Genomic DNA, 121,896 nt, shown 5'->3' on the forward strand with positions numbered 1-121,896 from the left:
GAGGGAGCCAGCTTCTCCCTCTCCCTCTGTGCCGCTCTCCCCCACCATGTGTGAGGTCTCTCTCAAATAAATATGTTAAAGGCTGTCTTCTCATTTTTAGAATGTCTAGCAGTTCAACTCCGTCATCAGACACAAATGAAGTGGTACATACAAAATAACTGACGAGGTCCCACTGGGACAGGAGTTGGTGGCACAAACGTGACCCCCGCCATTGTCCCCGCTCACAGTATACTGCCAGCGTCACTGGTTTCTCTTTGTGTCTGTGAAAGCATGAGGAACCGGGCAGATGCGTGACTGAGCAAGGACAGAGCTGGCAACCTGGTACCCACAGTATGATAACAGCCCATGCAAGACAAATCCACAGAGAAGAGCCTAAATGGCAATGCACGGAAAAGCCCCAGTCAGGAAAGCACTTATGTAGGAAAGAACTCTCATAATCCATTGGTTTCTCTTTTTTAAAAAATTATTACTATATACTTGTGTGGCACCTTTTTACAGTAGCATTTCCTATCCCCCCCCTCCCCCAATCACTCCATGCAAAGAGCTGCTATGGGGTGCGGGGGCAACGAGAACAAATCTGTCAGGTTGGGGAGGGGGCAGTTTGTAAACTTGCAGGTCATTTTATAGCTGGGAGGGTGTCTGCTCTGGGATCACGTTAGCGTGTTAAGGACAGCGTGGCTGAGTAATAATGCCATTCCTGGAGGCAGCACTGGGCTGGGAGACCTGTGAGGAAGTAGCAGGTCCCTGGGGAGTCCAGGGTAATTGAATCAGCAGCACTCTAGTGCAGCTGAAAGCAAGGGCAGGGAAATAATAAAGTCAGCTCACAGCTCCTGGTAGCTCCTCTGTTCAACCTAAGGGGGAAATGTGACCGGAGGCTAGGGTCTCCACTTAGGCCCTGCTGACATCTGGAGCCAGGTAATCCTGTCGTGAGGGCTGCCCTGTGGACAGCGGTATGTTTAGCAGTATCCCTGGCCTCAGCCCACTTGAGGGACCATCCTTCCCCAGTTGCAACAGAAATGTTTCCAGATAGTGCCAAAGATCCCTTTGAGACAAAACTGCCCCCTTCTGCTGCCCTAGGTCAACTGGAAAAGTTAGTTTGTTCACATATAAGCTACTTACTTTGGAGTCACACAGGGCTTCCTTCATTTAAAAATGCTAAGAAAAAGAGAAAAGTTGGCCAAGGTCAGGGTCAAATAGTTCAGCATATTTGAACGATAAATGGCCAATCAGAACATGGAAGAGTTCACCTCAGCAGCAATTAAATAAATACAGATTAAAACACTGAGACCGGGCAGCCCCGGTGGCGCAGCAATTTAGCGCCACCTGCAGCCCGGGGTGTGATCCTGGGGGCTGGGGATCAAGTCCCACGTCGGGCTCCCTGCATGGAGTCTGCTTCTCCCTCTTCTTGTGTCTCTGTCTCTCTCTCTCTCTGTCTCTATGAATAAATAAATAAGTTATTTTAAAATTAAAAACAAAACAAAACAAAACACTGGGACCCATGAGAATTAACAAATGATAATGCATGAGTTGTCAGGGGCATGGCAAAAAAAGACACTCCCCAATTCTTCAGGTGAGAGCAAAAATTGGTGAAAATAGTTATCAAATAAATATACAAACATGCACGTAAAAGCGTTCATCAATGCACTGTTTGTAGTAGCAAAAAAAAAAAAAAAAAAAAAAGGTAATAAGCAAAGAGTCCTCAGCAGGGGATTAATAACATTATTGTAATCCATAAAATTGACATCATGTGGTCATTAAAATTATTATAGGCCTACATGTAACATAAGAGGATGTCCATTACAGGATTGTTTTCAAGAGGAAAAAGTGCTCTCATTTCTGCCTGGAAAGCATGAGGAAGAGAAAAAATATGAGGGCTGATCTCTGGGTTGTAGGATGTTAATTATTATTATTATTACTTTCATCTTTACATATTCCTGAATTTGAAATATTTCATTTTTAGCCTGAATTCTTTAAAACACAGTAATAAAAATTATACTGAGAGTTCTATAATTGCCACCCTTCCACCTGAGGGGCTCACTGACCCTCATGTGGTCTCTGCTTACGCTGTACCCCCACTGGGCTGCAGATGTTGGACTGTGCACTGAACACCAGGCTTCACTCCCGCTGATGCCTCAGAACCCACATGACCCCACTTTCCAGATGAAGGGCTTGGGACTCTGAAGAGATGACTACCCAAAGCCATGCTGTTCACAAGTAGTTCTTCGCTGCGACGCAGAATTCTCTGCTGTCCTTGAGGGAATGAGCAAGACCAAATAAGCAACATCTCTGCATGTTTACAATTTATCTGTTAATCTCAATGATGGGAAAAGGCTTTGCTTATAGATTGTGCCACCTGTCCCCATAGCTCCTTTGCAGCCACACCAACTGACACACTTCCCAGAGGCCCCAAGTCGGCTTTCAGGAACATGCTGACCCTTGAAAACTCTGCTCTAAAGTCCTATCCCCCACTTCCATGCCAGCCCCACATCACTAGGCCTAGGGCCACCTCTCCTGTGTACCTGCCCGTCTCAGTACTTCCTGTATACTCTGCTGTTTCCTTCCCTGTTATGACAGGTATTTGTCACTCCAGCAATGAGCAAGGCAATAAAGATGCAGAATTGGGGGGAAATGCTTTGAGTTACCTTTAGCCCCAACACTCAATATTTGGTGACTTTTTTGCCCCTTCTTCGATCCTTCCCTAAAATCTCAGCATGTAACACATACTTTGCTAAACTCTGGACAAGAAAAACTAAGATGAGGTCCCTAATTCTAGAAACCCTCAGTCGAGGAAACCAGAAACCACCCAGAGAGTGCAGAGCAGGGAAGGGTTCTGGGTTGGAAGGCTGGGGAAGCTGAGTGATGGTCCAGGTCCTTCAATGGCTTTATTTATGTAGTTGGTAGCATTTTGAGTTTCCAAAACAGTGAACACGCCTCTAAATTGACCTAAGTAAAACAAAAAAACAAAAATAAAAACAAACCCCACAAATAAAAACATATTCCAGGGCCAAATGAATTATCGACCCAATTTGGCTATTGATATTACCTCTCCTTTCTATTGGCCTGGATAACTGAAATCTATGAGCTCTTGGTCGGTGGGGGGGGGGGGGGGGGGGGGGGGATGATTATGGATGAGTCAGCAGTACGGTTGGCGAGAGAGAGGCAGTGGGAAGGACAGAGGATCTGAAGCCGGAGATGAAGTTCTTGTTCTGGTTCTGTTGTTAAATCTCAGTGAGGATTCTGGAAGTCACTTTACTTCTCACAACTTCCTCCTGTACGAGGTGGGAACACAAGTAAGCTTAACTCTATGACATGGTTGTAGATACTGTTTGTAAAAGCACTGAAAATGCAGAATGTACTCATCAATAATTCAAGTAGGAAGTAAAGAGGCAGGGGTTCGTCTTTGATATAAAGTCATTTTCACATTAAATCTCTGTTACATTGCTCAAAAGTTCAAATAAGCTCCAAGGAGAGGCTGATACCAGTGACAACTCACATGAGACAAACACATACCAGACTCGAATTACCAAAAAAGAATGAGATGGTAAAACATCCAGACACGCACATTTCTTTCACATACAAAGTTTGATTTAGCACCATGAATGCACATAGAATCCAAAAAGTCCAATGCAAACTAAATAGATTTTTTGGGGAAAAAAATAGTAAAAAAACAACTGCCACAAAGCCCTCGGAGATGGCTTATTTAAGGAGGACAAACCCCTTTGGGAAGAAAGGTTTAACAAGTAATAGGAGAAAATCATGAGGAATTACTGCTACATACTGCAGAAACATACTGGAAGGCAAACATGGTCCAAAGAAAAACCCTACTGAAAAAAAATGTCAAACGTGGATTGTAAAACTAGTACCTGGCTCCAAGGTCAACAGCTTGAACAATCAAAAAATGAAAAAGACCTGGCCTGATCCCAGGATTAGTAAGGGGCTTGCTCCAGAAAAGAGCTGTGTGTCCATGTCTCCTGAGAGCAAAGAGCCTTAGTACTTGAGGGGCAGAATGTCTTGATCAGAGGACCAAATACTCTTGACCTTGAGCCTGAGAGATTCGATGTTGAGCACGTGGACCCACAACTGACATGCCCAGTGTTCATGGGCTTGCCCCACTGAGGGTAGGAGTGACTCACTTATAGCAGCACCTTGACAGAAACTTGGGCCTTCTTCTTCAAAGGTCATAAGGAAACTGAAGGTCTGAACCTGTTATATGTCCCAATGCTGAAAGCAATGAAGGATGACTGCCTACAGCCAGTTATTAGGTGTCTCTTCACCTAGGAATTGCCATAACAGCAGGTTTCCATGACAGGAGAAGGGAGAAGGCTCCCAGGGTACCATGGCTGAGCAGATCACAATCATTTCAACAGTGGCATTGGAAATGAGAAAATCCTCCGGAACAGGGAGTTGGAATTTCTGGTTCAGAGGATGCGCACATGCAGGTAATGCAAACACATTCAAAACCATGATGAGAAAACCTGTGGGCAGCTGGTGCCACCTGCAAGGGGGCTGGTAGAGGGCCGGAACGGAATAGTATCTTTGAGTTGTTGACAATTTTAGATGTCAGAATATAGTGTCCAGGGCCCACTCCTGAAGGAGCTTTTAAAACAAAACCCAAACAACTACCTTGGGAGAACATGCATATTCAATTTTATCAGGGTAAAGGGATGACTTCACTCAGGAAACCCAGGGACACAAGAAAACAACAACAATTTCCTTGAATATATTTGACTATTAAGGCAAGATATCTTCCTATATAAACCATTATCATGTTCCCACTACTCCAAAGAAGTCCAATAAATAAATTTACAGTGAAGGGCTCGAGGAGTCTGCAACAGTAGAAGTGCCCCAGAGCACCAGCACCTCCACAGGCTCGCCTGTAGTTTGTTCTTGAATGTGATGCACTGGTGTTTTCAAGCTGCTTCACAGAATAGTTCCACAGGGTAGAGCCCAGTGGTGACTGAGGCCAAAGAGTATAGCACAAGAGGCGGTCAAAGCCAAGGCTTCCATGCGATGCCTCTCTTCTTCTACGCGGACTAGAGAACGCTGGAGGGTAGCTTCAGGCCACAAGTTCTCCTGTGGCACCTGGTCGCCCGTGTGTTGTCTGCTGTGCCTGTCACGCGGGGAAGAGCTCAGGAGGGCTCTCTCCATAGCAGTACTTGGCTATGGGGTCCCTATAGGTGTTCTCATGCTGCACGCTCTGTTGGCAAAAGGGAAGATAAGAGCGCCATGAGAGAGAGCAGAGGCTCACATACCTCCCTTGTGGGATGGTAGAGGTCAAACCCAGGACTGTGGGCCAGCACACCCTGCAGGAGCCTGGCACAGCTATCTCCAAATGCCACCAAGAGACACCAGGCACTTGTTTGAAACAAAGGTGGATGCTCAACACCAAATGCCAACAACAAGCATGCAAATGGACAGAACATCACTGCATGACAATGGTTTCTTTTAATGTCAAAAGTGAGTTTTGTTCGTTTTTTAAAACAACCTAGCTACAACTTGGGCAACTCAAGACAACTATTTTCTCAGATGATGTTAAATTAGATTAAAATCCAGAGACTGTTTTGCTCCCAACTTCTGTGCTCCAAAGAAATTCAGTTCCTGGTACTGAACCCTGCAGAGATGAAGGAGACGCCACGTCAAGGCGTTCTCATGAAGTTTTATGTACCTTGAGGTCTGGCACACAAGCCAAATCCCACAATACCACACAAGCCTCATTTGGTTAAGTAAATGGAACGTGGGATTTAACAAAGACAACCATCCCTGACGGCTAATTTTTCAGCCATTTGTTTTCATAACAAGCAACTTGAGTTTTTGGCTAGTCTGGAGTTCACTAATTAGCCCAAGACCAATGCTTAACATCTAAATTGTTAAGTATTAATCCAATTTATGGACATGCAGCAAATCTTTTTTGGGATACCACAATCAAAACAAACTAGGAACTGGGAACTCTTGCTTTACAATAAAAAGATAAAGTCAGAAAGGTTAACATCTTCCCTCAAGATTGGAAATGGTGTCTGGGTTTTATCAGTTGAGGAAAGACAATACTCCGCCTTTTCTAGCATTTCTCAGAATGAGAGACTCTGAATCAAAATGAGTCATGTGTTCGGCCTTCTTCCCCATCTCCTTTAAAGCCCATTCAAGTGGAAAGCTCTTCCAGCAACACAAGACCATCAGGAATTTCTTCATGTTTTCAAATGTTCATTATAATCCCTGAAGTATTTACCCCGTGATTCTGAATGCTCTGAGAGCAGACCAGAGGTGCACAAAGCAGCATAAAATCAAAAAATGGGCTAACAGGTATCTGGCAAAAAGTGCAAGAGGCACAGAGAATGACAAACGAGTCTGCTATCTCAGATGAAGCCAGTACAGTCTTGGGAGACACCATGAACAGAAGGCAGAAGAAGCACACTTGTACACTACACACAGCTGGCGGTCTTAAAACTGAGAGCCCCGACGACCACCGGACCGCAGAAGTGGAGAGCTGAGGGAGCAGAGTGATGCAAAGGCCCAGACATGCAGACACTTGCAGGGCTAGGGGCAGCGCTGAGTGCCCGAAGAGCAAAGCATTTACTGACAATATGCTTATGAGTACTGAGAGCTTGACCACCCACAGATTTATTCGCCTATTTTTAAATGCCCACCTGCCCCCATCCTCTTGAATCCTAAAATAAACCACAACTCTGTTCCACAACAAATGACTACTTCCTTTAAACAAGTGGTTGCTGGAAAGCCTTAGTCATGTTTCAGAGATGTGGAGGAGAGAACTGCTCTCAGGAACTGGACTGTTAGGACTCCCCCAGACTTAGAAATAATTGTACGCTTCCACTTGAAGTGTGGATATGCCACTCAGATAGGGGAGATGCAAGCTGATTAGACCCTGATTTAATATAAAGATTTTACTTTCCCAGCATGTACAAATCTCATAGTGACATTCTAAATACCATCACTCTACCAAACAAAAAAAATTTTTTTAACCAAACAAAATTTGACACAGCTTTGCTTAAATCTCTTCTCTGTTATTATCCCACTAAGTGGCCCCCACTGCATATTTCCGAGTTTTCTTCTCCACCCTGACTCCTACCCGCCCATCCCCCAGCCAGCGGCATCACAGCTTATTTATTTATTTATTATTTTTTATTTATTTATTTTTGCATCACAGCTTCTGACCTGGGATGAGGTCCTGCATTTGGCCAGACACAATTCAAAGTGATCTTCGACGGCCATGAAGAGGTTCTGGAATGCCACGGCTGCGCGGTTGAGGAAGCGCTCCAGGAGAAGTTGCTATGGAAACAAAAGTTAGCACCTGTAATAAATTCCAGACTCAGCAGCACAGGGTAACCTTGGATATTTCTCCTAAATTAAGACCCTGCTGATATGGAAGAGGGGGGCAGAGAGAAGGAGAGAGCAAGCTCAAATGAGCACAAGCCTGATACCCTATCCATCAGAGAGCTGATGAGCAACACAATGGCCCCTCCCGCAAATGAGCCACCCATGTCAGCAGGAAGCACTCCCTTCCTTGTTGACGCTGCCTCACAGCAGCAATCTCTGCCATCTACACAGTTCCCTTCTCAGCCCTACCTTCCAGAGACTCTTGTGTGGAGACTTCGATGCTCACCATCCAATAAAGGCATAGAGAAAGGACATGGAGGTGGCGGCAACCGCCCATACCTTGCTGGGCTGCAGGCAGCAGGACACACAGTACTCATAGGCACCACAGCAGCCATGGGGCAAGCAGCCATCACAGCGGTACTGCTTCGTGCCGGGGACGTTGACATTACAGCAGCCGTTCACCAGCAAATCCTTTCTTTCACAAATGTATCCTGGAAGTCAGAGACTCACCTGAGTAACAAGCCAGCAGTCCTCCCACCTCTCTACCGGGTGATCACACACGAAGCAGCAATACAAATGCTGCACACAAAGAACAGAGAGAAAGAACGTGGAGTGTGGAACATGCCAAGCACCAGAGGGCCAGGAGTCAGACACGTGACCAGGACTTGCTTTCTGCATGCCGTAGTGTACAGGCAACATGGGCTCCCATGTGATGGGTAGGCTACATGTTCTCATCTACCTAAAATGACCTTCTGCTCTGTTGGCATGTGTTTGATTTAATCACCATATCAAGTCATGCTTAACCAACACACTGAAGAAAAATGGTATTGTTTTCAAAAAAAAAAGGAAAAGGAAAATAGAAAAAACCAAAGGTTTCATTCCTGAAAGTGATATCCATCTAGATTTAAAAGCCAACCAACCAACCCTCCAATCTTTACAAATATCTTTGAAATGCTTGGCATTTATTTGGAAGATTTCTGAAAAAGAAATAGTCACGCTGAACCTTCATAAGTTGATTTAGGCTGTAAGTATATAGGCCAGGAATTCTCAGAATCTGGGAATGCAAGTTCTCTAATACCCAAGGGAGAAAAATCCTAATTCCCTCCACTCCTTATAAATCCCTCTGTAAACACATTGCCTCCAACCTAGTCAAACCGAAACCCAACTCAAGTAAAGACTCTCCTCATAAAAACTACTTTATTGTTCAGAGCTGCTAAACAGACATTTTTCTACAACCTTCTGGGAGTGGGACAGAAAAATGTAAGAAGTGCATGAGGGACACCACACAGCTCTTGGGAAACTCCCAGGTGCATGCATGGGCCCACAGGTGCAGAGCAGCTGTTGCCAGCATCATTCCATTCCAAATACCCCAGCTTCTTAATCCTCAAAGGATGAGACTTGGTGAAGTATAAAGTTGTTTTCAGAAATTACTCTGGAAAACAAAGTCTGTGCAAAAGCAGGTGGCACCAGTAAAATAACAATGGAAGAGATGCAGAGGGCCCTCAGTTAACACCTGGAAAACCAGGGCCTGGAAAGAACCAGACCCCAGTTACCTAAGAACAGATGATGTTAAAGTTAGATTAAGCTCCAGAGCATGTACTTAAAACTAAGAGAGGACTACTCAAATGCCATAATATATGCTTCTGGGATTCTTTTTTAACTACTTTGACTCATTTTCTTCACAGGGATTATATAAACCAATACAAATCCAAAGAAGCCGGCACTGTTTCTCAAAATTCAGCCCCAAATGATACACTGCAATCTTATCACCTGTCAGGAGATGGAAAATATAACATGACCTAAACTTCACTTGTTGAAATTATCTTTCAGTCTCTTTTTCTTTTCTCTATCCTATCCCATCATCTACCTTTGTGCCCCTCCTTTGGTGCCCTGGTTCTCACTATTTAGCCTTGAAACCACAGGGCTTTCTGATTTCTGGTAAGAGAGTGCATTAGGATTTCTCCTCTTGCATCGTAAATTCTACTCATGCCAATGTTGTTTCCAACAACGAGTTCAGTAAGATGACAACCTCAGAGTGTGTCTCGACTGACTAGGAAATTAACTTCTAACCTTGGAAAAGTTTGTCATTCTAATTGGTTGTCTTATTTAATAACTGTTACCCTGGCAACATTCGTGGTGGGGTAGCATCTGCTTATGCAAAGGCATCAATTACTGCAAGTTTTCTTTATGAAATTGTTTATTTCCTCTCATGGTCATGGAGGTACAATACAACCTATGGCCCTAGGATTTTTTATTAATGGATTCTTGGAACTTTCTACTTAAGAAGTCTGAGAGGCTTTGTCTCACTTGAATTAATCAGAGGAAAATTATTCTTGTGTTAGCTAAAACAAAAGAAAATGAAGGTCACTTGTAACCTAGTATTAACTATTAAAGTCAAAGCATATGATTTCATGTTTTCTCACTGGGTGTCATGGAAACAAAACAGTTTCTAAGAAAAAAAGGACTGAACTCCCAAGTTCTGTCTCAGCCCTAGATCTCCCCACTGACCAGCTGTATCATCTTATGGAAGTAAATTTCCTTTGTCAAACTTTGTTTAAAAAACAAGAGGCTATTTGCAATACTATTTGCTTTTCTAACATGATCTTCAAGACAGAATCTGGCACTGGCATCACTGCTGGCTTGTCACTCCATCTTTGTGTAAAATTTTCCAGTTCCTCTACCTTAGGTGGGTATATTTCCTCTGATCCCTTCCCTTAATTCTAAGTAATCTCATCTGGTCTGATGCCTTTGAAGTCTCTTTGGGAAAGTTGGGGGTTTTTTTGTGTGGTTTCTGTTCGTTTGTGTTTTGCTGGGAATGCAACTTTTCTTGAAAAGAACAGTAAATGAACTCTTGTTTCATTTTACAGATAGCATGCCTGCATTTTGTTCAGTCATCATGTATGGCTGAATATTCTAATTCAAGGTTGACCTGTGTTGATTCCAGTACTGCCACATTCACAATCCGTTTGTGCTGAGACTCTGAAATGAGCAAAATTTACTCCTACAAACAAACCAATCAGATTATTTGCAAACCACCAGTTGAAAAAAGAAAAAAGAGTCTGCAAAAACTATCAGGGAACTCTGAAGACTGTTTAGACAGTTGACATTAAGGGATAGTGCTACCCTATTGGTGTGATAATGCTGCCCTGATCATGGTTTATGAGTCCTTGTCATTGTAGGTGAGTTCCTGAGCCTCTTGGTGCCTGTGTCTTCACCTATAAAGTGCCAAGAGCAATGCCTATGTTGTAGGACTATTGTAAAAATCAGAGATATTCCAGGAGAGGTTTTAGCCTAGTGCCCAGCACGCAGATAAGAGCTCAATTGTGCATTCATGGAAGTTCCTCTTCAGGAAGACTGGGCCAGCCTTCAAATGGTGAGATCTCAACCAGCTAATCCAACCACCTCAACAGCACAGGAATCGCCTTTCTTCCAGACTAAAAGGAGGCAAGAAAACTCTGGGAGAAAAGGATACAGACAGACAGGCTGCCGTTTTCACTGTAAGAGTAACACATGTTGAGTGTGTTTATCATTTGGGCACCTAGGTATCTCAAGTCAGTTAAGCGTCCAACTTGATTTTGGCACAAGTCAGGATCTCAGAGTTGTGGAATCAAGCCCTGTGTTGGGCTCCACACTCAGTGGGGAGTCTGATTCTCTCTCTCTCTTCCTCTGCCCCTCCCCCTGCTCATGTACATATGTGCACAAGCACTCTTTCTCTTTCTCTCTCTAAAATAAGTAAATAGGGCACTGGGTGGCTCAGTTGGTTAAACATCTGTCTTTGGCTCAGGTCATGATCCCAGAGTCCTGGGATCGAGTTCCACATTGGGCTCCCTCCTCAGTAGGGAGTCTGCTTCTCACTCTCCCCTTCTCCCCGCTTGTGAGCTCTCTGTCTCTCTCTGTCTCTCAAATAAAATCTTTTAAAAAATAAGTAAATTATCAATAATAAAAATGAATGTGTTTATTATTCATTCATCACCTAGTCAGTCAGTTAACAAGCACATTTCCTAAGCGCCAGAACCGTGTGGCTATTATGCAGGCCACCAAGGAGGAACACTAGCTACCCTATAGAATTCACCACTAAAATAAGACAACACTGGCAAGGTCTGAACATCCTGCGGCCAGGAAGAGATGGGTAGGAACTAGCTAGCACAGGGGCTGGCTCATGACCAACTGCTGAAACCATGAGCACAAGGAGCTTCAAAGACAGAATCATCACACTAAACTTCTCTGACAGTGAAGGGAGCCTTGAATGACAAGTAAGGTATGAAAGACAGAGATGTGAGAAATGCTGGGAAATGCACTGTATAAAACCACAGCAATGGACTCCCACTATAGCCCTTCACTGGCTGCAGAGAAGAGGGGAGCCAGCCCTACCTAGCTCATCCGTGATGAGGTGCTTCCCTTGAATGGAGTTCCGGCACTGGTTGCCAGGCCGACTGCTGTTCCCCAGGTGAAATTGCACCTTCCACGGAATGGGCTGGTCGTGGTCTTGAACCTGGAGGAGATTCCGATCTCTCACTGCTCTTTCCTCCTACAAAGAGACCACAAATGGGAAGGTTAAAGTATCCTTTCTTGCATTCCCAGCCAAAGCTGTAATTTAAAATGCAACATAGGGCAGCCCGGGTGGCTCAGAGGTTTAGCGCTGTCTTCAGCCCCTGGCCTGATCCTGGAGACCCGGGACTGAGTCCCACATCAGGCTCCCTGCATGGAGCCTGCTTCTCCCTCCGCCTGTGTCTCTGCCTCTCTCTCTCTGTGTGTCTCTCGTGAATAAATAAATAAAATCTTAAAAAAGATGCAAAATAAACCTGTAGGAAAAATAACAAATTAAAGCTATGCTTCAAAAGTGGCTTACTTTTACATCAATGGCCTTTGGATTCGATGCATTTTGTAAATGTGTATGAAAACATTAATTTCACACAAAACTTAGGAGAGAAAAAGTTCTAAACTTTTTCTTTCTGATGGTTAATCATTTAAAATACTTTCTTATAATAAAACAAATACATTACTGAATAGAATATAACATTTGAAAACACCTTTAAAATAGAAGAAGAAACTTCAAAGGAATTTTGCAACTGTCATTTCAGACAATATCTGGACTCATCTGAAGCACAAGTGAGAGTGATCTCATTTGCTGTTATGAGTACTTCAGGGATAAGTAAGCTTAGGGGAATAATGAATTGAGAGGTTAGTTTTAGGAGCATGAAGAAGCATGTTAACTTGCAAATTTCTCCTTTTTTTCTTAAGATAGACTTCCAGCCAGCCCTTAACCTACACATGCAAAGGGCCATGCTGCTCCAGAGGCAAGCACTTATGCTTTTCTCCTAGCCTCCAAACTGCAGCCAAGCTTTCAAAACTGCTTTTCCTATATTATTGCAGAAACTAAGGGGGAAGGTGCCTAACTACCAGAAAACAAGCCAAGCATGAGACAGCCATCTTCTGAATCCTTCAAGCTGCTGTTGGAAAACACCACAATCATCAAGACTCTCTCCCAAAGACTTTTTATATGTTTTAAACATCCTACCTTTTCAATAGAATTCTTGGCTTTTACCATTAAGAATGACCTGTGATGTGTCACCAGCAAAAGGGATTAGCCTTGAAAGTTTGATGGCAAAGGATATATACTTTAAAACAATGAAACAGAGCTTCACGGTTACTAATATTTCCTTAGGTAAGCAACCTAGGAAGAGCTATTAATATTTAAGATATACATATCCACATATACTTTGGGCACAGCAAACATATTTTTTAGCTTTTTTTTATAGAAAGTACTAATGTGTAAGGATGAACCAGGATGTTTACTATAGCACTGCTAATATGGTAGGAAAAACCTGGAAACCCAACAGAGAAATGACTGAACAACACTGGTATAGCTATGGCTATTATAAAAATCCCAGATGAGAGTGATATGTATTTATCTAGCATGGCTCTTAAACCCTGCCTTGGACATTATGTACGACTTTTTTTATTTATGTATTTATTTTTAAGATTTTATTTATTCATGAGAGACAGAGAGAGAGAGAGAGAGAGAGAGAGAAGCAGAGACACAGGCAGAGGGAGAAGCAGGCTCCACGCAGGGAGCCTGATGTGGGACTCAATCCCAGGTCTCCAGGATCACACCCTGGGCTGAAGGCGGTGCTAAACCTCTGAGCCACCCGGGCTCATGTACACTCATGTACAACTTTAAAACCAACTCTTGATTTCTGAGTCCAACTTCAGACTTAGTAAAAATCTCTCTGGATGAGACCTGGGAATTACTATTGTTAAAGTACCTGAATGATTTTAATACACAGAGCACTGTGTGTAGACTACTGGATGGATGTCCACAATACATTAAGTGAAAAAAAAAAAAAAAAAGCACTGTGTGTAGACCACTGGATGGATGTCCATAATACATTAAGTGAAAAAAAAAAAGTTACAAAATGATGTGCATATTATCACACAGTATGATAACAATTATAATAACATACACATACACGTTTGTAAGAACTGAAATAAAAGTATGGAAAGATATTCTACAGACTATTAACGTAGAAGGGATAAGGTCTTCTGCCATCTTTGGCAAATTAATATTTTTATTAATATTTTTAAATTAAAATAAAAACATGAGTGTTATTAACAAGACACTGAGGAGGTATCTATGTGAACTCTGTACTAGCCTTGAAACTTTTAAATCTGTAATTGTTCTAAAATAAAAATGTTACTTAAAAAAAGCATGATTAACAACATTAAAGATAAAAAATTGCTCACAATCCCATTGCTTAAATAAAACTATCAATTTTTATTTATTAACTTCTAACCTTTGACCCCAGCATTTAGAATACAAATTCCCTGCATTCAGCTCTTGACACTAATTGGATGGTAAACCATTCAAGTACCTACCTTATCTTGATAATAACATTTTCAAGGCTATCTAATCATCTATCATGCTGATGTGCTATAATTCATTAAACACTCTACAGAACGTTGACCCATACCAAGTTTTTGTTATCATAGATAGCAATTACAATAAAAACAGAGGTTTTGGGGGCGCCTGAGTGGCTCAGTTGGTGGAGTGTCGGCCCTCGGCCCAGATCATGATCTCAGGGTCCTAGGACTGAGTCCCACATTGGGCTCCCTGCTCAGCAGGGAGTCTGCTTTTCCCTCTCTCTCTGCCTCTCCTCAGCACTCAGGTTTTCTCTGTTAAATGAATAAATAAAATCTTTTAAAAAATAAAAACAGAAGTTTTGTTTATTCCCTTGAATGACTTGTAATAATAATTATTAGAAACAGTCATTGCTGTATAGTGCCAAATAATTTCCTTGGAGTTCTACGTGCCATTCAGGGTATTACCAGCATTTACGTAACAGTGTTTACAATTTCAACACCACTGCACCAGTACTGGAGTTTGTTTTTTAATTTACCAAGTGTGAAGTAGTCACATTTAGTGGCTTTAATTTTTATTCTGTCCTTCCTTTGGTTTCATTTACAGGGAGGAACTGGCACTGGCAGAAACCGGGTAGGTCATACAAAAACAGCATCTGTGTTCCTTGGTTGGCGCAAGAAGAGGGGCTAAGTGCAGAAGCCTTGGGAATATGGGACGAATCACTTTGGTGGACGCAGCTTGACTACCTGTAAATTTATACTCCTCTGCTCTGCTGGGACCCTATCAGTTAACTGCAGAATCAAGCGATGTGCAAATGAAATTGAGCTTCAAATGCTGCCCTAGATAAATTCATAGCCATAAAGATCAGTAAGAGCTGGTCAAAGTACCCTGGATCTCACAATGAGGCTAAAAGTACTCCTACCACTACTCTCAAACTGTCCTGTTATCTCTTCCCAAAAGAAAACAGAAGTTCACAGATAAGTGCATCCCAGAAGGGCTTCTTCCACATAACTCTGCTCCTGGTAAACAGGGAGGCTAGTCTTCCAGCACTTAAACTTGTTTTCAAATATGAATATTCAAGACCTTGCCAAGAGGATTTGGTAAGACTTGTACAATCAAAAAAGACTGTACAAGAGATAGAGTGAGACAAGTAGCAAATGTCACGAATTAGCATACGTTTGCTTTTCTGAGGGTCCAGTCTCACCAACAGTGTAGTGAAGGGGCGCTGAGGGGATTCCTTCCATGGTTTTAAACCCTTTCCAAACTGACCTACCCTATTAGGTTGTCTTCATTCTAGGCTTTTGTACATATACACGTGCATGCACATGTGTGTGAGTGCCTGCATGTATGTTTCCCCCCACAAAGGTATCAAGTCCTCACAATGCATTAAAGATATATAGACAAGGGGAGCCAGTACTCTATTCTCAGAATCCCCAGAGTAATCGATAAAGAAGTGTGTACAAAAATCAGTGCAATCAACCACAACAGACATCCACACAGGGTGCACGGGGGTACAAAAAGTGGAAACAAAAAGGAGCAAAACAAGCAGAAAAACATGAGACCTTTCTTCATCAATTATAAAGCACTATAGTAATGTTTTCATTCCTAGTATATGGTACTTAACCTTATTCTAAAAGGAGTATTTCAATAGCTGCCCCATCTGTTTTCCAGGGGCTACGACAAGGGTCAAATGAGATAAATGTCCCATGGCTGGTGAATTACGGGTCATGTTCTGTACCCTGGGCCGTACTTGACAAACTTTCTGAAAAATACACATACCTTGGTGATCCAAACAAAGCAAAACAAAAACATATTAGCAATTCTCTTATGATTTGTTAACACTTCAGAAATATCTAACTCACACATTTAATCCACTGCAATTTACATAGTTATTTTAAAAGCTAAAGATGTTAATATATTTTCAGTGAGTTATGCCAAGAGTCCTGAGACTTTCAAGGACTGCTCCACCTGAACGTGAGAACATTTATTTACACGAGAGGACTCTAAGGACCCTCTGACTCCAAGACTGGGATTTCTTCCGTCTCAGCTTAGATGCCCCACAGGGGTAGGCCCACCCTGCTGCTCTGTCACAACACCTTGCTGTTTCCTTCCTTTGGTACATAAATTGTCATCTGAAATCATTCTGGCCACTCTCCATTTCTGCCCCCTTATTCTCTGGCAGATTATAGGCTCTTGGAGAGTGAGACCTCATCTGCTTTGCCCCCCACTGTGTCTCCACCACCTAGCAGACAGGACCTAGCCCATGGCGGAGGTTCACTAAACATTTGTTAAGTAAAAGTGCTCAAGACAGTTGGCACCCGTTCCTCTCCCCCAACGGCATCCCCACCACTGTCATTAATTTCTCCTGCGCTCCCATCTCTACAATTTCAACTATCCCCCAAAGCATTAATTAACATGAAAACCAAAGAAAAGAGGAATTCAAAGCAACAGAGGATAATCAGCTAGTCTCCAGGCACAGCAGCTGCATCTGCTCCAAGTTCAGAGTTTCTCCAAAGCAAAGCATGGGACCCTACCTAGCCTTACAACTTTTCACGGCCTCTTCTCAATTCAATCCCAACACACACACACACACCAGGGCCCCGAACACTCCATACAATATCTCCGTCTCACAGAAAGAGAAATTGAGGCTAGGCAAAATAGGTCAAACTCACCTCTAGTCGAACAGCTCAGGGGTGATGGATAACCAGAATTGCAGCAGGGAGCAGAGCAAAAGGAGCAAACTCAAATGTATATGAACAGCATCAGCCAGAATGGGCTCTGAGTTGTGGGTCCCAAGGACCTTTCTTATTCTTTATATTGAGAATCTTGATATGTGGGTTTATAAGGATCACGGCTATTGATATTTATCACATTGGAAATTAAAAAAATAAATTCTTAAAATACTTAAATTATCTATTCAACTAAAAATAATAGACCTATTATATGTTAACAGGGTTTTTTTGTCTGTGAAAAAAATGTTCTTCAAAAAACAAATTTGGTGAGAAAATACTTCTACTTTTCTGCAAATCTTAAAATCTAATCAAATAAAATCAAATATTAAAATCTGGCTGAAGGGAAGACAGCTGGATTCTATCTCCCTCTGCAGTTCACCTGTTGCTATAGGTTGTTTGGGCTGACGCATATGAGGAAAATCTACCTCACACAGATGTGTAGTTGAAATGGAAGGGATATTCTTTTTTTTTTTTTTTTTTAAGATTATTTATTTATTCATGAGAGACAGAGAGAGAGAAAGAGAGAGAGAGAGAAGCAGAGACACAGGCAGAGGGAGAAGCAGGCTCCATGCAGGGAGCCCGATGTGGGACTCGATCCCAGGACTCCAGGATCACACCCCAGGCTGAAGGCAGGTGCTCAACTGCTGAGCCACCCAGGGATCCCTGGAAGGGATATTCTAATGGCTTTTTCTTTTCTTTTCTTTTTTAAGACTTATTTATTTATTCATCAGAGACATAGAAAGAAGTAAAGACACAGGCAGAGAGAGAAGCAGGCTCCACACCTGATGTGGGATGTGATCCCAGGATCCCGGGATCACGCCCTGAGCCAAAGGCAGATGCTCAACTGCTGAGCCACCCAGGCGTCCCCTAATGGCTTTTTCAAATAATTACAGATAATGTTCTTTGGTACTACATCAAAACTTGACAAGTGTAGTTTCTTAAAAGTTCATTGTCAATGGTGTAGCCACTTTGGAAGACAGTCTGGCAGTTCCTCAAAAAGTTAAACATGGGTTACCACATGACCCATCAATTCTACTCCTAGGACTATACCCCAAGAGAACTAAAAACATATTTCCATATAAAACCTGGTACACCAACGTTCATAGCAGCATTTATTAATAACCAAAAGGTAAAAACAAGCCAAATGTCCACCAACTGATGAACAAAAAACCAAAATGCAGTAGATGGATACAAGAGAATATTATCCACATATAAAATGAAGTACTAATCAATGCTACAACATGGATAAACCTTGAAAACACTGGCTTCAAACTGAAAGAAGAGTACATACTATATGATTCCTTAATATGAAATGTCCAAAACAGCAAATCCACAGAGACAGAGAGTTGACTAGGGGCTGCCAAGAGCTGATGGGCAGGGCTAGAGACGTTACAGCTAAAGCGTTTCTTAATGTTTATTAGGCTGCTGGAGGGATCAAACCCAGAGAAATCTGCCAACAGTTTTAGGAGAATCACAATCACCCCTCCCCAATCAATCATGGCCATTGATCACAGGTTTTTAAAAAAGACAACACTAATTTTAAAATAAATACACAAGATGCATGAGAGTACTTAAAAGATGGTTGTAGGGAAGGTCACAGAGTAGACAGCATCTGAGTCAAGACATAAAAAATTAGTTGGAGAAGAAAGGAGAAGTCATCCCAATTCAAAAGACTCAGGGCTCACTTGTTCAAACCATACTTAAGCATCCATTAAATACCTGGCAGTATTCTAGGGGTGAGATTCCATGAACAACACAGACAAGGTCCCTGTTCTTAAAAACATTACTGCCTAGAAGGGAGAGGGAAGGAAGACAGATAAACGAGTTTATGAACAAGAAATGTTCAGTTAGTGATTCCTAGTACAAAGAAAATAAGACAGGTCCACAGGCAAGGAATCTTAATTTAGACTGTGTCACCCACTGTGGCCTGAGGCAGTAACAGTTCACCTGGCCTGAAAGGATAAAAAAGACTCAACTCACCATGCAGTGAACCTGGAATAGAGTCTGAAGTTTTATCGGAGTGCAACAGACACCCAAAGAAGAATTATACCTAGGGGAGAACTGTGACATTTTTTTCTTCCAGATTATCACCCCTATTAACACTGGGTAGAGAAGAGACTGTTGGACAAGAAAGGAAGCAGAGACCTGGGGCACCTGGGTGGCTCAGTCGGTTGAGCATCGGACTCTTGGTATCGACTCAGGTCATGATCTCAGGGCCATGGGATTGAACCCCACATCGGGCTCCACACTGAGCACAGAGTCAGCTTCAGATTCTCTCCCCGCCTCTCCCTCTGTTCCTACCTCTGCTTGTGTGCTAGCTCTTGTGAGCTCTCTCTCTTTAAAAAAAAGAAAGAAAAGAAAAAGAAGCAGAGACCTGCTGGTGGGCTACTGTAGTAGTCCAGACAATGTAGCCTGACCTCGGGAAGCACCAGGAACCCAGTGACAATGAGGACAAAATAACAGAATAAGGATACACTGTGGAGGCAGAGGCAATGTTTTGGATGTGGGGAGTGAGAAAAAGAAGGAAGTTATTTGTGGCTCCTCTACCTGGTGAACAGCAATGCCACTGAGTGAGCCTGGGAAGACTAAAGAGGAACTGTTGGTGATGGAAAATCAGGAGTCCTGTTTTTTGTTTTTAAAGATTTTATTTATTCATGAAAGACACAGAGAGAGAGAGAGAGAGAGAGAGGCAGAGACAAAGGCAGAGGGAGAAGCAGGCTCCATGCAGGGAGCCCGATGTGGGACTCCATCCCAGGACTCCAGAATCACGCCCTGGGCCAAAGGCAGGCACTTAACCACTGAGCCACTCAGGCGTCCCAAGAGTCCTGTTTTGGCCAAGAATGAGAAACCTATGACACATTCAAAAAGACGTCAAGCAGGCAACTAAATAGAAGAATTGGGGGTTTTCTGGATAGATCTAGGCTAAAATTACAAATCTGGGTATCAAGAGCACACAGCTAGAATTTAAACAATGGCCCAAAAATCGCCTGGGTCAGGTAGGGAGGAATACAGATATCTGAGTCCTGGCTCACTAGAATACTCAGAGGTCTGCCAGACTGAGAAGGAAAAACACGTGACAACAAGCAGGTATCTGTGAGGTTGCAGAAAACACCAGTCCCAGAAGCACTTAGTTCTTGAATGTCATGGACACATCCTAAGGTAAGCGGTGGGGTACAGCTCCGCATCTTCCCCTTCTGCAGCTCCTCCACTGATCCTATTAAACTAAGGTGACCACGTAGTTTATGTTCATTAATATATTTTACTTATGATCGTGATCCTTGAGACCATCAGAGCAACAGCATAAACCGGTATTGCACCCACACACTTTGGGTATGTTCACCCTAAAAACTCAAAAGGCGGGATCCCTGGGTGGCGCAGCGGTTTAGCGCCTGCCTTTGGCCCAGGGCGCGATCCTGGAGACCCCGGATTGAATCCCACGTCAGGCTCCCGGTGCATGGAGCCTGCTTCTCCCTCTGCCTGTGTCTCTGCCCCTCTCTCTCTCTCTCTCTCTCTATGTGACTATCATACATAAATAAATAAAATTTAAAAAAAAAAACTCAAAAGGCTCAAACCCGACTCCTAAACAAACTTCCAACGCTTTGGTCACATTTCCCACATTGCCTTTTCTTCCAGAAATTCTCACATGGGAGAAAAACTAAGTGGATGGGGAGGTGACCAGAGATTTCCATGCGGGACGCCGGGGTGGCTCCGTGGTTGCGCAGCTAGCTGCCTTGGGCTCGGATCAGGGTCGTGATCCGGGGTCCCGGGATGGAGTCCCGCATCCGGCTCCCTGCAGGGAGCTTGCATCTCTCTCTGCCCGTCTCTGCCTCTATGTCTCCCATGAATAAATAAATAAAAATCTTAAAAAAAAAAAAAAAAGAGGAAAAGAGAAAAGAAAATTTCATGCAACCAAGTTATGCACAGAAAGGGTACCTCACGGGCCCTGCTGGGTCTCCCAGCTGGGTCACCGAGCCCCCAAAGTAAACGCAGGCCAGGCACGCCAGCGCCGGCCTGGCAGCTTGGCCACCCACACCTCCGACCCGCCGAGCCTCAGTTTCCCCCGCTGCCATCTGGGGACGCCCGCTCCCCAAGACTGCCCGCAGGGCGACGCAAGAAACGCACGCGCCCTCTACGCTCAGGGGCCGGCAGGTAGAAGGCACACGGAGGCAGTAAGGTCGGCAGCCCCGGCCAGGGGCCCGGAGACCTGGGTTCGAGTCCCCCCGGGGCCCCCGGCCGGGCAGCGCCTTCTAGCTCCGGCACCAACGGAACGGGCAGGTCTGGGTTCCGGCGCACCGGCCCCTCGGACACACCCGCAGCGCGGCCGCAGAGGCGGCTCCCCCCACCCCGGAGGAGAGCCGGGCGGCGGCGGGCGGGCGGCGGGCGGCGGGCGGGCGGCCACTCACCTGCTTGAAGGTGCTGCTGAGGAAGTAGACGAGCGACAGCCCGAAGACCAGGGCGAGCACCCACCTCTTCCGGAGGAGCCGGCGCCACACCATGGCCGCCAGGTTCACCATGCCGGCGCGGACGCGGGGCGCGGCGGCCGGGGCGCGGAGCGGGGCAGGCCCGGAGCCCGGGCGGCATGGCCCCTAGGCGGCCCGCAGCCCCATCCCCCGCGGCGGGCGCCGGCCCCCCGGCCTCCAGCCCAGCCAGCTCCCGGCAGCCTCCCCGCGCCGCCCCACGTGACCCCGCGCTCCACGCCCCGCCTCCGCTCGGCTCGCGTCGCCCACCTGCCTCGCTCGGCCCCTCCCCATTGGTCCCTGAGAAGCGGCCGCCTCCTATTGGCTGAGCCCCGGAAAGGGGGCGGGCGATCGCGCGCGCACCGCGGGAGGAGCCGCGCCGCGGTCTTAGCGCCGGGCCGCGGCCACCTGCGAGAAAACCCGACCGGAGGCCGGAAGCACTCGGAAGTCACGTGCTCCCCGGGCCGCGCGAGTGATTGGCTTGGGAGGACGCGAATGATGCCGCCGTGATTGCTGAACTGTCCGGGCAGGTAAAAAAGAGAAGGCGCTTTTTCCCTCCAGAACGGTCCGTGTCGTCGCCTGCCCTTGCGGCCCTAGGGCGTTTTGTGCTGAGCGTTGGTTGCGGGGATGAGAGATGCTCGCGGCTTTGTTCCGCACGCGCACCTGCCGGCTGCGCCCCCGCCGGGCGAGGAACGCGGGAGATGCTCTTGCGTGCATTTCGGTGCAGTCGGGTTACGGCCTGGGGGCGCAACTTAAAACAAAGCGTGCATTGAAAAGTCTCAGGGTAATTCTTCACGGGGATGTGGTACGATGAGTGGAGCAGAGGCTTAAGGGGCGTTTCATTCAGTCATTCGGAGGCATTTTACGTGCAAAATTTTATTCCTGAATTCAGTAATGGAATAATTGTGTATCGCCTGCTCCCAACAGTGAACCTGAAGCCCCTCGAAAGCGAGCATCTGAAAGTAGAATCTTGGGCATGTGGTCTAGGAAGCTGTGTCAGATTTGAGATTTGTATTTTGGGGAGGCTGTATTTTATTTTCCCCAAGGATCTGCAAGTGATGGGGAGTCCTTGGGAGGGGGCGTTAAGGTGACCTTGCATGTTCCTGAAAAATATTTACATAATGAGCTTTCCTTCATGATGTGAAAATGGTGCTCCTGACCCGTTTCTTAACAGATTTTCCCAAAGAGAAGAGAGGTTTAGCCAGTGAATTATCTCTAATCAGTGGTCCTAGTAATGCCAGTGCTGTCCCTAGAAGAAGGTGGTCAGGATTAGGAAATCATTCAACAACCAATTATGATGTCCTTAACTAAAAGATACCATCTTTGGTCCTGTTACCAAAAAAAAAAAAAAAAAAAAAAAAAAATTCAAGTCTCAATCTATTCATGGAAAGTTTACAGCTTTTATTTTCTAGGGTGAAAGTTTAGGGAAGGAGGAAGGGATATACAAAAGGCAACTGAGACCCACAGATAGGTATTGAATAAATTGTTGAATATTTATTTGTTGAATGCAACTCTGTGCGGGGCAGTGTTCTGGATGCTGATGTACAAGAGTGAGCCAGACATAGGATCCCTGCTTCTGTGGCATTTACATTCTAAAGGATCATAAATAAGCAAACATGTAAGTAAATAAGTAATATAAATAAAACAGGGCAACATATGGTGAGTCAGGAGGATGTGAGGAGAAGGCTTCTGGGAGGAGGTGACATTTGACCTGAGGGAGCTACACAGAAGGAACAGCATTCAAGGAACAGAGAACAGCAAGTACAAAGGCCCTGAGGCAGAGACAAGCCCACATGTTTGAAAATCAAAAAGACCAGTGAGGCCGGTGGGGAGGAGTTAAAGGAAGAGTAGAGAGAAATGAGATTGGACACAGGTGAAGCTGCTTTGGGCAGAACCTGTAAGCAATGAACAGAGTTTGGATTTTATTCTGGTTATAATCAAGCCATTAGAGGGCCTAATACATATTTTCTGTGTTCCCCAATCAGGACTCATAGTTTGACAATAGGACAAAATATGTTAATACAGTATCCTCAGGAGTCCTAAAGAGGGATCATTGAGAGGCTAGCCAGATGTAAGGAGCAGATAGGACCATGTGCTTAGAGCTACCCACAATGCCCTAAGACATTCTCAGGTTCAAGCTATCCCACAGATTGTTCCCTGAAGTGTTCTGTTCCCTCCAGGGTTTGGAGGCTGATAAGCTCTGGTGACCTGTGCACCTTCTGGAGGAAGAGGAGGGAGAGGCCTACTTTCTCTAGACTCTCGTGGTCACAACCCCATCCGAGCCCTGAAGGCCCACCTCAGGCATCATCAACATGGAGTTCTGAAGTCCATGTGGCTCCTCACAGTGAACCAGGTGACATGTCTCCATGAGAATTCACATCCTTATTACCCACTTTATTAAACCTGAGGGCTCTTAGGTAGCTTTGGGTTTCAGTCGCTCTATACCCCCAGCCTCCCAGTTTATAGATGGAGAATCTGAAGCCACAGAGAAGTAACTGATTGGTCCAAGGTCACATGGAAGGTTAGGAGTAGCATCAATGCCAAAACCACGCCTTGTACTCTCATCCTCCAGCACCAGCACCTCTTTACCGCACATTTCACTGCTGCCTGTCACACGAGGACTTCCTCCACTTCTTGGCCTCAACATCCTCATCCACCAAATGGGGTAATAACACTTTCCTCACTGGGACTGAATGTTGAATTAAGGGTTGGATGACCTAACAGTTGCAAGCAGGGTTTGCAGAATGTCAGAGAGCTCTGGGGATGCGAGGTAGGAGTAATAATACTTGTTTACAGTTGCCTTGGCAGTCCAGCCAGCAATGGGAATGTTGAGAGACTCTGGCTCATGCCCTCTGTTGACTTTCAGGTCTTAAGGAAAATGCAGAGGCGCCACAGCAGTAACACGGATAACGGTCCACCTGAAAGGTAGGTAGGACCTCTCCTGGTTTCATTCCATCTGGAGGCTCTGGGCTTCAGATGGTCTGCAGCAATCCAAATCTCGATCCAATGAGACCTGCCTCTCAGAGTTACTTGTGAGATGAGCAAAGGAGATCTGGTTGGAAACAGCTTTGCCCAGTGATGGCATATAGTCCTCAATGCACAGCAGCTTGCTATTGCATTTAGGGTAATTCCTAAAGCCTGTGAGACAGGCAATCCACCTGACTCATTGCATCAATAATCGTTCCCACAGATTTTACCTTACAGAGGTGAGTGAGGACATAGAGAAGCTAATGGCACTGAAAGATTTTTGTTACTTACACTTCCCAAGAGAGTGGGGCACACCTTACTAGACAGGGCCTCACGGGGAAGCAGGAGGCAGTCTAGTCAGGAGGCAGAAAGAAACAGGGAGAAAGCAGAGGCCACAGCTTTTATTGTGTGGCAGGGGAAAACACTCAGGATTGGTTTGTGTGAAAAATGTCAGTGGGCTCAGGCTATAGGGGTGTTCTCGAGTTTTCTGGTACCTGGCCCTGGGGGGCTTAGGGCAGGGGCAACTTTTGCTGGGTGTGTCAGAGTCAGATAAGGAAGTGGTTGGGGATATAAACAACTTTGACTGTTAATTTGGTCCTCTCATTAGCAGATGCCTAAGAGACAAATAGAAAAATCTGCGAAAACACTCATGTGCTAGAATTACTGTCTAGTGAAGGCCAGGAGAGTACACACCATGGAGGTCTGTTCCCAGACTGTGACGCTGCCTGTGCTGGCACATACCTCCGAGAAGTAGGCAGCTGAACTTCTCCACCTTCACATCCCATTCCGGGTCCCCTGCAGGCCCAAGGTTGACAATGAAGTCACAGACTGTCTACCAGTCACCTGAAGACTGAGTTTTACATCAACACTGCCCATTCTACAAGGAGGAACACTGGCCAAAATCCCAGCTTAGCCATTCCCACCCGTGGTGCGTTTGGCAAGCGACTCCATCCCCAGATCTCAGTTTCTCCATCCATAAAATGCATATGAGAAAACAGGGTTGTTTGTAAATGAGCAAGTGAGTATGGAAATGCACAAACAGGGCATCTGGCACATAATCGCGCCTCTTGAGCTTTTCTCTAGCCTCTGAAACACAGACTCGTTGTCTGCTCCTAAAGACGACAGCAGAAAAATAATGGCCATTGTATATTGCGTGCTTACCATGTGCCACCCTCACATTAGCCTCTTCAGGTCAGGACTACTTTTACCATTATTTTTACAATTGAGGAAACTGAGGCTTAAAGAGGGTAAGTAAGTTACTTGAAGTCACATAGCCAGGAAGCAGCAGGCTGAGTGAGATTCAGGCCCCAGGCCATTGCCCATACTTTGAGTCACCACATTATGACTGCATCCTATCTGGATGGATCCACTTCTCCTCCTGGGCTGCCTCACATTCTGGCCCTGAAATAGTTAAGGTGGAAGCACAGCCTCTGTCCTCCGAGGAATATTCTTTCCCATTTAGGCTGAAATCTCAGCTGGATACTGAGGAGAGGCCCAGGGAAGGGAGGCCAGCTATAAAAAGCTCCTTGGTGGGTTGAGTCTTCTCTGGTTGTACCACAGGCCCCCTGAGCCCAGTAAACTCGGTACTGGTGAGCTCAAGGGGGCCAGGAAGGCTTTCTAGGGCCCAATGGCAGAGAGAGGCTGGCCCCTCTGTGGGTCAGCGTGGGCACCTGCCAGGACTCCTGCTTTCTGAGCTCAGTTTCTTGATGTGCAGAAAAAGCTCATGGCCCCTTGAGGGTCATAGCCATGGTGTCTGTTGTTGTTGTTATTAATATTGTTTTTATTGTTATGCCATGCCCAAGGGAGTAGGACATACATCTGCTGGGTTTTTAGCAGGCATGGGCTATGGGGTGGGAGAGTGGGTAGCCATCTCCAATCCCTCCCTTGCACCAGGTTTATGATAATTTCCTCAAATTTATGGAGCTAGAGAAACCAACCCCAAGATTTCTCCAGGCCACCATTTCCCCTGCTGGGTTTCACCAGTGTCCTGTAAGATGGTAATAGGTTTCCCACAGAATAAAAGAATCTCATTGTCAAATAAGGTTGGGTAACGCCAAGTTTCAACAGAATTGATTTTTTTCTTCAGTTGCAGGCCTTCTCAGAGCTTTGAGTATGCCCATTCATTCATTCTTTGAAACAGTATTTATTGACCATGCTGTGTGCCCAGTGCATTGTGCTGAGCAGGAGTGACACAGTTAAGAACAATCATGATCTTCAACCTCTTGGAGCAGGGCCCAGTCTAAAGCGCTGTTCTTGGTGCTGACTGAATGTTAGAATCACCTACAGGGCTCTCACGGACTGGAGATGTCAAGGCTCACCCAGAAATTTTGATTCAGTTGGTTAACACTAGATCTTGGGCCCCTGTATCTTTCAGAAGCTTCCCTGAGTAGTTACAGTGGGCATCCAGGGTTGAGAGCCAGAGGTAAGCAGTGAAATGACACTTGGGATCAATCCTATGCAGTGAGTTAGGGTACAGTGAAAACAAGAAACAAGGACACTGTCATTGTCTGGGAGGTAGGGAGGGCTCCACCCAGCAAGAGAGATTTTAGCTGAAATCTGATGAATAGGCAGGCATAGGTTACCCAGGTGGGATGGGCTGGGGTTGGGAAGACATCCTGGTGTCTACGCAAAGACCCTGTAGTAAGAAGCCCTTGGGTAATGAGAACAAGGCACATGATGACATTGAGTTTGAGGCCAGAGAGTCCATGACATCTGACAATTTTGCCCCTCTGAGCCTCAGTTTCCTTATCCATAAAATGGGAATGATACTAGTCCCTATGTATAATGTTTATCTGAGCCTGCAAGAAGAAATTTAGAATGCGAAGTCCTTTTAGTGGGATAGCAAACTAATCAAATATGCATTTTTTGACAATACATCTGGGTCTCTGAGTGGACAGTAGATTATAGTGAGTCTAGTGTGATGTGCTTGGATGAAAGCTAGCGCATATTTAACTGAATACCTACTGTGTGCCCTTGGTTGTGGGGTCCAGAGGATAAGTGGATCTCAGCTCACACATTCAGTAAGGTCATGATATATTTTAAGTACCATAGGGGTCTGGGAGGCACCTTGGCGGGAAGAGAAAGGGGAGGGAGGCTCTTTGCCCCTCTCCCTGACACATACACACCCAGCAAATCAGCTCCACTTGCATCTGTTGTATACCCTGAGTTTCCACATCATGCTCCCATTTGAAAAGAAGGCAAACCCAAGAGAGATGACCTCTGGAACTCCAGGGCGTGGTGCTCATGGGAAAATGTACCCAGTTCAGGGCTCTCCATTCTGCTAGGGGGTAACTCTGGGCTCTCTGCTCCTCCAGCAATGGCTCTGAAAGAGCCACAGAATCCTTTGCTGAATTCTAGTATGGGAGGCTGCGCTTAGGACTACAGAAGGCAGTTGGCCCTGGAGGTTTTTCCCTAGGGATTAGAGAACATCATTCCCATGTATTGAGCACCTACTATGTGCTGAGTAGGTTGAAAAGGCTGTTCTGAGGGTGCCTGGGTGGCTCAGGTCATGATCTCAGGGTCCTAGGATCAATCCCTGCATCGCAGCAGGGAGCCTGCTTCTCTCTCGCCCTCTGCCCCTCCCCCTGCTTGTGCTCTTTGTCCCTGTTAAATAAATAAATAAAATCTTAAAAAAAGAAAAGGCTGTTCTAAATTTGATCCCATAGGAATTCTATCTATGAATTTTTTTCTTTTTTATCATCTTCAGATGAGAACAGTGAGTGCAGGGTTGCTAAGGCCCCTAGAAAGGGTGGGCTTTTCTGTTGAGTCTTCTTGAAATTATTGTCTGCTGCCCTCCAAATACCAGCTATGACCAAGGCTGGGACCTCTTGGAAACTGGGAGTCATTGAAGATTACAGGACCAGGGGTTCCTGAGGTTATTCTAGAATCATAGAATCTGTGCAGCCTTTTGGGTAGAGTGGTGAAGAAAGCAGGCTCTGGAGGTAATTGAATCTCTCTTGCTCTGTCCCTTCCCAGCTATGTGACTCAGGATGTGTTACTTTCTCCGTGCCTCAGTTCCTTGATCTGTAAGATGGGGTGATATTAGTACCTAATTCACAGGGTTGATAGGAGGGTTTCATGATTTCATCAACGAGAAGCCGTTAGAAAAGTACGTGTCACACTGTAAGTTTTCAGTGAAGATTATGACCCTATCGCTAGTATTATTTGTCTCAGTTTGCCAGGGCTTCTGTGATAAGGTACCGCACTGTGGGTGGCTTAAACGTTGCGATTTATTGTGTGACAGTTCTGGAGGCTAGAAGTCTGAGATCAAGGTGTGGGCAGGGTCTATTTCTTCTGAAACCTTTCTCCTTGGCTTGTGGATGGCCTCCTTTTATCCCCCAGATCCTCACATGGTCTTCCCTCTGTGTGTGTCTGTGTCCTGATCTCCTCTTATAAAGACACTAGTCATATTGAATGAGGACCCACCCTAATGACCTCATTTTAACTTAATCACCCCTACAAAGACCCTATCTTTAAATACAGTCACTATTCTGATGTCTGAGAGTTAGAGCCTCAACATAGAAATAGGGAGCAGGGTCACAATTCAACCTGCTACAATATTGATACCTTTATTTGTGCCCCCCATTCTCCACTGGGGTGCTGTCTTTCCCTCCACCTGACTTGGTGGGGCTCTCTTTTCCCTCCTGGCCCAGAAATCGCAGCCAAGCACTCAGCTCCGAGGCGAGCGTGGATGAAGGCGGTGTCTTTGAGAGTCTGAAGGCAGAGTCGGCCTCCCCACCTGCGCTCTTCTCCGGCCTCCCTGGCCTCCCAGCAGGCAGCCTGCCTGCCACCCCATTCCCGTCCAGCCTGGTGCTGGGGGCGTCGGCTGGAGGCGGGGACGTGTTCATCCAGATGCCTGCATCCAGGGAGGAGGGCGGGGGCCGGGGTGAGGGGGGCACCTATCACCACCGCCAGCCCCACCACCACTTCCACCACAGCGGCCACCGCGGGAGCTCGCTGTTGCAGCATGTGGGCGGGGACCATCGTGCCCACTCGGATGAGGGGGGTGACGAGCAGCCGGGGACGCCCGCCCCTGCCCTGTCCGAGCTGAAGGCCGTGGTCTGCTGGCTCCAGAAAGGCCTGCCCTTCATCCTGATTCTCCTGGCCAAAGTGTGCTTCCAGCACAAGCTCGGTGAGTCCAAGGGGGTCACAGGTGTGGCAGCCGGCGGGGGGCTTCACCTGCCAGGTCAGGGGCCCTCTATCCCAAGCACCAGGCAAGGTTGTAGAGGCCTTCATGGTGCACGGTGCTCAAGAATATGCAATTTTGAGTCGCAACGTGGTCAACCAGCTGTGTGACCTGGGGCGAGTCACTCGCCTTCTCTGAGCCTATTTTGTCCTCTGTCCAGTGGGGGTTGTCGTTTGTCCTGCAGAAATTTCTGCTGCTGCATGGCTGGCATGAAAGAATAGAGGGTAGTGACTTTTTAATCCCTGGTAATCCCTGCTCCCTGGTAAGCCGGGGCCAGGCCTGATGAATCTGAGCGGGCAGCCAGGACCTCTTCTGTCCTGCAGGCATTGCCGTGTGCATCGGGATGGCCAGCACCTTTGCCTATGCCAACTCCACGCTGCGAGAACAGGTCTCTCTGAAGGTGAGTCACCTGGCCAACTGGGTTCCTAGGCTGCTGTAACGTGACTCCAAGCTCAGTGGCTTAAAGCAACACAGACTTACTCCCTTATAGTTCTGTGGATCAGAAGTCTGAAGGGAGTCTCTCCAGGTGATGATCAGGTGTCAACACGACTGTTCTTTCTGTAGGGTTCAGAGGAGATGCCCTTGCCTTGCCTTTCCCAGGGTCTAGAAGTCACCCACATTCTGTAGCTCATGGCCCTGTTCCTTCTCCTTTGTGCCCACAGTTTTGCACCTCTGTGCCCACCTGTCCCTGGGCCTCTCCCCTCTGTCTCCAGTTCCACTTTTAGGGACTCTTGTGACTACATCAGGCCCAGCTAGAAAATCCAGGCATCTCCTCATCTTAAGGTTAGCTGATCAGCAATCGAACTTCCCCTAACATATCTGGAGGTTATGGGGGAGTAGGATGGGGACATCTCTGGGAGGCCACTTTTCTGCCTGCCACCTCCGGGCAGATCCCCACATCCTTACCCCACACCCTCCGAACAGCAGTGTCTCCCTGACATGCCCATAGCACCCTTATCAGTCTGGCTGTTCTCGCAGTTGAGTCCATCCCACTGGCGCTGCTGGTTCACTAGCTTCACCATCCAGCCTCACCACCATCATCCTGAATTCCCATCTAATCCCCACTCAGCACTAACCATGCCACACACAAAAGCTGGGCAGGCAGCAGCATAGTTCATCTTGCAGATTTATCCCAGCATCCCAGGAGGGAGGCAGAGTCATTCTTACCTCATTTTCCCAATGAGGAGATAGTGGCTCAGAGACACCAAGTGTCTTGTGTATGAGATCACATAGTCTGTGAAAGTGGCAGTGTCCGGCTGTGAACTCAGGCCTTGGGCCTATGGGCTGTGCTCCCCCCAGATTGAAATCCCATCTCCTCCAGCCACCTGCATGCAGTCCCTAGGATAGGTTACCTTGGGGATCTCAGTCTCTGGTGCCACCCTGGAAAATGAACCATTCACACCAATCTTATACATGCATAAAGGGGGCCAAATGATGTAGTGCTTAGGAGATGTTTAGCATAGGACCTGGCATATAGGAGACATTTAATTGAGCTACTTTTAACAAGCTTATGCCTTCTACCGTGCATGTGATCCCCTAATAGCCACCATCCTCTCTGACCCATCTTCTCTCTGTCATTCTCTGGTGCTTTTTTAAAAGCATCTGGGCCTCTATAAGGCACAGAGGGCAGCTCAGTCTCCATTTGACATATGAGCACATTGAGGTCCAGAGGTAGGCATGGAGCCAGAGGTTCTTCTTGACCCTTGGTCTTATCTTCTAAATGCAAACTCCCTTCTGCTGCTATTAGAACAGCAGGTTGATCAACACCAGAGTCGGACACTTTTGGGGCTGGCTCTCATATGCAGTAACATTCCAAATGGTGCCTTGGCTTAAATTTTAGTGGTCAGAGGATTCCAATATCCATGAATAGACGTTCTAGGTAGGCATCCTTGAACCCTCTGAAGACACAGCTGGTGTTGCCTATTTTCTGTGAAATATCAGCTTATTGCTGGAGAACTCTCCCCTTTGTCCTTCAGAGTTTGGCTTTTCAGGGCATTGCTAATTCTCTCTTTGTATTCCACCTTTGATTTGGATTTACAGGGGGATTAAACTGGAATCCATTATTTATTGGCGTAATAAGGGCTGCCTTGCAGATTATTCACATTGATAAGAGCAGTTGGTTGGAAGGAGGTGGTTTCTAGGGTCATTAACCTTGACCACTCCTGGAATAATGGGTGGATGGAGATGCATTTATTTTGTCTCCTCTATGGAAATGTGCTCTATAACCATGCATGGGGCACTGAGCTGTGTCTGGAGACAGTGGAGCATTTACCAAACCACAGAGAAGGTTCCACTGAGAAAGTTATGACCTCATCTTATTCCAGCAATGCAGCTGCCATGATCCAGGAAAAGATGAGCTTTGGGGAATCAGCAGCCAGGGGTCTGTGTGTATCTCCCAGAGCACATGGGCAGGAGCATACCCTGCCCCGTGCCTCCTCTAGAAATTCCCTGGGATGGCTCTCAGGCTGATAAGCTGCTGGGAAACAGGAAACCAAGAAGGTTTTCCAGCTTGTCTTCCTGGGGTCTAATCAGAAATGGGACTGGAGAAAGAATAGGGACAGTTTGGGGAAAGACTTTGTTGGCCATGTGTGTAAGCTTGAATTTTAACCCTATAACTGTGGCCCTGTGTTAAATGGTCAGGCCGGGATAGTAGTCCTGCTGTCCAGGCTGGAAAAAGCAAGAGCAGAATTCACCAGCCTATAGATCTGAATCTAGTGTTGGGTTGTAAAGTCTGAATCATAGATCCTGCCACTTAGTGAGCTCAAAACATGAGCCCATACCAGACTGGAAGTTCACATTTATAAATTTTACTTAATCTTTAAAAAACTCCCATCTTCACATCTGAGGCTCAAAATACGTCCCCTTGAGCAAGAGCTGCTTGCCTGCTGTGTGTGTCAGGTCCTTACAATGAATGTGAACTAACATTCACTACATGCATGTACTGTTCTAAGCGTTTAGTGGATATCAATTCTTATAACTCTATAACGGAGTCTCATATGTATCCATTTTACAGATGAGGAGAAGGAAACGCAGAGAGTTTCAGTAACTTGCCCAGTCCTGTGATTACAGATCAAGGATCTGAACCCAGGTCATCTGGTTCCAGAATCTGTGCTGCTAACCACAGAGCCTTCTTGCTTTTTTCACATAGCAGGCTCTACATTTCTGTCACCTTCTCTGGGACCACCCCTTGGGTTCTAGCAGGGTGGGAAGATGTCAGTGCCCTTCCCTTCACCATCAGCCCTGCTTCTTCCAAACCTTTGAGAAAGGGAAAAGTTTCCACTTGTCAGAGAACCTTCTGGAATGTTTTGTTGTGTGCATCTTTGGTATTGCAGCATCCCTACAAATCTCTTGCTTTGTCTCCAGGAGAAGAGGTCGGTGCTGGTCATCTTATGGATCTTGGCCTTTCTGGCAGGAAACACCCTATATGTGCTCTATACATTCAGTTCTCAACAGCTGTACAACAGGTGAGCAGAGGGGTCTGGCCCCTAGTGGAAAAGTGCGTGTGGGGATGCTTTGTGGGGCTTAGGACACACAACCCCTTCACTTGAGAATAATGCAATGGCTCTGTGTCATGTAAATTTTAAATTCCACCCTCTTGTATACATGCATGCTAAAGCAGAGCTCTCTAGTAGAAATATACCGTAAGCCACATGTGTGATTTTACACTTTCTAGTAACTACATGGTGGGTAGGTGGGAGAGGATTGGCCAGTGAGGGCCTGTAGGCTGAAACTCCAGCCAAGCTTTCAAATCATGTATGTCCCTTTTAAAAATAGACTTTGAGGAATGGGCAGTTTCTCCACTTTCTGGGACCACCCCATAAAAGCAATTTGAGGACTTAGTTCTAAGGCATCAACACACATCCCACACTGCATTACTGTCTGGCCCAGAATATCAAGGTCCTGGTGGGTGGAGGGTGGAGGAGGTAGAGTTTCCCAGAAACTTGGATGAATTTCCAGCTCATGCCAATCTCTGGGCATGATTACATTCGCAGGCTTAGACCTCTGTGCCCCCATCGAACCAGGGCTGAGTCAAATTGGCAGCACAGAGAGAGAAACAGAGAGAGAGCAAGAGAGAGAGAGAGAGAGAGAGAAAGAGAAGCTTAGGAGAAAAGTAACCATTCCATAATAATGTCAGTGGTCTAGAGTGTGTTCGTAAGTAATATCCATAGCCATTACCTTATTTTACCTCCCAGTGACCCAGCGGAGTATTACTGGCCCCATTTTGCAAGTGGGGAAACTGAGGCTTAAAGAAGCTTTTCCTAATGAGTCTTCGTCCTGGTAGGCAGTCCTTGACAGGAGATTAAATCTTCTTCCTAGGAGATTAAATCTTCCTAGCATTTGAAATCTGATGATCAGCATCCTTCCACTTAGCAGCTTTGTGCCATTCAGCAAATAATGGAAACCCTTGTGCCAGTTTCCTCACTTGTGAAACCAGGACCAGGTTATTCTTGCTTTATCCACCTGACAGACTAATTATTCGGAAGACCAGATGTTAGAATACATGAAAAGTACTGGGTAAACTGAAACATTGATATATCATAATCGTATCATGATTGATATTATTTCATGGTGCATTACTGTCCTTGTTGGCAGTGATGCCTAACAAAGGGTGAAACTTACAATAAAATATATCAGTCCATTAAAGTTCATAGCAAACATTAGAAATAAGTGGACTTAGAGACACCTAGATGGTGCAGTTCGTTAAGCATCTGACTCTTGGTTTCTGCTCAGGTCGTGATCTCAGTCAGGGTCCTGGGATCAAGCCCCACATTAGGCTCTGCACTGGGTGTGGACTCCGCTTAAGATTCTCTTTTCCCTCTGCCCTTCCCCTGCCCCCACATCCACATGTGCTTGAGCTCTCTCTTTCAAATAAATAAAATATATATATATTAAAAAAAAAGTGGGCTTAGTGATCAATCTGCAAAAATACTGACCCTGCCTCTCCTCCCAAAGCAAAAACATGAAAAAGCCCTTAAGACGGTGGACTACAACCCAGACAGGTGAATCTAATACCAGCTCATGATAAAAGTGGACGGCAGATCTCATTGTATTGCCGTCACAGAAGTGTAATAGAGAAGCAGAGCATGGAAGTCAGCCGACCATCCCGAGGTCCCAGGGTAGGACAGGAGCAGAGGTAGAGAGTGCCCAGGGCTGCCAGCCTGTCCCTGGGCTATAACGTGGATGGCCGTTCAAACCCGGAGGTGAGGTGTCCACCCGAGACAAGACTAGAACATGAAAAGGACACAGAAGGAATCAGGAGTGGTTGCCAAAATAGATTGGTTTTTATTGATTTTGCTCCACTCTTCCTCTTTGAGGATCTTTATTATAAATAGAAATACATTTTTAAAAATAAAAGAAATAGACCGGTTCATTGCTAGGATGCTATAATAAGAGAGCCCAGTTTGTGCTAATTCCTGCCAGCCCAGCAGAATATAGCAGAATCATTCAGAAAACATCCACGCTGGGCTGTGTGCACTGTTCCTTGCTTTATGGGGGCACAGAGAGGACTTGATGTGGCCTTCACTCAGAGCCTCGAATCAAGCAGGAGGAAAAATGAGTGGACCAGCACAGTTGGGTGCTGGTTCCTATCCTGGCTCCCATTCTTATCAAGAGCCATGGGCAGGTGACTGTATCTCTTAGGACTCCAATTTTTCCAGCTCAGATTGGAATAATCACAGAACCTGCTTCATAGAGTCTTTGGGAAAATGAAATGAGTTAAGACATGATAGTGTATAGAATAGACCGGCATGATGTGAACACCCAAGATAACTTAGCTATTATATTATTATTATGAACAACATCATTCTCAGGTGCTAGAGAGCAGTGCTACTCAAAGCATGGTCCATGGACCCATGTCAGGTGCAGAATGGCTTGTCGTCTGTGTTTAACAGGGCAAATACAAAAACTGAGCGTGAAGTTAACTTACCTGGTCACAGATCAGTAAAATAGGTTTACATACTCCAAGTATAGAGTATAGAGTATGGCTGCTATAGAAAAAGATCCAAAGCATTAACCACAGCCAGGATACCTGGGTCTGAATTCACCTTTATCTTTTAGTATTTGTAGGACCTTGTGCATGTTACTTTAACTTTCTGTGCCTCTGTTTCCTCATCTGCAAAATGGGTTTGTAACAGTGCCTACCTCGTAGAGTTGCTTTTACTGTCACTGCTGCACAGCGGGGTCCATAGGTGTCTATTATCCTATTGATTTCCACCAATAACACTATGAAGGAGGGAATGAGTCCCATTTTGCAGATGAAGACACTGAGACTTACAGAGATAACATTATTTGCCCAAGGTTCAATAAATGGAGAAAACTGGATTCAAATTCTGGGTCTCTCTGATACTAATGCCCAAACACTTATGTCGTGTGACCTTAGGCAACTTATTCCACCTCTCCAAGCTTCAGTTCTTCATTTATAAAGTGGGAATAAGCGGTGTTCACTGTGCAGGGCAAGGAGATACAATAGATAGAGGGCTTAGCACAGTGCCTACACATCAATTCCCCTCCTCCGAACATAGTGTTGGCTAGCCTGCCTGACTACCTTCCTTTTGCTTCCTCTTTTGAAGCCTGTTGTGGATTCTAAAATTGAAGGACACCTTAATTAATGATGTTCCTGGCCAATCTTGTTGCATAGCCCTCAGGGGAACAGAGGCTCAGAGGCTAAATACCCACCTGAGATCACACAGCAAGTTAGTAGCAGATTCAAAAACAGGACAAGGATGTCCGATTCCCAGTTCAGTACTCTTTCTACAGGTAATACAAGCCTCCCAGAGTGAATAGGAGGAACTGCCAATGGCCAGGGATCCTCATTGAGCATCCTGACTCTCTGAACCATCTTCCCCTTTACTCCCCTCCTCCCCCGACCAGCCTCATATTCCTGAAGCCCAACCTGGAGACACTGGACTTCTTCGACCTGCTGTGGATTGTGGGCATTGCTGACTTTGTGCTCAAGTATGTCACCATCGCCCTCAAGTGCCTCATAGTGGCCCTGCCCAAGATCATCCTGGCTGTCAAGTCCAAGGTAGGCACTGGCTGTGGCCACCCAGTAGCCCAGTCCCACTGACCATGCAGGGGATTTGGGGCACTCTCTGGAGGTGGGAAGAATAAATGTAGGCAGAGCTGATGCCAGCATATCAAATAAACAGGGCCTGTCACCCACCTCTTATAGTTCCCTGAGCCTGAGCATGTTCTGTATTGTCCCCTTTCTCTCTTCTGCAAGGGTGCTTCTAAGTTTCATTGTTCAAAATGGCCCTTGTTGCAATTTTCCTATAAATTTCATCTGTGCCAGGAAAAAAGCATGTTGCCATGCCCTAGGTCCTGCTTCTCCCAGGGAAGGATGGCTATCATAGGTTTCAATTCTGTGTGACTTTAGAAGCATTGTTTTTTTTTTTTAAGGGAAGGGTCCTGGGACACCTGAGTGGCTTAGCGGTTGAGCGTCTGCCTTTGGCTCAGGGAGTGATCCCAGGGCCCTAGGATTGGGTTCTGCATCAGGTTCCCCACAGGGAGCCTGCTTCTCCCTCTGCCTATGTCTCTGGTTCTTTCTCTGTGTCTCTCATGAATAAATAAATAAAATCTTTAAAAAAAAAAAAATAGAGGGAAAGTCCCTGAGGCTCAGAAGAAACAAATTCCATGATTGATGAGGGATGTCTGCTGTGGACATAAGATGGGGTGTAGAGGTGATGGTGCTTTGCCCACTGGAAAGGCCTACAGGCAGATGTTGGCCCAGAGAGGTCTTGGGAGGTAACTACTGTAATTCAGAGGACTGAGCAGACTTGGGAAAAGACAGCATCTTTAGGGGTTAGTTAATGCCATTGCCTCTGCAAGGAGACTTGAAGCAGGGAATCTAGACAGAGGGAGATGCACTAAGGAATTTTTGAAGCATCCTGCTTTCCATTCTGTAAAGGCAGCCATCTTTTCATCTTCAGAACACTCAGAATTCATACCAGGCATTGGCGGGAAGGACAACAGGTTGGAAATGGCCTGTCCATCTTCAGTGCCCAAAGCCATTGGTCAAGTGAATAGGAAAAACACTACTGTGTCCCTCCTTTACTCACACATTCAGCACTCTGACCACACGTGTGGTTTTCCCACACATTAGGCAATGCTCTGGCACCAGCTGGGTGTCCTACAATTCCACTCAATTCCACCATTATCTACCTAGAGGCAACATCCCATCCCACAACGTGAAGGGCTCAGTCCCACAAAAATGTACCCACTCCACTTCAGGTACCAGTTGCCAGTCTGAGATTGTCACCTGTGCTTCCCCAACTCCTTGGGTTCAGTCATTTGCTAGAATAGCGCAAGGAAACACTTTTATTTACCTACTTGTTGTGTAATAAAGCATGATAAAGTATACTGATAAATAGCTAGATGAAGAGGCACATAAGGTGAGGTCTGGAAGGGTCCTGGGCACAGGAGCTCCTGTCCCCATGGAGTTGGGTTACATCACCCTCCTGGTATGTGGATGTGTTCCTCAACCCCACACTATTGGGATTTTTGTGGAAGCCATATCACAGAGGCACGATCAATCACTAACTGCATTTCCAGCCCATCCCCCCCTCTCTGCAGTAAGGGAGGTAGGGCTGAAAGTCCTAAGCTTCTAATCATGGCTTGGTTTTTCTGGTGAGCAACCCCCATCCCGGAGCCCACCAGGAATCTCATTAGAACCAAGGATACTCCAGGAAATTCCAAGGGATTTAGGAGCTCATTGTCAGCAACTGTGGGCAGAGACCAATAGAGAGATCTGAGTTCGATTTTCTGCCCCCGCCCAATCTCACCTTTACTCTCCCACCATGTAGTTTATCCAGTTGAACCACAATCCTAGGCTATTGCGGTTTCCTTAGACAAAGCCACAGCTTTGCTGTTCAGAGGCAGCTTCAGGGAGTCTAAAATGGCATAGACAGAAAGACAACAAGGAAACAGACCTCAGGAAGTCCTGAGATGCCTCCCCACCTGCCCCTCCAAGACCATCATCAACATTACCCTTCACCCCCTGAGCTCAGACCACGTACCAGGGAGGCAGCAGGGACTTGACAGTGGGGAGCAGTGTGGCCTGATGGCCAGGCACGCAGACTTTAGCATTAGGCATATCTACATTCAGGTCACAGCTATACCCCCTCTTGGCTGTGTGACTTTGGGCAGATGACAAAATGTCTCTGAGTCTTAGTTTCCTTATCTGTCAGATGATAATAAGAATGGCAGCTTCCTCCTGAGTGCTAACCTCATAAGAAATTTTGTTGGTAGGAAACTGGAACTGCTCTGCCCCATGCTCAGCACATAATAAATGCTCAGTGAATGATTCACAATGCTTCTTTTTTTTAAGATTTTATTTATTTATTTATCTATTTATTTATTTATTTATGTGCTTTATACACATAAGCTCATTGAATCTGCACAGCCCCATGGATGTACTATTTTGACTACCATCCCCTTTCACAGACATAGGAAACCGCTCTGAACACACAGGTCCCATCCTGGGCAGCCCCTCACAGACAGCTTCCTGTCAAGAACTAGTAATTATGCCCTTCTCACTCTTTCCATTTCTTCTTCAAACAGTAAATGAATCTCTAGGGAGATAACAGCTCCCTTCCTGTGGAAGCTTCTTCACTCCTGGTTGCCTTCCCTCTATCCTGCCCACACCTTCGTCAAGAACAGATGTGTTAAACTCTTTTTCAATTAATAAGCAAGCAAAATATTTAAATACCCTTTACCAAAGAAGATCTGGTAGCAAATACGTACCTGAAAAAATGTTCAGCATCATTAGTTTTTAGGAATGAAAACCACAATGAGATGACACACACGTGAATGATGGTGGCCAACGTGAAAAGGTCCGAGCACACCACATACCACAGGTGGCAGAGCTGTGGGAGAACTGGAACTCAGACGCTTCCAGTGGGAATGGAAGTGATATAGCCTCTTTGGAAGCCAATTTGGCGGGGTTTTGTGTGTGTGTGTGTGTTTTTGTTTGTTTGTTTTGTTTTGTTTTTAGATTTTATTTATTCATGAGAGACAAAGAGAGAGAGGCAGAGACATAGGCAGAGGGAGAAGCAGGCTCCCTGTGGGGAGCCTGATGCGGGACTTGATCCCAGGACCCCAGGATCATGACCTGGGCTCAACCCCTAAGCCATCCCAGTGCCCCAGTTTGGCAGTTTTTTAAAAGATGAGGGAAACACCTGCCGTACAGTCCAGCCCTCCCACCCATAGGCATGCACCCAAGAGGAGTGATAGCTTGTGTGTATGTAAAGATTTTTGTGTGAATGTTCATACAGCTTTATTTATAATAGCCACAAATCGGAAAGCACCCACATTTCCATTAATAGGTGAGGAGAGAAACAGATTTTGGTATCTCCATGCAACAAAATACAGCTCAGCGATGTAAAGGGATGAACTACAGCTGACCCTTGAACAACATGGATTTGAACCACACAGGTCCACTTGTACAAGAATTTTTTCTGATAAACACAGCACAGGACTGTCCGTGTATTTTCTCTTCCTTGCGATTTCCTTAACATTTTCTTTTCTCTAGCTTACTTTATTGTTAAGAGTGCAGTATATAATACATATAACATCTAAGATATGTATTTATCAATTTCTGTTACTAGTAAGCCTTCTGGTCAACAGTGGGCTGTTAGTCAAGTTTTCAGATAGTCAAAATCATCTGAAGATTTTTGCGCGAAGGTCAGTGCCCCTGATGGTGTACTGTTTAAGGGTCAGCTCTGTTGTTACAAGCAATAAATGAATCTTAAAATAGTTAACAATGGTGCTAAGTACAAGAAACTGTAACCAAGAAGAGTATACCTTATAATCCTATTTATATAAACTTCAGAAAATGTAACTGAGTTTAGGGTGTTGCCCGAAGGGATCAGAGGGAGGGATTACCAAGGGGTAATAGATATAGTCACTGTCTTGACTGCGGTGATGGTTTCACAGGTGTGTGCATGTAATGAGCTTATCAAATTATACACTTTTTAAAAATTATACACTTTTTAAAAAATATTTTATTTATTTATTCATGAGCGACAGAGAGAGAGAGAGAGAGAGAGAGGCAGAGACATAGGCCGAGGGAGAAGCACGCAGGGAGCCCGATGTGGGACTCAATCCTGGGTCTCCAGGATCACTCACTGGGCTGAAGGCAGCGCTAAACCACTGAGCCACCTGGGCTGCCCAAATATACACTTTTAAGAGTAGGGGCCACTGTTGCATCTACACTGGCTTAGTCCCTCCCCAGTCTGGGCTGCTGTTGTCAGGGGGTGGCCCCAGATGCTCATCTCTGGGGCCTCCACTCAGATCCCCCAAACCTTCTCCTTCTTAGCACTGTGACACTTTGGGATTACCTGTTCATGGGATTATTAGGCCCATGTCCTCCTTCCCATAAACTGAAAGTCTGTTTTGTCTGCAAGACTGAGTGCGGCATCAGGCAGGGTAGGTCTCAGGTGGGTGAGCGACATGGTGAAGAAAGTGGAGTTTACTCAGTCCTTACCCTGTGCCTTCCGGTGGACTATCTCCAGATAGAAATAAGATGGGAAATCTTTTCAGTGTCTACTGAGGGCAAGAGACAAACCTAGCCACGTGATGATGCTCACTGAGCTTCAACTGTCTGGAATAATAATAGCTTGGAATTATTGAGCACCAACTGTGTACCTCAAACTTTGCTAAGAGTATTTCTTGTGTGATTCCTTATGTGGCCCCTTCCTTTTAGGTGGGTACCATCACTCTCATGGATGGGTAGGAGATGGGCGGTGAGGGGGTAGGTGGCTTCTCAGAGTCACAGAGCTGTTACCGCTTCATGCTATTGCTGGGCTACCCAGAGCTTCACAGCTTCACAGCCCAAGCTCTACTTCAAAGTGGATGTGGGAGAAGGATAAGGAAAGCAGGCAGGTATGGTTACTAAACACCTAATACAGTCTGATTCTTGCTAGATTCTTTCCCATATCTTTACTTCAGGCTCTCATCAGCCCTGTAAGAGAGAATTTATTATCACCTCTTTCTAGATGAAAAACTCATGATCCTGAGACAAATCACCCTGTGTCTGGTTCGTTAAAACAACAGAAATTTGTTTTCTCATAGTTCCAGAGGCTAGAAGTCCAAAGTCCATATCACTAGGCCAAAATCAAGGTGTTGGAGGGCAGCACTCCCTCTAGATGTTATGGGAGGATCCATTCCTTGCCTCTTCCAGCTTCTGGTGGCTGCTGGTGTCGCTTGTGGCTTCCATTCCAGTCTCTGCCTCTTTGGCCTTGTGGCTTTCTCTGTGCATGAAGTGTCCCTGTCTCTTTTAAGGATATAAGTGAAAAAAAAAAAAGTGAAAAAAAGTGAAAAAAAAAAAAAAAGGATATAAGTGATTGCATTTAGGGTTCTGGGTAATCCAAGATATTCTTCTCATGCCAAGAGTTTTGTTTGTTTGTTTGTTTTTAAGATTTTTACTTATTTATTTGAGAGACAGAGTAAGAATGAGAGAGAGCGCGAGAGAGCACATGGGCAGGGGGAGAGGCAGAGGGAGAAGCAGACTCGACCCACCCCCCCCACCCCCCGCTTTGCAGGGAGCCTGACATAGAGCCTGGGCTCTATCCCAGGACCTAGGATCATGACCTAAGCCAAAGGCAGACACTCAACCAACCGAGCCACCCAGGCGCCCTCATGCCAAGAGTCTTAATGAAGACCCCTTTTCCAGATAAGGTCACATTTGCAGGTTCTAGGTAGCAGGTGTCCTTGGCCATTTCTTCACTGACTATCCTGAGGCTGAACGAGGTACAAGACACCTAGCCACTCAGTGATAGAATCAGAGTAAGAACCCACATCTTCCAACTCCCAAGGCTGGCCACTGCAGGAGGGTCCCTGCCAGGCCCTGAACCAGCCACATGCCAGAGCTCCTGGCCCCTCCTAACCCTGCCACATTCTAGCCATGAGGCCTCTGGTGAGTCACTTCATGCCCCTGAACACGTTTTATCCTGTGAAGAATTGAGATATTAACAAAACCCTGCCTGAGATGCTGCAAAGATAAAAAGACTTTCTGGATATGGGATGGAGGGAGGGGTGGGTTAATCATTGCTGGACAGGAGGCAGGCAAGGCTTTGCAGCCCTCTGCCACTGTTCCCACCTACCTGTCCACCTGCATTCTCCCTACACTTGCCTTTTCCCTCCCCCAGCCTCTCACCCTGTTCTCTGTGCTTCAGCCCAATTCTACTTCTCTCGTGTCTCTACACACACCGACTAGTACCAACACGTGATAAATGTTCTCCTTATCCAGTTTTCTGGATGAGAAGCCCAAGGCACCGAGACACTGCATAACTAGCTTGTACAGTTTCCAGAGTGGGTTGTGTGGCATCCAGTCTCCTACCCACTGCACCTGCTGATCCTTCTGCCTCAAAGACCCTTCCCCTGCTTTGTGTCATAATTAACTCCCACTCCTTGGATCACAGCCTCATAGAAACCTTCCCTGCCCCTTTAGGCTAGGGATGGTGCCCCTGACGAGGACTCCCAGAGCACCCTATACTCCTGTTCTAGCACTCCCTGCCCTGACTATAATTGCTTGCTTAGTTGTCTGCCTTCTCTGCTTGTCACCTCTGTGACAGCAGAAATGAATGCATCTAGCTTGTTTGTCAATGGGTTGCTGGCATCTCATATGCACTCAGAAGCATTTATTATATGTATATAGAGGTACATGTATGCATTAGATATATAGGTAGATGGATGAATTTGATGACTGGAGAGGAAGGTTGGTGGGTGGGTGGATGAATGGATAGATGTATGGATGGATGGCTGGACGTATGGACAGACAGATGGACAGGTGGGTAGATGGATAGGTGAGTGAATGAGTCATAGCCTAGCCAACTACACTAAATCTCACCACCTCCTCTTATACCAGCAGCAAGAGTTAAATTCCTTTCCCAGCTCAGCTTAAACCTCTTGTATTTGGTAGCTGTCCAAACAACTCTGTCATGAAGACGCAGGAATCCACAAAGCAAAGCAGTTACTCCTCTGTGCTAGGAAGGACCATAGAGGGAGCCTCAAAGAAACCTAGAAGTCAAGCTAATAATGATAAATACAGCCAAGCATTACTGAGCAGTTCCTAGGAGCTAGGCAGCGTGTTAAGCCATGATATTCATTCAAGAAATATTGCCTAAGTGCCAACTGTGTGTCAGGCACTGTTCTAGGCACTGAGGATATATCAGTGAACAAAGTAGACAAAAATCTCCATACTCGTGGACTTTATAGTCTACAGAAGACATTGTCTCATTCAGCCTTAATCCTGGGATGGTAGATGTTGGTTTCTCTTGTCACGGAGCAGAAACTGGGTTAAATCACATGCCAAAGGTTGCAAACCCCATAGTTACCACCTAGCAGGAGGAGCAGCTCATGTGGAGTAGGCGCTCGCTCTGAACGGGCCAGACATTCATTTCCTTCTGACATTTTACAAGGCAAGGGCTGTTGTTTTTTGTGTTTTTTCTAATCCAAGTCCTATTCACGTACTATGAAATTAACCAGTAATCAGTGTAAAGTCTGCAATTCAGTGGCATTTGGTATATTCACAGTTATATGTAACTGTCCCCTCTGTCTAGTTCTAAGACATTTTCATCACCCCAAATGGAGCCTTCCCCACTTCGCTCACAGTCACTCCCCCTCATGCACCCCTAGCCTCTGGCAACTACTACTAATCTGCTGGATTTTGTGGACATTTCAAATAAGTGGAACCATCCATTATGTGACCCTGTGCCTGGCTTCTTCCCCTATACATAATGCTTTCAGGGTTCATCTGCATTGTAGCTGGTGTCAGGACCTCTTTCCTGCTTATGACTGAATCACATTCTATTGCGTGGGTACACCACCATTTATTTACCCATTCACCCATTTATGTATATTTGGGTTTCATGGACACTGTTCAGCTATTGTGAAAGTGCTATTCCAACCATTTGTGTACAAGTATCTGTTTTTTTGTTATGTTTTGTTAACAAGCATCTGTTTGAACACGTTTTTTCTGGGTACATACCTAGGAGTGGAATTGCTGGGTCATGGGATAATTCTTTGACTTTTTGAAGAACCGCCCTATTGTTTTCCACAGTGGCTATACCGTTTTACATTCCAACAGGTACTGCCTTTATCCATGCTCTCCAGAGGAGAAAACAATCAAAGTGAGAGATTCAGGAGATAGCCCAAGACCACACAGCTTGTAAGTGGCCGAGCAGGGATTTGAATTCAGGGAGTCTGACACCAGAATCCTTAGTCTGAGTTACTAGGGCCAGATTCCCTCCTATGTCCATTCCCTGGTTTGGTTTGTGAAATTGCTCAGTGTTGATTAAGGAGAGGGGTCCCCACCATGTATACAAAATCCCCCCAAGTTCAGACTATGGCTTCTTCACTCCCTTCCCCCTCTTGCAGGCACTTCTGGGGGCAAAGGGGTGGGGATGGGACCTGACACCCTTTCCCTGCGCTGCCAAGGTATGGGTGACAATTATTAATGCCTCCCTGGCAACTGTCCAGCTCCCTTTTTCTGATTATTATTATTTTATTCGGCGAGATTAATGTGCCAGGTCAGAGCATAATCCAGCCTGTAAAAAGTGATGTGAATAGTCTCTTCAAGATAAATTGCAGGCTTGGAAAAGGTTCACAGCCTTTCCTTGCCTGTCTGAGTGCTCTTCCGAATCCTCATCAATCCTTGTCTGGGCAGAAGAAAAGGACGGGTCTTCATTTGCAGCTGGGGAGGTGGGAGGGAGGGGGAAGAGCACATCTGTCAGGGACCCCTAATGGCACACAGCACAGATGCTCTGTCCTGTGCCTCCATGCCATCCACTGAGAGGGTGGGTTGGTTTTTAATATGATAATCGTTATACTGGAAGGGCTTTTGGCATTTGGATTTGCTTGATGGCTCTGTGGTCCCTGACGTGTGAGGCTGGGTGAGCCACCAATTCCCAGGTGCCTCCAGACACTGGAATGCCTGTCAGGAATCTTCTCACACCTGGGCCTCCCAGGAGAGCTTTGCTCATTGGCCAGCCAAAATAGGGATGGGGTTAAGGTTGGCAACCACTGGTTGGCAACCTTAACCCTAAACCATCACACTGGCTGCATGTCTAGACACCCACTTATCATTATAAATCCAGATAACTTATATGACCCATATGTCTTAGCTTTGCTTGATCTGGCTCCTACCCAACTATCTGACCTTATCACTAGTGACTGTCTCCCTTGCTCACTCTGGATCCACCACCAGTGGCCTCAGGGTCTCCCCGATGCACCCAACACCTTCCCTCTCAGGCTCTTTGCATTTACTGTTTCCTCCCTCTGGGACAGTTTTCTTCCCTCTGTCCCCATGGCTATCTCCTTTCCATCATTCAAGTCTTGCTCCATTGCTCCAGGGTCACTTATTCTGAGACCGTGTCATATCCCTGGCCACCCTGCTGAAAATGGTTGTCCTCAACCTGTATTACCACACCCCTATTTTATTTCCTTCCTTGGGAACATAGGATTCTTGGCCACATTCTTCCCTCCCCAGCCCACCCCACAACATTATTTAGGACCTGTGGACTGACATGGGTGATCTTATACCCTGAGAATATAAAAATAAGTATGAAACCAGTTTTTTTTTTTTTTTTAATTTTTATTTATTTATGATAGTCACAGAGAGAGAGAGAGAGGCAGAGACACAGGCAGAGGGAGAAGCAGGCTCCATGCACCAGGAGCCCGACGTGGGATTCGATCCCGGGTCTCCAGGATCGCGCCCTGGGCCAAAGGCAGGCGCCAAACCGCTGCGCCACCCAGGGATCCCGAAACCAGTTTTTATATTAACCTAATCCAGACCTAGTTAAAAGAGCAAAAATCTTGTTCTTGAAACATGCATCTCTAACTCCTATTAAGTAGAAAGAACAAAAAATCTGGCTTGTACGCATTGCTCCTTCTTTTTATTAAAATGAAATACTCTTCATCCAGAATTCTAGAGCTGCATTGGCCAGTATGGCAGCCACATGCAACATGTGACTATTTGTTTTATTTTATTTTTTTAAATAGAGATTTTATTTTTAAGTAATCTCCAAACCCAATGTTGGGTTCAGACTTTAAACCCCAAGATCAAGAGCTGCATGCCCCACAAACTGAGCCAGCCAGGTTCCACCACATGTAACTATTTACATTTAAATCAGTTAAACTTAAAATCCCATTCCCTAGTTGCCCTGGCCATGTTTTCAGCACTCGGTAGCCAGCCATGGCTGGAGGCTACCATTTTGGACAGCACAGATATAGAACATTTCCGTCATCCCAGAACATTCATTGGACATCACTGTTCTGGAACATTCTGAGGACAGGGTTTATTCAACCTTCCAATGGTATAGGTAGCAGGCAGCTGTCATTCTGCCCATTTCTCAGATAGAGGGAAACATAAAAGCTGGTATTTGTCTAAGAGCCCTCCAGCTCTAGTAAGTGGAGGTGGCTCCACAGAACAGAAGACCCTGGCCTTGAGCAAAACCTCATTCAAACTCTGGCACCTTGATGTATTCCTCACATGACCTTGAGCAAGTGACCTCACTCTTTGGACATCTCAGGTTCCTCATCCCTAAAGTGGTCATCTTGAGGTTCTCAGCCTCTTAGGTTCTCAGAAGGTAGAAGGCCATGTACCTAGCTTGCTGGGTAGTTACTAGCATCAACCACAACTGAAAACAAGGAAAGGCTTCGCTCAAGTGTTTTCTCCAAAGAACCCAGCATTTGATTAACTTTCTGTCTTTGCTGTAAGATAGGAAAGAGGCTGCACCTGGGGTCCTGGGATCGAGTCCCAATCAGACTCCCCACAGGGAACCTGCCTCTCTTTCTGTGTGTCTCTCCTGAATAAATAAATAAAATCTTAAAAAAAAAAAAAAAAAAAAGAATAGGAAAGAGGAAGCCCTTCCTAAGTCCAAAATCATCTTAACCCGATCTTCCTGTTGAGTGAGACTCCACGAGATGCCAGTCTCACCAGCTCGCCTCCAAGTATAGGGCAGGAGAGGGAGAGCAGACAAAAGTTAGGAAAGGTAGTTTTCTCTGATGAGAGCAGAGAGGATTCATGAGGCTTTTCAGACTGTGAAAATCCCTCTATTTTCTGGGTCCTGAACCCAGCACTTTTACTTTCAGAGTGATTTCCTGTTGAGTGTGTCTCCCTCCCCTTCTGGAGGTCAGGCATTCACCTCTCTGCCCTGCCCTCCTGAGCAGATATCTGTCTACCCTAGGGCAGGTCTGGATGGCCTAGGCCTATGCTCCAGTCCTTATGGCACATCATTTTGTGTATAAAAGTGCAGAACTTCTCCCAGGGCCAGATGCATCTGCCCCAGAGTCCTGTACTGGGGGTGCTAGAAGGGGTTAAACTAGTGGTTCCCAACTAGTGGGGTGAGGGGTGACCTTTGGCAATTTCTGGAGACATAATTGGTTGCCACATTGGGGTTGGGAGGGATTGCTATTGGTTTTTAGTGGATAGAGGCCAAGGATGCTGCTAAACATCCTACGTGCACAGGCCAGTGCCCCACCACTGAGAATGATCCAAAGTGTCAGCAGTCCCAAGGTCAAGAAACCCTAGGTTAAATGTGTTTTATGATCCTGAGTCAACTCCCCTACTGTTACAGGCTGAATTGTGTCCCCCTGCCCCAAATTCATATGTTGAAGTTCTAACCCCTGGTATCTCAGAACACAACTGTTTGGAGAACTATCCTTTAAACAGGCAGTTAATTTGAAATGAAGTCTTTAGTGAGCCCTAATCCTACTGGTGTCCTTATAAAAGGGGAAATTTATACACACACACACACACACACACACAGGGAAGACTACGTAATGACACAGGGAGGAGGCAGGCATCTGCAAGCCAAGGAGAGAGGCCTCAGAAGAAACCAACCTTGCTGACACCTCAATCTCAGACTTCCGGCCTCCAGAACTGAGAAAATAAATGTCTGTTGTTCAAGCCACCCAGTCTGGGCACTTTGTGATGGCAGCCCTGGAAAACTAATACATCCACACACCGGTTTCCCCACTTATGTCCTCTCAGGAGAGTGCTTTTGCATTCATTCTGTGTGTCCCAACTTTCTGCCATCCCCCTAGTTATTGAGGATACATTATTATTATTAAAGATTTTATTTATTTATAGAGACACAAACAGAGGCAGAGCCATAGGCAGAGGGAGAATTAGGATCCCTATGGGGAACGCAATGCAGGACTCGATCCGAGAACCCTGGGATCACTCTGAGCTGAAGGCAGATGCTCAACCACTGAGCCACCCAGGCATCCCTATTTTTTTTTTTTTAAATAGGTTATAGAGTCACAGGATTCAGAAGTTAAAACACCAAAAACAGCATATGTTTTTTTGGAAAAGAAAAATCCTCTTCCCTCACCTGCCCCCAGGCACCTGTTTTGCCCCCCCAAAGAGGTTATAGTTATCCCTGGATCTTTTTTTTTTTTTAAGATTTTATTTATTTATTCATGAGAGAGACAGAGAGAGAGAGAGAGGCAGAGACACAAGCAGAGGGAGAAGCAGGCTTCATGCAGGGAGCCCGATGTGGGTCTCGATCCCGGGACTCCAGAATCAAACCCCGGGCCAAAGGCAGGTGCTAAACTGCTGAGCCACCCAGGGATCCCCTCCCTGGATCTTTTATAGCTGTTGTATACATATTCAAGCAAAACGCACGTGTACCCTTATCCCACTCAGCTTTATATTTGATTTTATTTTTGTTTAATCAAACAATAATGTTCTACATGCAGCTTCCACCTCACTTGTTTGAGATCATTTCACACAGATACACAGCCTAATGGTTAAAAACCAGACCGCTTGCATTCAAATTCTGTTTGGGAAATCCACTGTCACTTAGTAGTTGTGGGACCCTGCAACTTCACCTCTGCTTGTTCACCTTTCCTCATCTATAAAATAAGATAATAATAGGGCCTACCACTATTATTCAATTAGTGCCTAGCAAATTACCACCAACTTAGCAGCTTAAAACAACACCCATTTATTAGTTCACAGTTTTGTAGGTCAGAAGCCAGGCTTGGACTTGACCATGTTCTCTGCATAGGGTCTCGCAAGGTCAAAATCAAAGTGTTGGTCAGGCTGGGCTCCTCTCTGGACATGCTGGAGGGGAACCTACTTCCAGACTTATTCAGGTTGTTGGGGAGTTTATATCTGTGTGTTTGTAGGACTAAAGACCCCATTTTCCTGGGTGTCAACCAGGGGTCACTCTGAGCACCCAGAGACCACTCTCTGTCCTTTCCTGGGGCTTCTCCACTTCAAGCTAGAAATGGGCTGTGGATTCCTCCTCCTGCTTCATATTTTCCTGACTTCTTCCCTTCTGCATTTAAAGGGCTTGAGTGATTGGATTAGATAGTCTCCCTTTTGATGGACTCAGAGTCAACTGATCTGTAACCTTCATTACATCTGTAAAATCTGTAATATAACAGACTCCAGTTGAGATAGCTCATTCTAGTAGAGTCCTGAGGGTCAAGGTGGGACATTTAGGGGGGATGCACAATATACTACCTCAAAGGGTGTTGTGAGCATTCTGTTGCATATCTTACGGCACGCAATATATAAAAGTTAGCTTTTGGGGAGATGGGGATCAGCTGGATTTTTGTAATGTGGAAACAGTTTAAATTTTCTTTTTAAGATTTTATTTATTCATGAGAGACACAGAGAGACAGAGACATAGGCAGAGGGGGATGTAGGTTTCCTGCAGGGAGCCTGATGAGGGACTTGATCCCAGGATCCCAGGATCATGACCTGAGCCAAAGGCAGATGCTCAGCTGCTGAGCCACCCAGGCGTCCCCAGTTTAGATTTATTAAGGATTTTCATAGAGATTCCTCTAAGGATACCTTAGGTAGTTGTGAATTGCTTAGTACTCTTTGACACATTGATTCTGTGATTCTCCAGGACTCAACTTAAATGTCACTCCACCCCCCTCCCCTTAAGGCAATGCTCATTTCTTTCTTTCATTTTCCCACAGCCCCTCCTCCCAGCACAGAGGCACTGCTTGGTAATTATCTAGACCATTGTCTCCTCCTCCAAACCAAATCCCACCCCCTGCCCTGCTTGCACATTAACATAGTGGAGGCTCTGAGAAGTCCTGCAGTCAAGAAATTCATTTCACTTAGTTTGACATTTCCCCAACTTTTAACCATGGAATCCTTTTATTGAGGAGCATAATATGCTGCAAAATCTAGTTCAGGAGTTGGCAGATCCCAACCTGTAGACCTAGTGCTTATTTGATAAAGTTTTACTAGAACATAGCCATGTTCGTGCGTTTAAGCATTGTCTGTGGCTTCTTTCATGCTGTAAAGACAGAGTTGAGTAGTGGAAATAGAGTCTGTATGGCCCACAAAATCTAAGATTTAATGTCTGGCCCTTTAAGAAAAAGTTAGCTAACCCTGATCAAGAGTTTGAAACTATTAACATTCCTAATTCCTCATAGTTTGGCCTTTGTAAGAAAGCTGTGTCTAAGGGGGAACTCAGTATCTACAGCAGACAGCCACTTCAGGAAATAGAAGACCCCAAGGCGTGAAATATGGCCAGAGGCTCTGCTAGAAACCAACAGAAGTGAGTTTGGTTAAATGTCATTATTAAGGACTTGACTATTTGAAATTGCCAGGCTAATTTTTAATTTTACTCTAAAGCAACAAGTGGCTTACAAGGCTTCTTAGCACCACAGTCACCCCTAGGATTTGTTCTTTCTTTGCTCTGCCTAAAGGTTGTAGCTTAGGTGCCTACTCCTCCCTGAAGTATTGAAGCCTGAGATAGCAAACAGTCTGAAAGCACCCACTTACCAGCCTGTGTCAGGCATCACTAATTTATCACGGCCCTGCTTCACCCAGGATCATCTCAATGCAGCAACCCAGACAGCTCCAACCAATCACTGTTGGAACAGGAGATGAAGCCTAGGCTTTAACTTTAGTTCCTCCATGTAAAGAAAATGGAAATTTCTGGCATTTGCAGAGTTCTGTGGCCTTTCAGGTGATTGGATGAGGTCCACCCAGGTTATCAAGGCGTTATCTCATTTACTTAAAGTTGACTGATTGTAGATGCTGATCACATTTACACAATACCTCTGGTAGCAAGCCCTAAATTAGTCTGGTTGCATAACTGGGTGCTAGATCCTAAGTCAAAGCTTGAAACGAACTATTGCTGTTCCTTATTTAACGAGATGCTGATTTAGGGGCTGAGGCCAATGTTTTATCACATCAAGGAAATATCTACCTAGGCCAGTTTATTGAAATTTTTAAGATAAAAACTGGTCATTGAACTTGAACAATGATTTTCCTCCTTAGATCTATTACAGTGAAAAACCTGCATCATCAGGTTTCCTCTTAAGCCTCGCATTGCTGGAATGAACCCACTTGCGCCTGATGTAGTATCCTCTGATATGCTTCTGGATCGTGCATGCCACTATGTTACTTAGGATTTTTGCATCAACAGTCATTAGTATCCCTGTCGCTTTGTGGGTGACTTCCCAGAAATAATTCCCATCACTTTCACTGACATCTCAGTGGCTACCAGTCATAGTCACTGCCTGGGAAGCTGGGAGCATCTTCTTAGCTGGGTGCCAAGGGACCAAAACAAAAAATCAGGCTTCTGATTTTATTTTTTAAAAAGATTCTATTTATTTGAGTGAGAGTGAGCACGAGTGGGGTGTAGTAGGGGCAGAGGAGAGGGAGAAGCATGCTTTTTGCTGAGCAGGGAGCCCAACATGGGGCTCCATCCCAGGACCCTGGGATCATGACCTGAGCTGAAGGCACTTAACCCACTAAGCCATGCAGGTGCCCCCAGGCTTCTGATTTTAAAGGAAGAAGAGGAGAATGGACGTGGGGATGCACTAGCAGTCTGTCCCAGCATGAGAATCCCTGGTTTGCAGATGAGGCTCAGCAAGTTTGTGTTCACTTACCCAGGGTCACACAGTAAGCCTGTGGCAGAGCTATGACTTACGGCGAGGTCTTCCAGGTGCCAAAGGAAATGCCCCAAGGGCCAACCATCAGAATATTATTAAATATAATAATACATAATAGTAATTTGCCCAATACTGTTTTAAGAGCTTCGTAAACATGAACTGATCCCCACAACAACCTGCTGAGGTTGATACTCCTCTAGCCTCCATTTGCAGATGAGGTGCCTGAGGTACAGAGAGCGTAAGTGACTTGCTAAGGGTCACACAGCTGGTAAGTGGCTGGGGGGGGGGGGGGGCAGATTTGAACTTGGCTGTCTCATTCCAGAACCCGCAGTCTTAAGCATCACACAGCCCTCTCTGCCCATCATTCCCTGTGCCTCACCTTCCTAACTCCGTTCCCCCCAACACAAATGGTACAGCGAGGTGGCTGACTGGTGGAAATTACTGGTGACATCCCCAGTAATCCAGGGATCACACCCCCTACCTCCAGCCGCCTCTGGTCCATGATCTCCCCCCTCTGCCACCCCAACCGCCCAGCTCAGTCTCAGGGGCCTACACCTCGTTTTCTGTTGTTCTTGTTGTGCTTTGTTTTTTTTCCCTCACTCTGTTCCCTGGGAGACTCTCAAAGGCTACATTCTGCTGCCAGGGGACACAGGAGGGACAGGGCAGCCACCTGAGATTTCCCAAACCCCTCATGCCGGAAGGCAGTGGGGTGGGGGTGGGGGGGTAGTATTTATTTATGTATCTAGTCCTGCTTTGCTCCACACCCCCCAAGCTGTTGTTCCTCACTGGGGAAGATGAAAAACGGCTTCAGACAATGGAGGACAAGGCTTGCCACATGGCCCCCGCAGTTTAATTTCCCTTAATTCATTTTATATTGAACCAAATGATACTGTTTGTTTTTAATGGCAAACACTCAGCACGGAGGAGGGGCGGCCAGGCCTCCTCCTGGGGAAATTAGGAACACAGCTGCTATTTAAACTCTCCTGCCACTTGGCTCCCCCCACCCCCACCCCGGCCCCCTGCACCGGGGCCTCTGGAAATCACTTTCCAGGTTGAAAGATGATACATTTCACCAGTTCAGACGGTCACTGTGTAGGGAGCTGGCCCGGCTCTGCCCCAGCTGCAGTCAATACCCCCCACCACCACCACCCGCCCCAGTGTGGCCGCCCCAGCCCAGGGCCCGCCTGGGGAAAAAGTGGATACACAGGAATGGGGACCAGGGCTGTGGCTGTTCCTGGTGTCCCTCTATTCCCCACCCACCCACCCACCTGTCCATTGCTGAAAATCCTGCACAGACACCTGGCCCAAGTAGGGTCCATCTGGAGCCCTACCCCAGGAACTGAGTTACCTGGGAGCTGAGTGCATTCATTCAACACCTGGGGCAGTCTGCATCCTAACCAGATCCCCAGGTGATCCATTCGTTTGTGCAAGTTGGCAGTCAAGGGGAGGGTCCTTCTGCTTGGACTGTGAGGTGCTCCAGTGCTCCTCTGAAGCCCGAGGTAAGCCACAATCCCTCCAAAGTCCCTGTTGGCTTTGGCCCAAAGCAGCTTTGGCTCCTTGCAGGTACAGAGAACCGGGATGGATACACCAACCATTTTGGCTGATGCAGGAGGGACGCATGAGGCTTTGGCCTGCTTATGACTTTAGTAGGGATCAATTGTGATGAGTAATGCCCGTTTGGACATCCCAGAGGCCCCTCCAGTCTCTTGGAGGTTGTTCACAGACATTAGACCCAGAAGGACACTCTTGTTGTACAGGTGGGGGAACCACAGGTTACCGGGTCACATGATTGACCATCTCATATATTCATTCTACAGATTGACCAAGTGCTGGGCGTGGGAGCCATGGTGACCCAGGACTTTCGAGCTCAAACCTCATGGTCTGATGGGTCGGTAGGCAGGGAAGCAGTGACCACAGAGCCCTCTTGGGAAACAGAAGGAGCACTCAGACCAGTGCCTAGCAAAGTCCTCCTACATAGGAGGACCTCAGAATTGAGTTTTTAAGATGTGTGGGAGTTAACCAGGCCAGGCCAAGCCAACAGAACATGCCAGGGAGAGGGGCCGGACAGAGCCATGGCAGGGAAGTAGGAACCAGTTTGGCGTTTGCATTTTTCCTGGTAACTATAGAACATCTTCCCCACTGGGCTTTAAGTTCCAGGAGGGCAGAGAGGAAATCTGCCGTTCTCGTGCTTAGACCCAGTGACACATGGCAGGTGTGCAGTGACTCTCAGACAAATAGCTGGGAGCGTGCAAATGGTTGGTGTGAGTACACAGGGCCAGGCAGGGAGGCCCACGTCCCTACTCTGCCTTTCCCGGCAACATTACAGCTATGTGGTGGCCACCCCTACTGACTCTGGGGTGCTGCAAGGATTAATTAGCCATCTAAGTGGTGATTATTTTGCGCTCTTCTCCAGCTAAATGATCAGGGAGGCAGCCAGCTCCCTGTTGTGGCCTCGGAGGCGTCCACTTCACGTCCGCCCTCCAGGTGGAGGACTGCAGAAGTGCGGTGGGCTACAGGTTTCCCACTGTCGGGCTTCCAGTGCTGTGGCTGGGGCTGTCCTGCCCTCACTTTGCACCCAGATGCTCCTCCTTCCCTGGGGAGAAAGAAGGGGCTTGGAACAGATTTAGCCCAAGGGAGCCCACAGCTTGCTTACATTTCTCAACCCTCGGCTTGTCCAAAAAGATCCTAGAGTGAGCTCTGGAGGCAGGCCGATCCAAATTTGAACCCTGGTTCTGCCATTACTGTGGGTAGCGCCTTCTGGCCAGTCACCTGCCCACTCTGTGCCTCAGTTTCCTCATCTGTGAGAAAGGAGATCATTCTGTTTACCTTGAAGGGCTTTAGGGAAGATATGAGGTGAGCTAGAAAGTAAATTTTAAATAAAACAGGTGAAATTTGCCTTCGGCAATTTTTGATAGGTAGTAGATGCTCAATGTGTGTATATGCTTTTCTTTTTGCATGTCTTCCCTCATGACCCTCACAGGTCAGGACTCAGCAGGAGGTTGGAGATTGGAGGTTGATCAGAGGCTCAGAACCCACTAAAACTTGGCTGACCTCTGACTCTTCTCCTCAGGGCTTAGAAATGCCAAGGTCAGAATGGCCCAAAGAAGGAAGGAGGGAGGGAGGGAGGGAAGGAAAGAAAGAAGGAAGGGTTACACTTCCTAGTTACCTATTTGTGCCCAGCCCTGGACAGGATCTTGGGGCAGCCTGGGTTTGAATTTGGCTTTGCCACTAGGTGAGCAGGCTCACAGCTTCAGGCTTCCACCGAGCCACATCTGTATAGAGGACTAGTAGATAATATCACCTGCCTCGAGGAGGAGCCTGGTGAGGAGCACATAAAATCATGAATTAGGGAGGCTTAGCAGAGAGTTTGCAGCCCCTGCTAAATCTTTGCTGTGAGGATAAGATCATTCTTGCCTTCAGGAGGCTGACAAAGGTAGGGGAGAGACACGCACCAAAGAACAAGGACAGGACAGAAAGAGTGGACCCCTGGAATGCAGAGACGTATTCCCTTACTGTGTGCATATTCAGGGTCCCTGGCTCATCACAGCCCTCTATAGATATGTGCTGAGCGACAGCAACAGAGGTGTGCAGGGGCAGCAAGATGGTGGCAGAGAGGAGGGGCGTGCTCTCTGGTTCCTGGTCGGCTTGGCCTTGATTGGCTTGCTGCAGGCCCCTGAGGCTTGGCATTACTGAAAACACACGTGTCCCTGCACTAGGTGAGGCAGGGATTTTCTGCAGCCAGGCTTCCAGGTCTAGGGCTGTTCCTGTTTTAAGAGCAGGAGACCATCATCCCCAGGATTTCAGCACTTTATTCATAATCTTGCAGCCTCTCAGAGGCAAGGGAGTCTTTGTGTATGTGTGTTTGTTTTTTTATTTAAATTCAGTTTGCCAACATATAGTGCAACACCCAGTGCTCATCTCATCATGACCCTCCTTAAAGCCTGTTACCCAGTTACCCCATCCTCCCACCCCCCTCCCCTTCTGCAATCCTATGTTTGTTTCCCAGAATAAGGAGTCTCTCATGGTTTGTCTTCCTCTCTAATTTTTACCCACTCAATTATCCTCCTTTAGGAACGTCTTTTTGACTGCGTGCCTGGCCTTTGTCTCTTTCTGGCCTAGCATCCCACCCATCACTTGCCGGCTTTGAAGTTGTCTTGGTCCCTCCCCCCTTATGTCACTTCCAGACCTTTGCATTTCCTGTTCCCTGTGCTGAGAACACTGTCCTCTTGACCTCAACTCCATCTGGCTGACCTCTAACTGCTCACAGGTCTGTGTTAACATCTCACTTCCCCCAGGAGGCCTGGGCCTAAGCTGGCCCCAGGTGGGCTTGGTGACTCACCCATGTGCCCCCACAGTCCCTGGGTTACTTCTGTGTGCATCATATGATGCTCTGATTGCTGGCTTGTCTCCCCCAACCCCAACCCACCCCGGAAAAAACCCTCCAAGCCTGGTAAGAGCAGAAGCTAGGTCTCATATGTTTCATTTTTCTCCCTGGCCTGGTGCATGGTGCCGTAGGCACTCAAAACACAGAGGATAAACTGTGTAATTAATTGTGATTGTGGCAAAGGCACATTTGCTCTGAAGCAGGCTGTGTGCAGTCAGTGGAGAGTGTCTACTGGGAGTCAGACAAGCAGGTTCCATCTCAGTCGCTCCATTTATTAGCCATGGGACCTTCGGTGAGGCTCTAAGCCTCAGCTTTGTCATCTGTAAAGTGGGGATAATAATCATACTGATACGAAGATTAAACAAGATCATGCCTGTGAGTGAAGCTTTCTAATCATTGCAGCTCAGTAAGTGGTAGTCACAGTTTATTATTTAGTGAAGAAACAGAGTAGCAGAGGAGAGGGGGCCCTGGGAGGCATGACTTCCCCCCATCCCACATTCCCTAGTAGGAAATGATGATAGTGTTGCCACTGCAACAGCGCAGAAACCAGTCACAGTGTACTTACTCCATGCCAAGTGTGATCCTACTCTTTCTCTTTCTCTCTAAGATTTTATTTATTGATTTGAGAGAGAGAGACAGAGATAGTAACAGAGAGCACAAGTAGGGAGGAGAGGAAGAAGTAGGCTCCCGGCTGAGCAGAGAGTCCGATGCAGGGCTCAATCCCAGGACCCTGGTATCATGACCTGAGCCTAAGGCAGACACTTAACTGACTGAGCCACCTAGGCTCTACTCTCTTTACATCCAACCATTCATTCATTCAAAAAGTATTTTTGTGCTAGGTTCTAGAGACTCAGCAATGAACGAGACACAGTATCTGCTTTCAAGGTACTGATGTGAATGAGATGCTGAGATAAATAAGCGGTATGTGAGGTAGAGAAAAATAAAATGGAATGCAGTGGCAGGCGCCGCTGTTTTAAATAGGATGGTCTGGGAAGGCCTCACTAAGAAGTGGACATTCATGCAAAGATTTGAAAGAAGCAAGGGAGTGTACATGCATACATCTGGAGAAGAGTGTTCCAGGCAAGGGAAATAGCATGTGCAAAGGCTCCGGGGTTGAAGCATGCTTGGTAAGTTCAAGGAGTAACAGGTCAGTGTGGCCGGAGCAGTGGTGGGTGGGGACAGGGCCCACTTCGTGGACATGCAGCCTGTGCAAAAGGGCCCATGCCTGGTTTATTTTTTTATTTTTATTTATTTTTATTTATTTTTTTTTTTATGATAGTTACAGAGAGAGAGAGAGAGAGAGGCAGAGACACAGGCAGAGGGAGAAGCAGGCTCCATGCACCGGGAGCCCGACATGGGATTCGATCCCAGGTCTCCAGGATCGCGCCCTGGGCCAAAGACAGGCGCCAAACCGCTGCGCCACCCAGGGATCCCCCATGCCTGGTTTAATGATCAGCTGCCGCTGTCTTGAAATTCTAAATGATTTTTTAAGAGGCTCCACATTTTCAGTTTCCACTGGACATTACAAGTTATGTAACTGGTCCTGGTGGTAGATACAGTCACAGAGGCGACAGGGGACTACAACACCAGAGGCCTCTTCCCTGTCCCAGCCCTGGCCTGCATCCTGGCTTCCTCCCATCCTGCCATAGAGCCAGCCCTTCAGGGAGAGACCTTAAAATAAGACGATCTGCACATCCCACCCTGACACTGTCCTTGTGATGGTGGGGACAATTTCTTCCCTGTATTAGTTTCCTATTGCTACTGTAACAATTTTAAGTCAATTTAGTGGCTTAAAACAAATTTATTATCTTACAGTTCTGGAGGTTACAAATCCAAAAGCAGTCTTAAAGTCAAGTGTTGGCAGAGCGGTTCCTTGTGGAGGTTCTAGGGGAGAATCGGTTTCCTTGCCTTGTCCACTTGGAGAGGCTGCCTGCATTCCTTGGCTTTGACCCCCTTCCTCTGCCTTCGGAGCACATCTATCCAACCTCTGCTCCCTTCACTCTGACCCTCCTGCCTCCCTCTGACAGGGATCTTTGTGATGACATTGTCTCTCCCCCCACCCCAATAATCCTGAGTGATCTCTCCTTCTCAAAATCCTTAACTGAATCACATCTGCACAGACACAAAATTCCTTTTGCCTTGCAAGATACCATCACAGGTTCCAAGGTATAGAATGTGGACATCTCTGGGGGCCCACTATTAAACCTATCACCCTACCACCACCCTCCCCATACCCTTTGAAGATATAAGGAAACTGAGGTCCAGAGAGGTGATGTCACCTTTGGGCAAAGTCACCTCCCAGCTAAAGGACAGACTTGCAACTGGGGCTCATGTCCATCTAGTTCCAAGTCATGGGCTCTAGACACAGGAAGGAGGCATCTTCTGCCCACCTCTGCTGTCTCTCTTCCTTCCACCTGACGCCCAGTGCTTTAGGAGGCAGGCAGGCTCAGGCAGTTGTGGCCAGAGCATTTGTGCCTAAGACTGTAGCTGACATGGGGACAGATAAGCACATCCATCCACCTGGGACTGAGAGGGAAGAGACCGCCTTTCTGCAGCTAACAGGATCCCAGGCCACTTCAGGCTTAATCATCAACACCTTATAATTGGGCCTCTCTTGGGTCCCAGGGAGCAAGGCCCTGTTTGTAAGGAGGCTCCTGATGTGCATGTTGCTGGGACACGTGGCCTAAGCCTTTCCTGTTCATGGGTCCAAAGCTCTTAAATCAAGGGAACCGCAACCAATGAAATTGGGTGCATGCCTGCTACAGTTGAGGGGCAGAGCTCTCCTCCCAGTCTAGTGACTCCTGTGGGGCCAGCAGCAGGCCCCAAGGACTCTTGTCATCCGGCCCCTGGGGCCACAGCACCAGAGACCTAGCCTAGCCTTTGGCATGCTTTCTGGCCTCCACCTCATCCTGGGCATAGAAGCCAGAAGAGTAGAGAGAGGACATTTTTTTTAGGAAATTGGGGATGTGAGGGAGAAAGTGACAACAGACATTTTGACTAGCTCTGGTCTTTTAATATCGAGTGTCCAAGATGTGATGGTGGGTAAGTGTCCATGCTGACATCAGACAGATTTGGATTCCAATCCTGTCTGCCCCTTACTAGCTCCGGGATCTTAGGCAAAATGATGAACTTCTCTGTAACAGAGCTGAGTATCCCCATCTGTAGATAAGGGTACTGACTTGTCCCCTGGCTCATGAAATTGTTACAGTTGGTTTAAAGAGTGGGCAAATTTTCTGCTTGTGTGGTTTTTTTTTTTTTTTAAGATTTTATTTATTTATTCATGAGAGACACACAGAGAGAGGCAGATATCGGCAGAGGGAGAAGCAGACTCCCTGTGGGGAGCCCGTTGCAGGACTCAATCCCAGGACCCCAGGATCACGACCTGAGCCAAAGGCAGACACTCAACCACTGAGCCCAGCCCAGGTGCCCTCTGCTTGTGGCTTTTTTAAAAAATAACACATATAAGGTACAAAAAATAATAACAAATAATTGTGTTTAAAAAGTAGAAAATTAATAGCACCTTAGAAACTCCCTGTGTGTGCATCCTGGGTTCCATCCATCTCCCTCCCTTCCTTTGCTTGTAAGAAACCACTGAGTTTTGCAATGACCCTTCCCTCGTTGCCTTTATGTGTGGTTTTTTGTGTCCTCTCTTGCTGAGCTATTATGTATAACCCTACTGTCTTTCATACTTCCTACGAATTTCTCCTCTATTCTCTCCTGTTACCAAGCAAGGATGCTGCTGGTCGGAAGACCCGAACATTAAGTTTGTTGATCCTGTAATAAACTTAGAATTAATAGGCTCTGAGTGAGCACCTGAGGAACTTTACAGTGAATAAAGTCCTTGTGCCAAGAACCTTGGACTTCCTAGAGAGAACACAACAAGCCCAGGCTTTATACTCAAACCAACCTGGATCTGAAAATCAGCACTGCCTACCAGCTTGAGCCACGAATTCTTTGAGTTCACACCAAGAATATTAAGTATGTACTGTATGACAGGCACTGTGTAGGTATAGGAATGCCGTGAATGAAACAGACCGGGTCCCTGCTTTTGTTTGGTTGGGGAGCTCATCATTAAATAAACATGCAGACATGCAAAACTTCAAATTGTGATAAGCACTAGGCAGAAAATAATTCATGGGAGACTCATTTAGGGAAACGAGAAGGGCTTCCTCTGCACAAATGGCATTGAAAGTGAGACTTGTACTTCTTTGGCATCCGAGTTTGGTTCAAGTAAATTCAGTTTTCTCATCTGCAAAATGGAGCTGGAAAGTACCCTCCCAACAGCTCTGCCCTTGGTAATAAGCTCCGACTCCGCGTCTGGCTCGGCACAGGGGCACAGTGTCTTTCGCCCTCCTCCCTGTCAGCCATGGCAATGCAGGTTGCTGAGATCTGCTGAGCAGCTGTTGGTGAGCAGTGCCTGATGTTGAACCTGCTGCTGGCCAGTGAGTTGTGAAGGTTTCGGAGAGTCTCTCTCATTGGCCCCTCTGCCACTGCTGGCTGACCCTGTGGGTGGGAGAGAGGAGAGAAGGTATGTAGCGCTGACCACAGGAAGTCCTCCTCCTCTTCTGGAGGTGACGAAGAGTAAAACAAAGGCTGTGCTCCGGGACCCATCCCAGCTCTGCGGCCGGTCATCTCACCTTGCAGAGATGCACAGCGGCCCTTACGGTACTGCGCCGTGGGTTGGTTTGTCACGTGGAACAGGGACCTGTAATATAAGCTGTCCCCCAGGCCGTGGGCAGCCAGCAAGCGAGGCCATCACCGCCGGGCCCAGTGGAGCGGGAACTGGGACAGGTGCAGGGGAAGGGAGCGGCCGGGGCCAACCCGCCCCATCCGCGTTCGAGGCCCTGCTCGGTGCGTTCCCAGCCGGGACCTCGCGGCAGGTCCCTGAGCGCGCTGAGCCCCGGAGGCCGCGCCGGGCAGCTCCCGCCTCCCGCCTCCCGGCGCGGCTGCCACGTGCCCGCGGCGGGGGGGCTGCAAGAACGGAGAAGGCGGCTTTGCCCCTCGCCGGCAGCGACCTCCTTTGTCCGCAGAGGTCAGCGAGCGGCCGGCGCGGGGCGCGCGGAGACCCCGGGGACCCCGGAGCCCGCGGCGCGCAGAGCGGGGCGGCCGGGGGCGCGGGGCTGTGACCTCATCGGCCGGCGCCGTCCCGCGGGGCCATGAGATCATGAGATGCCGGCGCTCGCCGAGGAGTCGATTTGTTGGGAGCGCGGGGACAGCCGGCCGCCCGCCGCGGTGATCTCATCCGGGCCCGGGGGAGGAGGAAGCAGGCGGCGGGGCCGGCCCGCGCCGCCCGGAGGGGGATTAATGGCTGCCACCGGCCGGTGACGTCACCGGCAGCGCCCGTTGCCGGGTAACGAGCGGCCCCGCCCCCGCCGGCCCCGCCCCCCACCTGCCGCGTTCTCGGCTCCATCCATCCTGGCTTGCCTGGCTCCTGGCTTTTTTTTTTTTTTTTTTTTTTTAATTATTATTTATTTTTTTTTTTTTTGGTATTGAGGTACAACTTACATGCTGTAAAATGATCTAATTATAAATGTACAGGCTCGATGAATTTTTGCATATGCATGCATCTATATGTAAAACATGTATATGTATGTCCATATGTTTCAAGATCTCGGCGCTCTTCAATAGGAATGTAATGCAAGCCGCCTAGATGACTTCACATGTCCCAGCAGTCACGTTAAACAAGTAAGAAGGAGCAGGTGACATTAACCGCGTATTTTCTTTTACCCGGTGCGTCCAAAGTAGTAGTATTTCAACAGGTAATCAGTACAAAAATTTTAATGAGCTCTTTTCTCTAAGTCTTGGAAAATCCCTGTGTATTTTATACTTTCAGTACATCTCAATCTGGATTTAGCCACACTTAAAATGCTCAGTAGCCGTGTGACAAGTGGCCACTGTATTGGGCAGCACAGATATAAAACATTTCCAGCTCCCAGAAGCCTCCTTCATTCCTCCTTCTGGTCAGTACCCCTGACAAGGGCACCCATTATTCTGACATCCATCGTCCCTCTTCAGTTCTCTCCCGGGCCCCACATGCACACATCTTGTGTCTTTTGTTTCTCACTTTAACTCCTCGAGTCTGCATCCTAGTGGCTCAGAGCATGGGAAGTCAGACTGGATTTGAACCCTGTCCCTGCCCCTGTCTAGCAGTTGAACAATCTGCTTTGCCGCTTTGAGCCTGGGTCTCGTCACGTCTTAACTGTGACTGGTGATATCCGGGTCCATCTCCTTAGGTTCTCGGAGTCTGGGGCAGCATGTAGGTACTAAGTGTTCCAAAGAGAAATTTCATCACCCAACTGTGAGCCGGTTCTAGTTCTCTTTCTGCTGGTTTCTTCTCTCTTCCCTCTTGTAATTCTCCCAAGGAACTTAGTCTCCCACAAACTATTCCTCCCTCCCTCTCTCTGTTGAGCTTTCTCATCCAGGAAATGGGAACGGGCCATAACTAGCCACCAAGGAAACAGCGGATGTGCAATTCCTGGCCCATGCTAAGTGCTTGATAAGGAGATCACTCTCTGCTCCTTTCCCCTCCTGCATGATCTCCTGCCCTCCTCTAGCCTTCCTTCAGCCCCTGTTCCCTCAACACTTCTCCCTCCCACCACTCCTCGCTACCCTGTTCTGAAGTCACTTTCCAGGGCCATCCCCACCAGCAGCCTTCTTGAGATGGAGAAGACTAGTTCAGGCACGGATGGCACAGCACTTCAGAGGTCGCTGTTCTCTGTATTGTTCTGAAGGGCTCTGTGGTCACCGTGCAGCCTCCAATCATAGCAGACCCACAGGCCTCCTGCTCTGCCTGCCCATTTCGGAGCAGGAAGTCTCCATCTTGGTCGCAATCAGAAGCTAATGAGCAGGGCAGCCCCGGTGGCTCAGTGGTTTAGTGCTGGCTTCAGCCCTGGGCGTGATCCTGGAGACCTGGGATTGAGTCCCACATCAGGCTCCCTGCATGGAGCCTGCTTCTCCCTCTGCCCGTGTCTCTGCCTCTCTCTCTCTCTCTCTGTGTCTCTCATGAATACATAAATAAAATCTTTATTTTTTTTAAGATTTTATAAAAATCTTTATTTTTTTTTAAGATTTTATAAAATCTTTATTTTTTTTAAGATTTTATAAAATCTTTATTTTTTTTAAGATTTTATTTTATGTATTCATGAGAGACATACAGAGAGAGAGAGAGGCAGAGACACGGGCTCTCCATGCAGGGAGCCCGATGTGGGACTCGATCCCAGGTCTCCAGGATCACGCCCTGGGCTGAAGGCAGGTGCCAAACTGCTGGGCCACTGGAGCTGCCCTAAATAAAAACTTAAAAAAAAAAAAAAAGACATCTTTGGCCACATTGTTTGCACTCGTGGACCTAGCCATACTGGAACCAAAACACCTCTGCCTTTACAGTTTCATGACCAGTGCAAAATGATCTTTCTCTAACCTACTTCAAGTTAGCTTTCTATCACTTACAGCCAAAGTGACACTACAATACAGACTCTTCTACCAGTAGTTCCTGTAACAGTGCTTAGAAATTCAGAAGAAGGGATCCCTGGGTGGCGCAGCGGTTTGGCACCTGCCTTTGGCACAGGGCGCGATCCTGGAGACCCAGGATCGAATCCCACGTATGGCTCCCGGTGCATGGAGCCTGCTTCTCCCTCTGCCTGTGTCTCTGCCTCTCTCTCTCTCTCTCTTTCTCTCTCTGTCATGAATAAATAAATAAAATAAAATCTTAAAAAAAAAAAAAGAAATTCAGAAGGAAAGGAGAGGAGAGGGGAGGGGAGGGGAGGGAAAAAAGAGGGAAGGAAGGAAGGAAGGAAAAGAAAGAAAGAAGAAAGAAAGAAAGAAAGAAAGAAAAGAAAGAAAGATAGAAAGAAAGAAAAGAAAGAAAGAAAGAAAGAAAGAAAGAAAGAAAGAAAGAAAGAAAGAAAGAAGAAAGAAAGAAAGAAAGAAAGAAAGAGGGATCCCTGGGTGGCGCAGTGGTTTGGCGCTTGCCTTTGGCCCAGGGCGTGATCCTGGAGACCCGGGATCGAATCCCACATCAGGCTCCCGGTGCATGGAGCCTGCTTCTCCCTCTGCCTATGTCTCTGCCTCTCTCTCTCTCTCTCTCTGTGACTATCATAAATAAATAAAAATTAAAAAAAAATTAAAAAAAAAAAAAGAAAGAAAGAAAAAAGAAAAAGAAAAAAAAGAAAAAGAAATCCAGAATGTCAGAGCTGGGTCAAAACCCCCATCACACACAAAACAACATCGAGGCCCAGAGAGGGAAAGCAACTTGCCCAAAAGCCACACAGCTACAAAGGATGCACCCCCAACTATCTGACTTCCAACTTGGTGCTTTGACACCATTTCCCATTTCCCATGTTTACAGATGACAATCAGTTCTTTTCCATCCTGCCTTCCTCATCCACTGCCATCCTGTTTAATGAAGCTTTAATTCATTTTGTCTGAAAGATGTTTTATACTTGCCAGACTGATAGCAGGGGCTGTGGTACTCTCATGTGCCAGGCACCCGACTCAGTGCTTTACTTGCAGTAGCTCATTTATCCTCCCAGCCACCCTAGGAGATAGGTATTACCTTTAGTCCGTTTTACCACTGAGAAAACTGAAGCATAGAGGGATGAAGTGACTTACCCTAGGTTGGTCGGTAAGAGACAGTCTGAATTCAAGTCCAAGTCATCTGACTCCAGCATCTGTGCTCTTCACCACTGTACTCACTCAGACTCCAGGGCCTTACCAGCTTGGAAGAGGCAGAGCTGGGACTTGCACCCACTGCCACAGCCCTTCTTCCTTCTGCACTTCATGTCTTTCCCACATGGTGCACTGGACAAGCCTCTTCCTTTCAGCCTCACCATTTTATAAACCCTTCCTTATACACAAACCCTCACTTCCTAGCACCTTCAGCATTAGGGCTCTCTCTGAGTTACCCTTGTGAAAAACCGAGCTGTTTGAACCATGACCATTGAGCCCACCCATTGACTCATTCACTTATTCATTCATTCAATAAACATTTGTTGATCACCTACTAGATGCCAAGCCCCCATATTAGTTAGAATTGGAATAAGCTAATAACAACAAAGAACCCAAGATAATTGTGGCTTAAATGTAAAAAGAGTGTATTTCTTTCTCACATAAAACCCAAAGGTGAGCAACCTCAACCTAGTAATGTGACACCTTTCAGCTCATTGCTTCACTAATCCTAGGGTATGGGACTTCTGTTCATGGTCCAAAATGGAAACTAGAACACCAGCCATCAAGTCCAAGTTCCAGACAGCAGGATGGAGAAAAGGGGGGAGAATAAGGTGAAAGGTTCTCTTAAGTTATCATATGACATTTATACTTTATCTTAGTGACCAAAGTGGCATCTAGATGCAAGGGAAGCTGGAAGATACAGTCTTTTGTTCAAGATAGTTCTGCATCCAGTTACAAAGTTGAGGATTCTAGGACTAAGGAAGTAGATGAGAAAGGTTAGGGTGACATCCAGCAACTAGGGACCCACCCTGATGAGGCATAGGGGAAAGGTGGTGAACAGGATATGATTCTCTGCACTCATGAAGCTCACAGTCTAGTCCAAGAAACATGTAATATTTATTGAGTGCTTACTCTGTGCCAGGTGCTTCTTAAAGGTTCTCAAATGTTTTTGGTTCAGGTCCTCTATTCTCCTTCCTTCCTTTCCCTTTCCCTTTCCCTTTCCCTTTCCCTTTCCCTTTCCCTTTCCCTTTCCCTTTCCCTTTTCCTTTCCTTTCCTTTCCTTTCCTTTCCTTTCCTTTCCTTTCCTTTCCTTTCCCTTCCCTTCCCTTCCCTTCCCTTTCCCTCCTCTCCCTCCCTCTTTCCTTCCCTCCCTTCCTCTCTTCTCTCCTTCCTTCCTTCCTTGATTTTATTTATTTATTCATGAGACACAGAGAGAGAGAGAAAGGCAGAGACATAAGGCAGAGGGAGAAGCAGGCTCCCTACAGGGAGCCTGATGCAATACTCAATCCCAGGACCACGGGATCATGACCCGAGCCAAAGGCAGATGCTCAACCACTGAACCACCTGGGTGCCCCCTCTTCAAACTTTTCAGAAGTATTGAGAACCAAAGGAGCTTCTGTTTACATGAGTCACAGCTATCCACATTCACTGTCATAGAAATTAAAACTGACTTTTTTGGGGCACCTGGCTGACTCAGAGGAGCATGCCACCCTTGATCTCAGGGTCATAAGCCCCATGTGGGGTGTAGAAATTACTTAAATAAATACAGCCTTAAAAAAGAACTGTGATCTTTGTATAATACTAATTAATTAAAAATAATCAGCCAATTGCACATTAACATTAATAACATCTTAATGGAACATAATTGTATTTTTTAATTACTGAGAAGAGAGGCATTTTATTTTTTTATAGATTTCTTTAATACCTGGCTCAAGAGAAGATCCCTGCATTTTCCCATTTGTTGCAAATCACATGTCATAAGCCTTAGGAAAAACTCCAATGTACACTTGGTAGAGAGCAAAGGTGTCAAATAATGTGTTAGTGTTACTATGAAAATAGTTCGACTTTACAGACTTCCTGGAAGGGTCCTGGGGAACCATCAGGGTCCCAGACCATGTTCTGAGAAACGCTGATTTACTCGGATGCTTGTGGGAATCCTATACAGTAGGCACAATCAAGGTCACAAGCTCTCCCCTGAAGCAGAATAGATTTTGGGGAGATGATCCATGGAAACTCAGGGAAAGAATGGCAAGGTAAGATGGGGGAAGGAAATGACCAGGTTGTGCAGAAGTGAGCAGGAGCCTCATGCACATGCAAGGTGGCCATATGGCTCCAGTGTAGACAGGGCCACATGGAAAGGGCTGGATAAGCTGTGTAGACTTTGTCCTCAGGGCAGTGGGGAGCCATGGAAAGTTATAAGCGGGGTTCTTCAATAATCAGATTTCCCCAAGGAACATCCTAGGAGGAGGCACAGCTGTCTTTCTCCGCATAGAATCGTGGCTGGCTTTTTTGGCACAGTCCTGGAGTGCTAACCAGCCCTTAGCCAGCTTTAAAAAAATGCTGGCAAACATTGGCTGCCAGCCACATACCAGACTTACCCAGGAAACTTGGCCTATGGGTCAGCCAGCACCCAGAGTGGCTGTGACGTCTCTCCTTAGCTCTTTATTCCAAAATGAGCTTCCTTTAGCTGACAGGCAGTTGGAAAAATAATACTAATAGAAATATTTTATTTATTTTTGTAAAGATTTTACTTATTTATTTGACATACACAGAGAGAGAACACAGCAGGGAGAGGGGCAGAGAGAAAGGGAGAAGCAGGCTCCCCACTGAGCAGGGAGCCTAATCTGGGGCTCAATCCCAGGGTCCTGGGATCATGACCTGAACCAAAGGCAGACACTTAACCAACTGAGCCACCCAGGTGCCCCCAGTTTTTAATACTGTGACACATCACACCTTGTTTTAAGCTCTTTCTGCATGTGACTTATTTTTCTGACCAGGAAGGATTTAAAACTGACTTCTGGAGCCAGCCTGTCTGGGTTCAAACTTTTTCTCTGCCACCTACCAGCTGTGTGACCTTGAGGCACAGGCCTAACCTCTCTGTGCTTCAGTTTACTCTCCTATATAATAGGGATAATGATCTCCTGTCCCCCAGGTTGTTGTGAAGACCAAATGAATTAATACAAAGTGCTTAGAACAACATCTGGCAAGTAAATAGCCCTCATTGTATATATTTGTTATTATTAGCATCACAACCCTTTGAGGGGTATATTATTACTACATCCATTTATGTATGTGGAGGACCTTGAGGCCTACTTCCACATGCAGCGGAGATGTACTGAGCATCCTGTTTGATGCCAACCGCCATTCTAGCTTCTGCAGACAGAAATAAGTACTAGAAAGACACAGAGCCTATATTGCAGGGGCTTACCTTCTCATCACAAAGAAGTATACACTGTGTCAGAGGGTGAGTACGATCAAGAACATGAAAGCAGAATAAAGAAGGTGGAGAGTGGCAGGGTGAAGTGGGGAAGGAGTGCAGGGGTGTTGCTTTATGTACATCACTCTGTGACCTTCTCGATGAGGTGACATTTGTGCCAAGATGTAAGGGAAGTGAGGGAGCCAACTTGGCAGATCTCAGGAAGAAGGGTGCTCCAAGGAGAGGGAAGAGCAAGTGCAAAGGCCCTAGGGTAGGCCTGCACCTGGCTTGTTTTTGGTTTTGTTTTTTGAGAAATGGGCCCCATCACACGTGTGGGCAGGGAGCAGATCTTACAGGATCTGGAAGACATGGCAAGGCTTTCAAATGTCACTCCGAGTGAAACAGATTTTTCACAGGTTCAAGCTCAGGGATGATTTGATCTGCCTCGAATTTTGAAAAGCTCATTTTAGATACCGTGTGAATGAAAAAAAAAAAAAAAAAAACCAGAAGGACGAGGACATAGGGGCAAGCAGAAGCAAAGAGCTGTTTCTAATAGGATTTGTAGATGGATTGGATGTTGGTTATCAGAGAGAGGACAACCAAGATGATTGCAGAGGTTTGAGCACAGGGAGAGGAAGTACCTTGCCAAAGGTAGACGGCTAGAAAGTAGCAGAGCTGGGATTTGAACCTGATCAATAGAACAGAAGACCTGCATCCATATCACAGGCTGGCTGTGGCTCCCTGTGTCAGTCTGCTCAGGCTGTTCTAAGAAAATACCACAGACGTTTATTGCTTACAGCTCTAGAGACTGGAAGTCCAAAATCAAGGCTGATTTCTTCCTGATGAGAACCCTCTTCCTGGCTTGCCAATGCCTATCTTCTTTTTGTGTCCCCACATAGGGCAGAGAGAGGGGGAGAGAGAAGAGAGAGAGCACACATGCATGCAAGCTCTGTCTCTTCTCATAAGGGCACTGATCCCATTCCTGAGGGCTCCAGCCTCATAACCTCCCAAAGGCCCCACCTCCTCATACCATCACATGGGGGTTAGGTTTCTACATAGGGATTTGGTGGGGGATTTGATCCAATCCACAGCACCAGCTAAATAGCCTTAGATAAGTGCTTTAGTTTTTTGGGGTTTGTTTTGTGTTGTGTTGTTTGGCTCAAAACAAACACCATGATATTATCACTTATGATTCCATGGGTCAAGAGTTCTATCAAGGTATGCCCGGGATAGCTGGTCTCCACGTGGTGTCTACTGGGGCCGGATCATCCGAGATCGCCTGTTCACTCACAGGTGCGATGCATCAGCTACAGTGGCTGGAATGATCTGCCCAGGCTCCTGTGTCCCAGACCTGAGTTCTCACTGTTGGCTGGGTTCCTTGCCTCTTTCTCCAACCTATAGTCTCAGAGCCTCTTCCTCTTTATAGGTAGAAGCAGGACAGTACAGAAGTTAAGGAACGGGATTTATGTACATCATTCTGTACATCTTGGCACAAATGTCACCTCATCGAGAAGGTCACAGAATGATGTACATAAATCCTCTTCACATGGTCTCTCTTTGTAGCCTGGGCTTCTCACAACCTGTAGGAGGAAGAGGAAGGCCAAGCAAAGAGGAAGGCCATGGAGGCTGCCAGGTATGCCAGGCTGGGAAGTCCCAGACAGCACCTCAGCCTCCTTCTGGTGGCCCTTAGTTCTCTTGAACCTGACGTTTCTCATCTCCAAAAGAAGTCAGCAGTAATAATGCCCATAACCTCAGATGATCATGAGAGTCCTTATTGGCTCCTGTCACATACTGAGGCCTTCCTGGATATCTGGGTCTTAGATTCATTTGCCAGGTTGCACTGGCTTGCCAGAGCCAATGGTTAAATGTTCAAGAAACTTGCAAGCAGTTGTTAAACCCTTGGCAGCTTAAAATGGCCCTTGTGGGAATATTTACACCACAGAAATTGACAAACACACAAATCAGGGCCTTATTTGGTTGTATTCCAGAGACCTGGTTTGCCTGCACACCACTGTGTGTGTGTGTGTATGTGTGTGTATGTATATATATTTGTAAATGTGTGTACATATATATATATGTGTATATATATATTCAACCCCATTTACAGATGAAGAAACTGAGGCTCAGAGCCATTAAATTATTGTCTAAAATCAACCAATTTAGTAGGTACAGATCTGATCTTGGAGTCACAAATCCCGTTCCTTAACTTCTGTACTGTTCTGCTTCTGTAGATGAGAAATATGTATGAAAGACATTCATAAACAGGCAAAACCATAAATATTATGAATTTTGATTCAGAAAAAGATCTTTCATCCCTGTCTACCCAATTCTTTAAATATTATACTGTTAATAACTATCTTTTTAAAAAAGATTTTATTTATTTATTCATGAGAGACAGAGAGAGAGAGAGGCAGAGACACAGGCTCCATGCAGGGAGCCCAACGTGGGACCTGATCCCAGGACTCCAGGATCAGGCCCTGGGCCGAAGGTGGTGCTAAACCACTTAGCCACCCGGGCTGCCCAACTATCTTTTTGTTTTAAAGATTTTATTTTATTATTCATTCATGAGAGACAGAGAGAGAGAGGCAGAGACACAGGCAGAGGGAGAAGCAGGCTCCATGCCAGGAGCCTGATGTGGGACTCGATCCCAGGTCTCCAGGATCACGCCCTGGGCCGAAGGCAGGTGCTAAACCGCTGAGCCACCCAGGGATCCCCATGTTAATAACTATCTGATTATGTGTCACCTCTCACCCCCAAAGTTCTTCAAATCCCCTTTCCCACATAGGTGCATTCTCAAAAATTCTCCTTCTCTGTTCATTTCTTCTGCTTCTCTGCTGCCTGCTCTCCTGCATTTACCTCCACCCCCTCCCAGTCAGCCCTCTGTTGTTTCCTTGTTTCCAGTGTCACTTTGTGGGTAACCCCCCTCCCATCCTGGCAGTATGGAAGTCAGCTCAGAATCCGCCTTCCCATCTCTGTTGCTCCCGCCTCCCCCTTTCTCAGAATCCCAGCAGAGAACTCTTCCTGTACCCTGGTCCCGTGGCAGTTGCTCCTGCTCCCCTTCACGGGTGGCAGGGGGGCCAGACAGACTCACAATCTGATCACTTTCCTTGTTCCCTGACACCCCAGAGAAACCACACATTCCATTTGGTGGTCGTCAGAAATAACATGCTCAAGAAACCTGGAATTACAAAGCTGCTTAATTAGAGAGAGATGGTTTCACTGGGATATGCCCAGTTTTCCCTGGTGGTTGTATCTCCTTCTCCAAGTGGCCCGCCCCCCCCCCCCCCCCCCAGCAGCTAATTGCTACCTTTAGCATGGTGCCACACAGACACTCGCTCCCTTTATTTTCTGTGACATCGGTGCTTGCTTCTAAAGAGAAGTTCTCTCTTCCACCTCTCCTTCTCCATCAGTGAACTTGAGGAGCTGACATGAGTAATGAGGGTGGAATCTCTAGCCCCAGAAAGGTCCCCAGTTATTAAACGAGCATCAACTCTCTGCTAGATGCTGGCAACACGACCGGGAGCCAGATCATCTCTATGCTTATGGGGCTCAGTCCAGTGGGAGAGACAGACACTAAAATAATTTTCTAGCTATTATGAGAAGTGCTCTGAAGGAGTGATTTAGTGGGTCTAACAGGAGCACCTGATCTAACTAAGGACTTGTGGGAGTCTTTTCATAGCATGTGACAGGTGGCTGACACCTAGACGATGAACAGGTGTTAGCTCACTCTCCAGAGTGTAGGGGACGGTATTCCATCTGCAGAAGAAGAGTTTTGGTCTGCATAGTGAAGTAACAGAAGGAAGGGCCAAGAAGCTGGTACCTGAGCCTGCTCTGAAATTCTGGGGATGTGTTGGAGTCCCCACCATGGTTTGACTTATCCAGGTTCTGACATTTTATTTTATTTTTTTAAAGATTTTATTTATTTATTCAGGAGAGAGGCAGAGACACAGGCAGAGGGAGAAGCAGACTCCATGCATGGAGCCCGACGTGGAACTCGACACCGGGTCTCCAGGATCACGCCCTGGGCCAAAGGCGGCGCTAAACCGCTGAGCCACCAGGGCTGTCCAGGATCTGGCATTTTAGAACTGGGTTGGTAAGCCAGAGGCCACAAATCAAATATGCTCTTGACATCTGTTTTTGTAAATGAAGTTTTTTTGGAACTTTAGCCATGCCTCTATATTTACCTACTGTCTAAAGCTGGTCTTGTGTTTCAAAAGCAGAGAGGAATAGTTGTGACAGAGACTGTATGGCCCACAAAGCCAAAGTATTCATGAGTTAGCCCTTTGTGGAAAAATGTTGCCAACCTCTGATCTAGACCCACTAGTGGGCAAGTAGGTAGCTTGGGGCCTGGACCAGGGAACTAGCCCACAACTAATGGAATTTGAGAATTAGGGATCCAAAGACAGTGACCAAGCTCTGGTGGATTAAAGCAGTAGTAAGAAGGTGATGGGTGGCAGGATCTGACCCCAGGCTATCTGGTTCTTGAGGTTGCACTCTTGACCACCAAGCCAGGCTGGTTGTGCAAGATTTGGCTGAGAGGGAAGAATAGCAGGGTCTGTCCCCAGAGTCAGCTAGATGCCAGCCTACAGGGATTTCCCGAGACACAGGGACATAGGACCTTTCATGAGGTGGCCATGTCCTCACCTACCGTGAGGCCAGGCATACAGAATAGGAGGCTGCCCACCAAGATGGCATGGGGCCACTGTCCATCCTTTCTGTCACTTCTGGGCTTCTAGAACACCTGTTCGTCCTCATCCTCCCTACATTTCCTTCATTATTCTGCTTCCTACTTATCCACTAAAACGGGGCTTCTCAAACTTGAATGTGCACACAGATTGCCTGGGAAACTGGTCACATTGCAGGTCCTGTTCCAGCAGGTCTGGGATGAGGTCTGAGATTCTGCATTTCTAACCAACTCCTTGACAGTGCTGAGGCTGGTGGTCGAGTAGCGAGCCCTTCAAGCTTAGCTTAGATGGGTCTTAGAAGACTTACCTAGTCACTTCACCCCCACCTCATACCTTAGTTCTCCACCTTCCCACAGACTGCAGAGGGAACCAGCATTCCCCTCTGGGGCATATGTCCAGGGGTCCAGAACTGGTGGGAGTCTGGAGAGGGTAAAGGGTCCTTACAATGAGGACGGAGCCATACAGTCACTAAGGTCAGGCATTGGGACGAGTGGACAACTGGATGCCCTTCCTTGGGCTGAGAGATGTGGGCACATCTGCTTCAAGGAGTCCCCTTCCCCCACCCATCAAGATGGAATATCATGGGGTGGATGTAACATCTCTATCGTCAACCCAGACATCATCCACTTGATGGATATGCAACATGTTTTTATAACCTTTTCCCCCTTCTAATGTAAACATCTCATATGCTCAGTACAAAAAAAGGAAAAGAATTGGAAAAGGCAGAAAAACACAAAGAAAATAAGTGTTTCTGTATTTTATATCCTTCCCATTCAGAACTATTTGAATATTTCCTTGAGTCAAGAGATATCCTTCACCACAATGATTTTTTTTTACCTTTTGAAATTTTAGACTGAAGCAAAAGTTGCAAAAACAGTAGAGTCCTCACGTGCCCTTCACCCAGCTCCCCCTATTGTTAGCGTCCACTATGATCACAGAACAATGAGCAAAGCCAAGAAATTAACATCATTGCCCTTATTATTAACGAAACTACAGACCTTACCAGATTTTGCCAGTTGTCCCACTAACATGTCTTTCATAGTCCAGGGATTATCAAATCCAAGATTCTGTGTTGCATTCATCTGCGCTATTCCTTAATCCTCTCTGACCTGACAATTCCTTGATCTTGCCTTTGTCTTTTATGACCTTGACACTTTCAAAGAGTGCTGGACCTTTTTTTAAAAGATTTTATTTATTCATGAGAGACACAGAGAGGCAGAGACATAGGCAGAGGGAGAAGCAGGGTCCCTGTGGGGAGCCGATGTGGGACTCAATCCCAGGACCCTGGGATCGCGCCCTGAGCTCAAGGCAGGCGCTCAACCACTGAGCCACCCAGGCGCCGGAGTGCTGGACATTGCTTTTGCGGCACGTCCCTCCATTTGAATGTGTCTCTTATTAGTTCATGACTCAATTCAGGTTTTATAAATTGTTGACCAGAATTCACCACGGAGGTGATACTATGTTATCAGTGAATCGCATTGTGCTGTCAGTGTAACTTACTGCTGAAGATGTAAATCTTGATCCCTTGGTTAACATGATAGGTGCTGGGTTTCTTCACAGTCAAGTTGTTATTTTTCAAGGTAACGTTTGAATGGCTGTATGGCTTTCCTTTAGGATCTTTACCATAGTCACACCCTCTTGTTATACACTTAACTTACTTGTTTCTGTTTGGACTGTTACAAAGAATCCTGCAGTGACTGTTCTTACACATCTCAGTGCACATCCCTGATTATTTTGTTAGTATAAATTTCTAAAAACAGAATTGTTGGAGCAAATGCTATTCACGTTTCTAAGGCTATGCATGCATGAGGCAGGGATGGTTTCTTCTTTCTATGTTTGTTTTAATCAACTTTATTGAGGTATAATTTAAATACAAAACATGAGGGTGCTTGGGTGGCTCAGTGGTTAAGCATCTACATGCTTTCTTTGCTCAGGTCATGATCCCAGGGTCCTGGGATCGAGCCCCACATGGGGCTCCCTGCTCAGCGAGGAGCCTGCTTCTCTCTCTCTCTCTCTCTCTCTCTCTCTCTCTCTCTGTGTGTGTGTGTCAAATAAATTAAATCTTTTTAAAAAACTAAATAAGTCAGTAAATACAAAAAATGCGCAGATTTGAAGCATATTTTTCAATGAATTTTGGCAAATGTATGCCATTGTGTAACCAGCACCCCAATCACATTATAAAACATCTCTATGACTCCCAAAAGTTCCTTGATGGTTTTCATAGTCCTCCTCCTCACCCCAGGAAGCCACGGATCTGATTTCTATCACTACAGATTAGTATTAACCTATTCCAGGATTTCGTGTAAGTGAGAATTGTACAATGTGTATTATCTTATAAACGTCTCCTTCAATTGGACGTAATGCATGTGAGATCCATCCATGTTGTTGCGTGTATCAGTCATCTGTTCATCTTTATTGCTGAGCAGTATCCTATTGTATAAATATGCCACAATTTGTTTATCCATTCTTCTACTGATGGACATTTGGGCTGTTTCCAGTTTGGAGTTATTATGAATAGAATTGCTATCTGATCACTAGCACATAAGCAGACATATATTTTCATTTCTCCCTGGTACCTGCCTAGAAGGAGAGTTGCTGGGGCATAAGTAGATGTTCATTTAACTTTATTAGATACAACAGGGTGGAGTTATTTTTGTCTCCTTTTATAGCTCAGGCCACAGAAAGCTTGAGGGACTTGTCCAAGGGCAAAGGGAAGAAGGGAAATAGAATTTGTTGAGTGCCACGTCGTGCCAGGCACAGTGCTAGATGCTCTTCCCATTTATCTCAGAGAATCTTCAGAGCAACCCTGTAAGATAGGACATGTGGTTCCCATTCTGTAGATAAGGAAGCTGGGGCTCGTGAACTTGCAGCAATGTAAGCTTCAAGCCTAGCCCCAAATGCATCTTTCTTTGCCCAGATGTCATCCTGCCTCCTTGCAGACAGTAGGTGGGTAGAGCTGGGAAGGAGAATGCATATCCCTTCCCCATTTCCAGGCCTGCCCTTACCTGTGTCCTATTGTCCACCCTGCCCATGCACTGAGGGCAGGTCAGCCCTCAAGGCAAGGGCAATCTGTGTGTGGGGCCAGGGACTGTGCCCCCAAAGCCACAACAGGCACTAGGGAGTGACCAACCGATACTCCAACCCTCCAACAGAAGTGTCCAGTTTCTCCCTCCCTGAAATGTGATCCTCAGAGCTTTGCTCCTCAGGGCTGGTGGGCAGTGGGTGAAGGCAGCGGGCAGGGGCCACGTCTCCCCAGCCATATCGCAAACCCATTAGGAGCAGGTCTGAGTGCTTTCCAAAGCTGATTAATGGCCTGCCTGTGACCTGGAACGTCATTACTGCCCAGGCTGGGGGACCTCCGTCAGGGTCCTTTGGGTCTTTACAGCTAATAATAATTGATGCTTTCTGTGTGGTTGCAGGGAAAGTTCTATCTGGTCATTGAGGAGTTGAGCCAGCTGTTCCGATCGCTCGTCCCCATCCAGCTGTGGTATAAATACATCATGGGAGATGACTCCTCCAACAGCTACTTTCTAGGAGGGGTCCTGATTGTTCTCTACAGCCTCTGCAAGGTGAGGTGGGCCGGGGGCCTGGAGGGTTAGGCCAAGGAAGATTCATGCATTTTCTGGGCCTTGGGGGCGAGTGGGGAGCTTGGAATCTTTTCTTTTTAATAGAAATAAAATAAACACAATACAAAATTAACCGCTAATGACCTCACAGTGTACTGCTCAGTGGCATTGAGCAGGTTCAGAGAACTGTACCACCCCCACCCTCTAGTTCCAAGACATTTTCATCACCCCAAAAAGAAACCCTGTACCCATTAAGCCATCGCTCCCCATTCCTGCTCACTACCCTCCCCCAGCCACTGGCAACCACCAGTCTGCCTTCTGTCTCTAAGGACTTGCCTATTGTGGACATTTCACATAAATGGAATCCTACACTGTGTGGTCTTCGGTGTCTGGCTTCTCTCACTTAGCATCATGTTTCCAAAGTTCATCCACGTGGTGGCATATATCAATACTTCATTCCTTTTTGCGGTTAAATCCACCGTAATTTCTTGCCCATAAAGCTCACCATATGCTCTCCCTTCATGTATTTCCATTATTACTCCATATTTATGGGTGAGGAGATGGGGGCTGAGAAAGAAGCAACTTGCCCAGCATCACTCAGCTAAAGATAACAGAGTGAGTGTCAAACTTGGGCAGTCTGCTTCCAAAGCCCAGAGCTCTTACCCATAGACAACACTTTACCCCAAACTTGTTTCCATTCCTCTTCAAATACATACCCTCAGGTCCGTAAGTCAGGATGCAGTACTTCTCTCTCCATCATGGGAGAGAGGTTTCAGTCAGGTTTCCCCCCTCCAACCATAAGCACATCCTTCTCTTCCCCCTTCCCTATTTCTGGCTCTAGAGAATCCTGGGGGAATGCATGTGTTCTTCCCTTCCCTTCCTCCCAGCAGGGCTAGCCGGGCGATCCATGCCCTGTCCACCACTGGGGTTTCTCTTGCCTACTGTTTCTGATTGACTGGTAATGCCTGACTGGAGTGGGCTCAGAAGAAGAATGCTGTGATCAATTAGCAATGCCTGTGCTGGGCTTGGCAAGGGGAGAATGCAGTATGCGTGTCATGTATTTGCTATCCTGGCCAGGTAGCAAGGAAAACTGTTGACATAGGGAGCAAGACGAATGCCAAGCAAAGCTGATGGGAATGAGGAGCCCCAAATGGGACAGAGTGCCCTGAAAATGTTTGTCATCAAAGACGAGGGGTCAGTGGGGGTTGCTTGGGGGTGGTGAGAGAGATCCTGAACAACCCTTGGACACTTTTTCAAGAATCATTCTCTCCTTTCAGTCATTTGACATCTGTGGTCGAGTGGGCGGAGTTAGGAAAGCCCTGAAACTTCTCTGCACCTCTCAGGTGAGCCAACTTCAAAAGAACCAGGAGCCAGGAACGGATCTCACAGTGTATCTGATGGCATTGCTCCAGTGAGGGTCCACAGCTGGATTTTTTTCTCTCTCCTCCCTCAAACAGAATTACGGCGTCCGGGCCACTGGGCAGCAGTGCACAGAAGCCGGCGATACCTGTGCCATTTGCCAGGCTGAGTTCCGAGAGCCTCTGATCCTTATGTGCCAGGTGAGCAGGGCCAGGCAGAACCATTGGGGCCTGAAGCTGGGGGTGCCTCTGGGGCCCTGTCCCATGCAGAAGTCCCATGTGATTAACCCCAGGACCAAACTTTGGGGCTCTGGGATGGGTCTTTGGGAACAATATGGTGAAGACTGGAGTCAGTCATTCAGACCTGGGTTCATATCTCAGTTCTCCCCTTACTTGGTGGGTGGCCTTGGGCAGGTTATTTCACCTCTCTGAGCCTTGGATTTATCAGTCAAGTGTCAAAAATGAAAAATTCGGGATGGTGCAGAGTCAGAATAGTCTGAGTACGAATCCCAGTGGCACTCTGGACCATGCAGGGATGGATCACTCCATCTTCCTGAGCCTTGGTTTTTCTCGTTTATGAAATGGGCATCATATATATTTACCTCATAGAGCTATTATTATGATTAAATGAGATCATCTATGAAAGAAACAAATTTGAATTATTCACCCCTAAAAATTGCTCTTGATAAAATTGTTATCATCATCATAATTCCTATTACCATTTGTTTTCATTATAAGTTGTGGGTCACCAAGCCATAGCAGTAAGTACTGGTTACCCCCTCAACGTACCCCTCCTCCTGCTCCTGACATCAGGGGCTAAGATGTCAATTCAGCAGATGTATGAGTCAAAGCATCCTGTCAGATACCGGGGAGGGGAGGCAGGGCACAGAGACCCTGTTCTCTCCTCTGGAAGCTCACGGTCTCCTTGGGGAGACAGACACATACATAAATAACTATGAAACAAGGCAGGCAGTGATAAGTGCTGGGTAAGAGAGATTCATGCAGCATCCCACGGGACCTGGATAGAGAGCGATGAGTTCCAGGTTGGGAAGGCTTTTTGCAGGAGGCACAGCCTACACACTGGCAGGAATGGGAACACAGATGCTCCCGTTTGATGACCACCACCACCACCCTCCGGGTTCAGAGGGCAGGAGGTGAGGTCCTTTTTTAGCACCAGCAAAACTTCTTATTTTGCTGTTTGAGGATGCTAGGAGGTTTTTGTTTATTTTTTTAAGGTTTTATTTACTTATTAGAGAGAGTGCACACAAGCAGGGGGAGGGGCAGAGGGGTAGCAAGAAGCAGACTCCTCAGGACTAGCTGGGCAATCCATGCCTGGGGAGGGATTGTGTGTATACACACACACACACACACACACACACACACACACATACACACAGGGCTCGATCCCAGGACCCTGGGACCATGACCTGAGCTGAAGGCAGACAATTGTTTAATCAACAGAGCCACCCAGGTACCCCTTATTTATTTTTAAATTGAGACTATCTTTGCATGACTCAGAATTCAAACTGAGGAACTCAGGAGCAGGGAGTCATGGAGGACTAAGTGCAGCATGGGACCTGGGTTGGATCCTGGAACAGAGAAAGGACATAAGGAGGAAAACTGGTTTGAGGAAATCCAGGTATAGTCCCGAGTTTAGTGGTTAGTATTGTTTTCAATGGGGGTTTCTTGGCTTTGATTTAGAAAATAAAGCCAGAAAAGCCAGTTGATGATACTGGGGCACTGAAAACTTGATGAGGGTGTCAGACGAGGACTCTTTGCACTATCTTTGCAACTTTTTTGTAATTCTTAAATTATTCCAAAATTAAAAGGTTTTTTTTTTTTGTTGATGTTTTAAAGATACAAAAAGGAAAGTGGTGGCCAGCTTCCTACCCTCCTCCCAGTTCCACAGTATCCTTTATATCTTCATAGAGATGCTTTATAGATTTTAAACACCCATATGTACACATGCACACACACATGCAAATGTGTCATTTTCAGAAAGACCCATGTTGTAGCATATTCTCCCCAAGCTGTGTTCTGCATCCTTCCTCTTTGACCTGAAACTCTATCTTAAGAAATAGCTCCTTCTTTGCATTTCTTTGTGGATGGACCATCATTGGTTTTATCATTCTCCTGTGGGTGGGCATTAAGTAGCTTATAATCTTCTGTTATTACAATGCTTGGCGGTCCTGAGAGGTCAGAAGTGGGGAGATCTACAGCACCTGCCTTGGCCCATCGTGTTGATTGAATGAGTTAATGCAAGTGAAGCATTTAAAACTACACCTAGCACGTGGTCAGTGTTCAATACATATCGGCTCTTATTGGCACACATTCCATTTCACACATGTGCAGCAAGCTCTTGGTAGATAAATTCCTAGTGGTGGAATTATGAGGTCAGAGGGTATACGGTTTTGACAGATATTGCTAAATTGCCCTTCATAAAGAGTGTATCCGTTTACGCTCCCAGTGCGGAGCCTGACGTGACCTCTTGCTCCCCTCGCTTACCAACACATTGCATGTTCCAGCCTTCTCTGAGTCTGGCCAATTTGACAGGTGACGAATGCTATCTCAGTGCAGTTTTAATTTGCATTTCCCTAATTACAAGTGCACTTGAGCATCATTTCACATGGTTCAGAGCCATCTGTAGAGCCTTCTCAGTGGCAGCAATTATTTGAACATGATATCAAGGTGAAAGTCTTCCTTATTCCTTTCTGGCAATCTCTCCCAGCCTTCTTGTGTTTGTTTCCCTGCCATTCTTCTCCTGGTGCCATGACGTCTTCCCAAAGCTGGATTCAAATTCTTGGGAGGGTTGTCCTAGATCTAGGAGCACTGGCCACACGCAGCAGTGGTTGGAACCCACAGTCCTGGCCAAGCCAGTGTCACTCTGCTGCCGGGAGCTGGGCCTGGACTAGCACAGATGACTTCAACAGGTAAAAGGGCTTCATTAATTCCTGAGTGCTTTGAATGATGAGTCAAATGTTTCTTCCTCAGAGTCTTCCCTGACTCTACTTCCCAGGACTAGCCGGTGCTCCCAGCGGTATGGCCTCAGAGATCCTTGTGTTTTTCCTTCATAGCAATTATCACAATTGTCAGCTAGTTAATTGGACAACTGGTTATGAAGGCCTGTCTCCTCTTTGCTAAAGTGTAAGCAAACTTGAGAGTGGTGATCATGGCTGTCTTGTTAGCTAGCAGCAGAATCATAGTACTGACTCAGTAAATTTTGGATGGATGGATGGTTAGATGAACAGGACAGATGAATGAGTAGGTAGATGAAGAGCGCACCAGGCTAAAGGAACATCCTATCTCCCCTTCAAAGGGGCATCTAATTACAGTGTGTCACTCACACACATGTCCCACCTCTCTGCCCCACCACCCCCACCCATCAGACCCTGGGAAGCTGCTCAGGCAGACATTGAGCATGCCCAGAGGTGAGAGCTCTCCACGCAGATCCACTTGCCCAGTTAGTCATTCCACAAGTATTTGCGGCTTGCCTCCTGCCAGGCAACGGGGGATCAAGGAAAGGGCGTGCTGAACACACAGTCAGAAACTTGGCTTATTTAAAGGACTTCTTTCCACAGTGCAAAGTCAAGGTGCAATTAGTTCTTCATCACTATGAGTTTGTTTTGTTTTTGTTTTGCTTTGTTTGAGTATTGATAATATAAAGGAAAGAGGGCAAGGGAATGGTGACTCCTGTTGATTTTGTGCTTACAGGTGTCTCAGGCTTAATGCTTTATAGCAGGCCTTAGCCATTTCCATCCTTCCAGACACCTTGTGGGGGAAACAGTGACCCTCTTTACAGAGAAGGTGAGCTCAGCAAGGAGAAAGGCCAGATTTGCCTGAGGGCCCCTTTCTCCTCAGCAGCAGAACCAGATTCCAGCCCAGAGCCCTGGATTTCAGAGGCCAGGACCTTTCTACCAGATGCAGCCTCTGGCTTTGGGATGCCCTCTAGGCTGCATTAAAAGATTAGAGCCCTTTTCCTGGAAATTCCTGCTCAGCTAAGCTTGTGCACATCCTCTCCAAGGAGTGAATGAACAGCTGAGCTGGAATCAGATTCCATACTTGACTCTTCGACCCCTGCATTTATGTATCAGGTACTTTCCAAGCAGTGACAACGTCCCCGGCACCAACTTTGCAACCCTGAGCAACACATGTCATTGCAGCACTAACCCTCTGTGTCCTCTGTTACCCAGGAATGAAAATGCTTGCCCTGAGCCGCTTGCAGGCTCTTAAATATAGTCCAATGAGGTGACATGTATATCTGTGTATGGGTTTTGAAAAGAATAGCCTGTGAGGCCAATACTCAGTGTAAGTGTTTAATTCTAAATCTGGACAAAGCTGGCTGGGTTTGTGTGATTAAAGAGGATCTGTGGTTAGGAGGTGTGTGTGTGTGTGTCTTGTCTTGTTTGATCAAAGCCCCACTTTCAGTAATGTCATTTTCACAGTCAAGTGCTACAAACACCCCTTCCCACAATCTCTATGTGTGACCAGTATGCATCATAGAACATAATGGGCGAGAGTATTTGCTGTAAAGTCAGATACCTCTTGTATCAGTTACCCATTGCTGCATAACAAATTACTCTAACACTCTGTGGCATAAAGCAACTACCATTTATCATCTCAGAGTTTCCAGGAGTCAGGAATCCAGGCACAGCACAGCTGGGTCCCCTGCTTCAGAGCCTCTCCCAGGCTCCCATAACAGCCAGGGTACCCTGGGGGAAGGATCTGCTTCCAATCTCAGTCACATGGTGGTGGCAGGATTCAGTTCCTTGTGGGCTGTAGGACCAAGGGCCTCAGGTCCTCGCTGACTGTTGTGGCCAAAAGCTACCTCCACTTGCTTGTCACACTGACTTCATCAGAGTGAACATGTGAGAAGCCCAAGGAAGAGTATGAACAAAATGAAAGGCACAGTCTGCTGTAACTTCATCTCAGAAGTGATGTCCTATCATCTTTATTCTGTTGGCTTGAAGCAAGTCCCTAAGTACAGCCACACTCAAGGGGAGGGGACTGGCTACACAGGATGTGAATCCCAGGAGGAGAAGATTACTGGGAGTCATGATAGAAGTCAGCTTACCACATCTCTGAAGTATTGAATTCCAGCCTCACTACTTAGCAGCTGTGTGCCCTTGGGCTGGTGGCTCTCCCTCTCTGAGTCTCACTGCTCTGTGAGCTGTCATGAGACTGTACATAAAGGACATTAGAAGTGCCTGGCACAGCATTTGTGCTCAGTGAAGGATAAGGCCTATGACTAATCATTACTTGTACTCCTCACCTGAACACATCCACTTAGACCTGGCCTGACTGCTTCCTTTTTTTTCTCAGTTCACACCAAACACCAAGTGCCAGGCTAGGAGCTGCCCTCTCTCACTCAAATGGGAGTTAGCTACTGTGGTTTGGGGGGCTCTTGTCCCAAGATAAGATCTCTTATCTCACTTTACCCATCTGCTCCAAATCTTTGAGCAAGACTTGGGGAGTCTGGATGGAACTCAGGGGGAGGGGAGGGTGACACCAGGGGCTCCTCACCCACCTCTTTGCTCCAGGAGGCACAGCCAGGGAACAGTCAGTGACCCAATGCCACCTGTCTTCCCCACTGACCATGAACCCACCCGATCCTACACTTCCAAGCCCAAGAGGGGCCCCTCCTTCCCTTCCCTCTATAGGGTCTAGTCCTTCTCTCCAGATGCTGGGGGCAGGTCCAAGATGGTGATCTTCTCCAGCTGGACTCCTGGGTTGATGTGTGTTCTTCAAACCTCTTTATTTGGCACTGGATCCCATCCTGCCTCATTCTCTGAGAAGGAGACTGTGAGCTCCCAGAGGGAAAGAGCCAGGTCTGAACCATCCTGGTATCTCTAGGATCTCCCACCTGACCTACCTGGGAAGGCATTCCTTTGTCAGCTACATTCATGGAATCCCCGGTCTGTGCAGGCTCAGGGCTGGGCAGTGGGAACACATCAACAGTTGCTACCCTCATGAAGTTTGCCACCCAGAGGGTATGTCAAATGGTAAAGGAGCAGTTAGAAGAGTGGTTCTCAAAGTGTAGCCCAGGAAACCCCTGGTGTTCCTTTTCATTTTCATGAGCTCATGGAGTCTTGTGTTTTCAATAGAGCTTAGTTTCCATTTCTAATACAGCAAATCTAGCCAGATTTGACCCTCATATATAAAAGCTCTTTAAGATTATCAATGATTTTTAAGACCGTAAAGACAGGGTCTTGGAACCAAAATATTTGAGAACTACTGAATGAGACCTGTGAGAGAGCCTCCATGAATGTTTTATGGATGCCAGAATGAAAAGCTGCCCCTTTCCCATTCACCTGACTCAGGTATTGAGCTTCATGTGAACAGGGCTTGTGTTGCTTTATTCTGTGTAAGTACCTCCTTTTCCCAGGGAACCAGTTTAAGTCTCCCTCATTTGTTGAGCAGACATTTACTGAGCGTCAGCCACATTCTCAAGACCCTGTGGGCAGCATGGTCCCTGCCCTCCAGAAGCCCTTAATGCGGTGAACAAGATAGATGAGTTTGCGGATCATTGTAGAGGCATGAGTGTGATATTGTGAGAGGGTCCTCCCCAGGAGGGAACTGAAAGGGAAAGGCACAGTCAGCACTTAGCTTTGCTGGGCACTGTATGGCATAGAGGAGGTATATCCCGGAGCAGGGGAGGTGTGATGGCTTGGGCTAAGTCTTCTAAGAGGAGTAGGCACCTACCGGCTGCTAAGGATGGAGAAAGGCCATAAGGGCATCCCAGACTGACATTACAGCTTGCCCAGAGGCTTAGCAGTATGGAAGAGCTTTGCTTGCAAGTCATCCAGTGTGTCAGTGACATCAGCTACCCTGGGGTGGAGACAGGGTGGGAGGGTGAGGAGGACGAGGAAGAGAGGAGGGCGCCATTATGGAGGGCCTTGAGTGCCCTAGGTGGGAGTCTAGAGAAGTTGCTGGGCCTGCTGACCCCTGGGTCCTGCCCTTCAGACTGTGGTGAGAGTCCAGGCACAGCCCTTAAGGCTCTGTGGCCTGCTCACCTCCTGCCACCCACTCCCTATACTCTCCAGCTATAGCCACATTGGCCATCCTTGTGTGCCTCAGTGCCTTCCCATCTCAGGGGCTTCACACCGCTGCTCCCTTCAGCCTGGAATGCACTATCCCTACCCACTCTCTTCACCCATTTAACTCCTAAATGTCCTTCAGGCCTTAACACAAGCGTGCCCTCCTCCAGTAAGCCTTCCTGACTACCTCCAGGATTAGACTGGTCCCTGTTGCATAGAGGATAATGGAGCTCTCCTTTAGAGCACTGTTTACAAGTAGGCACCTACTACACACTTTACAACAAGCTTACAATCTGGCACTGAGGGACAGATAAATAGATATAATGTAATAATAACTCTTACTATGTGATAGCCAACATTTATAGCACATTTGGTGTTTGCCAGGCAGGGCTCTAAGTGCCTTTTTAATTTAGTTTTTTAAAACTTTTTAAGAAACACTGTATTTGGATTTTCATATTATTATTTTAAATCATCGCTTTTCTTTTGAAAAATTGCAAAGCCTCAGAGCAAAAGGATAGTAGAATGAACACCCTTTTATCTTTCATCTAGATTCACTAATCATTGGCATTTTACATTTGTCTTTTCTTGATGTTAATGATTTCCCCCTAACCAGTTGAGAATAAGTTGGTGACATTTTGATTCTTTATCCCAAAATATTTCAGTGTTCATCTTTGAAGAACAAGGACATTCTCTCCCGTAACTGTAATTCCACCGTCATGCCCAGAAAATTTAAAATTGGTGTAAAATATTATCTAGTATATATAGTATTATGTATTATATGTAATATAATACATAATATATTATAATAATAATATAGTATATCATAATATTATATAGCATATATATGGCTTTCTCCAATTGTCTTTAAGATATGCTGCATAGCTAGGCTTCACCCCCAACCAGGCTCCAACTGAGGATCATATACTGCCTTCAATTGTTATATCTAAACACTTTTAATGAGCATCAGTCTTCTTATGAGCGGAGTACTCTTAACTGCATTTTGGGCATTCCTGGCTGACTCAGTCCGTAGAGCATGTGACTCTTGGTCTTGAGGTCATGAGTTTAAGGCCCACACTGGGCTTTGAGCTTACTTTAAAAAAGAGGGGATTCTCTCCACTTCACCTGACCTCTCATTTTACAGATGAAGAAGCTGAGGGATTGGGAGGTTGAGTCATTTGTCCAGTGGCTAAAAAGTGGTAAAACTCGTTGGTATTTCCAGTCTCCTTGTCTTCCTCTTAACCCCTGAGCCCTGTTCTCAACCCAGCAGCTAAAGGCTCTTTTAAAAATGCAAATTCTGGGGGCACCTGGGTGGCTCAGTGGTTGAGCGTCTGCTTTCAGCTCAGGGCGTGATCCTGGGGTCCTGGGATCAAGTCCCACGTTGGGCTCCCTGCATGGAGCCTGCTTCTCCCTCTGCCTGTGTCTCTGCCTCTCTCTCTCTCTGTGTCTGTCATGAATACATACATACATACATACATACATACATACATGCAAATCCTGTTCAGGTCACTCCTCTGCTCAGAGCCCGACCATGGCTCCTTACTTCTTTCTGAATAAAAGCCAAAGGCCTCATGATACCCATAGAGCCCTATACAATCTGCATCCCTCCATAGCTTCTCTGACCCCATCGCCTGCCCAATAACCCTCCAGCCCCAGGCTCAGCAGCACAGCAGGCATAGTCCTGCCTCAGGGTCTTTGCACAAGCCATTCCCCCTGCCTATAGCACTCTCCCCAGAGATCCTCAGGCCTCAGTCTTTACCCTCCTTCAGGTTTCACTCGGATGTCGGTATTCAGTGACATCCTCCAGGCCCACCATGCTGAACACAGCAGCCCTCCCAAGCACTCCCTACCCACTTCCCCCAGGTTTTTCTTCTCAGCACTTATCACTGATATACTCCCAAATGTATTCTGGAGATTGATTTGGCCCATCATCTCCCCAACAAGAGTGCAAGCTCTATGAGGGCAGGAGTCGTCTATTTCGTTCACTGCTATGTTCCCAGCTCCTAGGAGCGAGGCTGGCACATAGCGGCCATTCGGCAAAGTATCCCAGTCCTACTGATTGCTGTCCCCACAGCACGTGTTCTGTGAGGAGTGCCTCTGCCTCTGGCTGGATCGGGAGCGCACCTGCCCGCTCTGCCGCTCGGTTGCTGTGGACACCCTGCGCTGCTGGAAAGACGGGGCCACTTCGGCTCACTTCCAGGTGTATTAGGGACTGAAAAACTAAGACTCTGGGCTCCCAGGCATGCTCTGGGAGCTGAGGGGTGGCCAGCGTGATGGGTCCGGCTCCGGAGGCTTCCTGGAAAACAGGCTTCAAGCACTTCCTATCCTGCCTGCTGCCTTTCTCCAGCAATTTCCCTAAAGCCAGCCCCCTGTCCTGACCTTTACCTTCCTCTTGTGTTCTGGGGCATAGCGCATGCCTCTGTTCTCCCCTACAAACCTCCTGTCTCAGACTCAGCCTCCTCCAGGTGGGTCGCCTGCCCCCTCCATGTGAAGGGACAGGTGACACACAGGTCCTGCCTGTTATTATTTTAATTCATGCTGACCTGATGCGGCACTTGGGTGGGGAGGGGCCTGGAAGTCGAGGGGCCTGGAGGTTACAGCCCCTCCTGAGATGGCACAGGTCTGCAGATTAGAATCACCATGGAGCCTTTCCCAAATAAAAATGTTGGGGCCCCATATTGTACCTAAATAACTGAGTGTACCAAGCACTTCATGCAAGATGAGCATCCTGCTTGGATGACCTCTTGTAATCCTTGCAACAGCCCCTGGGTTGGAGGTACTGTTGCTTCCTCTGTTTTAAGGTTGAGGAAACTGAAGCACCAAGCCCCATGTGGTAACTTCCCAGGGTCATCCAGGTAGCAGTGGTGGACCGAGTTTCCAACCAGGCCCACCAGGCTTCAGAGCCTGCACTCTCAACCACCATGCTCCCCTGCTGCTCAGACGCTGCAGGCATGGGGCCCAGCAGACATGGATTTGTAGAAGCATGAGAGGTGATTTTGGTGCCCATCAGTGGCCCAGGTGCATAAGCACATTTGCTTTGGGTCTCACTGAAGATGCCAACGGTGAGGCCTGGCTCTGGAAATCTAGCTGTGGCTGGGTTCATGGAAAGAGTTGGTCTTTAAAATCGCAATGTTGCTGGGCTCTGGCTGGGATGCGCAATCGCATTTGGATACCGAATGGCCAGCTCTGGTCCCAGTGCAGATATCACTGGGTCTCCACACCTGTCTTCATCTCTCTGCTCCTCCTTCTGTTCTTGTCCTGTCCATCACTAAAGTCTCAGCTTGTCCACAGTGCCTGTGGCCACCGCTTTCTCTGCTGGTGGCCTTGAGAGCAAAATGCATGATCCATGTGGCGGATTTTTCCACAAGGCAGGGTGGTGGCATAGAGTGCAGTAGCAGTCAGAGTTTCTGTCATCTCTACAGCAGAACTACTAATCTCCATAACAGAATAGTTCTCCACCTGCTTTGAATGTGGAAGGAGATGGCACAGGTGATCACTTAGAAGCTTCTGGAATATTGCCTGCCCGAACCCTCTCCCCACTCTGTTCACTCACCATCAACCTCAGCACGATGGGCTGGTGCCAACAGCATTACAGAGAAATCAATCTTGTGGCTTGTGAGCAGATTAGCAACAAAGCCCCCAGCAGAAATGGTGGGAGACTCACTGCCACCTCGCTCTCAGCCAGTAATAACGAGCCCACCCCATCCCCAATAGTTTCAGGACATTTGCCCCCATGTGTTATCAAGCCAGGACCTTTTCCTGTGCCTGACATTCCTGGCTCTTTCCTGGTACCCAGCAAGACATCTCTTCCAGGGCAGCGTGGCATCTTTCAAGCTCTGTTACTATGGCAATGGCTGCGATGTTACAATCCCACTTGCCTGGATAATCAAGTCAGAAGGGGGAAGCGGAGGGAAAGGGGGCCGGGTGGATGTGGCTGCTCTGTTCCCCCTGCCTTGAGGAAGAACCAAAGAGAAGCAACAGGAGCTTCTGTGACTGGTTTTTATCAGAAAGATCACCCTGCCTACAGATGCCATCAAAGAGACACAAGAAATTGGAGCTGGAGATTTATTAACGTGCTAGTTGGTGACAGAGCAGATAGACCAGAATTCTGATTCCAAACTCCACATGACTTTGGGAACTCACTTCACCTCCTCGAAGCCATCTTTAGGATGATGAAACCTTGTAGATTAGCTGCTGGAGCTAGGAAAACTTAACAGTGTAGAATAGCGGCGAAGGCACTGGTGGGCTTGCCAGTTTCACTCATGTCACCAGAAAAAAAGAGAAAAGAAACCCACACATCTCTAATAGTCTTCAAATAATGAGCCATGACTCTGGCATTATAAACAGTGTCACACGCAGGGGATACTTGGGGGCAGGTGCGAGGACTTAGTTTAAGATTTTACTTATTCATTCCTGTCCCCTTGAGGAAAGTTCCTTCTGGAGGTTTTCTTTTGGATGGGAGGAATTTCTGCCCTGAGGAGGAACAGTGGCCGAGTCTCCCAAACATCAGACTACATGTGTTCCCCACCACGTGAAGGAATTACAATCTGCATCCCTTTTGGTAAAAGCAGCCAAGGGTTGTCATTGGGAAAGAAGAACATTCTCCATTGCCCATCCTGGCTCTGCAACTCCTTTGTTATAAGCAGGATTAATCAAGTATCGGGTTGGAGTATCCTGCTCTTAATATTTTATGATTCACTGACTCAAGTTCCTGAAACTCTTGGAAATGGCTCTCCTAATGTAGAAGATCATGAGCATAATTAATGTGAGAATAAAAAGGCAAGCTTTAGACCTGGATGCAACAGGCTCATTACCTTCCTAAGAGGAGAACCCGAGAGACGCTTGGAGGCCCCAGGCGCCTGGGACCTTGGGTTGGAAAGAGGAAATGTAAAGCAAGTCCTGGAATCTCTTAGTAATTTTGCTCTGGGCTGGACAGAGCGGCCTTTGATGTTTTTAATGTTCCCTTAAGTTCCTTTCTGCTAATAAATAATCATTTGTCGATGAAACTTCGGTTCGTGGTCTTGAATCTCCATTCGTCTCTTGAAGCTGGGTGGAGGTGTTGGAGGAGGAATGCTGAGAAGCACTTCAGGCAGCAGTGGGTGGTTGTCTGATGTTGGCCCCCCCCCCGCCCCCCAAGCAGATCGGTTGAGTTGCATATGCTTAGGAAGTGTTCCCAGGAGAAACCAGTAAAGGAGGGGAGAAGAAACCAAGTAAGAGGGTGACTTTCAGAAAAGTCCCAGCTCAGTGTGGTCTCTCGGAGCTCTAGAGCATCAGCTGCATTTCAGGGTTTGTCCCATCCTGAGGTTTTTTTTGTTTGTGCACCATCAGTCCTTGGGTATGGCTTGCTGGTGGAGGAGCCCCTGAGGCTCTGAAGGTGCCAGCTGCCACAAAGCACATAAAAGTGCAGGATGGGGATACAGAACTGGTAGGAGGGGTCAGAAGGGATCTGGGCAGGTCACCTGCAGGGCTTACCATGGTGATTAACCAGAGGACAGACCCAGAGTGTACGAGCTAATGATTCAAGGCGGGTTTGCCTGGGTGCCAGATTGTGAAGGACATTTAAAATGTAAATTAATAGCATTAGGTGACAGTGTGTGCTTCTCAGGACATGGATATGAAACCAAAACATTGGTGTCACAAAAACATCATCAGGCAGAACTTTTTTGTTGCAATTATTTGAAAATTAACTCAAATATGGCTTAAGTAAGAGAATGGCTTTATTTGGCTCATGTGACAGTATGGGCCTCGAGTATAGCTATGTTCAGGGGTTCTAGTGATAATAGAGTCATGTCTTTCCATCCCTCAATCCTGCTTTCCTCTAAGATAGGTTGATTTTGAGGCAGTCACTCCCCATGTGCCAGTAAGATGGCCTCCAAAAGCTCTCTGCTTCTGTTCTACCAGCTTAGCAACCCCAGCAAAGAGCTTCTGCTTCCTCAGAGCTACAGCAGAAATCCTGAGGGAGACTTGCTAGTTTGTCCCCAAACCAACCCCTATGGCCTTTGGGACTTGGCGTACTGCTGGCCAGGACTGCATCAGGTGTTGAGCCCCGGCTGTGGGGACAGGGGTGTGTAGAAGGATAGGGTCAACACCTCTAAGTCACAAAGATGGAGTGAGGCAGGGGTGGGTCCCTAAGGAAAAAGAAAGCATTTACTATCTAGAAAAACCACCTGTCCCTAACTCACCATTCTTAGAAAAAGACTACAACTTGATTGCTCAGAGTATCTTAGACCAGGTAAATGTAGGTAAAAGGAGCCCACCAGAGAGACCCCTGTGCCCATGTTTGGAGACATCAGTCTGCACAGCCATTATAGCTTATATGCATGGCACCATGCCTAAGTGATGGTTCTGTACACTGATCTTGAACTGTCAGGCAGGTTCCCTCAATGTCTTGGCCAACCCAAGGGTACTGTTTAGGCCAATCCTCCCCTTAGGGAGTTCTCAGAAATACCCTCAGAGAAGGGAGGTGAATGTGGCCTCCTGCTCCAGGAAAGGTTGGGGTGTACAGACAGATCCTCCCATAATCTTTGGGGACCAATCTTTCAAAATGAAATGAAAACGCAAAGGCCTTTGGCTGGAAGCACACAACCAGTTTTTTAATAAAGTCATTACAAATATGTACAAAGCGTCTCCAAGGTATGAAATTCCTCTTACAAAAGAGCACAACAAACCAGCAAGGTTAGAACCCAGAACGGAATGTTCCCAAGCTTATTGCCTCTCTGGCTGAGCCAGAGGCCTCACCGAGGTTCCAAACACCCCCACAGCTATCCCTGTCACACACACACATAGACTCCTGGGCACTTATAGTGCAAAAGACTTAAGGGTTCCGGTCAGGGAGGGGACAGGAAAGAGGTAAGAAAAACTTCCCATGTCCTAGGAAGTAAGTTGAACAGGCCCTGTTTGCAAACCAGACGCTCCTCCAAGGGACCTTAGAGAAATTAAGGACACAAATGGCAGGGCATAAATACATAAAATTGCCAACTCAACCAATCCAGCCTGTTCTGGAGTGTTCCCAAATGCAACACTCTCTTGGTCCCTGCCGGGCCCTAGGCTGTGCTTGCCCTTGAACTAGCAATTCTCTGGACCAGCTGAGGAGGGAATCCAGTGTGACAGAGCAGTTAGCTCATGGGTTTGCTTGGGGGGATTGGTGGGGGGGGGTCATACAGTCCTGAGTTCAAATCTTGGCTTGGCCACTTCATTCTTTGTATGCAGCCTTAGGCTAAGTTGAAAACCTTTTGAGTCTTGGCTTCCTCAACTGTAAAATGGGAATAATAACTACTGTCTTCCAGAATGGGTATGAGGAATAACTGCAGAAACGTGTAAAGCACTCTCCACGGGGCTCAGGAGTGGTGAGCACGCTGTAGATGGTGGCTTTTGTTACTGCATGAAGCAGCAAGAAAGAGCTAGGCTTTTCATGCTGGGTGTCAGTTGAGATCACAGGCTTTTTAATTTCCTCCATGACTAGGAGTGCTCTGTAAATATAAATACTATAGAACCATCTGCCAGCAAGGCTTGGGGTGATAGGGATGGCCTGACAAATCTGTTAAAGACCATGAACCAGACTGGAAAGGGACAATTAGCATCATCTGGTTCCAGGCAGGGCTGCCCCTCCACACTCCATACATAAGTTTCTTCCCAGATGGGATTCTACAACCTGGAACATTGTAGGTGCTCAATAAATAGGTATTGGATGGAAAAAATTGCTATTTTAAAAAGAAAGTTTTGGTCTAAGCTTTAAAATGACACTTAATGACACCAACATCCTCCATCAGCTCCTATGGGACTAGGCTAGGGTGTCTAGCCTGTGCCCCCTCACCCTCCAAGCAACTTCTGACTCTGGCCCAGGCTGACTTAAGGAAAGATTCAGAAAAGGAGTTGGTATCAACATAAAAGAAAACCTGCATTCTGATCACGGCAGCTTCTGATACCAGGTGGACACTCAAAAAGTCCACAGTGGCAAACCAGTGTCCCCAAAAGAGACTTGTGCAGGATCAGAGATGGACTCTGGCAGTTTCCCAACTAGGGGAAGTGACATTTTATCAAGGTCAGAAACATGATAATAGCACGAGATCTGCTACGTAAGTTGTGAAACCAAAGTCACAGTTTCATCAGTCTGTGACAATATTGTTTAAATCACCATTTTTTTCCATCAAAATAGAAAAGAGTTTCTTAAATGAGACCACTGGGAGAAGTAGAAAAGAAGTCTCCAGTAGCTCAATGGAAGAGAGGAAAACAAAATGGGAATTGGGTTCTAGGAGAGGCTCATGGCCTAGGACCATGGACAGCAGCCAGAGAGGGAAATGGGCTTCCTCCTAGAAACCTGTTACTCCAGCTACATCTAGGCCAGGAGGAACATGAAATGGAATCCCAAATTTGAAATGGGGTAAGGAGATCCTACTTGCTTATGGGGGATGGGGAAAGAAGCTTCCAGAAGGGAACAGATCTAATTTGGAATGGGAATGTTAAAGTCCCAGGAGGCTCCTGTCCCTGTGGCTTCTGGACCCCCACCCTCTGAGAGCAACCAGTACCATCAGGAAGGAGGCCCTTCTGTTTGCTCCTCACCTCATTATGCAGCAGCTACCTAAACAATGATCTCAGAGGCCTCCCTCTGCTTTGCACGGACACGCGTGCGCGCACATACACGCGCACACACACACACACACTGCTGTCTGCTGAAACCCGATATGAGGTCTTTTTTAAAATTTATTTCAAAGCCTCCCTCCCTCTCCCTCTCTTCACAGACGCTCTGCAGTGAAGCTAATCAAAATCAATGACTCCTTGGCAGCCGGAGAAAAGCGGGGGAGAGAGGGAGGGATGGTGCCAGCACTTTGCACACTGTGGAAATATTTAAAAAAAAAAAACACCACCCCACTATCTCATGCAATCCAAGTAATGCAGCCTCAGAGACGGTGGAGACAATATATACATATATATCATGCTTCAATTTCCTAATACAAATGTCCATCAAGAAGTCAAATCTCATATAAAAACAAGCATTAAAAACAACCCCTTGTCAAAAATCGGGGCAGTCGAGAAGTGCACTCAAATTAATGATGTGCAAGAAAAAGCCAGGATTAGATAAATACACAGTTTCTATTAATACAAGAGAATATGTACAAGGGACTTGGCTATAAAGCTCCATCAGGAGGTCACGGGTGTCCAGTTCTCAGCAGTGTGGCTTCATTGAAATCAAAATTGCCCCAAACACCAACCCCAGCACTTGGAGTTTGGATCCTCCTGCGAAAATGTCAGAAGCTAGTAGGTAAGTCAGGGCTGAAAAAAGAGCTTCTCTGACATATCACCTCTCCCCTGTGTCTGGATGGTCAGTGTGGCCCTACTGCAGTGTTGAGGGTACAGCCTTAAAGCAGCAGAGTAGCTGTGATCACGTACCATTATAGTAATGAAAACCCCCTCCCCAGAAAATGGGCTGAGCCGGAAAGACTCTAGTGTTTGGCTCGGAAAGTGACGATACAGAGGCAGACACCGTGTTTCGTATCATTCTAATTAATGTGCCTTCTCTAAGTTCGTGGCTTGGTGGGGATGTCGCCTGCTGCTCTCTGCAGACCCTGCCCACACACTCATCCCCTGCAAACATAAATGTGGAGAGGGCCCCCCCTCAACAAAAGGGAGCAAACTCTCCATCAACAAGCTTTCCTTTTGCACAAGCCTTCTGGAGGTGGAGGCGGACAGACTGCCCTCACCTTCAGTGCTTTGGGTTACATTTGTCTTTAAAGGGCTATTTAGGAAAACATAAGGCATGGAAAAAAGAAAGAAAGAAAGACAGCTCCCAGCTTGCAACAGCGCTAAAAGGTCCTGCATTCTAAAGGACCTGGCAATTTTCAACAAAGCCTGTGGGGAATAATTCAACCCTATGTCAACCTTAACAACGGCTGATCCCTCTGCTGGCTTCTTAGAACTGCAAGGGTGTCTGCAAATCAACCCAGTGGACCCCCTGTCCATAGGGACTGGGTGGTGACCTGCAGATCCAGCCTTGCAGAATGACAGTCTGATCCCCTCACAGTCTGGAGCTCCACCACCTCAGCTTTGCACAGGGCACTGTGTGAGACCCAGCACAGAGGAATAATACCTGGTGTTTTTTTGCATTTTTAAAAATAAAAGCAAAAAATAATAATTGCTCCCTGAAGAGTCTTTGCAGCCAACTCTCAGTCCAGCACACATCTTTTTTTTTTTAAGCCCTTCTAGAAACTTCTGAAAATAGTAGCTTATCCTGGGGGAAAAAAATCAGACCCTCTGTCAGTCAGTGAGATGCTGGTGCATTTCATTTAAATGACCCGCTCCCTCCCCCAGTGCCTCCTCCTTATAAATCACCCTTGACCAGAACGTAGCCATTCCTTGGCTCTTTAATCCATAAAAACCTAAGCCCTGAAATCCCCTTGGGGAGTGGGGGAGGCCATGGGCTGAACTCCCAAGATACTTTTGCGGGGGTAGAGGACATAGCAAACAAGTCACATATGAGGTCAGCTTTCCGCCTCAGTAACCAGCAAGCCACTCCATACCATCCCTTCCCTCCCTCCCCGCCAGATCCCAAGGTTTGCTCCAAAAAAACGCCTCTGGATTTTCATCCCCACAGAGAAAGAGAAGAGACTCTCAAGTGGCACTTTTGCGACTCGTCCCTTTAAAAAGAGAATTTGAAACAGCAAAATAGAAATCTCTCTTGTCCCCTGGCCTTGCAGTCTGGCAACAGAACACCATGGCAGCACCGGCAAGAACACAGCACCAGCAAAATTTAAGTGAAGCACCAGAGACACCAGACTGGTAGGAGAAAAAAAAAAATCTCAATTGTCTTGATGTGACAGCAGGACCGTCTATCTACCTACATAGGTATAGAGAGACTAGGACTTGTCAAGACTTTAGAAATGGAGAATCCCAGACTGCCCCTACAGTGCTCCTCTTTGTCCTCCTTGCTTTTTCTCTATTTTGCCTTTTTTGCAATTTCACCACTCACTCCACCAGCATCCCTCCCCAGGTGGTGGGTCAACTCTGGGGCTAACTCCCACCAGTCTTTGCAGATTTCCTAGGTACACAGTAGGCATCTCTCTTCCGGTGCCCCAGACACAGAAGCATCAAAGTTCGCATGGGAAGGTGCAGAAAAGGGAGGGGACTGTGTCCTTGACAACACATGCACTGAGTAGTAATATTCATATTTTCTTTTTTTATATATATAGAGCTGTATGTAAATAGCATTGGGGTGTCTGTTTCTGCAGCTGGATATGCAAAGGGCTTCCCCAGTTCCTTTCCGCACACATTGCTACTATTGCTCCAGGCTCCTCTTCACTTCCTTCTCGAAGTGCCAACTGCGGCCTTTCAAGCTCTGGGCTCCCCCTCAGGAAAACGGGAACCAGCTTTCTCCAAGGACACAGGGTTTTTCACCAACCTGCAGAAATAAAGATTGGTATTTCGGTCAGTAGGCACGTGCAGACAGCTGCTGGGGATGACGTCAGTGCCTTGGGCTTCTGCACTGCCAGCCCCGAAATGTCCGGGAGGGAGGCAGAGGGGGATGGGAGAGAGCTGCTAGACACAGAGCTTTGATTTGGAGGAAGGGCTCCCCAGAAGCTAGATTTCGCACCCGCCCCCATCCCTACCATGGCCAAAGCCCTGTCCACACAGCAGCCATCCCTAAACAAACATTTGTTTGTGCACACACACACCCATTTCTGTTTTCAGATGTAGGCATCTTCTGTGATTAAAAAAGAGAATGTAGGGGCCCTGGGTGGCTCAGTGGTTGAGCGTCTGCCTTTCTCAGGTCGTGATCCCAGGGTCATGGGATCAAGCCCCACATGGGGCTCCCTGCAGGGAGCCTACTTCTCCCTCTGCCTATGTCTCTGCCTCTCTCTCATGAATAAGTAAATAAAATCTTTAAAAGAGAGAGAGAGAATGTAGAGCCACTCTGCCCCTTTGCTCCTCCAAATCAGGAACAGGACCTTCATCTATTCATTTCACAGATCCATATTCAAGGCAGGCTTAGTCTCTGCTCTCATTTATTCATTCATTCCCAAAACATACCAAGAATCATGCTAGGTGTCACAAACCCAATGACATAGCTCTTGCCCTTTAAGGGGTTCAGAAACCAACAAAGAGATAAGAAGAACTTGATATCAAGGACATGTCGTGGGAAGAGCAGTCTGGATAAACACGAACTATGGGAGCCCAGGAGGGAAAGGGGGAGTCAGAGCCCTTGAGAGAAAGAGTACTGAGCGATGTTAGGAAATTAGCCAGGATAAGATGAGGCATTCTGGGAAGGGCAGAAAAAACAGCGCTTACCCCCGAGAATTGAAAAACATATATTTGTACAAAAACTTGCGCATCGGTATTTAGAGCAGCATTATCCATAATAGCCAAAAAGTGGAAACGACCCCTAAGTCCATTGACTGATCAAAGCGGGTATTGCCATTCAATTGAGTATTGTGCAGCCATGAAAACGAGGTATGGACACACTATAACCTGGATGAGCCTTGAAGTCATTATACTAAATGAAAGAAGCCAGACAGAAAAGATCACATACTGTATGGTTCCAACGTATATGACATGTCACCAAGAGACAAGTCTTTAGGGACATGAAGTAGATTAGTGGTTGTCCAGGGCTGTGGGGATGAAGGAGGGAGTCACCACTAGTGGGGATAGGGTTTCTTTTGGGGATATGAAAATGCTCTAAAATCGATTGTGGGGATGGCCGCACAACTCTGGAAATACAATAGAAACTACTGAGTTGTGTACTTCAAAAGGATGGATTTTCTGGCAGGCGAGTTACATCAGAAGGAGGAGGAAGAGGGAGCAGAGGAAAGGGATGGGGGAATGGCAGGGACAAAGGGAAAAAGCAGGACAGAGGAAAGAACAGAGCAATGAAATACCCCCACTAGGTCAAGGTGCTTGATGAGACTCCAGCAAAGCCTGGGCGATGGGGCGGGTAAGGGGTGAGGCCAGAGAGTTAGCAGGGGCAAGAAGCTGGCAGAGGACGGCGCGTTGGTCCAGAGCAGGGGGTATGAGAATTGCCATGTGAACAGGACAGACCAAGTGGTGTAGGAGACAAAGTGGGAGAGAGATCACTTTCTGAACTGGAGAGAATCCGGGATATCGACCTGTATGAACAGCACTAATGGGTTTTCCTGCTGGGTCTGGTCAACAGAAGGCCCCGATGGGGTAGGAGTCCAGGGTGTGTACTCCCCCAGCTCCCATTCTGTGGGGCCTCAGTGCCTGCTGGGCTAGACTCTGGTTGCACTCCAAGTCCCCCTCCAGGCTCTGGTTCCTACTCCCTCACCTCAACCCTCCAGGCAGGGGTGGACGGCTCTCCTCTGTGGCCTGCCCGGTGGTGCTGCATTACTCCTCCCTGCTTTCCTAAAACCCTGTCTACATTTGGTCACCGAAACTTCACTAAACTCTTCTCTGATTACTCAGCTTGGGGAGGGACTCTCTGCCTCTTACTTGTACTCTTAATCAGTATGTATGACCGTGTGAACCACATGAGTTCCAATCCCATGGACCCCACAATCGACATGAGCTGACACAAGGATCCGAATCAGTGACCTCAGTCCTTTTGTTCTGACCTGCTCAGGTGAAGGCAAAAAGACCTTTACGACCACCTAAGCCCCGATTCTCCTTCTATTCCATGAGAGCAAAGCAGGACGTCTACATTATTGTGTTGCCGCCCTGGGTTTTCATGGGATACTGAAGCAGTCATCCACTAACTCAGTTGATAAACACACTCAATTTAGTTTATGAAAATCGCTTTTGTAAACCCTAAAAACTCACGTTGTTGGCGCCTAGTCACACTGATCTTCAAAGGTCAGTGGAACCCTGCGGCACTAGCCTGAGATAATCACGCTGCCTTGAGCATGCACAGAAAGGAAGGATGGAGGGAAAGAAAGGAATCACACCTATGTGCTACCGAGCGTGTTGACTTTGTGCTGAGCATTGCTCTGGACACTAGATGAGGCCCCAGAGCCTGCCCTCGATTTGCCTCCAGCCTTTCTCGGGGAGATGCCAGAGGCCAGAATGGCGAAGACCACTGTCCATAGCTGTATGGACAGCCCAGGAGTCAGGATGTGGCTGTGCTCACCAGGAAAGCTTCCGAGAGGAACCAAGATTCGAACTGGGTCTTTAAAAGATGCATTCGTATTTTTTTTTCAATAACTGGAAGAAGGAAGGATCATTTAAGTGGGGAAGGGGCCAGAGCAAAGCACAGGGCAGTGACACATACAGCTCAATCAGGGGATCATGATGAGCAGGGACCTACATCCCAAAGTTGTGCAGAGTGAGGCTGTGTAGATGTGTCAGTTGAATGATGGTGATGAAGGGAAAATGATGATGGTATCAGGAGAGGTAAGAGAACTCTACTTTTATGGCACTGATCAGCTCCATCCATGGGAGGAATGGAACTTTCTTGCAAAAGTAGGTAAAGGATTTTCACTTTTCCTTCCTGCAAATCATTAAACCTATAACGAGTCAAATTTCTAAGAGCTTCCAAGAGCAGCTACATGGACCAACTTGGCACCTGTTTATGTCTTGGTGGCAGGTTGGTGTCCGTAGTGACAGATGGACATTAGAAGCACGCCTCTGTGCAGCCAGTGGATGCCATGTCACCTCACCCTACATGGAGGGCACCTGCACATACACTTCTGGGGATCTTAAATGTGACACGGTAGGCCAGGAAGCTTGCCCACGGAAGTAGTCACCTAAATATGCACAAGAGTGTTCCTTCCAACTTTATTTGTAATAGCAGTAGTCTGGAAACATCTTGTAAGTGCATCGGTAGGAGATTGGATTAACACATTAAGCTACCTGTGTGTTAGAAAGAGGCAAATCTAAATGTGCTATGGTTCTTTTAATATTTTATTTATTTATTTATCTATTTATTTATTTATTTATTTATTTATTTATTTGAGAGAGAGAGAGAGAGAGAGAGAGAGAGGGCAAGAGACGGAGAAAGCCCCTAAGGGTGCTATGAATCTTAACTGAAAAGAGCAAATGGCCAAACAGCATGATCCCAGATCTTTTTTCCTTTAATGAATATGTATATGTGTATGTGCCTATCTACATATCCATATAAAGAGACGTACAGATATGAAAAATAGTGTAATGGTTAAGAACCCAGGGGCCCCTGGGTGGCTTGATTGATTAAATGTCCAACTCTTGATTTTTGGCTCAGCTCATGATCTCGGGGTTGCACAATCAAGCCCCGTGTCAGGCTCTGTGCTGAGTGTGAAGCCTGCTTAAGATTCTTGCTCTCCCTCTGCCCTACCCCTACTAGTCTCTCTAAAAAAAATTTTATAAAAAATAAATAAATAAATAAATAAATCAAACAAACTATGGTTGACCCTTGCACAACGTGGAGGTTAGAGGCACTGACCCCTCACACAATCAAAACCCCCCCCGCATAACTTTTGGTTCTCCCAAAACTTAAATACTAATAGCCTACTGTTGACTAGAAGCCTTGTTCATAACATCAACAGTCAATTAACACATATTTTGTATGTTCTATGTATTATATACTGTAATTCTTGTAATCAAATAAGCTAGGAAAAAGAGAACATTATTAAGAAAATCATATGGAGCAGAAAATACATTGCCAATACTGTCCTATATTTGTTTTTTTTAAAACTCTGCATATAGGTGGACCCGTGCAGTTCAAGCCCATGTTGTTCAAGGGTCAGCTGTATTTTTAAGAAATAAAGTCCACCACCCCCTCTGAGCCAGTGTTGTGCCCCTGAGTTGTTTTTCCCCAAACTTGGCTCATAAAAAACTTTCTCAAATGCTGACTCACAACCAAAGCTCACAGCTGAAGAGAGCCATGAAACTTTGCCTTTAAAAAAAAGTCCCTATTTCCACTTTGCACCCACAATGTGGAGGGGGCAGGTGGGCAGAGGGGAGAATGTGGAACATCAGGGCCCTACCTCCCTGGAGCACCGTGCTATTACCCTGTTGTGGGTGCAAAGGTAGGAAGCTGTGAAGGCAAGCCCCGCCACAGCAGTAGATCAAGCCAGAGGCTTGCTCCCTTGTTCCTGTATCTGAGATGAGGACTCTTGCGTCCCCTCCTAAGAGGTCTCAACATTCAATTTAAAAAAAAAAAAATCTTTTTCGGTCTTGCTGTTTGCACAAGTGTTAAGTTACAAATTCAAACAGCAGAGGAGAGAGAAATAAAGGGAAAGCCCCTGTCACTCCACCCTCTAAGCCTCCCAGAATATTTTCTATGCATTTACTGACACCGTGTCTCTCCCCCTCATCCTTATGTCCCCAGAGCCCATCATAATGCCCTGGCCAGAGTAGGTGCTCATTTCAACCTGCTGGGTGAGAGTGGATATGTGAGCAAGAGAATAATGGTGGCAACTCCCCCACTCTCCGTCCTTGGTTTCAGGGAGCTGGTTTTGACTGTGGAGTTTAGACAGGACCAGCAGTTGATCCTAGCACCTAAGAATCATGGGGACAAAGGTATCCATGCAGAATCTTCCTAGAGGGATCACTGCTCTGGTCTGTGTCTCCAGTCTCCATCCCGGAAGTTCATGCTGCCCACTTAGGAAGGTAGGTGCTGAGGAGGTAGGATAAGGGGTTTGAAAAAGCAGAAGGCTAGGGCTCCTGGATGGCTGACTCTTCATTGGGCATCTCTTTGTTTCAGCTCAGGTCATGATCTCAGGGTTCTGGGATCGAGCCCCGTGTGGGGCTCTGCACTCAGCTGGGATTCTGCTTGAGATTCTCTCTCTCCCTCTGCCCCTCCCCACCTGCTCATGTTCTCACTTGCTCTTTCTCTCAAATGAATAAATTTTGAAATTTTAAAAATCTTTTAAACAAACTAACATGAGTGGGGGGAGGGGCAGAGTGAGAGGGAGGAGCAGGGAGCCCGATGCGGGGCAGGCACCCCAATGAATAAATCTTTTATAAAAAGAAAGGAAAAAGCAAAAGGCTGGATCTGAGGCATGTGAGAGAGGAAAAGGCCATTTGGCAGCTGCTGGAAGGGATGGTGGCTCCCCTGTGCCCAGTGCCCAGCTAGTAGTGAATAGTTATCGTTGCCTCAGTGAGTGGTCATCAGTGCCTCAGTGAGGGGTTACCAAGCTCATCACTGAGTGGTCATCAGTGCTTCAGTGAATGGTTATTGATTACGTAAAGTCTGTGAGGAGAGAGCAGAGAACTGAGAGCTTCTGCCCACTATGAAATTACAGCAGGTGGACCTTGAATGCACAGTAACTGGACTTCCAGAGGGTAGCACTGAGATCTGAGAGGCAGCAGAGGATGGACACCAAATCAAACAGGCAGACCCTTCTTAAAGTTGCCTTGCCGATGTTTCCCACATTATAACATGCTCGTTCTTTGACCCAATAACTTCACTGCTAGGAACTTCACTTTTTTTTTCTAGTTGCAAACTTGTCCAAACAAGAATACACCTGGCTCATACTCCTAGAAAATGAGAAACAACCTAAATGCCCCTGGGGAGGTGACCAAATAAGTGAATCATGGTTTATCCAACAATGGAACACCATGCAGCCATTAAAAAGGATGATGAAACCTTTCTTTGTTGACATGGGAAGAGATCGGCAATCTATTTTTAGTGAGAAAAAGCAGATTACAGAACAACATGAACAGATGATCTCACTTATTTAAAATAGGGTATGTGTGTGGGTGTGTGTATGCATCAAGGGATGTCTGGCCAAGTGATCCCCTAAATAGCAGGGGTTGCAAATTTAAATATATGCATGGATCCAGTGAAGTGTGCCCAGGAGAGGTCAGGGTAAGCAGAGAATCTGTGTCCCATCTAAAGGGGCTTCTGATACTCATCCAAGCCTTTGCTATCACATGGGAATACAGACCCGGTCTTTTCAGATCTTTCCGTTTGTTTAAGAAAAACTAGAAATACGGGCTTCTACAAGAATGTGCCTGATGTTTCAGTGCTGGGGGACATGTGGGTCAAACAAAACCCAACTGGCAGGCCTGATTTAGCCGGAAGTCCACCCAGCTAAAGGTTGGCTAAGGTTGGAACCCTTGACCAGACACTGGGACACTCTTAGAGTCAGCTGGCATTGAAAGCCACCTTAGCAGCTATCTCTGTGCCTCAGTTTCCCTCTCTGGAAAGTGAGGGACTTGGATCAGCTGGTCTCTAAAGTCCTGTGTAGCTCTGGCTGTATTTCTAGAATGGTGACCTTTTGGATCATAGATCGTTTGAGGATTGGATCAAAGTCTTGGTTTCTCTCTCAAGTAGGGAGAAACACAGAAGTATGAAATCGGCCAATGTTATGTGTAATCTTGGGGGGTTCCTAAATTCCTTAAGGCCTCCCTGAATTCATCCATTTATATATCCACTTATTCATTCATTTATTCAGTAGTTACTGGATGTCTGCTCTGTGCTAGTCACCATGCCCAGCTTGGGATATAGTGATGGGCCAAATCAACATGATTGGTGCCCTCACGGGATGTGGAGGCCAGAGTCTCCCAGGTTGGGAAATCCTGTCCTGGAGGTTCCCCCACCCCTGGTAGAGAAGCCTAAGCAGGTTGCTCATGAGCCACAATGCAAGACTGGGAACTGCTTCAAATAAAACGCTCTATAAAGTCTCCTATGAGTTCCCGCCATCCTATGAGTATGGACTCACAGACTGAATTTTATCACAAATAAGAACAATACGTATCCCATACTACCATCTATCATATTCTAACATTTTTCTGAACATCAGTGACGTGCCCCCATACTGCTCAGAAGGTAAAGGGACAGTTGGTAAATGGCAGCCTCTGGGCCTGATCCAAAAGTCAGCCTGACTCCAAAGTTCATGTCACTTTCCACCACAGACATTTTAGGCTTTCCTGTCTCAGCATAAAATCTGGGTGAATCAGATAGTGGTTAAATTCTCAGAATCAAGACTTGGGCCCCATGGTGTGCCACCGAAAATATTTTACATCTGGGCTTTGAAAGTGGTACCTCTTCTTAAATCTATCCCATTGGCCCTGACACATTCCCACTCTCTGAAGACCAATGCTAAGTTTCCCCATCATCAATATGAGCGGTTTTCAGTATTTATTAAGTACCATGTGCTAGATCCAAGAATATCAGATGTACACAGTACCTGGCTGTACCACGGTGATAGGCAGAGCCAGGCAGGCAGGGGAAGCTCTCCAAACCCTTAGTAACATTGCTCTGACTCAGAGCTCTTCTCAACATTGGGATGGGCATGCACGGAGTCATCTGCACTCTCAGGCATTCCAGCAATAGCTGGAGGTGTGTTCCACAAAGAACATTCCACACACAAAAATCCACAGATTCAGCTGAGGATGGTGACAGCCAACTCAGGAGGTCAGTGACATAACTGGGACATGGCAATAAATGGCAATTTTTGTCTAGAAAGCCCTTCTGGACCTGTACCACAAGGCTTTATGCCCTTTAGACAACTGTTACAATGAAAGAATGTTGACATATGCTTTGATAGCATACAGTTCCACTTGGAGCCATTTTTAAGAAAATCATCCATGGGGATGCCTGGGTGACCCAGTCGGCTAAGTGTTTGCCTTCAGCTCAGGTCATGATCCCAGGGTCATGGGATCCAGCCCCACATGAAGTTGGGCTCCCTGCTCGGTGGGGAGCCTGCTTCTCCATCTGCACCACTTGTGCTCTCCCTCTTTCTCTCTCAAATAAATAAAATCTTTAAAAGAAAAGAAAATCATCCACGATGTGCCCAAAGAGTTATACGCAAGGATGCTCACCATCATGTTGGAAACAATCTAAATGTCCAATGGTAGTTGATTGGGAAGGTAAATGGTGGAAGAGCCAAATCATGAAATAGCAAGCAACTCTAAGTGTGTCATAGAATATATTACAGGGCATAGAGAAATGTCTGTGCTATAATGGAAAAGTCAGGTTACAGATAATAAATATCTAGAGCGAGTGATTCCATTTGTTGAAGTCCCCATCGGTGCATTTTTTGAAAACGGAAAGAAGCCTATAGAAAAGTTAACAGTGAGCAGTAAGATAAAAACAATCGACAAAAATGGTCTTTTATTCAGCATTTTCCAAGTATTTAATAAGGAACTTGTAATACTTTTTGTAATCCAGGAAAGGCTATTTTTAAAAAGGGAGAGGATATCACATAAAATTTCCCAAAGTAATTTCATTCCATCTTGCCCAAGTCTGTGGTCTGCGGAGCAAAGGTTCAATGATGGCAACACTCTGTGGGGGCAGCCAATTTTCTCTCCATGGGAGGGTAAAGGACATTTCTCCATCCCTGGGCATCCAGCCATAATAAAAGGATTCATCTCACTGTTGTGGGTTAAAATAGAGATCCCTCACCCAATAGCAGGGGCACCAGTTTAGGGCAGGAAGGAGACAGGGAGATGATGCTGAGTTGAATGGTAACATTCCTTACGTGATGGAAATCCAGCCAGTATCTACAACATTCTAAGGGTGAAGAGGGCTGAGTATCCATGAGCTGGTACAGGAATCAGGACCTCTCAGATCCTGGCAGGAGATGAACTAGTTCATTTCCACTGAGAGGCTGGGGTGAGAGTCAGAGCCAGGGTTTTCGGCTCCCGAAGTCTAGGAGCATCTGAGGCCAGGACCTGGGACTCATTCATCCCTATATCCCTGCATCCTGGCACCTGGCTCCTCGCTGGTGCGCAATGCATTATGCAAGCGCATGATGATGGAATAGTCCTCTTTACTGCGTCACATAATCCCCCTGCCCTTGTGAAGTGCCTGCCCACACACCATCTGCACTATGGATCCCGTTACTGATGAAAGTCTCTATGGGCTTGGTTTTCTCACCCTCTTCTTCCTATTGAGCTTGGAACCAAACTCAGCCTTCCTACCATGGCCTCATCTAGCCACTCCCTGCCTCTCAGACTTCTTCCCCAAGTTCATGTGGCTTAGCCGCACTACTCGGGTTTCTTTCTCCTTCAAACACACCTTGCTAAATCTCACCTCCCAAGCACTGGACTTGCTGTCATCTGGCCAGAACACCTTTCTTACAAGTCTTCATGTGACCAGCTCCTTGTCATTCAAGTCACCAATCTCCTGACTCCTCCTGAAAGTGGCCATTGCTAACCACTGCAGGTAAGGAGTCCCCTGGGCTCTCTATTACATTCCCTTCCTGTAATACCTTCAGAGTCCTTTGGCACTTTCTGAAATTATCTCTGGGTTAGATTGTGTAATCCAAAAATGGCCACATCATCTCCTGTCCCACGTGCTATTCTAGAACTTTGTCACCACCCCCACGGAGTGGTATCTAATTCCACTACCCCTGAATATGGGCTGGCTTGTGACTTACTTCTAACCTAAATGACTTCTGAAGCTGGATCAGAAAGGGCAAAGCAGCTTCCCCCTGGTCCCCTGGAAGCTTGCTCCTGGAGCTCTGAGTCACCAGGTCAGAATCTAAGCACCATGAAGCTGCCATGCGGTGGAAAAGCCCAGGCCCCAGAGGGGGTGCAGTAGAGATCCCTGCTACCTCCTCCCCATGCCCACCATGACTCCAGCCCCCAACCAGCCTGGAGCAGAGACAGGTCACCCCTACTATGCCATATCTGATTTCCTAACCCATAGGATATATAAGCATAATCAGACAATTGTTTGAAGCCACTAAGCTTTGAAGTAGTTATAGAGCAACAGTAACCAGAACAATCTTTATTAACTTATCTGTCTTTTTCCACTAAAATGTACATGAGGAGAGGACCTCATGTATCTTGATCCTTCCTGTGTCCGCAAAGTCCTTCATCCCATAGGTACTCAATAATGAATAGCTGAGTAAGTAGAAGCAGCTGAATTTGGAAATACCTATCTTTCATGGTTTCTGATTGATTGATTAATTAATTACATAGTTATAGTTATTATAGGCCTACTATGTGACAAGGAAGTCACATACGGCGGGGCATCCCATTGTTCCCATGAAATCCTATCACACATAACACTGGTGATGACCAGAGGGGAAAAAGAAGTCCCCTCTTCTCCCCTCCCTTCCCCCAGTAGCGGTCTGAAGAGCCAACCGGACTGTGAAAAGTCAGAGGTTGCCAAATCCGCCCAGCCCACATCTGGGGGTGTATTTAATTATCCCCGGGTGCAGCTGTTTTTACATTGACAGTTCAGTCACTTGTGCCCTGGCCTCTCACTAGGCAAGCGGGTGACTCCAGACAGGGACCATGTGGTGGGAAGGCTGCCAAGGTCCTGCACATCTGGCCCCTTCCCGGGGGGTACCTCCCCAACAGCTGTCTCCTTCCTTTTGGATTGCTCCCTCCCCTGGCCTAGGCTTTCAAGCTCTAGAAGTAATCTTGGCAGGGGTGCAGTAGGCCGGGTGGGAGGCTGGAGGGATGCGCCTCTCGGTTTAACTACTTAGGCCCCAAAGTACCTGCCAAGAACCAGTTAGCATGTCTGGCTGGCAGGCCAGGCCGTCATTAATTCATTAAAGCAAGCTGCGCCGGCCCATTATCTCCCTGTTGCTGACCAGTCGCGCCTCCTGGGCCTGCAGAGTCTTCTTCCTCCCCTTCTTCAGCCCCTTCTTCTTCGTCCCAAGGTGAGATCTGCACACTGTGGGCCCCTTCTCACAGCCAGATTCCCTGGCTATACTCTCTCCCTCCCTGCCCCCTCCCAAGGCACAGTTCTCCCTGCCTCCCCGCCTCCGCCAGCCAGTGCTCACCAGAAAGCATCTTTTGTTCCCTCTCTCCCATCTTTGCTGCGCAGTGACTGGTTAAATCCCACCCATCTTCCTCTTGGCCTCCCCCAGCCTCCAAGGAGCCTCCCCTGAGGCTCTAGCAGGAAGGGAATCTCTCTAGTGCAGGAATTCATAGCTCATAGCCCCCTCTGCTTGCTGCCTGGTGTCTTTTCCTCCCTTGCCCCCCACCCCGAGTCATCTGGGGGGCCGTGTGCTCAAAAACAGAAACTCCAATTCCATTTCTGATGTTGCCACCAGTCCTTTGGGACTCCAGGGAACCTCTCTGCCTCTGTTTCCCCTTTGAAATAATAGGAATGGCATTACCCATTTCAGAACAGCCTCTGATGAGTGAACTAAGTGCCAGGCACTGCACTGGGCACTTTAAATGGATGCTCTCCCATCAGACTTCCAACAGTCCTAGAAGAGGTACAGCTCCAGTTTAGGCTCAGAAAGGTTATGGTTCTTACCGAAGGTCACACTGCCAGCAAGTTCCTGGGCTGGGACTTAAATCCAGTTCCATCTGATCCCTAAACCCATGCTTTTTACCACTGGACTGTCCTGGCCCATCTGGCCTTGATTCCCCAAGAGGTCACATAGGGATGGTGGGGAATTGCCTCCTAACAAAGGCAGAATATTGTCTGCTTTGGGAAAGAAATATATTAAGTGCACAATCATAAGCATGGGAGCTCACATTTAAATCTACTTCTTAGGCATCTGGCACTGTCCTAGAACTCTCTAGATGTGAATGCATTTCACCCTCTTAACAACACTTTTGCCATTAAGTACTATTATTGCCCCCATTTTAAATATGGGGAAAACTGAGTCTCGCATGTTTGTTTATTTAAGGATGACTTCTGAAAGAAGTATTGCTGGCTCACAGTGGAGGCTCAAAACCAGTCTGTTGACACTGTTGCCCTGCCTATAGCCAAGTTCACCCTAAACGCCTAAGAGAATTGCCTGCCCAATAGGGCTGGCACAGGCCTCCCTGAAATACATAAGGTATCCTCTGAGCACTCCCACTTCCCCACGGTAGGAAAAGTGGAGAGGACCACACACGGAACTCAACACACTGTCTTCCTCCAGTGGATTTTCCTTCTTTCCAGTCTTCCTAACTTAGCAGAGAGGCTGGGAAAAGACGGGTTTCCCCCAATTAAGTCAAACGCAAAGCCCGAGCTGCAGGCAGGTGGCTGCAGGCAGGAGGTGGCGGCCAGAGAACTTGAGGTTCTGGGACAGGGAAGGAGGCGGGGAGGCCAAGCCTGGTGAAGCCCAGGGCGGGAGCGCAGGAATCGCGCGGTACATAACTCCACCCGTGTCCCGGGGGAGGGAGGCGCGGCGCTGCAGGAAAGCTGAGCCGGGCATTCGGGGGTTAGGGCACGCGAGGAGGGAGCACCCGGGAGGGTGTGGCTGCAGGGGACGCAGGCGGGGCCCGGCCGGAGGAAGAAGAACCCGGGAGTGGCCTGGAGTCGAGAGGCAGCCGGGAACTCTGGGGCAGAAGCAAAGTGAGGAGGGAGCAATAAAGTGTTCGGCGCCAATTATCTGCAGGAGCGACACTGCTCCCGGGGAGGTCGGAGCCCTCCCCTGCCGCGTGGGACCCCGGCTCCCAGCCCCTCCCGCGCCCTCGGTCCTCCCGCGCGCCCTAGGGGAGGGCTCCCGCCACCTCCCGGCCGGCAGCCTCCTGCGCGCGGCCCCGGAGCACCCCTCGCCCCGACGCGCACAGGTCTGTTCTACCCCGGGGTGGGCGCCCGGCCTCGCGTGCACGGCCCTGCCCTGGGAAGGGAGCGCCCTCCCAGCCTCCGTGCACCCCAAGACCGCGGCAGGCCTTGTCCTCGCCCTCCTCCTGGGTGCCTCTCGCTCGCATCTTGCTTCTAATTCACATCCCCACTATCTTGCGACTTGTTCTCCTAGCAGTGTCTCTTCTTCTCCAGGTGCTCCATCCTCCTTTCCTGGTCTCACTGTCCGCTTTTTCTTTCTTTCCCTCTCCTTCCACTTTCTTTCCGCCTCCCCTTAATTTCCAGGCTGTGGGCTTCGCGTCTCCCGCTCGACTCCCTGTTTCTGCTCCTCCCTCCGCACCCACCCCCCCAACGCCCCGTCCAAAATGTTGTTCCTGCCCCTGGGATCCTGTCCCAGCCCCAGCCGGGTCCGCGGATGGGACCTCCGGGAGGGAGCCGGGCAGAGAGCGCCCCGAAGCACGCACCTCTCTTCGCCAGCGCCCGAGCTGCGCCGGCCCACGCGACATCTGTCGCCCGCGCTCCCGGCTCACACCCCGCGCACCCCCGCAGCTCCCCGGGCGCTGCCACCCCCCACGCTCCGGCTGCCGCCTCTCCCCGCGGGCGCCGCGCCAGCTTCTCAGGGTGTCGGTGCACGGCGCGGCTCGGCCCCGGGGCCGAGCGCTCGGCATCTGTGGGTGGGGGCACCCTGGGGCCGTGGCTTTCTCACCTTCGACCTCCACCTTCCAGCCCTAGACCCACCTGTGGTGAGCTCAGGCTGATTTTCTCTCCTTCTCATTCTCTGCCGCTCTGCTCTGTTCCAGAATCTGAGAAGACAATCCCTTACACGTTTGCTCCCCTAGGCGCACAGCTGGTGCTCAATAAGTCCCCAACCCCAAGGGCCTAGTGCTCCGAGGATGCTCAGTACCGTTCTCCCACTGGCACCAAACACAGTGGGTGCTCAATTCTGACTCTCCACGCCCACCAGCACGCAGCGCCCAGCCATACCGCAAGCTTTCAACCATTCCGTCCCACACTGACGGCCTAGCTAGCACCCAGAAGGAGCTCGATAAATGCTCTTATAAAGCCTTCCCCTTGGGGCTTCCCTAACAGCCTCAGGTCTCAGCCCACTTTGGGGGCACCTCCTTCTCCATCTCCGTTCCAACCTTCCGGTGGAGAGGAGGCCCAGCTCCAGAAACGGGACACCTCGTTGCAGAAGGAGTGAAGAAGTTGGCAAAGCGGAGGAAAACTGTAAAAAGTGCGCGGGCCGTGGGGGAAAGACAGCTCCGGCGGGAACCTGGAACTCCAGAGAGGCACTCGGGGAGACGCGGGACGTGCCGCTAAAGAAGAGGGTTCGGAGCCTGTGGCGACTTAGGAGCTGCAGATGGCTCGCAAGAGGACGGGGGGCGGGGGGGGGCGGGCTTGCCTCGAATCCGCGATGGATGATAATTCTTTGGCTTGGCTTGTAACTGCGTCCTCACTGCAAACGCACTTTTCACTCGCAGCGCGTGTTTACTTGGGGATGATGGAGGCTGAAGTTCCCCCCTTTAGCGGGGAGGCTAAAGCCATCCCGCTGCAGAGAGTGGCAAGAGGCGCTCAAGGAGTGGCGAGAAGAGGCCCGAACCCGCGGACCTGGCCCTCAGGAGGAGCGAGGGGACCCGGACGGGAAGGGGCCGGCGATCCGGGCGCGAGGAGGGAGCAGAGGAACGCGGAGACGCGCAGAGAGGAGCGCAAAGCCGTCCGCCGCCCGCGCGCCCCAGGCCGCCCCGCGCGCCCAGTCCGGCCCCGCGCGCCCGGGCCCGCGCGCGTACCTGTTGCTCTCTCCGGCTGGGTGTCGGCTGCGGCCCCACCAAGAAGCCCCGCGTTCCTACAAGTTCCGCCTGCCGAGCAGCCAGGCCGCCAGCGCCGCCACCTGCGCGGCCGCGCACAGCCAGGGCCAGTAGGTGGGGAGCGCGCGGGGCGCCGGCGCCCTCCGGCTCCGCGCGCGGCGCCGCCACATGGTGCGCTGGTGCAGCTCGTCGCCGAGCGCCTTGAGCCGAGCGGCCGTGAGCTGCGCGGCGGACGAGCGCAGAGCCAGGCGGCCCGCGCTGCAGGCGCACACGGCCGGGGGCCCGCGGCCGCGGTGCAGGGGGCACGGGCACATGACCGCTCGCCTCGCTCCCTCCGCGCGCTCGGGCCGCCCCTCGCCGCCGCCGCCCCGGGCCTCCGCGCCTGCCTCCGCCGCGCTCCAGCCGCCGGGGGCCTCCCCTGGACACCAAGTTTCTCCTTGTGTTGTGCGTTTGTTGTGCTGACGGCGCTATTATTAATTAAAGTGTCACATGGTGGAGGGGGGCGGGGAGGGCGCGGGGAGGGGGGTTACATCATCCGGCCCCCGGGGGGGGGGCTGCAGGCAGAAGAAGCCGAGAGGTAACTTTTAACCCTAGCGGCGCCGGCAGCGCGAGGGCGCGCGCGGGGGAGGGGGAGGGGGAGGGGAGGGGGAGCGCGGCGCGCTGGGACGGGCCGGGGGCCCGGGCTTGGGGGGTCGCGTGGGACCCCCGCCGGGGCGGGGAGCGCGGGGGAAGGCCTTCTCCTTCCCTCCTTCCTGAATTCAGCTCTGCTTCCGATCTGGCGAGGGAAGCAGGCTTGTTTGCCGTTTTGGATGAAGCTGATAGAGAATTCGGCTGCATTATTCAAAAATACTCCGAGGCTATTGTGTTGCTTGGGGGAGGTGGGTTGACTCAAGAATCTCCTGGGAGAGCCAGAGCCAACCCGGCTTGCCCACTCCCAGGTCGGACTCGGCACCTACGGGCTTCGCGTCTGAACACACCCGACACCCGACACACGCCCCCACCCCGCCCTGGGCTTCCCGGCCAGACCCTAAGGCAACCCCGGCGCCCCGGGAGAGCTCGCTGGGGGCGGGCTGGGGGGTGGGAGGTCGTCCCCAGCCGCAGGGGCGCGCGCCCGAAGGACCCTCGCGAAGGGCTTTCTGGAAGGAAACTTATTTTTGTGTGCTTCCTTGTGAATATCCTTTTCCAGGGTTACGGGCGGAGACGCATTTGGAGACGCTAAGGAGCCGACGAGGGGGAGGGGCTCAGGGGACTTTCGCCTGGAAAGGCTGGAGTCGTCCCTGCTCGCGGAGGTGCGGATGGGCCAGGGACGCTCAGGATTTGGGGGCAGATAACGAGCCCTTCTCCGATCTTAAATTTAATGGGATTCGGATAACTTTGGGATTCTAGAAACTGGAGGAGTGAGAGGTGGCTGCAGGCCAGCTGTCTGGGACCTGATGAGGAGACTTCGATGGTGTCTTTACCCCCTGGCAGAAGGCTGCCAAGGCCCCACCCAGTCCTTTGGTCTCTTGAAAAACATTCTCAAGACTAGGAACCTCGTTTGGGTTTGCGTTTGTCCTGAAGAGAGACTTCCCGTGGCCTCCAGCAGGGTCAGGTCTCAGGTCCCAGCTCTGCAGTGCGATCTTGGTGGGCCCTGCCCTCAAACAGACTTTTCCTATCTTTAGTAAGGATCAACGCTTCCGCTTCTGAGTGCCTTCTGTGCAGGTTCTGGGGCTCAGGTCCCCGCGGGGCTGCCTTAAGTAAATCCCCCAACACTTGAGAGGGGGGAGGTGGGTGCTATTACTATCTTATTTTACAGATGAAGAAACTGAGGCACAGGGAGGTAAGTAAGGCCTCTTGCCCAAGTTCAAAGAGTTAGTGAAGAGTAATCCTGGATCTAAATTAGGGCAGCAATGCTGCAGACTGTAAGCACTTAACCATGGTTTTATACTGCCCCCTGTAATCTGGGAATAATAATACCTCCCTCCCAGGATTGGGGCAGAGATTAAATGAGAGAAATGTATGCCAAGCACCTGGCATGCAGCGGGCCCTGAATAAACCTTGGTTCCCTTTGCTTCTGGCCAGCACCACTTCCTCACTCTCCTGGGACTCACCTCCTTAATCCCCCCTAGTCTTTGCAGAGGGGACCTGATCCACTGCCCGGTGTAGCGTTCCAAGAATGAAGATACAGTGTCTATTTGAAAAGCCCTTTGGATTTAAATTGAACAATTCCCTCCCCCCTTTTTTAATCTGCACGCTTTTAACGGCTCACTTCATGGACATTAATTTTAATGGGACAATTATTACCCTGTTTGGAAGCCTGCCCCTTGAAATGCTAGGCTCGCAAGGTGGCGCTGGGTTGGGTCCCAGCCGCTTGGATGTTTTCTGTAGCAAAGAGAGTGCAGCCTTGGCCGTGGGGATGTGTCACTCAGCAGAGGGAAAAGTGAAGGGTGATGGGAAGTTGGAGAAAAGAGAAGATATCCCCCTCTCCTTACTCTACATCTGACAGTCCCTGATTTGCTCATACTGGAGTTCTTTGGCCCTATCCCTACCATTCACGAACTGGGGAAGTTGGCCTAGAAATGAGACTTTTTGGAACCTCCACGTTCTCATCTGTAAAGTGGAAATAGTACCTACCTTATGAGAATTAAGTAAGCCTATACTCAGGGACACCTGGGTGGCTCAGTAGTTGAGCATCTGCCTTTGGCTCAGGTCATGATCCTGGGGTCCTGGGATCAAGTCCTGCATCAGGCTCCCCACAGGGAGCCTGCTTCTCCCCCTACCTATGTCTGTGCCTCTCTCTATGTGTCTCTCATGAATAAATAAATAAAATCTTTTTTTTTTTTAAAAAGAGCTCATACTGGTAAAGCTCTCAGCATGGTGTCCAGTGCATTGTTAGCATTTAATAAATGTGGCTACTATTAAGATTTTAAAGTAGATTATGTAGTCACTAAGCAGCCTGCTTTGGAGAATGTTGCAGGACCTGCACCCTCAATTATATGTTATTCCCCTATTGTGAATTGGCTGTTCCATCACTGACATTAGTATCAATCAGAAAAGGCAAATTCTTTGGGACAGTAACATTACACCCTCCTAACACTTCAGTAAAAATGAGTTTTGGGGGCACCTAGGTGGCTCAGCCGGTTAGGCATCTGCCTTCTGCTCAGGTCATGATCCCAGGACCCTGGGATCAAGCCCCACCTTGGACTCCCTACTTGAGCGGGGAGCCTGCTTCTTCCTCTCCCTCTGCCTGTCACTCCCCCTGCTTGTGTGCTGTCAAATAAATAACATCTTTTAAAAAATGAGTTTTTCCTTTAAATGTTCAATTTAATAAACTCTTATATAGTACTTATTTAGTACTTGGTACTGGTCTAAGGCCTTAGACATAATAACTCCATTTACCTTCCTAACAATCCTAGGTAATTGGATGGGTACTATTATTAGTTGGATATTAGGGATGAACAAATGGAAGCAAAATGTTTAAAGAACTTATCCAAGGTCACATCACTGTCTGGCTCCAGGGTGTGTGCTCATTAGCATTATGTCACCACTGGGCACTTGGGAAGAGGGAGAGAGGCTATTAACGGAATGAATTGTGTCTCCCCCAAAATTCCTATGTGGAAGCCCTAACCTCCAGGACCTCAGGGTGACCATAATGGGAGACAAGGCCTTTAAAGAGGTAATTAAGGTTAATTAGGTCATGAGGGTGGGCCCTAATCCAATAAGCCTTGTGTCCCGATATAAAGAGGGAGAGACACCAGGAGTGCTAGGAGGTGGCCATCTGCAAGCCAAGAAGGGAGGCTTCAGGAGAAACCAACCCTGCCAACTCCTTAAGAGTTTTATTATTATCTGAGAAAATAATTTTATGTTGTTTAAGCCACCCAGTGTTGTGGCACTTTGTTATGGCAGCCCTAGCAGATGAATATAGAGGCAATAGAGGGACAGGGGATATCCTAAATGGGAAGTTAGAAGCAGATACTTGCCAGACCATGGCCACTTTGACTGGCGGGTATGCACTTGCATCTTTTTCTGGGTTCTTGAGAAGGACTGAGTTCTAGGACCATTTACACGTTCCCTTCTTCCTCTTCCATGTCCTGCTGGAAGTTTTTAAGAGAGGATAGGCTTTAGGGGATGATTCGAGAAGTAGTTCATGACATCAAGTTAGTGCCTTATTCAGAGAAAACTTTCCCTACAAGATGCAAGGATGTGCAGCCTCTCTCTCGTAAAGAAATAAGACAGATTTTTCTCATCCATGAAGGTTTCCTACGGTGTCCCAGTGCTGCACACTGGGCTTAGTACGTAACAGATGTTCAGTAAATATTCGTTGAAAGACAGACTCAATGAATGAGTGAGGGACTGAATGAATGGGAAGCATCCTGATTTGTCTTTTTCTCTTTCAAACATACACAATATAGAATTATCATCAAGAACATACAAAAGTTTCCTGCCCCGATCATTCCCTTCCCTCCTACAGAAATCAATACTCAAGTGTTTTGAGCAGGAGGGGGAGGGGTATTTTTTCTTTAATTAAAGCAATAATTACCTATCCTGGTGTTTGAGACTGAGTGAGCCTTACCTTATGGTGTTTTAATTCGTGTGGCTTGGTGAAGTGGTAAATGAATGAACAGCTGTTGCCTCCTCCAAACAGCTGTGTTTCCTGAAGCCATGTATTAATGCCAGGGCCAGATTTGATGCCAGGAGTCGGCTTGGTGAACAACAGAGTTCTTGAATCGAAGTCAGAGTTACAGCAGAGTGGTTTGACACTCTGAGCCAGAAAGATCTGAGTTTGAACCCTAGCCCCACCACGTAATAGGTAGGTGCCTTGGGCGTATTTTTTTTACCTCTCTGAGCCTCCAACTTTCCCATCTGTAAAATAGGAATAGTGATCATAGTATCTACCTCACTGGCTTGCTATGAGGATTAAAAGAGAGAATGATCAGTGTTGAGCAAAGTATTTGGCACTCAATAAATATTAGTTATGGTCCTCGTTATTCTATTGGGATTATTAAGCATCCACTTAAGAAACAGAACTGGGACCCTGACCCAAACCCACTGGGAAAACAAGAGGACTCAGCTTTCAGTTGAATCCAATATTCAATTACATCACAGTTATTCCCAGGAAAGTTCCCTCCATTCAATAGACCCAGAGTAGGATAGCTCTCATCTCTCACATTTATCCTTTTTCACCCTCTGATACCTGAAAAAATGGGGTAACTCTTTCTCCAGGGATCTCCTAATTATTCATTTGATACCTCTCCCTTAAGGGTCTTTTTGTTGTAAGTAAAGAGGAAACAGCAAACGAATGTCCACAGCAGGGGGAGAAAAAAATTAACCAGCCCATAATTATAGTCTCATCAATACTTTAAGTGTAAAGGGTAAACCTCACTTAAATAAAACCTAATGCCTTGATTATTGGAGTCACAAGACATAGGGTTGATTAAAGCTGCACTCCTGCTGTGAAAATTCAGACATATTGTCCTTTGCTCAGGCAATAATCACTGTATTGAAGGCAACTGAGCTGAGTTTAAACAAGTGAATCGCTAGACTTGAAATTATACTGTTGAAAGGGTAAATGAGGGTAAATGCTAGACGGCGGTTTGGCAAACCCGGAAGAGCTGAACAGACACATGCCCTGTGACCAGGTGATTCCATTTCTAGCTATTTCCAGATCAGTGCTTCTCAACAAGGAGCAATTTTGCTCCCCAGGAGACATTTGGCAGTTTCTGGAGATACTTTTTGGTTATCAAAACTGAAGGGTGCTGCAAGCATCTAATGGGTACAGGCTTGGGATGCTACTTAACATCCTTGGATGATCAGATAACAAATTATCTGTCCCAAAAAGTCAATAGTGCCTGTGAGAAACCCTGTCCTGGATGTATCAGTTGGTATGTATTTGGTACAAGTAACAGAAAATCCAACTGGTAGAGTCTTAAATCATAAGGATTTTTATTATTTGCTTGACAAGTCCAGAGCAGGCGTTGGCAAACTATGGTATGTGGACCAGTTGGCCAACTGCCTGTTTCTGTAATAATTTTATTGAAACACAGTTATGTTCATTCATTTAGGCATTATTTCTGGCTGCCTTTGTGCTGTGACAGCAGAGTTAAGTAGTTGCAACAGAAATTGTATGGCCTGCAACATCTAAAATATTACCCCCTGGCCCTGTATAGAAAAAGTCTGTCAATCCCTAATCCAGAGAAAGGGAAATTTAAGATTGGGTTTAGAGTGCAAATTTTCATTAAGAATCAGACTATGCCTATGCTTCTGCTCCACCATCCTTACTATGTTGATTTTAGCCCTCAGGATTATCTCACGGCAGTAAGCTGGCCACCACAGCTCCAGATATCACACATGTACTGGGCTGAATTGTGTTTCCAGAAGTTCTCACAAGTTCATCCCCAACTGAAAGCTATGAATTCGACCTTAATGGAAGATAGGATCTTTCTTTGCAAGTGTAAACAAGTTAAGATGAGGTCATATGGAATTAGGGGGGTGGGACTGTATTCCATTGTATAAGGAAACCAATGACTGGTTTCCTTATACAACGGAAATTTGTACAGACACCGAGGGGAGGCAGAGACTGGAGTCATGATGGCACAAACCAAGGAGCACCAAGGAATGCTGAAAACCACCAAAAGCTAGGAGAGAAGCAAGGAAAGATTCATCCCTAGAGCCTTTGGAGGCATAACACACTGTCTCATGATCCAACATAGCCTCTTGAATTCCCACCACACTTCTTACATTCCCAGAATTACCATTTAACACTTTCATTTCACACGGCCACACCTACATGGGATGCTGGGAAATGTAGTCTTTTAGCTAAGCAGCACTGTCCCTAGCTAATATATGTTAGAGCTCTGTTACTAAAAGGGAGGGAAGGGACAGATCATAGCTGACAGTCTCTGCCTCACCGTTATTGCCTTTACCAGGGTTTGGCAAACCATGGCCTGCAGGCCAAATTCAACCTCCCATCTTGTTTTGTGTTTTTTATTTTGTGTTTTTTAAGTAATTTTTAACAAAGATTTATTTATTTATTTAAGATTTTATTTATTTGGGCAGCCCGGGTGGCTCAGCGGTTTGGCGCTGCCTTCAGCCCGGGGCCTGATCCTGGGGACCTGGCATCGAGTCCCATGTCAGGCTTCCTGCATGGAGCCTGCTTCTCCCTCTGCCAGTGTCTCTGCCTCTCTTTCTCTCTGTGTCTCTCATGAATAAATAAATAAAATCTTTAAAAAAAAAAGATTTTATTTATTTATTTATTTGACAGAGAGAGAGTGTGTGTGCACAAGCAGGAGGAGCAGAAGAGGGAGAAGCAGGCTTCCTGCTAAGCAGGGAGCCTCATGTGGGGCTCCACCCCAGGACCCTGAGATCATGAGCTGAGCCAAAGGCAGCCAATTTACTGACTGAGCTACCCAGGCACCCTATTTATTTATTTTAAAGAGAAAGCATGCACAAGCCCGAGGGGCAGACAGAGTAAGAATCCTGAAGCTGACTCCCTGCTGAGCAAGGAGCCTGTGCTGGATCCCAGGACCCTGAGATCATGACCTAAGCTGAAATCAAGAGTCAGCCACTTAACTGACTGAGCCATCTGATATTTTAAAAACAAATTTGTATTGAGTAATTATAGACTCTCATGCAATTACTGAAATAATATAAAGATCCCTTCTACACTTTGCCCAGTGTTCCCCAATGGTAATAGAAGGCAAAACTCTAATATCATACCATAGCCAGTATATTGACATTGATATAATCCACTGCTGTTATTCAGATTTCCCCAGTTTTACTTGTGCTTGGAGTTTGTATATGTGTGCATATGTTAACTTCCGTACAATTTAATCATCTGTGTAGGTTCATGTATCCATCACCACTGTAAAGATACTGATTACGTGGTATGGATAGACCATAATTTGTTAAATCATTCACTCATCAAAGAACATCTGGGTCATTTCCAGTTTGGGGCCGGGGAAAATAAAACTGCTATAAGCATTCATGTCCAGGCCTTTGTGTGAGCATAAGTTTTCATTTTTCTGGGATAAATGCCCAAGAATGCAATTATTGGGTCATCTGATAGTTGTAGATCTAGTTTTTTAAGAATCTACCAAACTGTTTCCGGAGTGGCTATACCATTTTGCATTCCCACAAGCAGTAGATGAGTGATCTCAGCTTCTCTGCATCTTCTCCAGCATTTGGTGTTATCACTATTTTTTTAAATTACAGCCATTCTAATAGATATGTAGTTGTGGTTTTAATTTGCTTTTGTGAAAAAAAAATAATTTGCTTTTGTGTAATAGAGAATGATGTTTCCCATTTTTACATATGCTTATTTGCTATTTGTATGTCTTCATTGGTGAATCGATTTATTTTTGTAAATAAAGTTTTATTGAAACACACTCATCTGTGTATCCATCATCTGTGTCTCATTTTAACAGCAGAATTGAGCATGTGTGACAGAAGCTGTATGACCTGTGAACCTAGAATATTTACTAATTTGCCTTTTATAAAAAATTTTTGCCAATCTCTGTCTTAGACAAATTATGATTTATTCTTTGTGGTTGGGTACAAAATATTCAAGCAAAATCAGGACTTTAGGAGGCCACCTGGGTGGCTCAGTGGTTGAGCATCTGCCTTTGGCTCAGGGCATGATCCCGGGGTCCTGGGATCGAGTCCTGCATCAGGCTCCCCACAGGGAGCCTGCTTCTCCCTCTGCCTATGTTTCTGCCTCTCTCTCTGAATAAATAAATAAAATCTTTTAAAAAACAGGACTTTATTGGCAAGGAAGGAGGAGGAAATGATAGTATCTGCTGCACTAGAGAAAATCTCCCATTAGTGCTCAAAGATGTTCGTTGCAGCATTGTTCAAAATAAGCAAAATTTAGAAGCAACAAAAATAACTCCAAAAGGAAAGTGGATAAATGAAATGTGATATATTCATACTATAGAATACTTATATGCATTATTTTAGAAACATTATGTCCAGTATCACTCTCAACACTTAGGAAATTCCAAGGATTTTTGGGAGCTGTGAGGTAGGAACCATGGAGGAAGACTAAATATATATTAGAAATATATTTTGATAATCTGAATGACCAAATACATATTATTCTTATAAATCACAATATCAGAGTCATTGTGTTGTAATTCTTTTTATACATTGTTGGATTTGGTTGCTAACATTTTGTTGAGGACTTTTTTCTCTGTGTTCATGAGAGACATTAGTCTATGGTTTTTTTCTGGTAATGACTTTGGTTTTGTTATTAGGGCAATGCTGTCCTCATAGAAAGAGTTAAAAAATGTTCCCTCTGCTTCTATCCTCTGAAATAGATTGGAGAGGATTGGTATGATTTATTCCTCAAAGGTATAGTAGAATTCACCAGAGAACCCATCTGGGCTTGGTGCTTTCTGTCCTGGAAGGCTATTAATAATTGATTCAATTTCTTTAGTAGACACAAACCTATTCAGATAATCTATTTCTTCCTGTGTGAGTTTTGCCAGATGGTACCTTTCAAGGAATTGGCCCATCTCATTTATTAAATTTGTGGTCATGAAGTTGTTCATAATAGTCCTTTAGATGTCCATGAGACCTGGGCACCTGGGTGGTTCAGTCCATTAAGTATCTGCCTTCAGCTCAGGTCATGATCCCAGGGTCCTGGGAATGAGCCCCACATCAGGCTCCCTGCTCAGCAGGAAGCTTGATTCCCCTTCTCCCCCCTGCTGGTGCTCTCTCTTTCTCTCTTAAATAAATAAAACAAAAATTTTTAAAGAATTTCTCCTTAAAAAAAATGTCTGTGAGATCTATAACAATATCCCCTCTTTTATGTTTAGTATTAGTGATTTATATTCCTTTTTCTTAGTTTGGCTAGAGGTTTATTAATTTACCAATCTTTTCAAAGCATCAGCGTTTGTTATCATTGATGTTTGCCTATCAATTCTCTGTTTTCTTTTTTTTTAAGATTTTATTTATTTATTCATGAGAGACACAGAGAGAGAGGCAGAGACGTAAGCAGAGGGAGAAGCAGGCTCCATGCAGGGAGCCTGATGTGGGACTCAATCCTGGGATGGTGAGATCACACCCTGAGCCAAAGGCAGGCACCCAACCGCTGAGCCACCCAGGCATCCTGATTCTGTTTTCAATTTCACTGATTTCTGCTCTCTTATTATGTCTTTCTTCTGCTTACTCTGAATTTAATTTGCTCTTCTTTTTCTAGTTTCCTAAGGTAGAAACTTAGATTATGATTTTATCTTTCTTCCTTTCTTTTTTTTAAGATTTTATTTATTTATTCATAATAGACACAGAGAGAGGCAGAGACATCAGTAGAAGGAGAAGCAGGCTCCCTGTGGGGAGCCCTATAAGTATCAAGCCTTATACTTGATCCCAGGACCCCAGGATCATGACCTGAGCCGAAGGCAGATGCTCAACCACTTAGGCATCCAGGCACCCTCTTCCTTTCTAACATATGCATTTGATGCTATTAATTTTCCTCT

The 121,896-nt window shown here is 47.0% G+C and overlaps 3 protein-coding genes and 1 long non-coding RNA gene across 20 annotated transcripts; 1 reads left to right on the top strand and 3 right to left on the bottom strand.

Moving 5' to 3' along the window:
* Positions 1-2,857: 2,857 nt before the first annotated feature.
* Positions 2,858-21,596, bottom strand: SPRING1 (SREBF pathway regulator in golgi 1). Of its 4 annotated transcripts, none has more exons than XM_072722920.1 (5): positions 21,388-21,553; positions 11,701-11,857; positions 7,669-7,820; positions 7,168-7,281; positions 2,858-5,197 (listed from the first exon to the last, which is right to left on the bottom strand). In XM_072722920.1, the coding sequence occupies exons 1-5, from the start codon at positions 21,499-21,501 to the stop codon at positions 5,114-5,116; spliced, it is 621 nt and encodes a 206-aa protein (XP_072579021.1). In that variant the 5' UTR covers positions 21,502-21,553; the 3' UTR covers positions 2,858-5,113. The 4 variants fall into 4 exon arrangements, with proteins under 4 accessions (XP_072579021.1, XP_072579024.1, XP_072579023.1 ...); XM_072722923.1 differs by having other exon boundaries at positions 3,095-3,269; XM_072722922.1 differs by having other exon boundaries at positions 3,380-5,197; positions 21,324-21,596.
* Positions 21,597-21,697: 101 nt separating this feature from the next.
* RNFT2 (ring finger protein, transmembrane 2) lies at positions 21,698-98,694 on the top strand. Of its 14 annotated transcripts, XM_072722909.1 has the most exons (13): positions 21,775-21,907; positions 23,558-23,730; positions 23,950-24,042; positions 24,244-24,302; positions 28,997-29,475; positions 29,853-29,929; positions 32,893-32,993; positions 36,400-36,553; positions 76,750-76,899; positions 78,174-78,239; positions 78,354-78,455; positions 80,112-80,162; positions 81,271-81,291. In XM_072722909.1, the coding sequence occupies exons 2-13, from the start codon at positions 23,707-23,709 to the stop codon at positions 81,274-81,276; spliced, it is 1,362 nt and encodes a 453-aa protein (XP_072579010.1). In that variant the 5' UTR covers positions 21,775-21,907; positions 23,558-23,706; the 3' UTR covers positions 81,277-81,291. The 14 variants fall into 14 exon arrangements, with proteins under 14 accessions (XP_072579015.1, XP_072579012.1, XP_072579016.1 ...); XM_072722915.1 differs by lacking the exon at positions 23,950-24,042 and having other exon boundaries at positions 21,723-21,907; positions 81,271-82,630; XM_072722905.1 differs by lacking the exons at positions 80,112-80,162; positions 81,271-81,291 and adding an exon at positions 87,360-90,291 and having other exon boundaries at positions 21,727-21,907.
* LOC112932895 (uncharacterized) lies at positions 60,890-61,568 on the bottom strand. Its single transcript, XR_003237577.2, has 2 exons — positions 61,423-61,568; positions 60,890-61,288 (listed from the first exon to the last, which is right to left on the bottom strand). It is a non-coding gene; the product is annotated as an uncharacterized lncRNA (long non-coding RNA).
* Positions 91,858-111,872, bottom strand: HRK (harakiri, BCL2 interacting protein). The gene is made up of 2 exons (XM_072722925.1): positions 111,425-111,872; positions 91,858-96,677 (listed from the first exon to the last, which is right to left on the bottom strand). The coding sequence occupies exon 1, from the start codon at positions 111,754-111,756 to the stop codon at positions 111,481-111,483; it is 276 nt and encodes a 91-aa protein (XP_072579026.1). The 5' UTR covers positions 111,757-111,872; the 3' UTR covers positions 91,858-96,677; positions 111,425-111,480.
* Positions 111,873-121,896: the final 10,024 nt, after the last annotated feature.

The sequence above is a fragment of the Vulpes vulpes genome, chromosome 10 (assembly GCF_048418805.1).
Source record: "Vulpes vulpes isolate BD-2025 chromosome 10, VulVul3, whole genome shotgun sequence".
Classification (NCBI taxonomy): Eukaryota; Metazoa; Chordata; class Mammalia; order Carnivora; family Canidae; genus Vulpes; species Vulpes vulpes.

Bases quoted from the DNA above. Each gene is read 5' to 3' on its own strand.
- SPRING1 (XM_072722920.1), bottom strand. From the start codon at position 21,501: ATGCCGCCCGGGCTCCGGGCCTGCCCCGCTCCGCGCCCCGGCCGCCGC. The intron at 7,821-11,700 runs GTAGGGCTGGCT...TCTGACTTCCAG, and splicing joins CCTCATCACGGATGAGCTAG to GATACATTTGTGAAAGAAAG. The intron at 5,198-7,167 runs GTCAGAAGCTGT...TTTTGCCAACAG, and splicing joins AATGCAGGACCTCATCCCAG to AGCGTGCAGCATGAGAACAC.
- RNFT2 (XM_072722905.1), top strand. From the start codon at position 23,707: ATGTGGCTCCTCACAGTGAACCAG. The intron at 23,731-23,949 runs GTGACATGTCTC...CTCATCCTCCAG, and splicing joins GGCTCCTCACAGTGAACCAG to CACCAGCACCTCTTTACCGC. The intron at 32,994-36,399 runs GTGAGCAGAGGG...TCCCCCGACCAG, and splicing joins TCTCAACAGCTGTACAACAG to CCTCATATTCCTGAAGCCCA.
- HRK (XM_072722925.1), bottom strand. From the start codon at position 111,756: ATGTGCCCGTGCCCCCTGCACCGCGGCCGCGGGCCCCCGGCCGTGTGC.